The sequence below is a fragment of the Balearica regulorum genome, chromosome 5 (assembly GCF_011004875.1).
Source record: "Balearica regulorum gibbericeps isolate bBalReg1 chromosome 5, bBalReg1.pri, whole genome shotgun sequence".
Taxonomy (NCBI): domain Eukaryota; kingdom Metazoa; phylum Chordata; class Aves; order Gruiformes; family Gruidae; genus Balearica; species Balearica regulorum.
In genome coordinates, this window is record NC_046188.1 from 60,828,716 (window position 1) to 60,972,894 (window position 144,179).

General features: G+C 39.0%; 3 protein-coding genes and 1 long non-coding RNA gene across 14 annotated transcripts; 2 read left to right on the top strand and 2 right to left on the bottom strand.

Annotated features, from left to right (window-relative positions):
* The first annotated feature begins 21,673 nt into the window (after positions 1-21,673).
* BMAL1 (basic helix-loop-helix ARNT like 1) lies at positions 21,674-73,545 on the top strand. 6 transcript variants are annotated; one of them, XM_075755218.1, is made up of 19 exons: positions 21,674-21,740; positions 46,206-46,329; positions 47,059-47,206; positions 50,024-50,044; positions 50,988-51,026; positions 51,363-51,404; positions 52,380-52,537; positions 53,953-54,032; positions 55,050-55,142; positions 56,021-56,138; positions 58,301-58,450; positions 59,810-60,056; positions 65,395-65,501; positions 65,852-66,002; positions 66,581-66,669; positions 68,593-68,701; positions 70,462-70,555; positions 72,162-72,264; positions 72,836-73,545. In XM_075755218.1, the coding sequence occupies exons 3-19, from the start codon at positions 47,067-47,069 to the stop codon at positions 72,994-72,996; spliced, it is 1,902 nt and encodes a 633-aa protein (XP_075611333.1). In that variant the 5' UTR covers positions 21,674-21,740; positions 46,206-46,329; positions 47,059-47,066; the 3' UTR covers positions 72,997-73,545. The 6 variants fall into 6 exon arrangements, with proteins under 6 accessions (XP_075611333.1, XP_075611330.1, XP_075611335.1 ...); XM_075755215.1 differs by lacking the exon at positions 21,674-21,740 and adding an exon at positions 21,747-21,910; XM_075755220.1 differs by lacking the exon at positions 21,674-21,740 and adding an exon at positions 21,747-21,910 and having other exon boundaries at positions 59,813-60,056.
* A 291-nt stretch (positions 73,546-73,836) lies between these two features.
* BTBD10 (BTB domain containing 10) lies at positions 73,837-103,714 on the bottom strand. Of its 5 annotated transcripts, none has more exons than XM_075755221.1 (9): positions 103,580-103,696; positions 96,170-96,328; positions 83,199-83,383; positions 82,239-82,524; positions 79,875-79,977; positions 79,045-79,165; positions 77,893-78,090; positions 76,326-76,436; positions 73,837-74,955 (listed from the first exon to the last, which is right to left on the bottom strand). In XM_075755221.1, the coding sequence occupies exons 2-9, from the start codon at positions 96,268-96,270 to the stop codon at positions 74,645-74,647; spliced, it is 1,416 nt and encodes a 471-aa protein (XP_075611336.1). In that variant the 5' UTR covers positions 96,271-96,328; positions 103,580-103,696; the 3' UTR covers positions 73,837-74,644. The 5 variants fall into 5 exon arrangements, with proteins under 5 accessions (XP_075611336.1, XP_075611337.1, XP_075611338.1 ...); XM_075755222.1 differs by having other exon boundaries at positions 96,170-96,299; positions 103,580-103,684; XM_075755223.1 differs by having other exon boundaries at positions 96,170-96,294; positions 103,580-103,680.
* Positions 103,715-103,794: 80 nt separating this feature from the next.
* On the top strand, positions 103,795-118,650 carry LOC142602112 (uncharacterized). Of its 2 annotated transcripts, none has more exons than XR_012835807.1 (3): positions 103,795-104,081; positions 114,904-115,000; positions 118,557-118,650. It is a non-coding gene; the product is annotated as an uncharacterized LOC142602112 (long non-coding RNA). The 2 variants fall into 2 exon arrangements; XR_012835806.1 differs by lacking the exon at positions 103,795-104,081 and adding an exon at positions 113,070-113,180.
* PTH (parathyroid hormone) lies at positions 109,008-110,167 on the bottom strand. The gene is made up of 2 exons (XM_010305961.2): positions 110,073-110,167; positions 109,008-109,278 (listed from the first exon to the last, which is right to left on the bottom strand). The coding sequence occupies exons 1-2, from the start codon at positions 110,156-110,158 to the stop codon at positions 109,008-109,010; spliced, it is 357 nt and encodes a 118-aa protein (XP_010304263.1). The 5' UTR covers positions 110,159-110,167.
* Positions 118,651-144,179: the final 25,529 nt, after the last annotated feature.

Below are 144,179 nucleotides of genomic sequence, written 5' to 3' on the forward strand. Positions count from 1 at the left end.
CTTGTTTTGCTTTGCTTGCATGCACGGGTTTTGCTTTACTTATTAAACTGCCTTTATCTCAACGCACGAGCTTTCTCACTTTTACTCTTTCGAGTCTCTCCCCTATCCCGCCAGGGGGGAGTGAGTGAGTGGCTGCGTGGGGCTTAGCTGCTGACTGGGGCAAAACCACGACAAGACCCCACAATTTCCAGTCATTCAAGAAGCATTTCCAGGTTAAGTTAATTTGAAGACATGACTGAAAATTGCCTAGGGCATTGATAGTGGCTAGTAATGAAGTTTTTACCCTGGTGGGGAGACCAATGAATTGGACACTTCATAGTAGTACAAATCTTGGGAATTGTGAAAGAAACAAGGTCTCAGCAAGCTAATTTCTCTAAAGTTCATCAGTTTATACGGCAATTTATCTGACAGAGAAGGAGAACATGAGAGGAAATGCTTGAGGCAGTTCATAAGGTTTTAAAATTCCAAGCAGGCAATATAAAATATGCCAGATTACAGGTGAAAGTAAGTTGAATAAATCAACCATAATTACTCATGGCTTCAAACATTCATTCATTAACAATTTATATTAGAAGAACATTTTGAATGAGAAGTCATGAACCAAAAAAAAGATTTACATAGGGATATCTTTACTTACTTATTATGCTACTAAAATTATAGTCAGGCTGGAGGAGGCAGAGTAAAAAGCAAAGAGAAACTCATATCTTGTGATTTTCTCACTAAGGAAAAAAACCCTGCTTCTGCTGAAGCAGGATACGAATCATGACCATCAAGTCTGAAATAAAGAGAACTTGTCACTGTCACCGAATTTTTGAGACTCAGAAATAAGGGAAGAAAGCTAGTTATGGAAAAAGTACTCTCATCATTCCGAGGCTACATGAGGTCCAGTTAAGAGCAGAAATGATCTTGTTTCTCTGAAGAAGCCAAAACTCCGAGGAAGCCACCAATTCCTCCAGGTTTACTGAAGTTTTGCTCAACTTTGCTCACCTTCTTACTATCATTCTGATAATATTGACCACATTTATCATAAGATCAAGTAATAACTATATAGTCACTTAAGAAGTTTGTGGTACCCATATGCAAGGAGTTACAGATTCTGAAAGCAGACAAATCTGAGCAGAAATCATTACTCAATACTTTTTCTATATACAACACCTGCTATGAAACCACCATTTGTAAATCTGTGCACTGTTTCACTGTATAGATGACTTGCAAAATAAGCCATGATTTTAATTGAGGGGGAAGATGCAAGCCTTCATAATTGCCAGTTACAGTATGTTCTACTTTCTTTCATGCAAACACACATCACAAAACCAGAAACCATATTACTCTAGTATTAAGAGCATCCAGTGAATGTGACTGAAATATTAACAATCACTTTTGGAGTTTGATAATATTATTTTTAGCAATTTTTTCAGTTCAAAAAGTTTAACAATGCATTATGTATCTAAACCTGTTAAGATCCTTGTAATGAATACACAAAAATTAGCAAATACTGTCCTAGGTCTGTAGAAGAAAAGGCTTTAAAAAATTTATCATCAGATTCAATTCTCAATGTTTTCAGAGAATTACAGTTTCAGCTTCGTCTGTTCATCTGAATCATCCAGCAAGTTTACACTGATGAGTAAAGCTTGTGTTTATTTGCACTTGAAACAACTAAAAATTAGCTCAAGATGCTATATTTATTTGTATCCCCATATACAGATTTTAGTACAGTGCTATTTTGGCCTTCAGAATACAACTCCCTGTTGAAAATGTTAAACGGGAAGTTAAGACAGGTAAATTTGCCAAAGAACAGAGTTAACATTAGAAGCATTTTTAAACTTTAGCTGTATGCTTTTTCTAAAGTGATTTGAAGTGAAAATGAATGTGGGCATAGGAATAGTCAGGTTTGGGTTGCCAAGTTCAGATGCTGAGAACCAAAGGAGGATGCCCTTTCAAAATGTTTGGCTTGCAAATGCAGGAACACAAATTGCATCAGTTTACACTCAGTTCAGATTTTCAAGATTCGTCCTCTCAAATAACAACACTGTTAAAATGACCATGGATGGACGGTTCTACAGGAAAATGGGCATTCTATGCCTGCAATATATTAACGATCCTAATTGTTTCACACCAGATAAGTGCTGGGTTTGTATCTCACAGATACAGATGTACTGTAATGGGGTTGGTATCAAAATACTACACAACCATATGAGCTTATCATATGAATTTCAAGAACAGAGATCACACAATCCATAAAAAGTCAGTTGCCGTTAGAAGGATGTAAGTCACAATACAAGCAATATTTTTATTGCTCATGAAAAAAAAGTAACTTTAAGGAATTATGGCAGTCATATAATTCCAAATTAGTAGATGCTCTCTAGTAGAACAGCAATGCAGTCAAAATTGTTCATACAGATGACATAATACTGGTCCAATAAGCCCAGATGCAAGGATCTGAACTGACAGCACTGTTGGAACAGAGATTCTGGTAGACCAAACTATCTTCCAGCTTGCTGAAGAGACAGCTCTTAGGTTTAGACAGCCCCCATATGATCTGCAAAGCATGTTTCATATCAAAGATTGCATTCCTGATCCACAATTTTTAACAAAATCCAAATAATTCTCTCTCAGTTTAGACAGAGGTCAATATTGACTATTTATAATTCCTGAAATAGCACTTCTGCAACATAGCATAATATTGGTATTATTTGCCTCCAAAAGACTGTTTTGCTTTTACTGTGAGTGATTTAAATATCTCCAGAATCCTTCTGCCTACTCTACCTCCAGACTAGGAAGACGATGACACCACTTTAGTCATTTCATTTTGTTAATACATTAAGCCAACTACGTAGATCTGTAGATCTCAAGAACTTGCTTAAGCACACTCCTCACATTTTTTTTAAATAAACAGGCACCAAAAGGCTCAAAAGCAACACGTGCAGCTTTCTTGTAAAATAAGGTTTACTACAGCAGAAGCTACTTACCAGAGCACAAATATGAGCATTCTTTGATTATATGTTTACATCTAATTTCCAGGAAGAAAAGCGATAGACCCTATTGCTAGAAAGAACCTACAATAATAAAGAAAAACCTGTATCAAAGCAAACAGTGCATCTCACTGGCTCCCTCGTTGTCCTTCACCCACTCATTCCCCTCCGCCCAAGACCTGCTCTGTGACTGTTGTCTCTTCTCTTTACTCAGACTGTTTGGGAAGAAGCTCAGCCTTTGTTCTGAAAAAACACTGTGTCAACAGCCTGGTTTACCCAAAGTACATTGATTGATTTATACCACTTTGAGGGAATGGCCTTTAAATCAGGTTTTCTACAGAAAATAAAAATAACTGTTGCATTCCATTCCATTAAAGTTTTCAAGAGAAATGCTGATTTTAATCTGTTTTATAGCTAATGATGTGGCTAATATTTTACTATATATTAAAAACAAGCACTTTGGTTTAAAACCTTTTATTCTAAACCTGAAAAGGCAAAAAATAACTACCAAACTAATTCCTTTAGAAACCATAAGAGAAACCAGACTACAGTTAGAAGAAAAAAAAATAGCAAAAATTAACTAGATTCACAGTAACCTTCAATAGAGAAAATGACAACCCCGTTTCAAGTGTACACTGAAAAATCCAGTTAAATGCTTGAGTTCCCCTAGCAATGCTATTAAACCCCAGAAAGCATTTCCTTCAAAAATTGTTCGCTGATAGCATAGCGACAATGAAAGACCTGTGTAGAAAATACATGTAAGTAGTTTCTGAGTATCTGAGTAATTGATTTTAGGTGAACATTAAACTACAATTATCACCAAATCTTTTTCATAGGTCAGTTTTCCCCTTATTTTCATTTAACCTCACAATATAGATGCCTGTCAGTCACATGCAAGGGACTACACTTATGCAGTTCTGCCCCCTCCTGGCCTGTTCAACATATGCAAGCGACATGACAAGTTCAGAGAACAAGTAACTTTTGAACACAGCAGCAACAAAATTATCAGTGACCATAGGCACTGAACTGTCCTACAATCACTTCTCTGGATTCTGATCTATCAGTCATTAAGTGTTTATGGAGATAAAGGGATCTTTCTATATACAAGAGAAACACAATCATATATTTATGCAACAAAAGTAAACTGCAGTTCTGTTTCTGCTATTTGCCGAAAGATCTTCAAGAGAGTTTTTATATTTGCTAAATATTTTTTTCTCTTAATCTGATCTCAGTATCTCTGTGTAATCTCAACAAACACTTAGCTAATGAGAGGGAGCTTTGAGAGACAACCCCATGCCTATTAGATATCTGAGTAGTATCTCCTGCTTAGGTAAGTTAAAAATCTGAAGTTCTACTTCATCTGATTGATAGTTTCTTTTATCCCAGCACAATGATATCGCTTTCCCATGTCTCTCCCTTTAAGATGATTCTTGTATGTAATTCATAACTCTAGGCTTGTTACCCAAAACAAAAATGCAAACATATAAATACAAAAATGTTCCTCATGAGTCAGAAACGTTAACAAAATTCGTCAAAACCCTCCCTCCTGGCTTCCATGATAATCTTTTGACCTTTACCACCAGAACTAGACTGCATGAACAAGAAAATATTGCAGATTGCTTTGTACAATTGGGTCCTTGCAAGCTCAGAAACTGCTCCAGCAAACAAGAAAGCCACAGTGAAACTCTAGGATAAGCACCGCTAAGGTACACGAGCAACATGGAAAGTCAGCTGCTTTAAGTGTTTTTAAGATATTTGTGCAGAGTGAAAAATGATAATGGAAACTTGTAAAAATATTGCAGAATAACAAGAAAAATCTCACTTTTAAAATTTTTCTATAACAAAAAAGATTTCCTTATTTTCTGTTCCTGCTCCTCTGAAAACAACCCTGAAAAAGGATCATCTTTGGGTCTTGGCCTCTCATGGCAATCAGAATGTTGCAGCTGAGTTTAGAACCATAATGAGATTTAATGACGTTGCAGTTTAACACAGCAGGCAGCTAAAACAACCACACAGCCATTTACTTCCTCCCACTCAGTGGGATGGGGAAGAAAATTGGGGGAAAAAAGGTAAAACTTGTGGGTTGAGATAAAGACAGTTTAATAGGTCAGGAAATAGTAACAACAACAACGACAACAACGATGACAACAGCAATGAATATACAAAACAAGTGATGCACAGCACAATTGCTCACCACCCACAGACCACTGATGCTCAGCTAGTTCCCAAGCTGGGGTCCCAGCCCCCAGCCAGCTTCCCCCAAGTTATACACTGAGCATGACGTCATATGGCATGGAATATCCGTTTGGTCAGTTGAGGTCAGTTGTCCTGGCTGTGCCTCCTCCCAACTCCTTGTGCACCCTCAGCCTCCTTGCTAGTGGGGCAGTATGAGAAGCTGAAAAGTCCTTGACTTGGTGTAACCATTGCCTAGCAACAACCAAACCATCAGTGTGTTATCAACATTATTCTCATCCTAAATCCAAAACACAGCACTATACCTGCTTCTAGGAAGAAAATTAACTCTATGCCAGCCAAAACCAGGACACATGATAAAATAAACAACTAACCCTGAAAAGTTTGCTTTCCAAACACTGATAATAGCTGGATGAGTGAGGACAGGTTAGAACAAACAAATGCTCTTGTGGGCACTGCAAAACAAAATTCTTCCAATGTGAAATGTAAATATTCTAGTAAAAGGCTTATAAGCAACTAAACAGCTCTTCATATAGTTTATGCTGAAGAGGGACTTACCCCAGACTGTGAGCAGAGTCAGAAACTCCAAGTCAGAAACTCAGTATCATCTGAAGCGCTCACAAAAGGATCAGCTCTAACTTCCAATCCCCAGGAACAGTATCTGTCTTTGCTTTAAAAGTAAACAGTCTTCATTTTATCTTCGTAAGGACTTCTGCTAGCATAGGCTATGATAGAACTAAGGAGAAGTATTCCCTCTTTCATTTCCTGGAGAATTATGTTTTCAGAAAATGCTTTTTGCCATATGTAGAGGCCAATGTCTTTTTCCAGGCAAATAGCAAAGCTACCGCTCTGAGGGGGAAAATTTATGTTTATACATACAGATTCACAAGCTACTCACAAGTTCTACTGCAGTCAGCTGTAGGGCTGAACGATACTAATAATTTTAGAAGCACTTCACACTGATGTAATGAAATATTAGAAAATATGAGAGTATTTTAATCAAACATTAGCACATTCTGATTTCCTGCATCGTAAGTTTAAAATTAATTCATTTCCAAGTTCCATTTAAATTCCAAAGAGATATAATTTTCCCACTCCGGAGACATAAGAATTGGTTTGACCATACTCTTATTATAATTTGAGTTTATCATCATGCCAATTTACAGGATTCCAGACTGATTCCACGCCAACTAATTACACACCTACCAACTACTTTTCTAGCTGTTTTATCTAGGCAATTACTGACTGGAACATTCTGAGTCTCCTACACTGCTGTTCTTACAGAAGTACTCACACTAAGTTTAAACCAGATTGCTCAGATTTCAATAAAAATACAGTCACAGAAAAGTGAGGGAACATTTTCCTCTCTCTATAAGTGCATTACTAGGAGAAAACTCTATGATGGAGGGAGTAGTAGCCACCAGCTTTAAGAAATGTAAACCTTAGTTAAAAAAACACCCAAACGTTTCTCGGGAGCAAGCTAATGTGTCCGCAGTTGGCAGAATTTTGAACCTGGCAGACAGAAAATCCAGAGATCCAAGAGATGCCATTTCTTGCCATCCAATTCAGCAGAACTAGCTGTTAAAATCACAGGCGGATCTGAAACAGGCTGTTAAAAAGCCACATCAGCAAACTCCGTTATTTGCCGTTCCCTTTTGCTCCCTTTCTAGATCATCTTTCTTTCAGTTGGTGGCACTTGTGGCATCCTGTCACAACCTAGTCAGTCAGGTTCAGATCCACAAATCCCGCTCCCTGGGCTCACACCAGAGCTGTCAGATTGGCAGCGTTGTCTTGACATTTGCTATACGTAATTATTATTGTTCCACACACATAAGAAATCATCATTGCCACCTAAAACATCAAAGACATGCACACATGATCTGACAATCTAACATCTGTAAGTATATAAAAGTTACACTCTTGACCAATGAGGAGTAGCCAGTACAATTATCACACTAGAGTTTTATTGTTCCATTTTTCAGTAATTGTTCATATGTGTACTTGGACTATCTTTCTTCTCAGAAGTGTTTAGATACATTGTATAATAATACATTTATCATCTCTCATATATTATATCTGAATATAACCAGTGTGCTCATGCACTCCGCTGGGATTCTGAACATTCATTAACATTTATAACACACTTTGAGGACAAAGAATGTTGTGTCATTACTATTGCCTGTCTTTTAAATGAATAGATAGCATAGGATACGTCCTTTCTGGTCCATTGCCCCCATTAATATACTTCTTTCTCCTATGGCTGTACTATTTAAATGACTAGTTATTTTACACTGTTCCTAGTTATTTTACCATAGAAGCAGCTTATGCCTGTAGTGATCTAGCGATTCAGCAGTTTTAATAACTCCAGCTAAAAAGAAAACCACCAATAAGAAAGCAAAAGGGGGAGTTTTCTCCTCTTCAGTTAGGAAGATTCTAGTGCTGCTGCTGTATGCGTCGATGCAATAACTCTCTATAGGTGACGACAGAGTCTCATTCTCTTCCCCTGGCAGAGCTTTGCTCCACTATTTAGCAGGGTCACTTTCTGCAATTCCAGTCAATGCTTCTATCACTGTACAAAATGTTTTTAGCACACAAGATTTTATCTTCCTATTAGACACTGTTCTCTGGCTTTCTTTTATCACTCCCTCTCACCTCTCTGCCCTCAGCAACTCACTACCTGTTCTGTCCAGGGAAGATCCGGAAACCCTTCCTTGACTGAGAGCTCTTCATTACAAGAGACTATAACAAACCACAGCTCCCTTAGTCTGTATAAAAATCTTCAAACCTGTTACTGCTTTAATCTTATCCAAAGAAAGCCTCTCAGAAAAACACTGCTCCTTCCAGCTGCCTTCTCCTATTAAGGGTTTGTAACATCTCTTACCCACTCATAGAAGGTGTAACTCTCTGTGCTTAATTTATTGGGAAGAATTGAGGCTTTGACCAGAGATGAGATCTGAAAGTCTGAAAGGGCTTCCTGTCAGTCTTTTGTTAGAAAGAAATACAGCATTTTGAGATCTGAAATTCTTAGGCTGATCTGGATATGTCTAAATCTGTGTTCTTCAGTAAGATAATGTGCTTCTTACCTCCATTTTTGCTATCTTTAAAAACAAACAACAATAGATGTACTAATAATTAATGCTCGTCTGTTATTATTTAATTATAGGATAGGTCTGAACCTGTATTGTTTGCTCTAAATCCACTGCCTTCAAAATTTATGGCAAATTTCAATCAAAATTAAAAGGTAAAGAAAAAAAGATCCTGCAGGTTTTTGAATAGAAACTCTTTACAAAAAATGTGACATAGACATAATGGTGGCAAAAGACTCGAACACTTTTTGAGTGAATGAAAATTAACTTTGAAAGTTTTTATTGTAATGTTAAAAACAATCTTTTCATATATATATATATAGTCTAATTTGTTAATTTTATGCTTCTTATAGCAAAAAAGAGACATAATCACTCTGCCTTTGGGGGTTAACAGAACCCTTATGACTACTTGTAACCATGGCAATATAAAGAGCTAGTCAGAGCCCAACATCAAACTAACAGAGGTGCTGAGAGACAGAAAATAGATATATGATGAATTTGCTACACATGAAAGCTAGCTGAATCTGTACCAACTGCATTAACAACATACAAAGCAAAGTCCACAGAGCCTTTTGAATGCTTAAAAGCATACAGCATTTACTATGGCTTCTCACTGAAAATAAAGGGAAATGCCTTTAAAGGTTTGTTTCTAAAGCACTGAGTGCATCCGAACTAGTTTAACAGCAGAGACAAAATGAGGTAAAAATGGCTACTATGTGAATCAGAACAGTAGCAATATGCATGAAAAGACTACAAAAGGCCTCGTTCAAGACGAATGGTTTTCTTGACTAAGATTGTAGTTATGGAGATTATGCAACCAATGGCCAATGACATCTGAGTTAGCCTGCACCAAGCATCATCAAAAATGTTTTCTCATCATCTGGAGAAAGCCTCAAATTTAACAGACACAGAAATACTCGAGGCAAGCAATCACTTAGCTGATGATTTATTGACCAAACTATCTGCCTGCCTTATAATAATAAGCATGTGCATATTTAACTGCCTTCTCTGTGACAGGCCAAACCCACAAAACGTTGTTTAACCAACCACAATTACAATCCTTAAACACAGTCATCCTCAAACAGAGACACCTTTAGAAAAAAAGAAAACATATACTCCTTGCTATAATATGCAAGCTATGACCAACAGCAGAAGAAAAAATTTTTCATTACTACATCTCAACAAATTACATCTACTTGGAAAATAAAATGACTATATACAGCAAAATTACAACATATGTGCACATTACATTACACAGCTGTGTGATGACTCAAAAGAGCCAAAGAGTGACAGAGTGATCAAACAGATACTCTCTCACTCTTACAGCATTAGCATCATTAGACAAACTGATCAGATCTCCCTCTTTGCCTCTCTTCTTTTCTTTAGCCCAGTGATAACTATAGCATCAGAGCTCTCTGCCAGTTCCCCTCCTGGCTTCAGGAGGGCCAAGCTCACCTCCAAACCAGCAGTATTTCTGAGGCACAGTAATTTATATGCCCAGATGATCCAAATGACAATACCACGCTTCCTCAAATGAGCCCAGCACAGACTTGTATTTGTGCAATGAAGGCACATGGATTCACAAGGCTTAACATCCTTAAGGAAAACCTGGTTTGCCCTTTCTCTTCTGTAGGTCCATAGGATTCTATACAGCATGTAAGATATATCAGCTTTACTTTCTCAGGCACAAGAGAAGAATGACAGATTAATTCTACAGGCTTCTACAATAAACCTAATTTTCCTGTATTCTTTGTCCATTTGTCTATTTGTTTTCTATGGAAGCAAAGCACAGACCCTTAGGTCTAAAATATATTGTAGATTTCTGTCAGCATGACTGCGTTGACCAGGGTTGTAAATAGTTGAGATATCATTTAAATACAATTCTATTGGTAGTTGTACTTGCAAAAAAAAATTAATAAAATGTCTTAGACAAGATGCTGGGAATCCCAGACACTGAGTTCGGACTAATTGTATGCCAAAAAAAAAAAGAGATCTTCTGGGATATGTTAGCTGAGTGAAATACACATTCACTGTTTCTCACATGTATGATCTGCTGTTTCACCATACTACCATCTGTGTTCCACATTTACCACAACTGTTTTTCAAGTCTTCATAAAATTTTAAATTTAGGAACAGGTTAATGCCATGAAAAATGAAGATACTATCTCGACATTTTCTTGGAATTTATTTGTCATCTTATTTGAATCTTCAGTTTCAGAGCTACTTTGCATACCTTTGCAGATATGCTCAGTTAAGGGTACATTAATTAAATTAATTATTTTATATTTCATTATTATGTCTATAGAAATCTCCAAATCCTGTACTTAAACTGTAACATTTTAACCAGGACAAAATTTGAAGAAATCCTATCGTTCCATTCTTGAAATGAATTGCACAGATAAAATACTAGGAATTATGGGCTTTCAATAAAATAGCGGTTTCCAAGTGCCTTTTTTTTTTTTTTTTTTTAAATTGGAACAGGTTCCTATGCTGCTTAAACACTTTCAAAAATATTACCTCTCTATCTATTTTGCAGGTACAGTATCTGGCATACTAGAACTCACTCCTAATGAGAGTGACTACTGCATTATACTAATTACTGCAATACCAGTAATGTATTAGAAATATTACACAAAAATACAGTTTATTACATAATCCAAATAGATTCCATAGGGTTACATGAGATGTAACTTACAGCAGAATGCATTTCTAGTGTTCCCAGAGAATCTTGGCTACACTCCATACTTCCATTTTGTGTGTGATGAATTTATTTTTGAGTTGTAATTCAAATTCAAAAAGTCGCTAATTCAATATTCATGAGAAATAACCAAACGCAATAGGTAGAAACGTTTGAATAGAGGCCAAGTAATAGACGTCTGGTTTATTCATTAATGGCCAAACCTTCATATTGGCTAATTAATATAATTACTGATTATCTTAAATTATTATTTGTGGCATTTTGGCCTTTTATCCTCTGAACCTCAAGCTAGTACCTAATATCACAAACAAAAAGACAACGTGAAAACAGAATTATGTGTACCACAATAGAATGCTGGCAAAAAGAGCATGACTATGACTTGCATTTTTATCTTGTATTTCAGTGGAGAATCTTGAAAAACTTTAAAAATATTAAAAAGGATGCTTTGAAGCAATACCCAAAGTAAAGTAATATTATCTCCATTTAACTACAAATAAACAAAAGGTCAGAGACCCAGATTCAGAAATGTTTAAGTAAATAATTCACTTTTTGAAAAAAAAGGATTTGGTCTGAAGTAACTTCAGAGTCCGTGGATCTCTGCTTCTGTGTCCTAGGCATGAGATTACCTTACAACTTTCAGCATGGGTAGTGAGTATTTGTTTACTAAATAGGTATGTACTACTAAAATACAAAAGGAGCCTAATTGTGCATTGACAAGCTAGGAGTGCTGGCAATCTTTCAGCTCTTTTTGTGGACTGCATTCCATTACTCACTAATAACTTGATCTGCATACTTACAGATACTGTCTTTGGCTTGAACAACAGCTTTGCATCCAGTTCCCAATACAACACAAAAACCTGAAAGGAACACACAAGAACATTTCCTTCTTTCACCAAAGACCTGATCCAAAGATCACTTAGGGGAGTCTTTCAATTGACTTAATGAGATGTAGATCAGATTTCTAAAAAGCAGACATTCAATTCATGATTTCAGCAAAGTGTATGCTGTAATGAATATATTTATCCGCCTTCACTAATCCTTTCATGTGTGGAATTTACACATGCAGTATATCTTCTATTTTTTTTCATAGATTTTGTAGTCATGTAACTAATAGCTGACATTAAACCATAACCAATACATTAGAGAGTAGTCTTTAAAATCTGGACTAAATGGAGCCTGATGAAACTGTACTTTTAGTGGTTATATTAAATATAAGTAAAATTATACTAGGGATCATGTAGGTCTTCTTTATGACAGGCTTAGCATTTTCCAAGACAAAACTAAAAGAATTATGTAGGAAAAACTGTACACTACTTTATGCCATCAACATAATTAAGAATGACACAACATAAAGATTATGGGAGCAAACCCAAGGAAATTCAAAATAATTGGCTACTCCAAGCTGTTACTTCCAACTTGGAGTTTGAATTAATTAAAAGATCAAGTCTAAAATAACAGTAGGAAACCACATACCTAAAAGGATAATTACTCTCCTAAAAAGTCAGAGAAGACTTTTAGCATAGAATTTCTTTTCATAGAAGGAAAAGAGTTCTAGGTATCATACCAACTTTGACACGGAGGCAGGTTCAGCTTGGTTCAGCTCTCTGCCCGAGACAGCCTGCAGGAGGAGCATGCGGAGAACCACTGCACAGGATTTTATTGCGTTGGGTGTGGCAAGTTTGTCTCATTAAAAGTTGTTAAGACTCCCCTGTAATCTCGTGCATTGCTTCTCAAACTCTGGTCCATACGTTGATCCATACGTTGATCCATAGGACCCGAAGATGATACAAACCTTTTAAATATACACAACTTGTCACACATCCAAGCAAGCAAAGAAATGGTGGGGGAAAGGATCATAGTAAATGAATATGCAGAGTATCTTAAATTTCATTAGCTTTATGCGAAAATCATTGAAGTAACTGATCACTGGCATTTTTTTATTAAAAAAATGGCAGGTTTTTGTTTGTTTATTAAAATGTGTTGATTAACGTGTCCTCAAAAAATCTGTAGCACTTAGAGCAAGCCATAACCCTTTGCTCAGACTGTACCACCTGCACTGCCCAGGGCCCGTGAGGCAGCCTCCTGGCCCCTTCTTCATCTGGCAGCAATGAACATTTCAGTCATGCTCCTTCCACTCGCTCTGACTGACTCCATGTTCTACCTGCACTATCACACTTTCAAGAAACTTCAACAGGACTGACTTAAGAACAGTACGAACATTATCCAGACTAGTCCTCCTATTCCCTTCTTTGCTTGTCTCCAAACACATGTTCAGGGATGAGTGGTTAGGTCTATGCCATGCCTAAGATGAATAGTGTAACAGCTGACTTTCATGCTCTTTCTCATCCCACAGTGTTGAAGAGTATCTTGTTGCTCTTCATGCTGTCTACGAACCAGTGCTTTTTTCACAAGTTAAAAGAAAAAGTAATTGCTCGCAAAGAATAGCAAAATAATTTATATTAGTAGAAATCCTTCTATGAAGGCCCTGATTTTCAGGTTTGTGGCCACATATAGAAATATAAACATCAGATGGGTATCAAAGAAGTATAATGTACAATAATAGTTAAAATTTATGCCACTCCCAGTGACATGCACATAATTAATAATCAGATTTCTAAAGTCACTGAAGTGGGTGTGGAGAGGGTGGGTCCTGTATCAGATGCGGTAGCTTTGCTTCAAGTACAAATTTACTGCAACGCAGTAAGGTCAAGACTCATGGCCAACTTAATTTCATGTGACTTGCAGACTCAGAAGCATGTACTACACACAGTAAGCAGCTGGCTGGAACTGAAGAGGGCTCCCTCTTCAAGATCAGTCAGTCCAGATGGTTCTGGGGCTCCAGTTATTTGGACAACGGCAGGAGAAACAAGTGGCCAGTGCAAGTCCAGCATGAAAGTGGAGCTGAATGACTGTGTGGACGCACTATGAGTCATACGATGCAGAACCTCCTGGCTACCACTAATGGTGAAGAAGTGGAGATTAAAGTGCCCTTGTTTTCCTTCATTAAATCCCTCCCTTTAAAATTCAAGAGATTGTAGCAACAGTCCTGGTGAGAATCCATTTAGTATGACATTGGTGCTTAAGATTTCAACAACCAAGGTCTGCTAAACATACAAAACACAATGGATGCCAGTTCACTCATGTGTGAAATAAAATGAAACGTGTAAAGAAGCTTTCTGCCTTCCCTAGCCAAGTTTTGCTGCTGACGAAAGGGTCAAATTACCCTTACAGCACCTGCACTCATTAGTATGACATTCTAGTACCTCCCAGCTTCAGTTCCCACTCTTCACATACTCCAGTATGTAGCTCCTGAGCATGCAAGTCAGGTGACTACATCAGGGCTCAAGGGCTGGTGGGGCCCAGGAATACACTATGAAGATGGGGGAAGACAGGGGAAAGCGCTGCAAGCTGGCTGGACAGGTAGGTCCACTTCATATTGTGTACAAGGGTCCAATGCCTGCCATACCTCAACAGTGCCCATATTTTGTCCTGTCTTGATAAATCTTTTCCCCAAGCATCTTCAGGAGCAGGTGTCTTTAGCTTCTGTCGTGACTTTTTTGTCACCTGTTTCGGGCTGACTGGGATTTAAAATCCACAAAGGTGGAAAAGACTTTGCTCTGCATGAACGGATAGATGAAGTCCTAGGACTTCACGGCAACAGGCAAACTACTTGATAATTGCTAAATTTTGGAATTAGGTTGCAACTTGGCATCCATTTCACACGGAATGTAAATATTTCCAAGTGAATCCAAATCATATATGTAGCTTGTCTTTGTATATAATTAATTAACACATACTGTCTTTTCTGTTATTTGTGCTAGTCGCTGGAATTTATCCCCAACACACGTTACTATGGATTCCTTTTTGTTGCCTTTTTCAGTCACTGAAATGGCACATGCACTTTATGACATATGCTGTATATATATATTTTGATCACATCACAGCAAAACATTACTGTGGACTAACTTTAACACTGTTGATACACTGACCTTTTTTTTAACATGGAATGGACAGAAAATGTACATGGGAAAAGACAACACACTAAGATGGAGTATGAGTGACTAAGCACAACTATGAGAATAGATTTTATAGGATTATGTTAAGTATCCTTTAGATTGTAGAGATGTCAGCTAACGTAAAACTCTAATGTACCAGCTGTTGTCCAAATAGATCACAAAATGAAAGTCCCCATGCTGAGCAGGGCTTAAAATAGAGCAGCTGATGAGTAAGATGGTATCTCTTATATAAACTTCACATTTCATGCACTAAGACTTTTCATGTCAAATATTCCTGGGGTTGCTATTTTCCATGAAAAATCTGCAGCAGAACAAAAGCACCACATTGTTTGACTTTTCAGGCTTTAAAATGCAGCTGTTATTTTCATGCCACTCGCAGAAACTCCCTTCTAGTCTGCTTTGTGATTCATGTGTTTGGCTGAATAACTTTCCTGGAACTCAGAACAAGAGGGAAACCTTCCCTAAGTACTTCCTGTCTTTCTACATGTACTAATAACAAGACGGAGTCCTCCCACCTTTTCCATTTACAACACGCCAGGCACACCTACTGGTTGATATACCCATAAGCCTCAGAAATAGTCTGCTTTTGCTCTGTTTTTAAAATAGCATGCATTTTCTCTGGCAACAAAAATATTAAGAGATTACTTAACCAATTGTCTGTTGACAATGGAGAAATCATAGCTCACTGTGAACATAAAAGATTCATTGCTCTTTCTCTTTAAAAGATGGTTCCTGTCTACAGCTAATCACACCTTTGAAAGCATGTTACCTTAAAACACTGTTGGGAGTACAGAAATACGTAATGGGGAGGGGAAGTACAACCTATGTCATGTGCTTAACCTTGCAGGCCTTACTCCAAACGCCTAATGGAATCAGCATGAAATCGATGCTGAATTTTGACTGTGGAAGAATTAAGTAAAAACTTCAGAATAGGGTCTAGTATATTTACAAGATGAAATGGCAAAAAATAAAATCACTGTCCCACTGTCATATTATAGCCTGTCAATCTGGAAATCCTAAAGGAATGGATTCAAATTACCATCCTCTAATAAAACCATGGATTGTTAAGCTTTTATTAGTTACCAACACTAACTGAAAATAGAATCAAGCCCCTGTTTTTTCAATATTTCATAGCTTCTTTTCAGAATATGTGTCCTAAGCATCATCTTTTCCTTGTATTTGGAAAATAGCTAAAATGTTTTGTATAACTGATATGAAAAAGTGACCAGGGGTGCTGAGTGGCTTACCAAACTCTTTAGAAGGCTGCCAGCAAGGTACTCCAGTTCTAATTGTGGCTCTGCGTCTGACTTAGCATGTGGGTGTAACCCTGGCCAACTCATTTAATCTCCAGGCCTGTTTTTCCAATCTGTAAAAGGGGGGTGGTGGTAGTGGTATTATACTTATTTAATTAATACCGTCTGTGGCTGTTAATTAGTTAAAAAAAAATTACTCTTGAAATATTTAAATGACATTTACAATTCCAGTTATCCCTTTCTGTTGAACTGATTCTGCTTCTTATTTACTCCTTAAAACAAGCAAACTGAGGCTGGCTGAAAAGCTTTCTCTGTTCATTACCAAAAGGAAAGTCTAGCTGCTTTTTTTTCCTGATTCTTACCCGCATTTCAAGTCAAAGTTGCATATATACTGCCTTGCTCCGGCTATTCTGTGAAATTTAGCTTACAGATTTGTTAGATTTTGCTATTCTTAAATGAAGCTTTATTCCAATAATAAATTAAGCTTTAGCCTACCATAGTGGAGTGTTGTTACTCTGCTGAAATGCAGCAACTAATGCCTAACTGGTTTTTTTTCAGTGTTCTAAGAGAAAGATGATCTTTCTCATACCACTGTTTAAGTGAAGCTACCATTACTCTTATAAGGATGCAAGACAGATAAGGGGGGGGGGGGAAGCGCTATAAAAGCTACAGCTTTCCTTGCTAGTAAGAATCAGATCTTAGTCAGAGATGTAGTTGCCAACGGACCATACAAAATTGTTACACCCCCTCCCAAGTAAAGGCAGTAAAAATCCACCCTGGATCTCAATGTCCTCAACAAGTCTTGAAGAAATGCACTGAGCCATTTCAAGAATGTCTTTGGTCTAATTCTCTTTTAACAAAATGGCTTCTAGAATTTTTTATTTTTTTGTGTGGGGAGGCAAGAATCTCATACCAGTTAACTCTAGGTTTATACGTGAACTGTAACAAAAAGAAAGTAATATGGTGTTGAATCAAAATTACTCTAAGGATGGATTCTTTTTTATCAACAAAAATGGTAAAGAAAACTTTAGTAAACATTTTGATAAAACTTTAGAAAAATGCAAAACAAAAGGTAGGAAGATAAGCTCCTAATGGAAAAATGCTGTTATTTGAAAAGGCTGTAGTCTTCAAGATTTTTAATTTAAAATATTTTATTCGCTAAAGTTTGATTAACATACTTAAAATTTACCATCTCTCCTTCAAGTTCAGACTTCCAGTCTCTGAAAAAGTAATTAAATTCCACATATTTTTCATGAAGTAAAAACTCTGAACGTGCTTCAACCTCCATTAAGTTCAAATCCAGATAAAGATAGAAATTCTTCCTCCTGAGCCTTCCATAAAGATTGAAAAAATATTGCAAGAAGTACTTAGAATTTCTTAACTCCCTGGCTGTAGCCTCATTTTCCTCATTAGATTCTTCTTCCTGTTCTTCTTATGCTGCCAGATATTGGATTGCCAACTCTCGTGAGTTCCTATCGAGTTTCAGAATATTAATTGGTGGTCTTAGAGACCACAGGGCTGAAATCAATGGATTGTACAAGAATCTTCTCTTTTTGTTCTGAAACAAGCTCCTAGCCCTTGAAATGATGACAAAGGTTGTGAGGATAAAGTACAGATTTTAAAAAGCTCAGAAGGAAGCAGGCACATGAAAAAGTCAACATTTATTTATTTATACTTATGATTTTTAATGCTCGAATTGGGAAATATTGTGGTAGGAGTAAGTATACACTCTTTAAAGTAACAAGTGTTTCTACAAAGGCAGAAAAACCTAATATTCCCCTGGCTTAGGTGTTGTAATATCTCAAGAATTTGAAGAAACCTGAAAAGAATGAGTGAGCAATAGCTTATCAAGACAAAACTTTTGTTTTGAAGAGGTTTGAGCCAGCCACACGAGCTGCGACATACTATAGTAAATAGACCACCACTGTGGGGTTTTCTGCATCAGTCTGCAAACAGTACCAAGCCATAGCTTCCAGTTTCTTCTGTCCTTGTAACTGGGTTGAAGCATGGCACCAGCTTTGTGTAACAGGGTGAGAAATACGGCTCAGTACATCTCTGGATGTTTTAAAGTATAGACAGAACCAGAAATCCAGGTATTCAAGTTATTAAGTCTTGCTAATTTTCTATGAGCTGTAAGTTCTCCTGCTGCAGGTAAGATCATAGCTTACATGTCAAGAGTCAAATGGAGCAAGAGATTGGATAAAAGCGTAAGACAGGCAAGTTAATACCGCATGTCTGAAAACCTATAAATAAAAAGCTGTTTAAAATGCTGAAAAGCAGCTGGGTCCACAGTTAGGTGCTAAAACAGCACATCTTGGATGTTTTTTGGAAGACAATAAAAAATAAGCCTGTAAAATACGATCTCCAAACTATTTTACAAAAACTCATGCTCCAAAGACTGAGAGATTTGTGTCCCTCTGTATCCCTAATTGGGGTCATGAATCATGTTTCAGAGAAAACACAACTAAAACATGGAAGGACTAATTTGGCAGGTACTTCTGAACATCTGTTGCTATTCCAGAGGTATATCAGGGACTATTTGAAGGCAACCTTCCCAAAAAACCCAACAAAACCCCCTATCAGCGTTCGGGTTATCGTTGAGAAACCAGACTCCTTTTTGTGTAACTAGATATCTAGATTAAAAAATTACTGAAAATTTGCAGATTCTAAAGTGACACGTAGCCTTATTATACCTTAGGTAGGCTGCACTTAATGCAGATCATACCTGTTACTCTTGACACAAAGTCAAAACCCTAAGACTAGGAAAGTGGTTACTGTACATTCAAATGTGAATACAGTAAAGCAAATCAATCAGTCGGGACAGAGGCTACTTGTTCCAATATTCTATTAATAAACACAATTTTCAGTACAATCGCCACATAGAACATTCTCTTCCTGTTTTTAAATCACAATTTTAAGCTAGAAATTAGTCTAAAATCTGGTGTTTAAACATGGTGTAACCATTAACATAGTTAAGGAGGCAGCTAAATTTCTGGTTAAGACCTAATTTACTCCCTTCTTTTAAAAAAAAAACCCCATAAAATCTGAAAATTAATCAGGTCAGAGTTGATTGGATGAGGAAACGCTTTTGCTATTGTATCAGACACGCCTGTGCACAGTGCCCTGAGCAGAGTACACAGCTGAGCCGGTCTTTCTAGCAGGTTCCACAGTTTGTGGTGCGATCTCAGTGTCAAGTGCTCCTTCAAGTACTGCCCTTCAAGGAAAAAGTATTCTGCCTTTGCTCAAGCCTTACCTCTTCTACTTGCTTTTTGTGTTTAGAAATGCGTGGTAGGAGGGTGATGCAAACTCTTTTCCAGCAACAGAAGCTGAACTCTGATCTCATTAAACTTTGAACTGTCATTTCTTAGCTGTTCAGTGATTATCTTTGCACCCTTAAAAATTTAAGATATAAAAGTCACCTATAAGATGCCTGATTGTCCTATTACAGAGAGAAATTCCCTGCACTGAACTTAAAGAGAAAATCTATTTTAAAGAAACTCACAGAATAGGATTGATGTATATCATCATATGCTGAAAATCAGAATTTGATTAACCAGATGCTGCTGTTTTCTTTAATATCTCATGAATAGAAACTACAGTATAAACACAATTAAAAACAATCATTTATTGGGAAATATGACATATGGCCTGCTAAGCTGCTTTCCTATAGCTAAATAATTTTAGCTAAATAGCTAAAGATCATTACTCTTGACATCATTCCCTACAACAGTCGCTGGGCTTATTAAAACAGACAGTATGTGATCGAGTCCATAATGAAGATAATTTCTACAGGTGGGTAGAAACAATGATAAAAACTACAAAGACTTGTGAGAAAGAAGTAGTCAAGGAGACTTCTCCACCTCCATAACTTCTGTGCACTAAAACAAATCAAGGCAGCACCACTAAAACAGTTGCTGACAAAAAAAGATGCATTTGCTCCTTTTTCTTCATGATATACATTTTCATCTTACTAATGTACGGTATTTCATTTAACTTGTTCTGCTGGAGGGTTTTTCTTTGAGTAGGAATATCCTGATGTGAACAGGAAGTTTGTATCCAGCAGGGGCCACTTGTTGCCTGTGTTTAGTCCCAATTCAATTAGGTTGGAAACCAAGCACATTCTGTGATAGTGGATTGGAATAACCACAACCATGCTGTGATGCAATAATGCTGCAACCCAAGCTGCTCCGGTGATGTTATACTACTAAATGTAAACCAACCATTTGTGATCACAGGACAGGAAATGTTAAGACAATTATAATGTGGCAATGATAATCAGATGTAGCAATAACACAATCACATTTAGAAAATGTTTGCATTTGAAAGCAGCTACGCTGTGATCATATTCTTGCAACACATCCTCTTTACATGCCAGCACTGTTGCGTGTTATTATCTAAATTTAGACTATAACATGGTGAAGTAGATGGCTTTACTATGTTCCATCACTGGCCTTTTTCACGTGCTGAATAAAATTACTGCTGCTTACGGCATTGGCATTACACGATCACGTTGGGAGATGATGGAGCATTTACAGTAGTGAAACTGATGGCAGCACCACACGCGTGCTTACGAGACATTCTGAAGGGTGTTTTGAGGGTATCACTTGAGGACTCACCAAATACAGCGCACAACGCAACATCACCTTACTGACACGATATCATGTACAGGCACCATGTACATACAGCACGAGGCACACAAAAGGCTGGGACTTGCGAAGGCAGGTTGCCAACATCACAACTGACTCTGCAGCTGAGGCAACGGCGGGCCAAAAGACACGCACCATCACAAGGCGATGATGGTGACCCCCCGTGAGGGAGGAGCGGGGGCTGGCAGCCCATGCCAACAGGGCAAGGCCGGCACAGCGCAGCCCCCCACCCCCTGAGGTGAGCGGGAGGCCCACAGGGCTGCGGGCCCCAGCCGGCCCGGCCCCCGGCGCCCTGTCTTTGCCACTGAGGCAGGAGAGGCGAGGCCTAAGCGCAGGCGACCGCCTTGCCGCCTTGGGCAGTGCTGTCAAGGCTGCCGCGCTGACATCAACGCCTCACGAAGTGACGTCACTGCCCAGGCCGATGTCACACGAACGACGCAGAAGGACACGGTAGCCCTAGCGGCAGCACTGAGGCAAGGAAGGGATCGAGAAGGAGCCGCTGACGACGCTCCGCCCGCCGCGGGAAGCCACAGGCAAGCCAACACGGAAAACCGCCACGCCGACGTCGCCACATCCGGGTCCCGCGCCGCGACTAACGGCCCGGCCCGGCCCGCCCCCGCCTCGCCACCGCGCACGCGCCCCTCCCTCCGCCCATCAGCTCCGCCCTCGGCCGGGGGGCGGGATCAAAACTCCCAGCCGCCTTTTCGATTGGTTCCCACTCCAGGGGCGCCCGGGGATTAGCTGCCGTTCAGGAGGGCGGGCGTTGCCCGCTTGCTGGCTGGCCATTGGGCAAGGTCGCCGGGGAGCCGCTCGCCCGTTGGCGGGCGGGCGCGTCCAGTCTGGGGCTGGAGGAGGGTGCCATTGGTTGGAAAGTAGGTTAGTGGTGCGCCGTTGGGTGGCAAGCCAGGCGGAAAGTAGGTCAGGGACGGGGGCTGCCTGCGCCGGGCGCCGCTCCGAGCGTGCAGCGCGTTGCCGAGGGACAGCGACCCGCTCCCCCTCCTCCCCCCCCCGGGCGCGGCGCGGCGAGGGGGCGCGCGGAGCTCGCGGTGAGCCGCTAACGGGCAGTGGGCGACCGGGGGGGAGGGGGGGGCGCTAACGGGCGGTGGGCTGCTGGGTGAGGGCGGTCCGCGGCCCCGGCTGAGGGAACGGCGCCCCCCCGGAGGGTGGGGGGAGCCCGGTGGGTGGTGTCCCACCCCACCCCCCCCGGCCGCCACCCCTCCGGAGGTGCCTCCTCCGGCAGGCCGTGGGGAGCTACCTGCCCCGGGAGGGGTTGGGGGCTGCGGCTTCCCCGGCGGGAAGGGGCCGGACCGGGAGAGGGGGGGGGGGAGTGGGACCCCCGGCGCCCGCGGCGGCAGTGCCGGGCTGTGCCCCTTGGAGCTGGGGCCGGGGTGGGGGGCCGCGAACGGAGCGGCCCCGGTATGGACTGTCTCGGCGGTGTGACAGGACCCGGAGGTGACGGGGCGGACGCGAGTCGCGGCCGTTTGCAGCCGGGCCCGCTGCCGGCGCGGCAGCTCGTCCGGATCCCGGGGGCAGCGCTGGGGCCGGGGGTCCCGCTGTCGGTGCGTCCTCGGCTCGGTGGAAGGGGAGGAACGGGGCAAAACCTGGGGTCGAGGAGCCCAGTGGAGGCAATGCCAGGCTTGTTCCTCCTCCCGGGTATGAGTTAGCCTCCTCAGGGGCACGGAGGCTGAGGTGAGTCGCTGAGCAGAGATGTTGGTGCCCCTTCCCCAGCAACAGGAATGGGTCCCTTCGACCTCTGTCCTGCGGCTGATCCCTTGGGTCTTTCTCAGTAAATCAGGTGCCTTGTGGTCAAGTCAGCTTTAGCTGAGGCCCGAGGAGCGTGTGTATTAAACACCAAAATTATGGTAGTAGTTGGAAATTTCTGTGGGTTGTGACTGGTGCACGGAGGAGGCCAGTCCTACCTGTAGACAACTGGAGCCAACTCGCCAGTCCCACAGCTATGGGATTCCTCGCTTCCTAACAGTGCAGGATTCCTCGCTTCCTAACAGTGCAGGATTCCTCGCTTCCTAACAGTGCAGCTCTGTTACCTCCTGCAGGTTTTATGGTGAAGCCGAGGGTCCTGAGGCAGTCCTCCCCGGTGCTGTCACTTCCCGGGCTGTTGCTGATGGGTGTATGTGCGTCTTTGTTGTCAACAGGAGAAAGAACACTTTTCTATGACAGGGAATGTAGAATACTTAGGAATGTTAAGGTGTCTTCCTGAGATCAGGATTTTGTGCTTGGAGAGGCAGGGGAATCGGTTTGCATTTTTAATTGCTGAGGTTTCTGTTACTCTGATGCCTCAATTATAACAGTTTTGGAAAGATTTTAGTACTTGAAAATAATGGTGAAGAAACAAGTGGGTGTGTTTTCTTCCTTTTGAAACAGATATGCCCACAGCAATTTTTAAGTGTTTTCTTAGTATTTGAGGTAGAAAGGGTTGATGCAGATAGCAATCGTATTTTTAAACGGTTTTGAATCCAATCTCTTCATAAAATTTATTTGGTCTTTATGTAGAAATTTCTTCAAAATGTTGGTCCTTGAATGTTCAAAATGAAACTACATTTTCATTTGTTTTTTAATAGGTTAGCATTAAAATACCTGTCCTGCCTGTTTAGTATATCTTTTCTTTTGTCAAAAGGACTTTTTAAATGGCAGCAACTGACTGCAGCAACAGGCTGCAGCTAAGTTTGTAGAGGGAAAAAGAAAGGTTGTTTGTTTTAATTAACTATTAATACTAACTGTCTCTGTACATGGTCTTGCAGAAGGCTGTGGTTAAACTCTGCCATCAAAAGAATGTATGTTTTGTATGTTCTAGGAATATGCAAATGTAAATAGCTATTTGAAGTGTCAGAAACTATAGACCTCATCTGAATATTTTAAACCACAATTGCCTATTAAGGGAAAAGTCTTCTAAGTTTTGTGGGTTTATGTTTCTCATGACAATTCGTGATTTTATGCCTACTTGTAGAAATGGACTATAAAATAACCCAATAAAATATTGTGGTTATAGATTAATATGCTGGTTTATCTCGTCTTCTCTTCCACACTGTGTGTTTCCATTGTCTGTCCACATGACGGTTGTGGTGGATGGTGCCATGTAGCCTCAAGGTCTGTAAAAGAAGTACGTTGGGAGACTGCCTAGCCAGGAAGTGCCTACCGTAGAGAACCTAAGGATAGCTGGTTTGCTTTGTTCTTCCCTACAAGGCCCTTTGGGGAGACGTGAGGGTGTCAGTAAACCAACTTAGCTGTAGCTGGGATTCCACAAAGCCAGAGCAGCAGTTAGGGCCTGCTACCAAGTCACTGTCACCACCTGCCACCAAGAGTCCTGCTGTATTTGGGGACCATTGCTAAGGGTGTATCAGGAAGGTGATGTTTGTAGGGGGGAGTTTAGTGGAGACTTTTTTTTTTTTCTTCAAATACCTGGTCTCAAAGATTCTTTTGGGAAACCAAGATTAGGAACAAGTGAGCATTCATTGGATTTACTTGGCAGAGCTTAAAGTTGCACACAGTTCTTTAACACTACACAAGACTATGATGAAAAAGCTGAGACCTAATGCGATAGCTGCAGCCTGTGAGCTGCAGATGAGTAAGACCATTTTTTGAAGTGAATTGATACCAAGCACACTGGAAATACCAAGAGACCTGTAGGTTAATTGGTTTAGATGAATAGAGAAGTGATGTTTTCATGCTCAAATTCAGTATTTTAAGCTGGTTTTGGCACAAAGCCAGTTGTCTGTGTGGTTAGGCTTTGACAGGAGGTACAGGAAAACCTGAAGGAATACATTGTTGTTAAGTAAAACAAAGTGAATTTCATGTATCCCTTAGTGGCTTTCTTTTTTTTAGTTCTGTAACTTGTATGCTTTTCATTTTTTAACTTTTATCATTGCAGCTACCTATATCTCAAAGTATTATAAAGTTTAAAGTTCTCTAACTTCAGTTGTCTTCAAGAAAAGATGTGTAAAGGCACGACACGCAAATGATTGCGAAGAGAAGCCCAGGATAAATACATATTTTGAAGCTTGCGTAGCTTCCTTGTTCTCAGTAAGTTTACAGAATGCAAAGAATACTTAAGGTTTCTCTTGTAACTTTAATATATTAAACATGGTTTGAAAATGGCGGTTTTGGCTGTCATACTTGGAAAACTTCAGACTAAAAATAAGTGGTTTTGATAAATGTAGTAGCTGAGATGATACTAACTGGAACTCAGCATCAACTTTTGTACTTAGTTGTTGAAAGCTCTGCTTGATCAGCCCATAGAAATTAAGATCTGTATTTTAGAGGTGGTTGAAGATGCAAATAAGGTGTTTTGTGGCATTTTCAAGAGTGATGAAAGATCTTTCAATCTAGGTTTAAGAGTTGCTGTAGGTTTTAGATAATGGGCTCAAAAAGTAAAGCAGCAACTCTGCCTGGTGTGTGTGTATATATATATGTATGCATATATATATATGTTTATGGTAGTCTTGCATTGTGGTAGTAAATATATTCCAAGTTTAGTCAGATCAGATGCAAACTGGTGACTTTTGCATACTCCTGTGGTGTTATGTAGGTGAAACTCAAGACACTGAAACAACACAGAATGACGCACTTACAAAATGAGAATGCTTTTCTTTTTAAGAGGTAGTGTATTGAGTTATCTGGAAAGCCTATTTAAGTTTTGTTTGTGATCTTTTGTTGCTAGTTGTAATTATCAAATTGTTTGTATCTGTATTTAATCACTTTGGATATTGTTAAATAACCTGTGGTATATATTTAATTGAACTTTACATTGAATGAGGTGGATATCAAGGTGAATAGCTTGCTGGCATGAACTGCATATTGCACCTGCCTTTTTTTTTTTTTACCTCAATTTGTTGGAAAAATGCAGTAAGGCTACTTATCCAAGGCCCAGACTTCATCTCCTTGGAAACCTGATCTTTCACCAGATGTTGAGAAATGTAATTTCTTTTTTAATCCATTCTGCAGAAGAATGCAGATCAAAACGACATCTTCAGGCTTTGGTAGTCTGGAATATTCATTAACAACAACAACAAAAAATAGTCTGACATTTCAGTCTTTGTCCCAGAGAGGACTGATATTATTTCAAATTTATTTTAGCTGTTGCTAAAATTCCTGTAGTGGTTGTATAGTTTAATTCAGTTCAAGAACTGGATGATAATGTCATCTTCATGTGTATAGTGCAGGACTATCTGTGTTCCCTGCCCCTTCCTTGCCTGCAAGGATTCATCTTTCTTCTCTGCGTTCAGGTCATCTTTTCTCCCTTGCAGCTGCAAAAAGATATTTCTTAGCCCAGGCACCCAGAATTTGTAACCTTTTCAGTCTCCTGCCATTTGAGAAGCTGTTATTCAACGTCTCTGATGTCAGACACACTTCTAGGTCAGCTGCTGGTGTCAGAACAACTTGTGACCCTGAGCTGAAGCCATGCTGTAGTTTAGTAGGTTGGTCTTCTGTAGGAATGGTGCCAGTAGGCTACTTATAGAGCAAGAAATATTGTTGGCAGGATTTTAGAATGGTGAAATAGCAAGCCATGTTTCTTGTAGTTTAAGATGTTGACCTTCTCTACTAACTTTCAAAAACCCATTCATGTGAATGTAAGCAGTTAAGGAAGATGGTTATAGTTTTCATGTTTGTTTTGACAGTATTTTCCTTGCAAATGTTAGTGGGCTCTATTTTCCACAGGTACAAGGCAATTTAGTGGCACCTTGTGTGAAGGAAGCAGCAACTATATTGCTAAATCATTAACGGTCCTTACTTGGTGTGGCTGTGATGGAAATACATCTTCCAACATGCAGTTGCTGTAATGCTGAGAAGGAGGTGTTTGGCAATTCCTAAGCAGTGCGTATTGGCATCATGTGTCTCAAATCACTTTACTGGGAGGCATTTTATAATAATCATATATGCTTATTCAGTTGTGGCTGTGTGCCTTAATTCCTTTCTGTGTCAGCTAAAAATAAGTTAACGGAATCCATGTGTTTTAAAGTCTTGATACAAGACTACTTGGAAAACTCTAAAGTTAGTCTTACCCTTTTGGGATTGATGTAGGTTTTGGAGGGAGAATGAAATAAGACCATCAGAGAACTCAGAAATGATTATTCTTCTTAATCTGAGGTTCTTTTTCTCTTGGAAACTTCCTTAAAGTGGCTTTGCCTTTTCTAGCTTGCTTAACAAAAAAGGACAAGATTAGAAAGATTTTGGTAGAAATTGCCAAATAATGCTGTACTGCAGAATATTAACGGAGTGAAATGAGAAGGAAAAGTTACTTCCTAGAAAAACCAGGAGAAAATAAACCTAATATATTTTAACTTCTTTTTGAAGAATATTTTTTCTGTCTTTAAAATTTAAACAACCAAACCAGTTCAAGGAAACTTATTTCTTGGATTGTTATGAATTGGTTTTTCTTGGAGCATTAAGAAATTTAGGACTTATAGTTTTACTTCAAATTGAAACATGTAGTAAAAACTGATAAAACTTTTATCCTTTATGTTGTGTGTATGCATTGTAGTTGTGTTGAGAGTGACAGCAAAATGGCTTTAGTTCAAGTTCTACTTTTAATTTCTACCCTTCACTCAAGGATCTCAGATAATTGTATTTTAAAAACCCCTGAGATTTGGGGTTTACGCTGCAGTTTGGCTACTAGCATATTAGTTTTAGTATAACCTTTAAAAATAGTATTAATTTTGCCTGTAGTCTTGAATGGCCTGGTCATTTTTCAGGGATAAATTCTGGGGTTCAGAGTACATTGCAAAAAAATCAGAGATTAGTCTTTGAGGTTTATGTTAGAACGTGTTTTCTGACCTTGTCTTGGCCGTGCTGGGTTTTCCAGTTTGCAGTTCTAGAATTGTTGACTGAGAAACAGGATGCCTTTGTTCCTTTTCCCAATATGTTTTGTTGCCAAGTCATTTCATGTAATCTTTGAATTTGCGTTTACAAATTGGCTTGTTACGAATTCACTGAGTCAAGGAAAAAAAGTCAGTGTTAACACTGTGCTATCAACATACTTAAGAATGTTTTTGTGTTATGCTCACGGTATGGCGCAAATTCATAACTCCAAAAACTTACTTAAGTTTCATCTTAGAAGGCTCTGGTATCTAGATTTTTTTATTTTTTTTCCTTAATGATCTGATAAAGCCTCTGAAGATTAGGTAAACTTGCTGTCCTAGAGTAACATTATGCTATAGTTCTAATCTATACCCAGTTTACTATGGCTTTGAGTTTTGAAAAGTCTTCATCACCTTAATTTTTACAATTCAAGTGAAGTTTTATGATATTAGATGCTGTAAAAAATTTACATTTATAGAACTTTTATTTCAATTAACAGTTTTTGCGTGGTCTTTAATTTGTGTTATTTCTTATGTGAAATTAGGACATTTTAAATGATGTCTGTTACAACCCTTCATTCTCACAGTGCCATTTTTAGTGAAAAAGCATGTGTGAAGAGAAGTTATGCATTAGCTTGGAAGTTTTTTATTACAAATACTGTAGTTTCTCCTTATTGTTTTAGAATTCATCCTATTTCTCTATTTTGAATGTACTATTTTGCTGCAATGACCAAACTAGCCACTGAATATTACAGTTTAATTTAGAAACCTGTCAAGTCAGTTCAGTGATTTCTTAGCGGGACTTGTCACATAAAAACCTTAGAGTTGTTGGAAATGCTCTCCAATCATTAAAGAATAATCTATTCAAAATGTTGCCAAATGCTTGCCATGCAGTTTGGGTCTAAATTCTAGAAGTTTGAGAGGTTATTTGTATTTTAGAAATATAAGGCCAGCAATTGGCTATTCCTATTTTTAATAGGAAGAGAGAAATAAGAGCAATGAGTTTATGCTAGTTTGGGTTTATGCTGGAATTTTTTGGTTTACCTCTGTTAGACATTTTAGGGCTTGTGTGTGTATATACACACACACTTTTTTCCCCCTCATATCTGAGACATAAGCAATTTGGTCAGCCTCTCTGGCCTGGGAATAGTCAGAAGAAAGATGGGTATTTCCCTATTATAGCATTTAAAAATCTAGTTCAGTCTGTTTAAAAGATCCTAGCTGGCAATAAAGAGTACTCAATTACTGTATTTGGCATTATTTGTCGAATGAAGTAATTCCTGTCCTAATTTATCTGACTTGATCATGAGACTCTTCCATAGCAAATGCCTGCTTTTTCTTAGCTGGAGTAGCTCTGTATTCATCTTACTCTAATGCTGTTATCATCAAGAATAAGATGACAAGGGGAAAAAAAAAATAGAGATCATTACAGCAGTCAGCTGTTGTAGAAACTGATGTTTTTACATTCCTGTTCCTGGTAGAGATTATCAATTTACCAGCTCAGAGCAAATTTTAACAAATGTGTTCAGCCGATGCCACCGTCTGAGTTTTCTGACTCTGTCCTTTATATATACGTTCCTCCCAAAAATTTTAGTCTGATGAATTTTTGGAGGCTTTCAAGGACCTGTGTGGGAAATGCCACTGTCCAGGGCAGTATCACCAGGACTGTGCTCAGGTACTTGGGCAGGACAAAACCCAAAAACCTATGGCCAAAAAGAACTATCCGTTCTTGATGCCCAGCAGTTTGTCCTATGACGACACATGAATCCTTTGCAACATCCATGTACAACTGGATGTACTTGGACGGTAGTTCTGATGATCATTTGAACTGGGTTGCAATGGACAAAGTATCTCCCATCAACAGTCCAACTCCTTCCTGGCTAACCATTTCCATCCACGTATCCTGTCCCTCTGCTCTGCGATGGCGTATGTGTTTGGGCAAAGGTAGTGGGCTGGGGAATCTGCTGTGGCTCAGGGATAACTTTTTTTCCCCTGGAGACTGATTTGAGGTTACTCAGTTCACTGATACCATACACCTTATGGCTTCATAAATATTTGTGCTTTTGTAGGTTAGAAAACAGCACAGCTAATGAAGTGAGTAGTCCTGAAGGAGAGGTGGGAGAGGCAATAAGTGTGAAGACTGCTGTTTTAAGTATGTTACAGTGCAACCTTCATGTGGAAGAAAATGATTAATGGCAGAACATTTTTGGATTAAGCTGTGTTGGGTCACTTCTTTCATAAATCTATGTAAAAAATTTGAAAAAACAATAAATCTGGTTTTGATACCCAGAAGCCAGAAAAATAAACAACTTTTTACTTCCATCTGTGGAGCTACACAGTGGAACTGTTCACTATTTTTTGTGCCATTTTTAAAATTCTTTTTCATGACAAGAAAGAGTAACTCAGCTAGACCTCTGATTCTTTTCTCTTTCCTCTTACTGGCTCATGTGCTTTTAGGTTGCCAGATGAACAAATATAGAAGTGTTTCAGATACGCAAATCTCTCAGGAGTTCATTCACCATGATCACTTGACTTTACCGGAGCTCAACACTCCTTGACGTCCAAGTTGTTGTCAAACTGATAATTTATCTAAAAATGGCAGAGACCCAGCAATGTCTCCAGTTAGGCTTGCCAGGAAATCTGGAGGAAATGGAATATAAGAAGGAGACTAAAAGGAAGAAAATTTTCTTTTTCCATCAAGACAATACATGGTTTGGACTTAAGTCCACAAATTGCATGCACCTCTGTGCACACCTCTGCTCCCTTTCAGTGTAACGAAAAAATATATCTTGAATTGCTGTTGAAGAATGATTCTCTAATTTGGCTTAGATCTCGTCTTGCTGTCAGTTTGTCTACATATTCAGTTTTCTGGAAGAAGAACTCTCTGAAACCTACTCCTTTAGAGAAATATTGGCACCTTAGTTTGTTCTTGGTGTTCTTATCAAATAGCCATTCAGGTAAACTGTCCATGTGTTCAGTGACATGAAAATCTGTTTTCTGTATGGCTGTGATGTACACTTTTTGGAATATAAACAGAAAATAAGGAAAGGTTTAAGTCAGCAGATGACAGGAGAATCCATGCCTTCTACTTAAAATGAATTAATGACTGGTTTTTTTCCCCCATAGAGCATATGAACACTACTACTGAGCACCAAATAGTTGCACATCTCGGAAGCGGGACAAAAAAAAAGGGAAATGTGCCTATTGGTATCTCATTTGAGACCTAGTTAGCATTGTAGCATATCGACAATCTTCTGTCTGTAGCTGAACTGATCATTGTCCAGGTCTACAAGACTTTTGAGATTTCTTTAAATGCTTAAGTTAGTCTAGCAGAGTTCTGAGTGTTTTTTAGGCAAAATTAATGTGCCTTTTAGAAGTGGATTTGCTCAGGCGAGTAGTTAAACCTCTATGGATTCATTTGTGGTGTCCTGTAAAACTTGTGTAATCTACTTCCTTTGGCACAGCTTTCAGATGCATACTTCTTATTTTTTAAAACAAATATTTTGTTAGTCATCTGACTTGTCCTGTAGTTTTAGGATGCTTCTGTAGCTTGCTAGTTTCCTGTAGCCCTAAACATACCGGAATGATGGTGTCCCTTGGCAAGCCTGGGAAAGTGCTGGTTTCTGTTATTTGTCAGTGAAACCTATTTTTCCATTTTTCTGTTGAATTTTGTTTGGTGACTTTGGAAAACCTGGTAACTCGTCTCTGACTTTATTTACACACCCCCACACCCCCCCAAAAAAAATCCCCCTTAAAGTTGCCTGTGTGTGGCTTTTTCTTATCCTTTTGTCTCCATTCTGTAAGCACTTTGTTTGCTTTTGTGTGTGTGTTTTCTGGTGATGGTGATGTTTTGGAATGATACTGTGTTGGCAACCAGGTCAGACAATAACATTGGTGTAAGTTCTCAAGTTTATCTGTAGAAGGGGCTGGCAAGTGGATTTTAGAGAATTTCAGGAAGCAGAAAAAGGAACTTTCCAACACCTGGAAGAGCCTTGGTGGACTAGCATGTTTCTACTTAAAGAAGAAACATTAGGGATAAACACAGTTAACTTTCATTTCCCTTTCTAGCAAACCTAATTGCATGTTGTAGGAAGTACCGTAGTTCTCCACCTTCAAATACAACACAACACATCCCTTTTAACTCCTCCCTGTGATGTAATTTGGCTGAGTCTGTTTTGGCAACAGCCTGTAAGTTTCTCTTGTCATTCTTTATGGTGTAGTTCTGTATTTTCCATGCATCCTTCCAAAAGTCTCCTCATCAGAATCATTTCCACATGTGAGCTAATAATTGTCTTCTGCTCTTAAGAGGGGTGGTCAGTTAGTTCCTGCTGGCTTCCTGTATTGTTGTGTTCTGCTTAACTTCACAGTTTTCAGATTCCTACTTCTCAGTCTGTAAACATCAATCATCTCAGTACAATTATATTTTGATGTTTTTGGGTACCATTCCAATGCAGAACAATATTTCTTAAACCTAACTTGCCTGGATGTTGAATAGCATTCATACAGGTTGTTGACTGTGCTCCTGTGTATTGCAGATTGATTTGTTTTTACTCGGCTGTTGATAAAAAAGCCTCCTATAAAAGGAATACATTTATTCAAAGCAACAGCTCACACCCCCCCACACACACACTTTTAAGACTGTTTCTGAATACTTCTATTACACTGGAGGCTTTGACAGCTTATTCTTGCTATAACATCCCTATAGAAGTTAACCTGTGTGTTCTCATGTTCAGGTGTGCGTTGGCTACGTAAGTTACATGTACACTTACTGTTGAGCTCATCATCCGTCCCCCTCCTTTGTACAATGCTGGTACTTGTTTGATTCCCTAAATCACGTTACTGTGATCTACTCAGACTTGTAGCTTTTTTAAAAATTATTTTTGGCAGGATAACTTTTAATCTATTTTGGATCTCTGAAGAGTTCACTGTGAGTTTAGATAAGTGCCAGTGCTATGGAGTTGAAAGCTGAAGCGAGGAGGTTAACAACTCTTGCAGTCACACTTCAGTTACAAAGGGTTAAATGTTTAGATTTGCAACTTCTCATCTAATAAAAAAAAAGTAAGAATTCTGTCGCATGAATCTCCCAAAGAAAGGTCTATGCTGCACTGTAAAAATCCATGTAGCCCCATATTAAATAAATTAGCTAACTGATTCATACAGTTACTGTTTGTGATCTAAGCAAGGATTAGTCAGTAGCATTGTTTCTGGCAATTTCCACTTGGCTTTGTCCTTGATGTTACACTAGTCCGGATCTGTATCAATTTTATGATAACAGAAGAGACTCTTACTGGTGAGCGAGCCAAATGGTGCAGGTTGGTGTGTTTAGTTAGCACTCCAACAGCCTATGTGGCTCGATAAGATCTTGCTTAAGAAATTGTGTGATTTCTAACTAGCTGCCAAACAGTCATATATCTGTATATCACACAAGATGAAGATCTGAAGTGGCTGAGGGTGGCAGATCCCAGTGCAGTGTTACGGAGAGGTGGACAAATTACTTTTTTTTGCTTGGTAAACAAGGATATCAAGCTGGATACAAAAGTAGTTTGATATATGTACGATGTTAATTATCACATAACTCTAATACTTTCTTGAACTTCATTAGGTGTTTATAGAAAACTGAAAAGAATTCAAGGAATGAACTGTGTTTGCAAACACAACTTTACTACAGTGGGAGACCAAACAAATACAGCTAAACTTAGTTAAAGGAGGAAAAAGCAATTCACTGAATTCATCCTTCAGTTAATGACCTGATGAGGTTACCTGGTAGGTGAAAATGAAATGAGGTTTACTACCCGATAGGTGACCTACTCAAATTCAGACTAGAAAAGTTGGAAGTTTTGAACAAGAGGAACTAAGCCTTGGAACAGAAAAGGTGGGAGGAGGGTAATAGGTTCTTGCAACATCAGGTCATCCAGGATATCTTTCTAAAATAAACTGTAGGCAAGACTTCAGGTGAGTGGAGAACTGTGTATATTAACTGAAGTGCTTAGTAAGGTGAAGTGTGGGACGGCCATCCCGAGTGTGTGTTTTGGGTGCTTTGTGCCTAACGACTTTTACAAGGTTCCCTGCTCAGTGCTATTGTTTCTAGGTGCTGCATAGGAATATAGTTGTTTAAACTGGGTTTGAAATTCCACTTATGAAAGCGGATACCCAACATGTAAATGTTGTTTCCTATATTAGACTTTTTTTCTGGTAAGTGAAGCTTTTATGCTTGCCTTGCTAAACTCTGTGTAATGTGTACTGACTGAATTTAAGTCTTCCATCTGGTGTTAAGTGATGTTATGGTGATAACTGCAGGTTAGTTGACTTAAACCAGAGGTAACCTAGAAAGGTTTTTTGAGGATATTGTATACTTTACACTTTCACTATGGGTATTCGTGTATGTCATTCTTGTAAGTTGAAGTTTTTTTCCGAATAGTTAGGAATTGAGATAATGTTCTTTTGCTAATAGTGAAAAGAAGGTAATAGTAACTGTTGCATGCTGTAACGAAGACCCTGTGCCTGTAGAGTCCTGTCTTGAGCAGTGGCTGAGTTGGCTGCCCAGCAAAGAGTAAGATTAGGGCAAGCATGTGTCCTCTCACACTGGCCCACAGTTATTTTCAGCTCTAGGACATCACGAGCCAGATGTGGTGGTAATCCTCAGTAGAATTCCTTGCCATTAATTGGTCCTACCTCTCTCTGGAAACCACATGATCTTCTAGTCTCCCTGTTATGTAGCAGAGTTTCCACAGCTTGCCACCTCAGGTGTGAAGAGCTGTGCTGTTTTCAACCTTTCAACCAATCTTTGTTTGATGTCCCTATGACACTTGATGATTTTGTAGACCTTGGTCCTGTCAATTTTCTAGCTTACTTCATTGTTCCTTATACAGAACTTATTGTCTGTCTTGTTCCACTGAGTGAAACTGGAAAGCTTTCCATTTTCTAATAAATTTAATTGCTGTGGATTTGTTGGATGATATCCAAGTCGTCCTCCGTACTGTTCAGGAGCTGTAAATAATTATGAGCATTTGTAAGTGGTAACTAAGGGACTGTATTATTAATATTTGGCACAAGCCTGCTACTTGCGGAAGTAAGATCATCTAAACCTACTTAAACTTTTTGTGGAGGAATGTGAACTGTCTAGTGATCCTTCCTAGGCCCTTTGGGATCGGACTGCGTAGGTCGTGGAATGTTCTCTTTTGGAATAAAAGAATGGGTTGGGAAAACTTCTGCTTGCAACTGTTAGTCAGATGGCCCTTTGTCCTTTATTGTATCCCTCCTTCATTTGGAACAGGAGGGGGTCGTTGCATGGGTGGATCTTTGATCCAAGCGAAAGCAATCATTAAGAAGAAGAAAAAAAAATGCAGGCTTCAGTTTTACCAAGAATCCTTTTGTGGTATGTGTGGCTGTGTTTTTGTTTTTTGGGTTTTTTTTCTAAGCAAGTTTTCATTCTCTGTGCATGTTTGGTGTTGGCAGGATTTTTTAATCTGTGTTTTTTTCTGTGGATGACAGGGTGTTCTTCCCCACTTGCTTTTTTTTTTTTTTTTTTTTTTAAATAGTCAAGATGCCTGCATATTATAGGGACCCTATTAAGTGAATTGCTGGTGCTTCCTGATCATTACTCTGCCTTTATTAAGGGCTATCTTGGTTTGGTAATGCAAGTCTGCTTTAAATACAACAGCAACTTTAAGACACTTTTTCAGTTTCAGTTGTAATGTAAAAGTATGCATTCAAACTTGACTGTTGATTTAAATTAGAAATCATAGATTTAAAACCTGCCTGGAAAAAATGCAAGTCTGAGGCTTGTATTCAGATATATCTCTGGTAGCTGAATGTCACAGGTTTGGAAATTTGGTGGTTCAACTTCAGCATTAAAGTATAGATGCACAAAAAAAGAAATCTGTTTCATCAGCCATTTCTGTAAAGGGCTTTCCTATTGCTGTTGGCCTTTCTCAAGAAAATAAAACTTGTACTCCCACTGAAGCAATGAATACAGAGTTCATAGGAATGTTCCTCTACTGTGTCTATATAATCATAACTTGTCATTCACAAAAGAACAAAATCCTGAGTAAAGAAATGTCACAGTGCAGGTGTGGATAAGTAGAAAGGTTTCAGCGCACCTTGCCTTGCTCAAACCATGCAGGGATTTGCATGTTGAAAACAAATCCTGCTGGACTGCTGTGAATAAGCTGTAAGTGCAGTTAAGGGATGTTACAGGAATATTTTAACCACTTGCTGCCATTGAGAGGGGCAGTTCTGCCCCTTCCCTTCTTCTGGCATGTCTTGCCCCCTTGCTTTGCGCTGATTCTGGGTATCATCTGACCTTTCAGCAATACGGTTGAGCTTGCTAACCCCCCAGAAGACTGTGCTTTTTGTCGAGTTTTTATTATTCAGCCTGATGAGCAAATTGACTCGACACACTGTACAGACAAGCTGTGGGGACTGTATAAAGTCTGTGCTGGAGTAGCGGAAGGGAGATCTGGAGGAAAGGTGACAAGAGAAGAAAAAAGGGAATGAAGCCACCCCTTTGATGGCACTAAGATATTATATTAGCTGTTCTGTGGAACTTTTTCAACAGTATCTCGTGCTTATCTTGAGCTAGACTTTTTCCAAGCCATATAGCTGTTACTGTGAGGTACTTTACCACTCTGGACATGAATGTAAAAGGAAATATTCTGCATGATTTCTCCCTAAGTCATCACTTGATTTGCTCCACCAAGTCTTTCTTTCAATGCTTTGATTTATGAATCCTCAGAAGCAAAAATTTCCTAGATGCTGGCTTTAGTGAAGTGCACATTGTAGGGTATTGGAGATAACCACATTGCACAGAAATTCTGGTTTATCCAAGTAAGAGAGAAGGAAACATAAAAGTAGCTAGTCCTGTGACAGAAGAAGCCAAGAGTATGTAACTTATGCATATGGTATGATGACACATCTAACTTTACTTTTAATGCCCTGTTAAAGGACTTCTTTTAATTGTCATTTTGGTTTCACAGTCCCTTGAAACTGGTGAAAGTATGACGTGACCGGAAGAAGGTGTCCTGCAGTCATGCTTGCTTTCTCCCGTGGCAGTACTAAGCATGACTGTTGCTTGGGCAGCTGAATGGGTAGTTTTCAGCTATAGCAATTCTGCTCATAATGCACTGTATCAATATTAGTGCTGGCCCTGGGGGGAGTCTTGGGAACTTGCCCTACTTCTCAATGTTCACTATTGCTGCGGTTTCTAACTGCTTTATGTGAGTTTTTCTGAAGAGCAGAGTATTGGATAATGCCACAGTATGAGCTGTCATAACTCTGAATTGCTGCCTTTCTCAGTCTTAGCAGCAGATCGCTTGTTTAAAAACCAGGATTTCAGGAATGGGGGAGGTGGTTATTTCTGAAACATTGAGCAAGACTGAAAATGGCATGTGTGTCTTTTTTTTGATGCTTATGTCTTTGCATGTTTTCCTTAAAACATGCAAGTGCCGAATTGTCGCAGTGTCTCGGTTTTCACTAGCTTGATTTGGATTTAACTGGCAAATAGTGTGACTTCAGGAAACCAAACTGCTGAGCGTATTTATGTTAGTGTATATTGTTGCTCCACATATATCCGAGGGACTCTAGGTGCAGAGACAAGTAGCTGAGGCCACTTGCATGAGTGCGTGTGGAGGGGTTATTTCCTTAAAACTGGAAGTTTGTAAATAATTCTGAGTTGTAAACTTCTCCATTTCCACACAGACTTTGTTAACTTAACACACACAATAGCTATGCCATCGCTGTATGTTCTTCTGCAGGTTTTTTTTTTTAAACAGACTACGTACTCGTATACTTAATGAAAAGCTGTGATGCTTTCCTATCCAAAACCCAGTAGTATAGTGGGAGAACAAAAATGAAGTTGAACCTCCAATATAGTACTGAGATAGTCTGAAGGAAGAAGTATTGTTGTTCATATGGATGTCATGCATACGTGTTTGACAGCTGATTTTGTGTAAAGTTAAGTCAAAAAGAGCTTTTAAGAAACCAGTGGGGAAAAATGAACCTGTCAGGGATATGTGTGCTAGAGGATACAGTAGAGAGGCAGCTGAGTTAGGAATACCCCAGCGTGGTTCCAGGCAGGCTGAGAATATCTTCCTTTTCCCAAGGCTTACTTTAGGATCGAAGAGGAACTGACAGCCTGTCAACTTTTCTTCATCAGGCTGGTAGAGTGCTGAGAGCAGGGACGCTTCTTATAGCCAGAAATGGAATTTAGCAGGACCAGAGGAAGTGTGCAAAAACTGGAACCAAAAGTGTAAGGTATAAATACAACCACCTGTGTCTACACTCCTTTTCATGATGGTTTTGCCCTTTTGTTTCTATGCTTTGTTCCCTGAAGATATAAACTCTTTAGCTGTAGTTTGTTTGGCAATAGGTCTCTGAATGAAAGGTCTCACATGTGCCAAATGCGTTTGGGTTTGTTGCAGTGATAATGTGACTGGAAAACAGAATCAACTGTATGCAGTATGTCTAACAATATTTGGACCAGGTGATTCAACCCAAAGGAAAATGCAGGAAACTAGATTTGTCACCTTAATAAATGCACTTCAGAGACTAAAAGAAGCGTGTAGTGGTTTGATCTATTAAACTGAAAAATACCTAACATCCCTGAATGTATAAACTTTATAAAAGTCTAGTAAAGAAATATTACTTGGGTAGTATTAGTTATGCCAGAGCTTGAATGTATGGTCTAGTTTTGATGCCTACAATACTCTGGTATGAGGAGGGGAGAAGAAAATGAAAACCTGATAGAAGCACAGAAGCATTTGCTACCTGGAAGCTGAAGTAACTGATGGAGTACTAAAATAGCGTGTTGCCAGAGAGAAGAGTGGATTGAGTTAAAGCTTGTTCTCGCTTGAAATCTTCAAATCAAGACATCTTATTGCAAGTTATATTAAAGCACGAGCAGTAGTTAGAAGCTTGAGGAAGAAATCCTAGAATGGGTTCCTTGGTATGCCAAATCACAAATCAGACTGGATAAGTATCAGAAGGGGATTCTGACATACAGCTTCTACCTTTGAAGTAAATGAGAAAGTGTTTTAGACTGGTATTTCATATGGATACCTTTCAGAAGACACATTTCTTACAACTTCTTCTGAAAGGATTTTGCCTTCTTGCCGTTGAAAGACAACTTTGGAGATTATGAACTACAGGAAGAATATTTGCCAAACTGTTGAGGATACAGGAGCTTCACTTAGCTACAGTAAGGAAATTAAACTTGTCCAGAGCATATAGTGGTCATAGTAATACTTACAGTGAACAGTTAGGGTTTGGGACATTTATTTGTAAGCTCTAAATTAGAAGATGTATATTTAACTGCATGAAACTTAGCTGGTTAAGTTTGGGTAATTGGAGGGTAAAGATATCCTTAAAACTTGTATCTAAAGCATCTGTCTGCTATAAACTAGTGCTCATATTCAGGAGTCAGATAAATCTTGGAACAGAAAGCTGCATCTTTTGAACTGCAAGTGCAAAAGCTAGGCATCCCCAGTTGTGAGTTAAAAGATGCACTGATTTGTAAATTCCCACTGTTTGTGTAAACATGAGGAGTGAGTTAAGTAGCTTACCTACTTGTTATCTTGATGCCTCTCCTGCTCTGGAAATGTCAGTCCAGGTTGTGTACAGTTCTCTTAAGAAAAAATTTCTAATTTTCTAAAAATTTTTGCTTTGAAGTTGACTCTACAGTGCAGCACAGGATAAGACATCTTATTTTGTTGACAGTTCAGAAGCAATGTGCACAACTTGGGAGACTTCACAGAACCACTGCCGCCTCAATTGAGAGAGTTTTTGTTGGTTTATGGTTTTGGTGTTGGTTTTTATTAAGCTTTCTGATCAAAGCATGCTGGAAGTACATAAGCTTCTAAAGAAGTCAACAAAAACTTTGATTACATTTTTATTTAAAGCGTATTAATGCTGGATAATTGATTTACCCACTTGGTAGGATGGATTTCCCTCTGTCTTTCGCATACCTTTCCCCCGCCTCAAATCCCTTGGATAGCTTAGGGTTGATGAACAAGGATTGCATTTCCTTCTGATTTTTATTCCATTTCAGTTGTATCCACTTCCAGCGAAATCAAACTGGATGTTTTTGATCGGCAGGACCTGTTGAGATAAGGCATCCAAAGGCAGGAAGGAGTGTGCTAATTGAGAGTCAATCTTGCATTGATAGTTACACCTGGGTATAATTCTTAGTGTAATTTTTCTTACTCTTTGCAGATCAGCTGTTATCATACAGATTTTTGTATGACAGCTATACTTTTTTTGTAAAAGCCTCGTTAAAATATCCGTCGTCTTGACATTTGAGATGAAATCTGAAAATATGTTCCTAGTATACCTGTGGGGATCTCAGTGTATCTGCAAAATGTCACAAGGCACCCAGTAAAATGTTTGCATAGCTCTGAGGCAGAATTCACTGGTTCCTGCCCTAAGTAGAGACATCTGAACTGGCTACTCTTCTGGCCACTGTGGCTGAGCTTAGGAGTTACATTAGCACTGATATAGTTACACTCAGTATCTAGTCATGTTAGGACCAGCACCTGGTGCTTCCAGAAGCCCATAGAGAGGCTATAGTTTACTTTGTGTAGGTAATGGCTGTATTTGGTAGGCGTGCTGCAGAAATCCCTTGAAACCTGGTCTTCCGAGCAAGGCAGGTGCATTTTGTTTTCCCTGTGGTAGCAGTTTCTGGAAACCTAAGGAGTACATGTACTGGAGAATTGATTATTGAAGCAGGCCAAGTTCCTTTGGTAACAGCAGCACGTTAGTATTGATTTCCGAGAGTGTGCATCACCACCTTTTTCCCAAGGACTTGATTAGTTCCCTTTTGATGGCTGCCCAAAGTGAAATATCTGAACAGGCCAACATAAGCTCACTTCAAAGAAGAAGTGCTCAAAAGGTCTAATCTTGGCTGACGAGAAGCTTATACTAGATCAAGCTTTCAGTAATGATTGCAAACTAGGAAGCCATGTTGAAACACTCTTTTAGCTGGGATTCACTGAATAGGTAGAAGCAAATGGTCTTGAGACATGAGAAAAAATGAAATCTCCTGAGGGTCAAACCAATTAGTCAGGGTGCTGTTTCTGATGATGATACACTGTCCAGACCCAGTGGCTCTTCTGTAGAATTGTATGTTAGACTTCTAGCTCTTATCTCTAGAGGTACTTACCAGTCCTCTACTAGGAAGGGAAATACTTCATCCATAGTGCAGACAGACCCTTTTTTGTCTAAGCAGGTTTGATTCCTGGAAGTGGCATGGATTGACTTTGGTATCGTTCCAGTGTTCATTTTCTGCTGTGAAGATGGTCTGTATCTCCATCTGTAAGGCCTTCCCATGGGACTGCACCAGCCTTGAAGCAAGCATTTATCTGCTTCACTGAGAGAAGAACACGAGTTACGATTTTTGGCGGTTGTTAAATCTGTTCAGTTCTCTTTCAAGAACCAGCCTCTTTTCCTCTTTCCATGCTGTCTGAAGCTTCATACTTGGAGATGCAGACAATACAAAACAGGGAGGAGTGACTGATACACCACATGGGTGTGCTACCAATCAGAGGGATCTTGACAGGCCAGGGAAAAGGGTCAACAAGAACCATGTAAAGAACCTTATGAAGTTCAGCAAAGGGAAATGCAAAGCCCTGCACCTGGAGAGGAAAAACCCCATGACCCAGTACAGACTAGGGGCTGCCCAGCTGGAAAACAGCTTGGCAGAAAAGATCTTGGGGGTCCATGAGCCGGCAACGGTGCCCTCGCAGCAAAGGCAGCCAACAGCCTCCTGGATTGCGTTAGGAGTAGCGTTGCCAGCAGGCTGAGGGAAGTGATGCTTCCCCTTTACTGAGCGCTGGCGAGACACTTCTGGGGTCCTGGGTCTAGTTCTGAGCTCCACAGTGCAAGAGAAAGTTATTTTAGTTACCACTTATTCTCAGTTTTAGAGCGACAGAGAAGTCCTTTGTTAAAATAGCTGGAAATTTTAAGTACTTCCCTGTTAAGCAAGGAGAGATGGGATGTGATGTGCCTCTTGAACTGGAAGTCCAAGTGCTCTATGAACAAGATAAAATTCAGTATATTTTCCTGTGGCTCCATTACCACTATGACAGTCTAGAAAACTCCTGCGGGACGTTGCTGTGATATGTCCCATTTTGTCTTTTCTCAGACACGCTAGTGATGAACAGACCTGTTTTTGGTAGAGGAGTGCATGTTGGCAGGATATTGATCTATTGAGAAACTGCCTTTACATTAACTTCTAGAGCTGAAAGATGTTCTTTGTGCCTGTGGTATTTTTCTTCTGTTTATTTGAGACTTTTATTCCCCCCTAAGTCAAAATGATTCATCTTGTAGCTTTGTGGCTGGTTAAAATTCATGGGATGCTTCCCTCCAGCCTGCTACTTTTTCCTTAGGAAAGATGGGGGGAGCAGCTGTTTGACCAGTAAGTCACTGGGGCAGCTGAAGTCTGTGCCTCTGCCTTCTGCAGAGCAGGGGATACTTGTGCAGCTACGTAGCAGCAGCCGCTAACAGGAGAGGCGCAGAAGGCTATTGGGTCACTGCTGCTCTGTGTGTGTGGTTAAGGACGGGGTTGAAAGACCAATGCCGCTGAGAGGTTGGGTTGGGAACAGTTCCAAATACCAGATGTGGATTGTAGGCAGCCGGGCTTGGCGAATGTGCTGATGAGTGAGTGGTAAAAGGATGACCTCAAGAAGCAAACCAGGGTAAAATCACTTCTTCGTTCCAGAGGGTGCGGTGAGGTGCATCTGTGTGTGAGAGGAAGCCACAGGGCTTTTTATCTTCTGGGCGTACAGAGTGTTCTTGCAAATAATATTAGGGGGTTCAAGGAACACAAATGTGCTGTTAAAACAGTGTCGATGTATCGGGCAAATATGAAGTATTCTGACAGCTGCTCCTTGAGTACTGAAGGAAAAGGAAAATACTACTGCTTTAGTTCAAAGATCTTCCTTTGATTCATACAGAGTATTTCATAATAAAGATTCTGATGTAGGAACTGCTTGTTACTTGCAGCAGCTATGCCTGCGTGTGCCAGTATGCATCTTGAAATCATCATAGGGATGCTTGCAGTCCTTGCGCTGCTGAGAGGAGATCTCCCACCATTACTGAGTGCGTGCGCATCTGGAGTATACATACATCTACAACACCACTTGAAGAAATACAGAGAGTGAAGATAAATAATCCTGCTCTTCTGTTTCTTACTAGTTCGTATTGTGACGGTTAACTTCTGAGGTGGAATATTGCTGTGAAGGGAAGTAGATGATTTCCTTTTTGTCGCTGTTTTTGGTTCAGTCATTACAATGAGTATGTCTTCAATTGCTTTTTAAGGAAACCACACCATGGTTTTCTTCTGTCGTTGTGAAATACTGCTTTTAAGATATGAGACACTTCTGATTCATAAAGTTATGAATTGCATTTCTTTTAGAATAAATATGTATGTATGTTGGAGATAGTTGACTCTTGCCTCAGGGTAACTGGAACTGGTGGTGCTTGTGTAAAGAGGTCTTGACTCCTGGATGGGTGCTTGGCAGACGTAGTTGACCTACTTTAACTCTGACCTTGATTTGCTCAGAGGTGTTTATGTACTCGTGATCAGCTTTGCTGCGTGATTAAGCTAGTCACGTGTCATCTAACTTTTTTTTTTTAAGGGATGCACAGTAAGATTTGTTTTTACTGTCTCATTAGCCTTGTTACAGGGGGTTGGAGAAAGATTGAATGCAAGGGAGGGGAATCCTGAAGGGAGTAATCCCAAACAGGCTGTGGAAAGACACTGTCATGCGATACAATGACATTTGGTTCTCGTCTACAGGAGAATTTAATCAGAAAGTGGACTACATGGCATTTTTTCAAGTAGGTCCTTGGAGTACTTTGGCAACAGGCTGAAGATTTGAACAGGAAGATTTGAACTTTGCTTATATATATGGGTAACTTTTGTGTTCCTTCTCGCTGAGGATTTTTTGAGCCATTGAAGAACTAGCAGCTGGAGGCTGAAAAGATAGCAAGATATTAAAATTTTCAGAATTTTAAGAAAGCCTTGCAACAAAACATTTCTCTGAACTGCTCGCTATTTATTATAGTGGGGCATGCTGATTTTTGGTCTGATCATTGGGTTGACATTTTCTTAACCTTAAACCTCATTTCAAGAGACATATGATGTGATAATTTACTCCTGTAATGCTTAAATGATTCTTAACTCCTGTAATGCTAAAATGTAGGACTGTGGTTGTTAGGACTCGGGTGAGCATTTGGGACATGGTAGAGAAAGGGCTGACTTGAAAAGAAATTGAGAATTCTGTTTTTTATGTAACTTTGTTCTGCTTAAATGGTCAAGACACTTAAAATAGCTGCTTTGAAACTATCAAATATAGACACTTGGTTATAATTGAAAATAGCACAGTTGAATGGATACTTGGTTTCAAAAATTTTTCTGTAAAACTGCTTTGAAATTTTTGAGATGAACAACAAAGCATTTTTGTTGTTGTTGTTGCATTAAGGCACACCAGTGACTTGTGCGGTGTTCTGATTATTAAGCTAAAATGCTGACTGTTGCAGGCATTCTTAAAGGGAAAAGGCTGTGTTAAACTTACACACCATTTTTTCTCTTTTTTCTTTCAATTCCAGCTCATCCCAACCTTCTGTTTGAGGTCATTGGAAGTGGTCCATGTGCATTCGAGAAGTGCGCTCACACATAGAGGTGTTCAGGAAGTTTTGAAAGTTAATTGTGGGTGGTTGGGCCAGAAATTTTAGAAACTACTTGTTTTGTATTAGGTTCCAAGACTGAATTATGGATGCACATGGATGTAATTGGAGAGCATAAAAAATGGCATCGTAGGTAATTTGGTGTGATGGTACTTTCATAATTTGGATTCATGGGGCTTAGCCACAGGCCACGGTGAGTTTAGCTGTAACTTCTGCACATCAACTGAGGTTTAAGGTAATGTTTTTGCATCTGAACCAAGCACAGAGAAATGGTCAGTGACTGTGGTTTAGCTGGTGGTTTGTAAATTAATACAGTAGTAATCTCATAAACCACAGTAACATAATTGAGTTTATAGTTGTTGGACTACTTTGAGTAAGAGAGACAAAGCAGACAACTAGGCAAAGGCTGAAACAGGAAGAAAGTAAGGCCTGATCTACAGGTAACTGTATTAGTGTGAATGAAAGCCTTGTAAAATAAACTGTGGTTATGGATTCAATGGCAATTTATAATTTGACTTAAATTTGTACTGACTTGGCTTTTGTCAGTGACCTTCTGGTGACAGCTGGCTTCTTAACTTGCTTGTATCAGTATGCCCACATGTTTGCAACCTTGTGATTCCTTTTTCATTTTTGAGAGAGGACCACAGAGAAGTTTTCAGGTGAGATGGATGATGAGCCCTCAGCAGCAGTTTGGAAGCTCTTCTTCTAGAACAACAATGATCCTCTGCTCACAAGTTGGTAGTATTAAAGCAATGACTTGCCTGACCTTAGATTTAAGAGCTGTGATCCCGACAGTTATTACCATAACAGGACCAGCAATTTAGAGAATTTAAACTTTTGAAATAAATTCTGAATTTGCTATTCTGGCAGAGCTGAGGAAAATTGTACTGACAACTTTGGATTTTGTGAGGTTTCTGTTGGCTTATAACTCTCAACATGTCTATATTGTGGCATTCAGTAGAATTGGTTATAAGGTGGTCATGTTGTCAGAATACCGGTTGTTTGACTTGCGAACTTCTGAGAGTGTCATGGGAGCTTTCTGATCTGTGTAACTGGGAAGTACTGCTGTCATTGCAGGTTGGAAAGGCAGTCACGATGTTCACAGATGCATTAACCAGAAAACAGTGTACCCAAAAGACTTTCAAAGCTTTTGCAAGAGGCAGACTTAGAACAGTTTAAGTCTTGCATAGTAAGTTTTGCAGAAAAACTTCTGTGACAGAAATCTGGATGGGAAGGACATCCACCTGCAGACCAGCCACTAAGTTTACAGTGTAGTTGGGAGACACAGTTGAGGACTTAAGTTATAGTATGGGATGTGGATTTTATTTAAAACTCGAAGCCTGCAGAATAGAACAATGTTTAGCCCCCTTTCGAGAGTGCCAACTGCTATTACAAGGGAGAATAAAATAGTAAGCCAAGCCCAAACTGTCTTACTGCTATGGCCACCTTAAAAGTGAGGCAGCCAGGAGTGAAGGGATAAGTCTGTTTTGCACTGTAGCAGGAGTTTGATTCATTCTGGTGGCATCTGACAACAAATGTGTTCAGATTTGATCATTGTTTGTGAGTGGAGGGGTTTTATACAAAGACCAAAGAATGATAAGCAGGGCCCAAAAGGAAGTGGTGCTGAAGAGATTCCTTCTGTTCCAAAGCTTGGGCCATTGGAGATACACATCCCAACATGTAACCTTTTTGATGATGGACAAAGCTTCTGTGCTTTATAAGGAAATTAAAATTCGATCCTTGAGTATAAAACATCTATTTGCTGTCATAAACTGTGTCTAAAGCAATTGTTCTTAACAAACTTGTTTTGAAAATGTTTTGTAAGCTTGCTGGTTTTCTTCCCATCCAGGTTTTTGAAGGTACTTGACTAACAGAATATGAGGCATGGAAGAGTTTTAAGGTGATCAACTGCTTCAGGCCGAGCATCATCATCTTTTCTCACGTTGATCTAGGCTTCCAAGGCAGGCTTTCAGGTAAAAACTGTTCTGTTTCACAGTTAATGCCGTTTAGTAATAAATAAGCTTTTCACAGAGTTTCTTCCAACAGTATAATTATTTGCCATCTAGAGGATTAAAATGTGTAGGTATGTTTTGGATGAAAAAGCTAATTAGGTTTGTTTGTACCTTTAACTAGTATTCTTAGACCATCACTGGGTTATTAGTTTTTTATTTGTGGGGTCTGCTGTGGTGGAGGTGTTTATTTAACCTGATTTTCTATGGAAGTCTTCTGAATTTCCATGAAATTCAGTGGAATTAGAACTCTCAAAGCTTATGAACTTTGATAATATGATCTTCAAATGGAGACACACTAAAACTAGAGTTCCCAGTCAGCGAAAGACAGACAGAACTTACCCTTTATTTATGTTAGGGAGAAGCAGTTAGCTGGCCAGTTAACATAAGAGTAAACCTGGTTTTGTTAAAGATCGCACTGACAATTCTTTAAAAACAATTGTGGTAAGTAATGTGTTTTGAGAATGGTCGTGGTTTGTATGTAATATTCAATACACCAGTAGTTGGAAAAGGAGAAATTGTCTATTATCTGTTTTATGGCAAAAAGAAATAATAGAATTATGATTTTTGCAGGTTTTAAGAATGCTAAGTTTGAGACTTACTTTTTGGTTAAAAATACGTAAGTTTCTGCTTCTGTTAATGCAGTGGTTTTTTGGTGGTGTTTTTGTTTTTGGCTTTTTTTCCCAATGTTAGACAATCCAATGGCAGACCAAAGGATGGACATATCTTCTACAATTAGTGACTTTATGTCACCAGACCCTGCTGACTTGATCTCCAGTTCCCTTAGCACTTCAGGAATGGATTGTAACAGGAAAAGAAAGGGAAGCTCTACTGATTATCAGTAAGTTGGATTTCTTTTGATTTAACACTTCTAAAAGAGGTTGTAACACAACAGTTCAGTGGGGGAAACAACAGAAATATTTATAGCATTTTTTTAAATAACCTTTTCTTGACAATCTGTCAAAAAGGTTTTAATAAAGAAAAAAGCCACTATGCACTAAGAGGAAAGTTCATTATTTAATAATACAAATAAAACGTTCATCTCAAGGCAGCTACAATTGAGGGCTATCAAATGGGGTAAGGCTGAGGAAATAAACCTTTGTCTGGTGTGTGTGTGTGTGGAAAATTAATATTGATGAAGTGTAATAGTGTGACAGTTGATTATATTGACTGTTTGCATAGGAAATAGAATGACTAGCGGGAGGTTAGATAAATTTTATTAAAAAGCAGAAGCAAAACTGGGAATAGTTCCTTTTCTTCACCTATTTTTTGCCTTTTTAGTCACTTCCTATCAGTGTGCTGCCAACCTTTGCCTGATGAAGCTATTTTGATCTCCCAGTTGAATACGAATCTGAGTAGTCTCTGGTTAGCGGCAGTAGATCTGCCTTTTTAATCAGCTGATTTAATCTTGTGTTGGTCCTTGACTGTAGACTGTTATTTCTGACAAAATAAAAACTTGGTTTCTTCTGAATCAGTGGTAGAATGTGGTTTTGTTTCAAGAAAGCTGCTTCTCTTTAAGGGAAGCTTGCTTAGGAGTACTGTCCAAGCCATCACTTCTCTCTTGGGTAGGTGTTTGAAGGAGAAAGCAATCACACCAACTCTGCTTTAGAATAGTGAAGGTCATGGTAAAGCTTGTCAAATTTCCAAATGTGTAATGTCTTCTGCATTGGTCTTGTACCAAGACCAACCTACTTCAAGTTACTGTGCAAACCTCACATGAATTGTAACTTTACAAAGTCTAGTTGCAGGGTAACTTGTGAATGGGTCACACCCATTATTAACACAGCTGTGTAGTTATTTTGATGTAACTTAGCATAAATTTCATCATTGTGGGCCTTTGGATTGTTGGCAGTTCTTTTTATAGGGAGGGGTAGAATTTTTAATCCACGCTGAGCATGACAAATTGTGAATTGGGTTCCCTGTGCATAGGATTTCTTTTTAGGAGAACTTACGTGCAAAACGTTAAGTACCATTTAAAGGCCGCAAACATACAGCATATGTACCTTTTCTAATATGCATTTAGTCTTCCTGAAAAGTACATGACCCCCTCTAGTTGAATTGACTACTACAAAATTCAGTAAACAGCCTCAATCTTACCAACTTCCTCTTCTCTAGAAAGGATTTCTCCATCTTTATTCTTCTGGGTAGGAAGCATTGCTCAAGTCCTCTTTTCCAAAAGACAGCTTGCTCTTGTAAGTTATAATTCTGCCCTTTAGGTTGTGTGTGCATTTTATTAAATATGTGAAAACACTGTTTCCTTGAATCTCAAGTAAAATAAATTTAAACAGCTGTCATTGTACCACAGTTCATGTTGTGTTGCAAAGGAAATGGTGGCTAGAAAATATTCCTATTTTAAAATAGAACTTAAGGTAGACTTCCTTGATTCCTCCTTCTATATGTATATATTAGTATATGTTGTTCTGAAATGCTACTGTTCAGCTTTTGCTGCCTCTTAACAATGTATTTGTTACATAAATTGTCTGAGTGTCCAGTCTTATGCTTCATTTACCAGTGAAGTCAGGGAATAAGGAAGGAAGAAAGAACGTGACTGTTTTAGTGTGGCTCTTCATTCATCACTCAAGTACCAGCAAGCATATTGATCAGCTGCGCTTTCAGCTCTCCACACCAGCTTCTTTTCAGTTCTTTCTCCTCCAGGAAAACTCCTGTCCAACCTATTGCTGTCACTTCAGCAAAGGTTGTCTGCTCTCCGCTATGGTCTCTTTTAGTCAAATGCTGGAATCCAAGACTTCATCCACACGTCTATAAACAGTTAATTTCTTTTCTTGGGAGTAGTGTTTTCAGTTGAAATAATATATGATAAGAAAAAAAACTATCCTGAAGCATTTGTAACTTACCTTGTACCTCTTTTAGATTTTGCTTTCTGGGTTTTTCTAAGGCTAGAATGAATTTTATTACAACAAGCATTCTGTAGCTAAAGGTGGCATTGCACGTGGAAAAATGTTGAACGGGAATAACTAGTATGTTAATGGCAAATATGAGAAGATTTTTCATAAGGGTCTTATAAAACATAGCCTCTTAACATGTTAAAGCTCAGTGGTATTGCAGATCACTTTACAGTCTTGAAGTGATGCCAGCAGTTAGCTTGTATGTGGAAATTCTGTCTAATTTCCTTATGATATGATAAAGTCTGTATAAAGTTCAGAATTAGGACTTTAGTACTGACTAAAAGAAAATGTTCATCTGTCCCGCTGGGCACAATGAAAAAACTGAGAAACGTGGGATACTTCTTTTTTTATTATTGTATTTTTAAAATTTTATTTCTGACCTTAGAGTCCTCTGAAATCCCATTTATCTAACCACAAGGGCAACACACATAAAGTGCAGATCTTTCATTTCTGAAGATGAAACAATATCTTAATGATTTGCATAACATATTTTAGGTTAGTTGTTTTACTAGTTTTTCACATGAAGTATAATGAACTATGCTTTTTCTCTAAAATGCAGAATTATTCTTTCAGAAAGTAGATTAATTTGAACAAGCTTGTCTCCTTAGAATACGTTCACTGCTATTGTCTTGTTTTCATTGTGCTTTTCATTTCAAATAGAATATAAATTAGCTTGAGAATTTAAACAAAAAAATCTAAGACATTATTCTTATTTTCTGTATATGGTGTACTTTATTTTTCTTTCTTTTCAGGCTTGATGGCTTTCCTTTTGAGTAAGTATAAATATTTTAATAATCAGTTTCACTTGAAAAAGATGCTTAGTGTTTTTGCTTGCCTTTCCCTCCCCTCTACCTAAAATTTGCAGGTAAAAATTAAACCAGAATAAGCCAGGCTTAAGGGTGTGCGCTTAAGCACGATTGTACAGATTTATATATATCTCAAAGCATTCTCTTCCTAATTCTTTTGCCTAACAGTGCTGTAGTCTTAGACATTCAACTTTCTTCACCAGATATGGCTATGAAAATTTATGCTTTCTTGTCCTCCTTGTTTCTGTACATATGGTTACAATATTAAAATGTAATAAGGGGGATCCTTTTTATTCTTCATGCCTCCTTCCTTTTTTTTTCATGTCGAGACAAAAGCAAGCCATGTCTCTCCACTGAAAGTTGTACTAAATTAAAGCGTGCCTGGTTAGTTTCATACAGTCTCTCATTCTATCGGTGCATTTGGCCGTTTCCAATGGTTGTTTGGTGTAGATCATCTAAGAAGTAATGATACCATCTCCTACTCCAAAATCAGCTTTTAACTATAGTAAATTGAACTTTTAACTATAGTAAAAGCAAGTTAGTAGCCCTATGTCTGATGAAGGCATGAAAAAAATCTGCTTTGATATGTCCTTTTTTTTCCCCTCTAGTTAACTGAAAAACATTTGTATAACAGATATCTTTGAACTGCAGCGTGTTTTACTGTCAAACACATCAAGCTGTGCCATTTTGTTAGCTCCGAAGGAGACAGAACTAATTTAAGAAAATATTTTAATATTACAGGAACCACACAACTTCTTTAGTCCTTCAAATTCTCGCTTTCATATTCTATTCTATTTTGTATTTAGGATTTAAAGATGACAAGAGTACTTTATTCTAATTTTATGATAGTTTGATAAGTTTCCCTAATAGTGCTTGATTTGTGATATATTGCTTTATTCTGCTTCTGCAGGGAAGGTATGGATACAGATAAAGATGACCAGCATGGAAGGTACTATTGATACAGTCACTAAAATGTTAGTTCCACAGTACTGACATAGGATCCTGTGTGTAGATACCTGTTTTCAGTGTCACTATGGTCAGGTGTCCCAAATTATTTCTTTGCTGGTACAACAGCTTAAGATTGAACAAATTAAAACAAGCAAACAAAAAACCCAACACTTTGAGCCACAGTATTATAAATAATGTTATTTTCTGAAGAAAGGTTAAATAAATATTCAAATTAAAAAGAAAAAGTATTTTAATGAGGATCAGTAGGTAAGATGCCTTAAAAGAATTGTTTTCAGTGTTTTCAACACTGTAACTTTGTGATACCGTTTCCCAACAGATTGGAGTATACAGACCAACAAGGCAGAATAAAAAATGCAAGGTAATACTCTAAACAAATATATTGACAACAATTGATCTTTTACCTTTTGCCATATATGAAATATTTGCATGTGTTTCTTATCATAAAGATCTTTTTTCCTGGCTTTGACATTCTGTTATTTTTCCATATCTTTGCACTGTTAACATTTTTCATGTATAAACTGCATATAGTTTTGTGAAAATGCTAACTTGGTAGGTAACTTGGTTTTAGTCACTTCTGATAATATTATTGTTGAAGCTGAAGTCTGTATATGTGTCTGATAATGTTACATTCTTAATCTTGTTTTTTTTTCAAATTCGATAGTGGGTTGTAAAAGTGTTGACAGTCACTGTTTAATATGGGCAAATATAAACCAAAAATAAAATAACTTAGTGTTTACCATCATTTTTACTGGTTAGAAAGAGTTTAGTTCAGAGGTATCTCAAATACTTCAAATGGAAAGCTGTAGGGTGAGTAGAAGACTTATATTGGCACAGCAGAAGGTAGTTTTAAATACTTAGTATATTCATATACTATACCAATTACAAATTCTTAATTGAATGCTTTATTCAATATTTATATACACTGGAATTTGCTTATCTGTGACCTTTATGATTCCAGTTATATTTCGGTGTATGTGCTCAGAACAAAGTGTTGTACAGCAGTAGAAATCTCAGGTAATTTTGTACTGCTTAGTGGGTTGTTTCAGAATAAGAATGCAGTGTACTGTATGGCCAACATTACATGTGCTTTCTGGTAAATGAGAGCTATGCGCTGCAGCCTTGCCTATTGCTTGTAACTTGTTACTCACCCACATAATGAACATGAAACATCTGAAGAATTCTGTATGTGGATGTCCTTTTCACAAGAATAAGAGGGTAACTTAATTATCAGGAGGAGGTTATTCTTGTGGTTTTGTTATACTGGATTTGGGGATTTTTTTTGTATGATTTTTCTCATGCTTTTCTGTTTTTCCTCACCACCTTACTTGTTTAGGGAGGCTCATAGTCAAATTGAAAAAAGGCGTAGAGATAAAATGAACAGTTTTATAGATGAACTGGCATCTTTGGTACCAACGTGCAACGCTATGTCTCGAAAGCTAGATAAACTCACTGTACTGAGAATGGCTGTCCAGCATATGAAAACACTACGTGGTAAGTTGACTGGGAGTGGAGTTTCCCCAAAGCCATGCTTTTTCTCTCCCTTTCTTGCCCTTTTGCCAAAAAGGAGTAAGTTAAGACACTTTGGGAGGACTTCTCTTTTCTTAGCATTTGATGCTGCGCGTTCATTTCTACCTTACTGGTTCATGGTCCAATATCCTGATCCAGCTGGGAAATTTGTGGGTGAGAAAAGAATAATTTTCTATCGTCTGACCTGACTGATCACCACCACTAGTTTCAACAAAAGCAAAGCAGCTGAGGCAGGTTTGGGGAGAGAACAAAGGGCTTAAGTGGCAGTGCGCAGTTCAGTCCTGTGTAGCACTGTGCAGTGCTCTTAAGCAGGCAGCATGCAAAACTGGTTGGATAGAGAGGCTAGATTTTAGGTGTAAGTATTTCTACAGGACTTCTGAGGTTTTGTGTTTGTACCCTTAGCTCTGTGTGAAAGAATGGAGAGTACTTTGAAAATTCAATTTTAGTCTCTTTAACTAGTTTCTGTTACAAGCACCTGAAGGGAAACATGTGAGTTTGGAAGAGTTGAGGTTGTTGCAGTTTCTGTATTTCTGTCTTTAAAGCTTCATATGAGAGTGAATCAGTGCTTGGGTACTATCAGTGATGACGGTGAAAGCTTAAGCCTTCAAGAAATATGCCTCTGATAAAAGGTAGTGATGCAGCTAATGGAAAGACAGGCTCACTGTTCTAGTTTTTAGGAGACCTGGTGTCTTCCAATCATATTTATCCTAGCACTTTTGAAAGGTTTAACTTTTTCTGCCACTGTCACTTGATTAGGTTAGTACTTCATAGCACTTCAGTGGTTACTAATTTGACACTCTTTTGCCTTTATGAAGGGAATAGAATGACAAGAATTACTCTTTAATAAATAGCTGCCTCATTTGTTGCTAGTTTTGGGCGTTTGGCGCTGTGAGATGGCATTGTAATGTTGTTTTTTCTCTTTGGCATGGAATGAGAACTGATTTGTAAGTTCCTGATTTTGTAAGTGACAATCTGTTTACATGACCTTATCACGTTTTACTAAATTATAAAGAGAAAAAATAGTTTGAAGGTTTTTATTCTTCAATATCGTACTTTTCATTTCTAATTCTGAGGATAGACCATAAATTAAGCACTGGATTTGGGTTAAAAAATGTGTGGAGGAACGCTTATATTTCAGAAGGCATTTAATTTGCATTGCTATGTAATACAGTATTTGTGTTTTAGCAAAAAAGCTTCATTTTTTTTTAGAATTAATACTAACAGAGCTCATGTCAACAATAAAACAAAATCAAAAAGCAACTTTCATTTTAAAGAATACATGCAATGAATAACAGTATAAGAAAGAGCCAAAGAAAAAATTGCTCATTTAAGTGTGTATTGTTGCATTTGTGATATGGGGAATGTTTTGTTTTCTTTAGGTGCTACAAACCCGTATACAGAAGCAAACTATAAGCCTGCTTTTCTATCAGATGATGAATTAAAACATCTTATTCTCAGGGTATGTTTCAGCTTTTAATTAAGAGATGTTAATGGCTGTGAATATAACTCTCCCAAAGCAAAACACCAGTATTTTTCTGCCTTGTATCTCAGATTAAGGATGTTCTGATTACGAAGGATAATGAAGAAATCTGCAAGACTAGTCTATAAAGTCAATGGGTTTTAACGATGACTAGTGTCTCTTAATTTAAGCAGAAAGATTTAGGAGGGAGATCTGAGGAAACTGGTATTTTGATGGCAACCATCAGAATCTTCAGTTATTTAATGGAATGAACCAAGTTTTCTTGCAGACTTTCTGCTATGGGCTACCTTGACATGATTTTCAGCATACAATGATGTAACAAACACCTTTTTTTGAGGTTGCTGATGCACCATGACTAAGTATGTTTGGCTGCTTGCTGTACACCGCTTTTATAGCATGGAGAGTATATATCATTTGTCAGTAGTTAAGCTCTTCTAGTAGCTTGTGTGATTTGTGAAGCACCGCAGTATTCAAATGCAGCATATACAGCCTATGCAGAATTTAATTTCTGCAGCATTGTGACTCTAAAGCTATAAAATTAGGGCCTAATCCTGCACGCTTGTATGTGACTGAAAAAGAGTACTATTGAAATGGGAATTACTTGCCTGCAGGCACATAAATAAATACCCAGGCTATGTTCGGTTTCTAAAAGAGAAACTATGGAATAAATACAGTTAAAATAATATTTTAATTTGAAGGTATTATTAAACATAGTCATAATATTATTGGACAAGACATGGATTCTTTCTTCCCATAAAAGTGATTTTTACATTCTGGGCATGATGCCCAGAATGATGCCAAAAAAGTTTGCAGATGCAAAAAACCCCGAACCTTTATTGTAATTTCATATCTTGCCTGTTGACTCAGTTATCTCTAAATGTTAAGGCAGCTCTCCCAGCATAGAAATTCTACTGTATACAATGTGTTTTTAAAAGTTATAATGATGCAATGAGGATGTATAACTTAGTAATTTACTTTTTTTTTCCCCTTAATTAGGCAGCAGATGGATTTCTTTTTGTTGTGGGCTGTGACAGAGGGAAGATACTGTTTGTTTCAGAATCTGTCTTCAAGATCCTCAACTACAGTCAGGTATTCTTTTCCATTTTAAGTAATGTTAGGCCTTAAGAGATTTGAAAGCTTTTTTTATGATTATGCGTTTATACGGAGGGCTATTTATGTGAATAGTCTGTCTTGAAAGCTGAGATTTGTTGCAAAGAAAGCGCTTTTCTTTGCCATGTCATTAGAGAAGATTGTTTCTGGTTTCCATTCAAATTAAGGAGGCAAAAAGGAACTTCACTTACTTCATGCATTCTGATCAGGGATTTGCTCTCAGACTTGCAAAAGCATTATCTAATTGGGAGTGTAAGCAAATCAGTCTGAGGTTCTTCCGATAGATTCGCGTGAATTTTTTCCATACTTACTGATGGAAACAGGGAAGCAATTATACCTAAGATGGTTTTTTAATATCTCCTTAATGTGGCTTAACTTGCACCATATATTGTGTAAATAATATTCTTCATTCTTACTGTCATCTGCCCTCCTTACCAAATTTAAAAACTGTACTACCTTCAAAAGTTTTCCTCAGCCAACCTTTAGTTGGGTATATACTAAATACCTACTCGTCATATAAATATTGAAAGACAACATTTGCAACCGTGATTTTTATTTTTTTTCCTTCAAATGTGTACCATATGAAGTGAGACTGAAGAGAAACCAGAATATTTGGTGGCGGTGGGTGGATTAAGCATGCTATTTCTGTAAAACTCTTACTAAAATAATGAAATAAATTACTATGTAATGTAGTCATAACTTAAATATACAGAGAAAACATACCTTCCATTAAATCCTAGATCTCAGATGTTTGATGTTCCTTGGTGAGACCAATACGTAACAGGATTGTTTATAATAGATGCTAAAATATACTGAACAATTATTTTAATTTTTGATTGAATATTCAATCTCTACAGAATGATTTGATTGGTCAAAGTTTATTTGATTATCTTCATCCTAAAGACATTGCCAAAGTGAAGGAGCAGCTCTCTTCTTCTGACACTGCACCACGAGAAAGGCTTATAGATGCAAAAAGTAAGTATTACCACCTTTTGAAAAACAGTCATGTAGCCAGATTCAGTGCTTCTGAGTAGTTGCCTGAAGTCAAAAGTGTGTGTGTGTGGTGCTGTTCCGATTGTGTGTCATGTCAAGGAAGTTTCAGCTTAAAGACGGGGGGGAGAAAGGTATGAAACAGATACCTGACTGTAGAAGCGAGTAGATTGGGCATGCACTGCAATATAGATGCATTAGTTTCACTGGCTTCACCTCTGAGGTATCCTCTCTTTTCCAGGCATCAAAAGTTTAATTTTTTCCCAGTGAAACATATGAAGCTTTTGTTCTAATCCACCATTCTCGATGGTCAGAATACACTCAGTATTATTTTGGTGATCCTTAGCTGTCAGTCAAGATAGAGGATTCTTTTTATTACTTGCTTATTGCCACTTCCATCAATGACCTAACCTTTCTCTTATAAGGTTTTTAACCTGGTCCTTGGAATCATTTCCTATTATGTCTCTTAGCTCTATTCCACTCTGGTACTTCAAAGTAGTTCTGTATCTCTGCTGCGTTTGAGTGGGTGTTTAATTCACTCTCATAACAGGAATCTGCATTGCTTAAGTAGAAGATGGTATCTTACAACTGCAGATTTCCAGGTCATTGAGTCTCATGCTTGTCAGGAGCAGAAATCTCTAGGATCTCATCTCAAAGAATCCACCAGCTCAACTTCAGAAACTGAAACTGAGAGATGTCATTCCAGGGCAGTGAGCCTAGAGGCTCCAGCTGGATCAGCTGAAGTTTTCCTGGCTCCTGGTTTTGTCTGGTTGTCAAGCATGTATATCCAGTGCTAGCTCCTTTTTTGTATGCCTCTGACAAAGTTAGGGCAAAAATAAATACTACGAATTACAGTCTTCCCATCTGCCATGATAGACTGATTGGTAGAATTTCAAGAACTCATATTCTTAAGATTACTAGTATGTATGCATTTATTTTTATGTTGGCATCAGGGACTCAGGCACAGCTTGTACCCTCACCGCTGAACAGCAGTTTAGAGTGCATGTGGTGCAGGACAGTGACCTCCTTGAGATGACCTCACTCAATTCTAATTTTAAGGGAGGCACACTTTGCAACATTGGCATCATTGTTTTCCTCCTTACGTTAAAAGCCTACAGGGCCCTAGAAGTTTTTGTATGTGTTTATAGCTGTTCATGTATACGTATCCCCACACAGAAATAGTTGAAGTGGATAGCAAGCTGTGGAAAAGTTGCTCTGTGGTTTAAATCTTCCATCACCTCTTGGAGCACTGTCCCCTGGAACTCCAGCCGCATCACTGGCGTTGCTGATACCCATGCTCCTGATGTATGCCAGGAGCTCTGCTTGTTCCGGCACTCTGCTCTTGGCTCCCAGAGTTGGTGTGTGTTTTGGTACTGTCTTTCTCCAGTTACTTTCCACAGAAAAGAATCTAAGAATTTCCTATTAACCTATGAAAAAGGTCAGGACTTACTGTTACAGCATGTTCATAGGCACTTATTTCTGTGAAGCAAGAGAGACTTCTTACACATAACTGGAGGTTTTGGGGATTTGCAGTCCCTGTGTAGTTCGCTGCTACCTTTTTTTTCCTCCTTCCATCAGAACAATGAAAAAAATCTGATGTCTAGAAACACACTAATTGAGATGGACCTGGAATGGCACTGGGCCTCTTCTGCTCTATATGCGCGTATGTGCTCTCTGGGTGGGTGTTGTGATAGAAATCTCTTCTGGTCTGAAGGGGTATGGGCCTATTGAGTGACTACGTATGAAGTACTGCTCTGGTTATGGGTACATAATATCTATTTTTAATCAGTTGATTAGTGGTCAAAGAAATCACAGCTTTTATTGCAAAACTTGTGTGGATTTGTACAGTGTTTTGCTGATCTTTGCATTTAGAACTCTCTGTTCTCAAGCTGGTGTCAATGTTTTCACGCTAGAATGTGTAATCAGAAGTTCTAATGTTGTTACGGTCATTTGAGTCCTGTGCATATTCACTTACATGAAAATCTCCAAAATAGGACTTCTGCTTCTGAAGAAGGATATAAAAGGACTTCTGTGTGAGTCCCAGCAAAACTGAAACGTTGTACCGTTGGGTCATATGATGTAATCATTTGTATGGTTAACTTTTTACCTGACAAAGAAGGCTTCCTCACTTCCTCTGTTTGCTACAGCTGGACTCCCAGTTAAAACTGATATAACACCTGGGCCATCACGACTGTGTTCTGGAGCAAGACGGTCCTTCTTTTGTAGGATGAAGTGCAATAGACCTTCAGTGAAAGTAGAAGACAAGGATTTTCCTTCAACCTGTTCAAAGAAGAAAGGTAACAATTATGCATTTTATTATCAAATGTAATGGCTGTCAGGCTTTTTTTATGCAATTGCTCATTTGCAGTGGTGAAATTTTTTACATTTATGGAACAATGTCAATGTTTCTTATTAAGATATTGAACTATGTCTAGATATTGAACTAGGTCTATTACTTCACACCTTCCCCCCCAATAGTAGCTCTTACACACTGTATTAGCATACAAAGCCAAATTCACCTTTCTGCTTTCTTGTAATTTTTGCAGGCAGTTTGTGCTGACAGTTCTGGTGTGGTTATTGCATCTTCTTCAGGCATCGATCATATCGCATTCAGTCTTGACCTTCTAGCCAATGTCCCCAACAAAGGGGAGCTGTTACTCATTCTATTTCTCTGCTCCATATTTGACAAGTGATATCTGTGTGGATATCCAACTTAAAAAATGAGTTTATTCTGAGTACTGGAAACATGGCATTCCTACACCAGAAGTATTTGGTCATAACAGTATCAAAGTTGGTCATATTTTTTTCTTCTGCAGGGTATTATTCTAGACATGTTGGAATATGTATTGAGTCCAAATTTGAAAGCTGCTTCTTTGAGTACTTTGGATAATACATTTGGTATTAGTAGAAAGTGTGACCTAGAGAACAGAAGGCAACTTCAATGTTTTGTCTCTAGATGTGACAGCTGCCCCAAGTACTTCTGCTAGGCTCAGGCACAGCTTCGACCTTGGATCGAGCTTTAGTGCTCAGCCCTGAGGAAACTAGTCTGTGCTGTTAGGCATACACCTCTTACTCTGCCTCTCTATGAAAATCTTTTTCCTTGCAGTTTTAAGGCCTGCTCAGTGCTGAGAAATATGAGTTCTCCTTGCAGATACTGACTATATTACTTGTCATTGTGAATCTTCATCCTCACCTCCTATGTACAGCTATCCCCTGTATACCCCAGTGTCTGTTCTGCCAAACAAATTGTTCCGCTGTTTCATACGAGCCTCATATTAAGTTGAAAAAGGCATCTTATTTATTAATATACTAATTTCTCCAAACAAGCCTTTAGATTATTTGCATCTTTTGCTGAAATAATTAAAATGTGATGCAATTTCTACTTCAAGATTATCAAAAGCAGCCTTCGTCTGAACTATGTGGTGTTTCAGTGTAAACAATGATTTTGCAGGGATAAATTGTTTATTATCTCAGATTAGCTGCATTGAAGCAGGAGTGTTGAAAAAATCCCTTAGTGAACAGTATCTCAAACTTCCTGGATTCTTATCCAGGAGGAGATGCATTATTAGCAGAACTGAGATGAAGTTCTCCAAAGCAATATCCATGACCTAACTGCTTTTTTGGGTTTTGTTGTGTTTTTTTTTTTCTTTTTACAGCAGACCGCAAAAGCTTTTGCACTATTCATAGTACAGGATATTTAAAAAGCTGGCCGCCAACAAAAATGGGACTAGATGAAGATAATGAACCAGATAACGAAGGTTGTAATTTAAGCTGTCTTGTTGCAATTGGACGGCTGCATCCTCACGTAGTACCACAGCCAGTCAACGGTGAGATCAGGGTGAAACCTACAGAATATGTTTCTCGACATGCAATAGATGGAAAATTTGTTTTTGTAGATCAGAGGTAAGAATACTTGTAATAACTTCCACAATAAGTCACTGTCCAACGCTGCTTTACTGACAGTTTTACTTAAAGCAAAGAAATACGATTGAAAAAAAAAAAAAGAGTGCTCTTTTCAGCTTTTTACTAAGTCCTGACTGCAAGTTAACTTTGGTTTTTGAGACCCAGCTCAAAGCTACTACTATGTATTTATTCAGTATTACTGATTAAGTTTAAAAACCAAACCAAAAAAACCTCCAAAAATATGGTTTACTAGATGGAATAATCCAGGGATTGTTTCTGCCTGTTTGTTAAGGGAACGTATATATATGTAATCCTCAGAAGAATATGCTGTCCTATTTTTAAACTGGACTTCGTAATTGCTACCTCTTTGTTGTTTGAAAACTTGTGCAAACACTACATAGTTAAGTTATTGAACAGGCTGTGCTAGGCTCTGATAGCATATATATTTATTTAACTATATACGTGGACATATTCTGCTGAATTAATACTTCTGTATGTGATCTTTTGTATTTATAAGAAAGCAAGCTTTTCATAAGCTTTGCTTCTTGGAAAAGGTTTGAGAACTTGTACTGGTGTGGTATCTTCTTTCAAATATCAATTTTATTTATTATCTAAAAGGCTAATTCTTGCCTCTTTTGAAAAAAAAATTGCTTGAATTTGCTTAAGTAGCAGAGACACATGACCTGAGTCGTCTTCCAAAATAACTGGCATTGTCAAAGAGGAAAAAAGGTAGTTGAAGGATGTTAATGGAGGGGTTCCGTTGAGTTGATTGAGAGGGCTTCTTTTGGTTCTCTTCCTTGTCAAGATGGATTGAGACTGCCCAGATGAAGCCATTTCAGGTTGCCTGTGGCTCAGGCTCGATTGCTTACAATGTACAAAAGCCCAGGCTCCAAACTCTGCCAGAGTCTGCCTGCTGGAATTTGTTTCAGGGGTGCGTCTGGCATCAGCTGATTTTTAGTGGACTTTGAGAGGAAATAGAGCTGATAGTCTGGAGCGGAAGTGCAGTAAGGAGAATCTGTTCTTTTTTGTGTGTGTGAGCTATCTGGTTGGGATGGCTGGGTTTTTTAGTTTTAATTTGATTAAAAAGCTTTTTGAAATCTCAACTCTTCAGCAGCAGAGCTTACAGCTGGTGATCACTCTGGGAGCTATGAGAGCATTTGTAGCCTTTCTGTTGCTGGAAGAAGTGTGCCATTCTGTCGTGCTAAAGTATGGTAGTTTTTGAACAAGTTTTATTTTCAAAAGATCAGACATATTCCCTTGATGGATAATTTTGAAGTATTTCTAAAATAGTAAGATTCAGAAAATGTTGGCCTCTCATTTAATTGTTTTTCAGCTGTTGTTTACAGACCTTAGAATGCGTATACTACTTCAAAGGACTCTTTGAAAGGGAATTTTTTTAGAAGAAAGCCTCTCAGTAGGCTTAAATTTGGCATCCTATGATCCCTGCTTCCACTGGAGAATATTTAAGCACCTGTAAAAGTTGAAAACTATTAATTTATTTCTATGTTGGACTTTTTGTTCATATAGACTTGCACTGTTCCTTTGTCACTTGCCCAAGGGAATTCAGGAAGGAAACACTTCTTAAACTCTCTATGACCCTAACTTCTTGTCCTTACGGATTGCATGGTCCCTGGAGAAGAACTGCTATAGCCTAGGTACTAATTAGCTGAGCTACCAGAGTGAGAGAACTGCTTAACAGTTCACTGTCAAAATGGCAAGCTACACAGAACAGAGTTTTAAAGAGAACCCTCCCACTTCTTACTACTTCAGTACTTTTAATGTCTCTTGATGGTGAGTTTGAGAGTAAAATTAAGTTTATTATATATGCAGATCACATCACATACAGCTTCAGAATTCAAAGCTGCCTTGTTAAGACAGAGAAGGAGCTAAGGAAAAAAGTAAATAAAGGATGAAGTTCAAGAAGGATAAGAACAATTTCCTTCCTTGCTTAATAGAATATGGTCAGATGTTGAATTCATGAAGTCTTTTGACATCTGCTGTAATTTGATGGATCTTTTCCTTTCCAGAAAGTCTGTTTATCCTACTGTGAAAGTAAATGTAAAAGGTTTGATAAGTTGCTTACTGATGCCCATATTGGTTGTTACCCATCTGTGTCGGGCTTTACACCACTGCAGTGCTGGTAAAAGGTTTGCTTACTAAAGTTCTTGGAAAAATACTGGAATAAGGTTGACTTGGTTCCTAGCTCTTCCTTTTTAAAGATAGACTCTATGTTTTGCTGCTTCATGGTTCTCCACAGGCTCTCAGAGATAATTCATCAAAGCAGTCTTGGAGCTGTCAGCAGTTTGTGTCCTGTGATAAGGTTCACCAGACAAAAGCCAGTTTGAAAATTTCTCTCATGTGAATACTTGTAATGTTTCCTTAGAGTCATAGAATCATTTTGGTTGGAAAAGACCTTTAAGATCATCAAGTCCAAACCCTTAACCTAACACTGCCAAGTCCAATTATGTCCCTAAGTGCCACATCTACACGTCTTTTAAATACCTCCAGGGATGGTGACTCAACCACTTCCCTGGGCAGCCTGTTCCAGTGCTTGACAACCCTTTCAGTGAAGACATTTTTCCCAATATCCAATCTAAACCTCCCCTGGCACAACCTGAGCCCATTTCCTCTTGTCTTATTACTTCTTACTTGGGAGAAGAGACCAACCCCCACCTGGCTACAGCCTCCTTTCAGGTAGTTGCAGGGAGTGATAAGGTCTCCCCTCAACCTCCTTTTCTCCAGGCTAAACAACCCCAGTTCCCTCAGCCACTCCTCATCAGACTTGTGCTGTAGACCCTTCACCAGCTTCGTTGCCCTTCTTTGGACACGCTCCAGCACCTGAATGTCCTTCTTGTAGTGAGAGGCCCAAAACTGAACACAGGACTTGAGATGCAGCCTCACCAGTGCTGAGTAGAGAGGGACGATCACTTCCCTAGTCCTGCTGGCCGCACTGTTTCTGATACAAGCCAGGATGCTGTTGGCCTTCATGGCCACTTGGGCACACTGCTGGCTCATATTCAGTCACTGTCAACCAACATCCCCAGGTCCTCTTCCGCTGGGCAGCTTTCCAGCCACTCTTCCCCAAGCCTGTAGCGTTGCCAAGTGCAGAACCCTGCACTGAGCCTTCTTGAACCTCATACAGTTGGCCTCGGCCCATCAATCCAGCCTGTCCAGATCCATCTGTAGAGCCTTCCTGCCCTCAAGCAGATCAACACCTCCACCCAACTTGGTGTCGTCTGCAAACTTACCGAGGGTGCACTCGATCCCCTCGTCCAGATCCTTGATAAAGACATTAAATGGAACTAGCCCCAGTACTGAGCCCTGGGGAACACCACTTGTGACTGGCCACCAACTGGATTTAACTCCATTCACCACAACTCTCTGGGCCTGGCCATCCAGCCAGTTTTTTACAGAGTGAAGAGTATGCCCATCCAAGCCATAAGCAGGCAGTTTCTCCAGGAGAATGCTTCTGCAAAGCTGAGGCCTGTCAATGAGGACTTCAGGTATAAGCCACCTGGTTGGTGCTGAATGGTTTTAGCGTGTCTGGGGAAAATACAAAAATGCCCTACATTTAAATACTGTAGGCTTTATGCTTCAGTGCTTTTCCTGCTGTTCTTATTCACAGTTATTAATATGTTCTAATTTCTACACTTTTCTAATACCTCATTTAGGCTTTTTTGAGATTGCAGAAGCGGTGATGATCTACCTGGGTTTGTTCCTTATTACCCTTTCTATTTAATTTGCATTGGAATAGTTTGGAACTATGACTTTTATACTGCTTTCTTCAAGGAACTATCACTTTTCCTTCAGCAAATTTTCTTCTAAGAAATGTACAAAATCAATGTTCACTGTAGTTCACTAGTTTTTGTTTGCTCTCCATTCTTCTAGTGAGGATCTCAAACTCTTACCTTGGCATCATTCAGCCATGTTACTTTCTGTTCTGATGTTCTCGAGCAGTTTCCGTACAGCTCCTGCGGATTTGATTCTGACTGTGTTCTCTGTCTTCTAAACTAAATGGTGTGCATTTCAGGGTCTTCCTGGATAGTTTGTCCTGCTTTGTTCCTCTCTGAACTGTTCATTCCTTCAACAAGAAGCCCTAGAATGACTTCCTGGGTGGTTGCTGTGTTCTGCACACCATGGTAGCAGTCATGTACTCTCCCTCCCCAGATACCCTCAAAAGTCTGCCTTCTAGGGGCAAGCCTACACATCCCTAATGCACAAGGTAACAGCAATTCTCCCTTGTCCCCCCACCCATCTGTTACTTTTCATGTTGGTATTCGGGGTTAGATGAGTTATCCTAATGAAGTTGTTAAAGCTTCTAAATCATTAACAATGCAAGAAATAATTCTTGTCTTCTTGTTCTAACGTACAGATCTGTAGCATACTGGCCCACTATAGCTGCTTCCTTGTCAAGAATGACCCTTTCATCTTGTGTTAGGCTGATGTATAGTTATTGTCACTCGCCTTAACTGCAGTGTTGCTTTACCTTTTCCTCTTGCACTTAGTTTAAGGCTTCGGTTACCAAGTTGATGCATAAAGTTGCCTTTTTCTAGTTTCTTGAGATCAGCTCCATCTTTGGCAACAGCTCCTTGAACACTACCTGAGAGTCAGATCAAGAATCCATGTCTTTCCTGTGTTGCAGATCACAGGTGTATCTCATTCTGAAGTTTTCTGATGAGGAAGAAAATGAGTTGGGTTTGTGGCTGATTCTGATGAAACAAAAAAAAGTTGGTTTATTTGCTTCATGCTTCTGTCTGATTTAAACCAGATACACACAGTAGATGTCTTAGTGATTATTCAGGAAACTTCTATTTGTTAACCTTTCTTTTTTGTGGGTGCAGGTGCAGGCTTTGCGGGGGTTTTTTTGTCCCACTCTTAAGGCTGAAATACTTCTTACGCTACAATTTGGCGTCTGTGCAACAGCCGCGCTGTGGCTACACAAAGGAACACGGCAGTTCTCCAAACCTTTGATATTTTTCAGTGTCATCTTATGCAGAAAGCTGTGCATTATCTTGTGGCTGCTGCAAGTCAGCTTTATTCAGGTTTAAATACTCAAAACTAGAATATGCCTCCAAAGCTATTTAGAAAGTCTTACATCCCTGCCGGTGGTGATAGGTCAAATATAATACCTGAGGGCTGTTGGTGTCATTTACTTTTTTAATTACCTGAGAATTAAAAAGAGTATTAATAATTTTTTTTTAACCTTCTAAGCTGAAAATACCTTTCTGCATTACTTGAGCCTTACCCAACTTCAGTGTGATTTTAATAATCTGTCACTACTACTTCAATGTTAAACAAATTTTTTTCTCTGATTCCCCCCCCCCCTCCCTTCCCCAAGGGCAACAGCCATTCTGGCATACTTACCCCAGGAACTTCTAGGTACTTCATGTTATGAATATTTTCATCAAGATGATATAGGACATCTCGCAGAATGTCATAGACAAGGTATGATTATTAATAATTCAGTAAACAAACTTTCTAAAAATACTGGGACCAATTGTGTATTGAGAAAACTAAATGAGCTTGAAAAGATTTGGATCTCTGTTTGCGAATGCTTTAGTTAAAGAACATTGTGCTACATGTGCCAAGCAATATGATTATCTTAGACTTCCATGGATTTTTAGTGAATATTTGAGGTTCAGGTTGGGTGAGGGGGGATGACTGCAGAAATAGCTTGCCTTCCCCCCCCCCCCCCCCCCCCCCGCCCAGGGGTGAAGGGAAAAATTAACGTGATTTTTCCCTGATAAGGGCTCTACTTACGGTTTAACACATAGTTACTTGCTTTCTGTCTTTAGTTTTGCAGACAAGAGAAAAAATTACAACTAACTGCTACAAGTTTAAAATAAAAGATGGCTCTTTTATTACATTGCGGAGTCGTTGGTTCAGTTTCATGAACCCTTGGACCAAAGAAGTAGAATATATTGTCTCAACAAATACAGTTGTTTCGTAAGTATTTTTCCCTTAGCTGATGCATGTAAATGCTGATTGCTTTGCCCTGTTTTCCACTGAGATTTGACCTAAATATGTGCACATCTCCTATATGACAATAGGTGTCTTCTCCAGATAACACCCACAACTGCATACCTGGGGAGAAGGGAATTAGCTTAATAATTGCAGTAGCTTAGTAAGTGTTTATTAAAGCGTGCAGAAATACAAATATTTTCTTTCTTTGGGAAAACCTGGGGTTCCAGCCTATAGGAGATGTGTTTCTTTGCTTTTGTAGGAACTTCCCCATCCCTTTTCTTTTTCCTTGAAGGTTCTGTACAGATGCAGTGACTTCACAGCAGAATAATTGCTGAGAGGAATTCTGTTATGAGAGAAGCTGTTTGGGTTCTGCATTGCACGCTGAGTTGTAACACGGTGTTTTATTTCTGTTGTTTACCTAGCCTTGGTATCAGGGTGCTTCTTTCACAGAGGTGATAGGGACCACTTAAATCCTGAAGCATTGCACTCTGATCTGCTGGCAGAGTGACTGTTTCGTAGGGTTTTCTATCACTCATTCTTCTAATTCTTGAAATCCACAGCACCAACGTACTTGATAGTGGAGACACAGCCTTCCCACAGCTCGCGGCTTCTCCACACAGCATGGACAGTGTGCTTCAGGCTGGAGAAGGTAACTACTGGACTGTGAGGAGATTATTGGCAGTTGTGCCTTGTTAACAGCTCATCCTGCATGCACAAATTTTCTGCACTCTTGCAGTGAGAACTTGTTAAGATCCTAAAGAAAAATAAGTTTTCAGGCAAAAAAAAAAAAAGTGCTAATGCAGTTCTTGCCCTGTTGAACTTAAATATATCAACTTTGGATATAAGCTGGAGAAGAGAAGTGCATAAGCCAGCTGAAAGAAACAAGTATAAACAGGGTTGGAGGAGTGACAGAGGAGAAATGTTTGCCTTCGTGCATGATGGTATTGTGCATCATCCCAAAGTGAATTCATGTTCTGTGGTTAGTGCAGATGACTACTCAGGGGGTGAAGGGATCATAAATATAGTTTGGCCATTCGGCTTATTGCCCCTCACCTGCCCTTCATTTGACTGACTTTGTCAAGACAGGAGGACTGGCTACTGGTAATTGTCATGGGCTTGTTATGAATGCTGCAGGTCACCGAAACATCTTTCATAATGAGTGGCACGCAGCATAAAGCGGAGCAGAACCTGATCTAATAACGAAGTGTTACTGGAGCAGGGTGGAAAAGAGGTAGAATAGAAGGATGCAGTGACAGCCCATGGATGAAGGACGAGGGAGGAGAGGTGGTGATAGCACTGAGATTCTTTCCAAGATGATGAGAACCGCTGCTTTTAGAGACCCTATTTACTAGATACTACTCTTACCAGCTATGCTTTTATAGTTGTAGAGTGAGGATATTGCACATCTGGAATTAGTTGGTAAGTTGTACACAATACACTTAACAGAACAGTGCAAGACTTCAGCAAAGCTGGACTCTTCAGTTATCCCTGTTCTGAAAAATGAAGTTCAGTAAGTGAAACTATGGAGAAGGAAGGGCGGCAAAGCATGAGACAGCTGACCACGGTAGGAAGAGATGGTGCCACGTAGGCATGATGGTTAGTGATTGAAGGTGGAGTAATGGCAGCAACATGGTGTCTGGGCCTTCTGAGAATGGGGGAAAATACAGAACAAAGTGTTCTGTAATAGGGTAAGCTTATTCTTGCCACAGCGCAGCCTTTGAAAAGAAACCACACGTATAATAACGTCATACTGACAGTTCTTGTCCCTAGAAAAGAAAGTTAATTGAGTGAAGTTTAATTTCAAGTTGTTCTGGCTCTGCTAAGGATTTGATGACCTTTTTAGGTGAACCTTCACACCTCCAATGGGTCTGAGCCACAGATACCAAGGGTTGCTATTGTTAAATATGAATTTCTAAAAGGAGGCCATTAGCCATTATGTATAAGCAATGCTAAGGGCTTTCTTGCTCTTTCAGTGTGTGATCTTTTCTTCACAATGCCTTGGAGTATATCGGGCTCCTTCCTGACTACCTCTCAAGTGTTGTGCAAGTGTCAAATCACATTAAAATAACAGTGAGCTGCTAACTGTTCAGACCTCACTTTTTCTTCCATTTTTAGATACCTGCAGTGATCTACAGGGGGGTTAGTTATGTTCATGAGGTAGCTTGAACTTATCCCATATTCAGTGGAATATGTGCTGGCAAGTTCTTCTCACAAAGCAAAGAACAAGCATGTTTGGAGACGAGCCTATTCAGGCACAGAATAAAGCAGGTCTGACAAGCTATTCTTTACCAAGTCTGGACAAGAGGTACTATGAGATGCTTGAAATGGCCAGATTCTGATAAGAGCCAGGATATGTTGTGTACCTGCTGGCACAGAGGGACGACTAAGAGATATAGCATATCTCAGTGGAAGTCAGAGCTTTCCGTACATTTGAAGGTACTCACTGGTTGGTGGAATTGTAAATAAATACAGTTCAGAAGGTCCTGCAGCTTGTCAAAATGCCTACATACAAAGGCTTGTTGGAAAAGGTTTGCAAGCTTTTTTCTGACCTTAAGATATCTACTCATTTCAGGTGGCCCAAAAAGGACCCATCCTACTGTGCCTGGAATTCCAGGTGGAACAAGAGCTGGGGCAGGTAAAATAGGGAGGATGATTGCTGAAGAAATCATGGAGATTCACAGGTGAGAGAAAATGGTAGGAAGTTAGAGGAAAATCAGTATTGTGTTTTTTTTAAGAGGAAATTAAGGAAGTCTTTCTCTTTCTTCAAGCTGATTACAGAATGATACAATTGCATTTTATATGTAGACAGCTACAAATACTTATTCAGCATACCTGAGGCAGTCAAAGCCCATAGTGAAAGAATGAAAAAGTTACAGCCTTCCAGCTTTCTACTGTAAAAGACTAATATTGGAACTTACTGTAACGGTGATAATTACTTGTTTACCAGAAACAGTAGTTAAAAAGAACAGCTAACTAGAAACAAATTCTTTTCCAGACTATTCTTTTTCCAATGACTTAAGGGTGTAAGTGGAACAACCTCCAAATGCCAAAGCTATTGACTACATGCCAAAAAAACAATATTTGTTTTCATGTGATCCACTTTGCTCAGATGCTTTTAGAGTTGTTAGATATGTAAGTTCAGCTTGTGCAGTTCTCCCACAGCTCTCCGAGCAAGGACACAATGATTAAGCTGGCTCTGCCTTCCCAGGGGCAGTCTGTCTAAAAGTCAGGTTGTAGGTCTCTGTAGTAATATGTAGCTGTTTCTCAGAACAGCCATCTCATATCTCTCACCTGTGTGAGCAGCTACTTTCAGTGGGTATCACTTAATTTCTACTGGCTAACAATCCCTGTTCTTCATGAATTTCCTCTTGGGAATTGTTCCCTTTCCTATAGAAGTGGTTTCATCCAGCTGATATTTAGCAGCAGTAATTTAACCGTACTGAGCTGCAATTCAGGAAAACAGTCCATCTGTTTCCCATAGTTTTGTTTCTGCTGCAGGCCACAGACTGCTTACATCATTGTTTAAGGGAACAGCAGACCTATCACATATGGCTTCTTTCCTGTCTATAAGGATAGGAAGGAGGAGGGGGCAGGGGGAGGGGAAGACAAAAAGCGACACCAAGGCTGAACCAATACATTGAAACTTAACCATCCCTTTTAGTAGCTGTAAAACACTTAATTAGTCTCAGTGAGTGTAGTAGTGTAGCTTACCACCCATGCTTTCGTTTCATTTCCAGACCCTGGGTTAGTTCCAGTCCTTTTTCAGCAGCTGTTACTATTTTCCAAAGCTGCCTTCTGTTCAGCTTTCCCAGCGGAACTCTGCCAAGGATAAGATTCCCAATTCCATTGCTTTTCTCTGTAACCACCCTTCCTCCCTTTAGTCTACAGATTTGTTGGTTCTACAGTTAATACATTATTCATTAGTTAAAAAAAAAAAAAGATATTTGATCGAGCTATTGAAAATTGAAAAGTGCTGCTTCAGACTACTTAAAAATATTATTGACTCCATCAAATATCTAGTGTACTTCTGCAGCAGTAGCTCACTTAAGGAGCCTAGGTTACTGTGACTAAGGCAGCTCAAATGCTTAGCTGGTCTAAATTGAAGTAAAATACAAAAAATGAGGCTTTCCTCCGTACCCGGGACTTTTTCCTTCTGACTCTGTAAAGCCTGAACAGGAACAAGTAATGATGGGGAGGAGGTTAAAGCCAGCAGACCGAGCAAGCTGGACAATTTACACACAACTGTTTATCTAGCTGCAAAGAAAAATGTTGCTATTGCTGATTTAACACTGAAAAAGTGAGGAAGTTACAAAAATGAAGTTCATGCTTTTAACATCTAATGCTGCCACCTTGTACTAAAGTTGGTATTTGAAACTCCAAGTCTCTGGCACCCAAGTCTCAAAGTTGCTGGTAAATTTATTCCGTTTTCTCCATGTTTTAGGATAAGAGGATCATCACCTTCTAGCTGTGGTTCAAGTCCACTGAACATTACCAGCACACCACCACCCGACACATCCTCCCCAGGAGGCAAGAAGGTAAAAACAAGCTTTACAAACAGTCTCGCAGCAGTAGTGGCAAGCAACTGAGATCATACTTAGAAAATTACACCTGGTGTTGAACTCCTCCTGGCTGCTTGGCTGAAAAAGTCTGACAGCAAATCAAAGTATTCTGGTGGCCAAAATCCCTTTACAGTAGTCCCTGAAGTGCAGAGACCAGCAGTTCTTAAACACTGGCAGCTTTTGAAATCCACTTGCTCTTTAGATTTTCACTTTTATCAGAGCTGCAAGAAACAGCCCTCCAAAAACTCTTTACTACCACATACTGGTGAAGATTGGAAGTGCTAGTGTTTGAGCACTGGCTGTGCTCAAATGATTTACACCACTTTTGCCATACTGCTGTAGCACAGAATAGGACCATTAGATGCTTTACTGTGTGCTGACAGTTTATTTTTAAATCAATACCATGTACCATACCTTGTTCTAAGATTGCTTGAGTTGCACTCACATACCATTACCAGCACTTAACCACCTGAACACTTGCACTGGCTGCATTGAAGTCATCTAGTAAATTGCTGCTTATGGTAGGTATATTCAAGGCAAGAGCAGCACTTATCTAAATCCTTATTTCTGTGCACTCCAACGTTGTCTCAGACTTACTTAACTTTTTTCCCCCAGAAATTATGATGACTATACATAAGAATTGCTTGTACTGGAGCATATGGCTGACAGGAACTATTTTTGTCTATTCTTGGCTTGCTTTGTTCTTGAAATAAAACTTGACATTGGAACAAACTGAGTTATAATTCTAGGAATAGTTATTCTGGCTCCTTCTGCCTTACAATAATTCAACACCTACATAGAGTAAGGGCTACTGTAACAGAATAAAGGAAAACACACATGGACAGCTTGGTGCTTCTCATCAGGCACCCCCTCAGTATTTCTCCTTGGTTAGAAGACTACATTTGCTAGAAACAACGCAAGTTCCAGCTGATGCTGCCCTCGGAAGGGAGCTCACAAGTACTTACCTCCCAGTGTACACACACCTGAGCAGGTCAAATCTATGGCTGAAGTTCAGCTATTCCCTTGCAATTTAAGAATCCCAGAGAAGGCTCTTCAGTTTCTGATGAGCTCTGGTGTATGTGGTACCGCTGTGCTGCTCTGTGCCAAAAAGTGGTTAGGCTTGTGATCCAGGAGCAGCGCTCTGCCCATGCAGTCTGTCGCTATGTGGGGGGATTATACTCCTAAAATGAAGGATCTGAGTTGACCGCACTTTGCGCATACTGTATTTGTAAATTCAGAAGCATTCTGTAGTTAGCTGTAATTACTATCACTTGCAGATGGAATACTTACAAAGATGACCCACGGAAATCCCAAGGTCTTTTTCTATTGTTTTTTCAGAAGTTTAGCGTGTACTACTGACTTGATCTCTGCCTTTCTGGTGGTGATATACTGTCCGCTGCTTGATGGGCATAATACAGAAGTAGTAGTTCCTAGTTTACAACTAGTCTGACTACCTAGCCTTTAGGTGGTGGGGTTTTTCAGGAAGTCCATCTTCCCTGTATTAAAAATCCCATTATAGGACAATTTAAGACTTAATGCAATATTTCACGCTGGCTTATGACTTCTATTTTTTTCTTTCAAGATCCTGAATGGTGGTACTCCAGACATTTCTTCAGCTGGGTTACTGTCTGGGCAAATCCAAGATAACTCTGGTTACCCGTATTCTGACAACTCCTCTATTCTTGGTGAGTGAAGTCACACACTGATGTGCCTTAATACCACCTAAATGCATACAGACAACTCGAACAAGATGACTAGTTTTAGCAATAACTTGCTTTCACCATCCACAGTACAGAGGTGAGGCATAAAGCCTGTAACCTACCACTGTTTGCCTAAAGCGGGGGCTACAAGAGTAGCCTGGTGGTCTGTTTTGCTAACTTTATATTGTATACTCTTGCTGAATCAGTGTGAGTTAGCTGACCTCCTCCCCTGCTTTTTGTGAATGCTTTTTAAACAACTGAAGATGAGAACAAAGACTAAGCTGATCCTAGATGTTGATCTAGACTTATTTTTGAAGTACAGCATACAATGCCATCCTTATTAGGCATACTGGTCATTTCTTGTGCTCTGACACCCTGGTATCAGAGGTATCCCTGAAACTGTGGCAGCCTGGACACATCAAAACAGATCAACACTCCCAAACTAGTTGAGCCTGTTCAGATACTCTATGTCCAGTCATGGGGCAAGTGCCTGTAGCAAGTAAAGTGAACAAAGTAAAACTGAACTTCTGACACCTTCCTGTGTTCATGCTTACAGGGGATAACTCTCATATTGGCATTGATATGATTGACAACGACCAAGGATCAAGCAGCCCCAGCAATGATGAAGCAGCCATGGCAGTAATAATGAGCCTTCTTGAAGCAGATGCAGGTCTTGGTGGCCCTGTAGACTTCAGTGATTTGCCATGGCCCTTGTAAATGATGCACCTGGCTCAAACATCCAAATATCAAAGTGCATTTACTGGTGGAGTTCTACAGTCTGTGAAACTTGTTGGACTGAGAAGCTTTTATGTACAAATTTCATAAAAGCTGTATCAGATTGCAACTCATCCTACCATGTGTAACTTCAGACAAAGTGGAATAACCTGCTACAGTGTTCTGTGTCGATTTGGTTAGCTGTGTATAGCTTGCAATACTTGTATATTTTGGATTCTGTTGTTTGAAATTTTTTTTAAATCACTGTGCAACTCACTGGCATCAGTGGTAGCTTTTATATGCAAATGACCATTTCAGATGTATGGTGTGTTTTTACACTGCAAAACAGTCCCCATGTGGATATTTCTTATACTAATTGTACCATAAAGCTGTTTATTCTTTCTTGTAAGAATCCTTTACTATAAATATTGTTAAAGTGTAATGTATTAGACAGTTAAATATTTTTAAAATAAATGTTTCCCTTGTTCTAAGATGGAGCATTTACTTTGGTAAATAAATTTGATAAAACCCTGCTGAAGGTGCATGCTAGAAGCAGTTGCCTATTTATCCTTTCTTTAGCCCTGGGGGAAAAGGGAAGAAAAACACCATTTTGTCACTACAGTAAATTTCTAGAGAAGCTATTATTGCTTATTCCCAGATTCAAGTTTATACTAAGATAAATAAACAACTGTAAGGTAGGTTAAGATAGGCTGACATTACTACATTTCTCTTTCAGAAATACTTGTTTTTCACTTACTAACCATCCTTCCCTGAGGGAAGAAAAGCAACTACTTTCCACATTCATCTGTATACTTAATCTCATTCATAGATAACTCAAACTCATTAAAATAATGGTAACTTTATTTGCATGAAAAACTTGTTTACAATCATTAATGAAGAATGAACCATTTGCATTTTCCCATTTCATGACACTTACGAAAAATGTATTAAATAAATATTTGTGAACAGATTAAGGTAAGGCAGAATTTAAGATAAAGCCCCTATCCCTTGTTCACAACTTTTGAACATGGCTCACGCTGCAAACAAGTGAAAAAATTCACTAAAGAACTTTGAGTTTAACAAGATGTTACATGGGTAATTGAATCATGTCCTCAATCCAAAAACCCAAGAGTAAGTAGTTTTGTGCTCAACCATATACAATAACTTTAAAATGGTCAGCCTATTCAGAGCAAAACTATTTACAGTTAATACTTTTGATAGAAGCACTTTGTTAGTATTGTGCAATACATTTATAAAAAATGGCTTCAAATTCCATTTATCAACCATTTATAAAGTGCTACTATCAATTCCAATTCTGTGTTCTAACCCCTGTGTAACAATACTGACATACACTAGCCACCAGCCTCCCATTGGTTTTGATGGGCTTAAGAGTGAGGACAGTCCAGCATACAAATCACCAATGTCACAAGCCTACTGGTAAACACACAGACATACGTAACCGTGACCCCAGGGTGTTTGATCTGTACTCTTTCCAAAACAAGCAGGTGCTTCCCCCTGGTCTTTGCAAAGGTCTGTACTGCAATATCCTAAACACTGTTACACAATGGAGAAAACTGGACTTGCAGTGTAGCATGAGTTGAGTACAGAGTCACTGTAAAGTAGCATGCTTTTGTTTTAGTAAGAGTCAAGATCAGAGCGGTGGGTTCTGTCCCTCAGTATCCATCTCACTGTTATTAGGTGGAGGATGAATGGGCAGGATATCCAGCTCATCTACTTGGGGGGTAGGATGCATTACCACAAGCTGGTCCTGGGGTATATCTGCTGCCGCAGCCGCTAGATTTGTAATGGATTTGCTTTTCACACACTGAAAGTCAACATGCCGACTCTTTCCTTCCTCCTTCTCCCATGACATCCGAATGAAGGGTCTTTGGACGTAGTTGTAAATCACCTCTGGCCTCCCGCCCGGTCGCTTTTTCACTTTCTCTTTGTACGTAGGGTAACCTAAGAAACAGAGTACAGCAGGCATTAACGCTCCTCATGCTGGTTAGGTCAGGGATTCCTTTTACAAAAAGCACTTGTCACCATCAACATCCTGGATGGAAACAGGAGCCATCATGGTGTCCTACTGATGCCAGGAGGGCACACAGTCAGCAGTGTAACTACCAACCCCACTGTAAGGAAAGAGGCTACAGTGCTATGGATAAGGAAGATAGTGCCACTGGACAACTCTGCCAGACTTCGCAGGCAAAGCCAGTCATTCCTTCCCTGAGCCAAAAGCAGCTGGCTGCTCTAAAACACTATAACCTGGAAAGCAGGAAATGAGATCTCTAACGTAGAGATCAGCATCATTCTGAGCTGTGGTTTAAGTAAGTTCTCAAGTGGAATCCACACATGTTCCTCCCAGCCACCCCAAGTGATGAAAATACATCAGTTTAGACCAGTTATCAAGTCTGGTTATGCCATGTTCAAGTCTTCCCTCTGCCTAAGCAGTAATTTTCATTACCAGAGAGTTACAGATTATTACAGGGCACTAGCATTAAAGTTTAGTCAAACAGTTGTTCTTTTATCTAAAACAAGAAACACCAGCAGAAGTGATCTGGTATTAGCCAGCGTTAACACACAAAACCAGGTCTTATTTAGTTGAATAGCATGTCAGGCTGAAGGCTCATACTTTGTTCAGACAAAAACATTTGTCAACTCTAAAAATCAGTAAGCAGTTAAAAATGTTTGGTTTTGGTTGACAAATTACAAACGTAACTATGATGGCTTGGTGAGCAAATGATAGAAAACCTCCAAGTTATAAAGGCTGGATTTTAAAATATTTGGCTCAACAGTCAGAAAGAAACTGAAATGCACAGAAACCCAGTTGTTACATTCATTATAAAAATCTGCGACTACTTAATGTAGTTGTCTTTTGCAAAGTCAGAGCTGAGATTTTACAGATCAGCCTCCTAACTTACAAGATGTTTATTTCAGATTAATATTTCTTTGCACTTCAATGATCCATTTCATAGTTTTGCATTTCCTGAAAGAAAATATTTACCTGCCACTTAACACGAAATTAACACCAGACCAAGAACAGAATAGACAAAGCTGTAAAAATGCATCATCACTGCAAATAAAGTACAGAAAAGAATTTGCATGAAAACTGAAGAGCAAATGGCAGGAGATGCAAGTCCTAAGTCAGTAGAAACCACCTGAGTTACTCTGGACCAGCTGTTTATTGAGTACTGCTTCCCCTCTGGATGTTCTACCATCTAACTTCAACAGGAAAGACAACACCGACCCTTATTTCTTCAGTTGCAGAGACAATCAGGAAGCAGAGCAGTCAGCAGACCTTTTCCCCTCAGAGTCAGCTGTGCTTCTCTTACCTTCAATGCCCAGTCGGATCTTCTTGAGCCCCCTTTCCTTCAGAACTGATTTGGCCACATCTCGATTTTCAATGTATTTGAAGAATCTATACAACTTTGTGCTGTAAATAACTAAAAAGACATTTTAATGATGAAAAATTGTATGGAAAGATAAATCTTTGTGCTTTAAGACTAGAGGTTTAATCCTTTTCACTATTTTGCTTTATTCTAGTATTTCTATTTCCGAATAGTGGGAGACACTCAAGAACTCCTCAAAATATCCAAAACAGAAGTCAGAGAAAAAAAGCTGAAGGGACTGTGAAACGAATCAGTTGCAGATCTCTTTTTCCCTATCAATTTAGTCTGTTTTATACACTTAGGAGTTTTTTGTTGGATTTAGGAATTTAATAGGACAATTCACAGAACAAACCACAGTATATACTCCCAATCCCACCTCCACAAAGACAACAATGCAATTTTTGTCTCCTTTTTGATAGAATTCCTGTAAACATAAAAAAAAATCTTTCCATTCTTCTTGCCATTATGCAAGAGATACCTGCAAACCCATTTCAGAAAACCCAGACTTGTTCTGCTTCACAGGAAGGACATCTTTGAAATTTTTATTATAGCACCTTAAAAGAAGGGACTGGGGGGCCATCAACCCCATACAGCTGCAGAGATCCAGATCAACTGTTTATGAAAAGTATAAATATAAAAAAGGCAAATGTGTGTTTAACTAATTACTTAGGGTAGGAGGTATTAATTGACATCTTTGAGACATAAAAGTCCTGGAAACCCAAGCCAATTGCATCACTACATTAGAACGGCCCCATTTGATCTATACTCACATCGACCCTCTCCTCTTTAGGAAGAGCTACAGGTTTGCATCCTCCAAAAATGTAAGGCTCTTTTTTTGGTGGTGATTTGGGATTTATTTAAAAAAAAAACAAACAACAAACACAAAACAAAACACCAAACCAAAATTCAAAGCAAAACTGTAATACTTTGAAGAGACTTCTAAAGGATTTTATACTACTGGTGTACAAAGAGTGTCTCAAGCTCCTACATCTCCCCCCAAAAGCCCGAATTTCAAGTTTTCACACTAAAGCAACGTTTTCTGCTACAAGGACAGCACTGATGCAGGGAAAGGCACTCCATTCACAGGTGCTGTAGCTCATCTGTACACCAAACTCTTACACTTCCAAAATACTAACACTTCCCCACCCGCCCCCCAAAAAACCCCAACCCCAAACCCTCTAGTTATTCTCCCACAGTAAACGTGACTCCTATACATTTTTCTCAAGTTCTTTCTGAAAAAGTATTTCCTTCCCCCTCATTGACTGACAATACCTTAATAATAAAAATTAGCTTCTCTTTTTAATTAGATTTGAACATAACATGCAACCTATGCTTCTGTGAAACAAAGTATTAAGCAGAACTACCAAAACCACGTTGTTTTTTTCTGAGGCACTAGGGATGTTGTAAAGACTTTGCTAACAGCGCTTACGTACAAAAAAGTTAAATCAGCACATTTACTGCTACCTCTACCACAGCGTGACTTGGTGGAAACAATGAAAATAAAACTTACTTTGTGAATACTCCTCTCCCATTTGTGGGGGGTACTCTTCATCCCAGTCAACAACATCATCATCTGTCAGTACAACAATGTGGCACTCCCTCTCACCACTCTGGGCACTGGCTACCATTAATGGCAGAATCATTTCTTCTAGATAAAACTCAAATTGTTTGCGAGCACCATCATTTGACAATTCATGCATGAGAGCACCTGGAACAAAATTTTAAGCATAAGCACATTTGAAGGCTTGGTAAAAAAACAATGAAGGCAGGAATAAAACACAGCAGTTCTGTTTATTTTGTAGTATTTACTGCAGACAGCTGTAAAGACACTTAGTTTATCAGTTTGTATAAGATCAGAATTTTTTTACAAATGTTTTCTAGAAGCCACACCAGAAGTTCAAACTAACAGGACTGTCCTGCGCATCTTAGCACAATGTTGGGCAGACAGAGGAGTGGCTTTGAGGAGACCACCTTCATTTTTCACTACTGAAAAACATTTGGTAATTGTGCATAAGACTCCTCTCGGGCTTCCTAAAAGAAATATTATTTAAGCCAGTTGCTGAAAGAGTAGAGCATGTTACCAAGTTTTCGTAAGCAGTAGCTTAAAAACAAAGCCTCTCAAAACCCGCGCAGCATGAGCTGCTAAATCCTTCTACTAAGGACAACACGCACTGAGCGTGTGACTCAGCAGGCGACACGCTGTGAGGTCACAGCGCTGCCGGTGAAGGCAGAGGTGCCCCACACGGATCTCACAGCTGGAATGCCACAGCTTGGTACTGCACAAACATCATGAGATCATAGGAACCAAAAGACACAGGTCAGGTCATTTAAACGTTGGCCAGAACTTCAGCTGTGCTCAGTGTCTCTTCCGCTCGTTCTTCCCTTACACATTGGGAACCATGGTGCACCCTACGCCACCAGCAAAGTCGTGCTACTTTTGCTAGCAACACAGCTTCACTCTCTTGAGTAAGGTGTCGAATAAACTATCGTTCCTATCCTCTGAAAAATAGATATCGCTTAATGTTACTGTATCTGTACTGCAAATGCATCAATAGTTTAAGTACTTCACAGAGCTCACCACAGCAGAAAAATACCTGAATATCAGATATTTGCTTAAGTTAGTCTGTATGATTGAAATTATTTTAATAAATTCTGTACTTACTGAGATCTCTGCATTTAATAGTACTATACTCAAAAGAGATACAAAGATAGTCACATGCTTCTCTCAATTCAGGAATAGATATCCCATCAGGACAGCGTATCACTCCAGTCTTGTAGTAATCCTACAGTAATGCAGCAAAAAAAACCCCACAATGTACTTCAACATTTACTGACAGAAACATTTCATCATTTCATTTACAATGTTTTCTCCACAAGCAAACCCCCCTAAGATGTAAAACATGTTAAACTTCATGAATTTTATTGTCTTAAAATTTATCAATTTCCTGAGCTGCTTTCAGAGCAGTGAGCTCTAGTTAAACTTGTTATTTAAGTGACAACTATTAATACTGATCATTTTTGTACATGTATATGGTCTTTTATCTATACTTCACTCAGCTTTGTCAGCAGAATTGGAATAGCAAAAGCAGTATGGCAGCTCTACTTCTTTGTGTAGATATGAAGTACACGAGGGGGCATTTTCTTCTCAGACTGAAGTTTGCTTTTCTCCTGTTACCTGCAGTAAGTTAACTTCCAGTGCTCTGTTTCATCTAATTTCAGTACAAGAAGGGCTAAATATATCTGAACTAAGTGAACCAGATGCATAGAGGAAGGTCAACCAATTTTTGGCAGGCAGTAGTTTTTTGGTGCTTTCTCTCTTCTAGGCTGTCTAGAAAACCTAGAGGTGTTTTCGTATCAAGCATTTCTTTCCTCTCTAGAGAACAATACAGAAGAACAGTATTTATTCCATCCACAAAGTCTGGATATGCAAGTAAGGCTAAATCCACAAGTTATGCCTCTTAATACTCATAGTGCTTGTCGCTGAAAACTCACCAGAATAGCACGAAACACAGTGGAACCAATTCCTTCAGCAACTTCATACTCTCCTTTTTCATTAGGACGTGTAAAGTTATGTTCTCTGCCTGATCCAAACATCCTGGTCAAGAATAAAAGTAATTTGGTTATAATTCCTTACTATGATTTTTTTTTTTTAAAATCTGAAAAGTAAAATGTCAAAAATTATACTGACATGGCAGGGAAAAAACAGTCTATTTTATCTCGTATGTATGTACAATGTTCACTGGGTTTATGTTTAGCAAGACCACTAGAAAATAGAAAGCAAGGTAGTCTAACTCAGGAAAGTCTAGTTTTATTCTTCAACCTTAACTTGCCAATATCCTCTGATCAAAAGAAAAGTTAGACCAGGCCACTTCCTACCAGTGCCAAAGGTAGGGGAACCCAAAACAAGTTGTCTTTGGCATTTGTGAGGTAATGTAGCAGAACGAGTTTTGCTATGGAATTCTCATTATTTAAAGACATTTGTGGTAGTTTAAGAAACAGAACTTAGCGTTCAAGTATATACAACTCACCTCAATTTCATTTAAAAGATTTAGTTAATTCAAAAGTTAAAATAGCATTCTCATAGAAGATACCCGCACTTAAGGATAGCATGTACAGCATAGTTCTCCCCACTAGGATACAAGGGAAGTTAGACTTAAGGAGAAAACTACAAGTCCCAAACAGTATGTGACTTTTTAAAACACACCTCTGATACAGAATTACAGCCTATGCTTGCAAAAAGTATTGCAATCTACTCTGTGTTATTTACAAATACATCCCAATGACAAAGCTTTGACTTCATACACACAACCCAAAGAAACAAGAGTTGGTGTACTCTGTGAATTTATAATGGTGAACAAAGTAACTTTTTTCACTTAATGATTTGACATATGTTTTCTGACCACTCTTCAAGACAAGAAATACTATTTAGGAAAAAGGCAGTCTAACAGGACATAAACTTAAGGCAAATATGTTCTTATTGTAGTTACTTTTCCCTCCCAGAACATACTAGCTAAGCTGTTCCTGTTTAGTGTCCTGTGAACTGACATTGGGGGAAAATGGGTTTATAAATAACTTGCCTTTTAGAGCAGTATTTCCATATCTTTATTAACCTACTTTTGAATTAGCAGAAGATAAAATAAGCTTGTTCCTTGAACCAATCCCAAAGGGAAAATAACTCAGAAACACACACATAGATCTAGTGCATTAGCCAGCACCACTTACTCTGAGGCTGGGCATGGAAAAGGTAGCTATTTCACCACACAACTTCACACTGATACACTCCCAGTTTGTTATTCTGGATATTCACATATATGCATGTATTATATACATACAATTAAATCACTGATGTAAAGCATTTGTATTAATTATTACTTCTATTTATTTCTCTTTACACAGAGAAACATTTTTTGCTTTCTCTGTAACTCTTCCCTGACTTTTCATAAAAATTATTCACACAATAGAGAACCAAGGTACTATTTATCCCACACAGTGGTAATTTAAATGAAGCAGAAATTGTTTAATCATACTTATTACCTGTATCTCAGCAAATAGCTTTATATATATGTATTTTAAATATTATTATATCCTTATAGGCTGAGAAACAGCCACATTTCAATGAAAAACCCAAAGTGGCGCAGACATAAACCTTCACTTCTTTCTTGCCACAAGTTTGTAAGCGGAGCCCTATGCATTTGGACAATGCAAAGCCAGCCACTATTTGAGCAAGTAAAGTATAGAATCTTTGCCCACACAAGTAAGCCTGTTAAATATGTTATTTATTATAGTTTCTACTGAAAATACTACAGATATATTGTGGACTTTCATTCAATTATTGATCATTTTGAGTGTTAGGTCTCTTTGCTGAGAGGCTCTGATCTGTTACACTGGCTATCTGACATTCCCCTGTCCAAAAAGCATTTCAGAAGATAAATATGCTGAGCTTGAGTGTTGTCAGGGTAGGTCCATTAAGCTAAATAAATTCCTTTGAGGTTTTTGTCCTTGGTATTTTCAAAGGGACTACCTACACTCACTACTTTGTTTTGTGAAGCAACTAGCTTTAAAAAGCAAGAGATGGAATGAGGCAGACTGAATACAGAAGCAATGCCCAGCAAGATAGAAGGAAATAAGTACATCATGAAATGTTAATTTACTTACGAACTCTTTCGTCTCTACGTAATAGACATCTATTGGCATCCCTACCAAATACAGAGGAGAACTTACATCTGATTTTTACTTAAAGACCTTTGCAAACTGATAACATGAGTTCAACACCTATTTAAACAGTTTTAGTATCTACAGAGCATTTATGTCTCTCCTACAGTTAGAGATTAAGGAAAAAACAAAAAAGATACAAACCTGCCCAACATTGTATTAGGTTGTGCAGTAAAAATAGAAGGATCTACAACAAATCTGGTGTTATCCACTATGAGTGTTACTCGTTCAGAAGTTCTTACATTCCGAGCTCCCTCTTTGCCATTTTCATATACAAATACCATTTCCCCACCAGCCTTGCAGCTCCCATCTGAACTTGACTGGCTACTGTTTCTGCTGCTGTTCCCCACGCTAACAATGGAACCGTTAGGGGAAGTCTTCTGAGGACGAGGGCTGCTTGGTCGAGATGAACTGTGATCCTTTTCTCGATCTTATGTGGGGACAAGGTGGAAGGAGAAAAAACAGGAAATTAGATTACAGATTTACATGAGCTCTATGCAGTTTATGTCTTTCCAGACACAAAACACGGCAACTTGATAAGTTAAGTACAAATTATTTCAATTAAATCTATTGTAGTTAAAGAAACCTTCAAAAATAACTGTCCATATATGAGATCCTGAAGTTTCTACCACTTAGACAGAGCCACCTCACCTCCTCAAAGCTTTTACAAGAAGAACTTAGTATCCTAGTATGGAAAAAGCATCTCAACATAATATAGAAGCTATGCATCACAGTCGGTGTTTAGTGTTGTAGTTCAAAGAAACAAACCAAGTTATGTCACTTAAAGAGAGAAGTGTTTCCTACAGTTCTAAATATCTAAACCCTAACAAGTAAAGTGGAAGCATTTAGTCAATTATCATCTTAGAAAAATTAGATTGTTCTTGTGATATGAACTAAATAAGATCATCATGTAGGAATACACACTGCAGACTGAAGTAATGACCTATCAAAAAAGGGTGCTCACAGCCTTTTACAGCCCAGAGGACATGTAAGAAATCTGTATGTTGTGGCATCAACAAATAATACTTTTTATTGTATTCTTTTAACAAAATAGTAATTAAGTTTAAGAATTTTAATCCTGAAATGCTATAGATCTGAACACACCAGAATGATACTGTCTTGTTGGTGAAGTAACATTCCTGATGCATGGAGTGAGCTGAGATTCTGCCCTTTCATGGGATGAGTCACGAGATCTGTCACTTGATCTGCGTCTGTCCCTTGATCTCTCATGTCCACCACTTGCACCATGGAGGCTCATTTTTGTGTAGTTAGCAATACGTGATGAGGTGCTGAAAACAGAAATAAGAGAAATGTTCAGCATTTCAAAATTCCAGAAACATCATACATTTACATTTTAAAGGCATTCATGCTCCATTACATGTTTTGAAGATGAATATTATCCACCTCCATTTTTTTTTTGTACTCATGTTTATATTTACAGACATGAACAATTATTTGGAACATTACGTAGACAGCAGGAATTACCTGTTTATTGCTGTGTGATCTACAGAGACACTGTCTGATCACTTGAACCTGCCTGTGAACCTGTATTCACAGAAATCCCTTGCAGAACAGGTAAATCGAATACAACTGAGCATTTTATTTTAATTCTTACTGTTTAATTAAATGTTGTAATCAAACCATGATATTAAAAAGTTAGGGGCCATTTTTTCCAATGAAACCTGGTTTAGAAAACCATTCTCAGAGCACAGGCTCTTAGTACTGACTGCTTTTCTTGTGACTTGACCTTTACAAAGGTGGTCATCCTTAAACTAGTTGATAAATCAAGACACACCAGCCAAGGGTTTACTTCTGCGCATTCTTTTTTAAGCTTTCAGTTACTCTTAGAAGGAATAACGGCAAGCCACCTCAACCCAGACAGCAAACATATGAACTAGATTATTAAAGCCAAGACCTACAGCACTGTCAGTAACAAGTAGGACATTTGTTCTAAACAAGTAAATTTTAATGTAACAGTGTAAGATTTTTTTAGACTGTAATTAAGTTATGTTACATTCCTTAAATTAAGATACTGATTACATTTTGCAATTAATTATTAAACCTACCAGCAAAATCAGTCAGTTTCGAGATCCAGTATTCTCAGAAGTTATCTAAAAATAAAATATCAACTTGCAACAGCTATTGTTAAATTTTACCAAAAATACTTACGCCTTTTATTTTGTATTCTTTAAACCAGAAATTTTTATATCAGGACACCACAGACATATCTTGTGTCCTTGCACCCCACTGGAATTCCTAAACCAGTTCCTTTGCTATTTGGCTTTCAAGTGTGGCCATGACAACACTCCTTATTTATTGGTTTAACTGAAGAACTTTCCAAAAGCCTCAGGTACTGAATAACTGAGACAGACATCTGCACAGCTACAAGGTCTGACAAAGAAGGGTCATAATTTCCCACAGGAGCCTCAATGCCCCACTTGCTCACGGCCTGCAAATCCCACAACTTTTACCAAGAGACCTTAAATATGACTGCTAGGAATGCTGTAGGATTCAAGAACACAAAGAGGTGAGAATAATGACCTAGCTAAGAAAAGCACAACAAGTTTTAAAAAGCATGAACTGTACAAGCAAGTTGAGCAGAATGTCCTCATTTTAGGTTGCTTAGAAGTAATGACAAAAAACCCCCAAAACAATCAAGACTGTTCACTTTTTTGAATATCTAGCATGACATGGTTCAGCTTCAGGTTTCAGTGACCAATAAGAAGAGAAGCTTAACTAAGAACAAAAAGGCTATGATAGATGTTCTGCAGTTTACCTTGGCACAAAATGAGTATTAGCACAATGCAAAGAATAAGAAATATACCTCTCAGCTAAGGAACACAAGCTTCTCCCCACCCCATCTGAATGAGGGAAGGATCTCGTATCCAATAAAGCAGGAGTTTGGTGCAGAGAGAACCTACTGCAATACTGTTTTCCTGCCAAGCTTAAAATATGCTGCAATAAGACATGCATCTTTAGGATGTGAAGTCAGCCAAAGGTCTATTGAATAAGGTAAAAGAACTGCAAGCCTTGCTTATGGCTGGAAATGCTTAGATTTACAGTCCAAGAATAAAGATAATCCAACCACCTTCATTAAAAGGAAGTGAGATCCGCCAATCTCCTTTTCAAGAAAATTATCAATTTAAGAAAACCTTTGCACCTTTTCTTCTACACATATACACATATAAGACATAACTATTTTTATAGGTACAAAATATGCCCACAAATTATCAGAAATGTGGATTGCAGCCTATAATTAAAATCTAACTCGAAACAAAAGTCTGACCTCTATCTATACATGATAACATTCATTACTACTACAGCAAAACTTCCTAAGAGATGGTCAAGCTTTTTTTTAAAAAAAAAATAATCTCTGTATCTCATCTGCACATTTATATTTGCACATCATGGTATAACCAACTATCCCAAAAGGGGATGTGTGTGGGGGTGTGTGTGGGTGTAGTACTCACACACATGCATAGCAGTCCCGTGACAAAATATCTCAGCAAATCCTAATAAAGCCGCATGTGATCAGGCCTGTGTTAAAGCAGCACTTTGATCCTTGCCATGATAATATTTCTAACCATGCTGTGAGAAACTGGAGTTCTGCAGGTGCCACATTTTATAGTATCAAAATCTATGACTCACTATTTCTCAATAGCTAAAGCGCTCTACTTGCTTTAAATAAGGGAAATGCACTAGAAAATGAACCCTGTAAGGATATGCAGGCTTATCACGCATTTTGGCAGAGCAGATATGAAATACCCTTTAACAGAGAAGTCAATTAAAATGCGATTCTTAATCCAGAAAACCATCTGAAGCCACATTACTCTCTAAGCAGTGATTGAGAGTTCACACTGAAGGAGGGTGAACCCTAGTTAATAATCTCTTTACAGGCATTGAGAAAAACAGGTGCTACAGGAAGCAACACTGACTCAGCTGGCATCGTGCTTCCTCCTTAGTCACGTCTGAATAAAGGACTAAACATGCTGGGCACGACTGTTTCAACTATACTTTCCAGTATCAGAACTGGGGCTACTTCTGCCTCGGTACATACAGCGAACAGGCCTGGGAAAGAGGGGCAGCACAGGCAAATTAACCTCCCTCCTGCTGCCAGCCACGTCCATCCCTTCGGAGCATGGACATGCGAGCCATCAATTCAGCACGCCGCACTACAAAAGAGGCAAGGGCTGCCAGCTGGAGGAGGGCAGGATCCTTAAATATTAAATCAATTGTTTCTGAAACAGATAGACTAGTAAATAATTTCAAAAAGCTCTTCAAATTGCAGCTGGCCACACCATTCATTTGCTCTGCTTCTATGTTGTAGTTTCCTTCCTTTAACGTACAGATTAATGCTAACTGTGAGACTGGCACAGTATCTATTAGCCAGAAGATGCAAGATGCAAGCCAAAATTACAAGATCTTTGAGAATTAAAGCAGCGTGGCTTCAGACAGCACCATCTGAATCATGAATCTTCACTCATCTTAATAACAGCCATCTAAAATGTCAATCTTAAATCTCATCACTGTTGAGTCACAGTACACACAAAAATAAATTTCTTTAATCTGCTGGATATATACCTGACCAAATCTGAAGTTCCATCTGTTCAACAGCATGTGTACAACACAGGTAAATGTTCAACAGCAGGTAAATACTACTACTGAAATACAACTTCGTTCTACAAGACAACTAAAATGAGTTTAAATTTGAACAAAGAGAAAATAAAGAGGTGGAATCTAGCATGTCGGAGACTGGCTTTACCCTGCAATATTTGACTAGGAAAACTGTGTCACTGAACTACTCTATCAATCTGAAACAGGAGCTACATCTGTGGCCAGTACATATGAAAGAAGATCTCTGACTTAGTTTCATATAAAGAGTCTTTAGAAGAAGTTGCAAGTGTTCAAAAAAAATGAAGACATAGAACTATCAAGTAATTTTGATTTTTTTGATAGAAAGACTTGTTAAAAATATCATTTTTACCTCCTAACAAAGCCATTGGGTACAGAAAGTTGTTTCTGCAGGGAAACGCAAAACCTCTTCGCTCTATACCAGCAATGCAAAATTATTAGCAGTTACTTTATTTCATGCATTACTAAGACCAAAACATTCACTCTCTCTCTCCATAGGTTTAAAATACTGATTTCTTAAGTTGCTAACTAAGACTTGGCAGTACCTTTTGTTCAAGAAGTCCTAACATTTGTAGCAAATGGAACTTTAACTAGAAACCTGTCCCCAGCAACGCAGACAAGCCAAACTGGCATTCACTAGGGAGTTCCACAGTTGTGGACACGCAGCTACCTACCTACCTACCCCGATAGAAGAGTGACCAACAAAAGCAGAGCTGCCCCATTTGCAAGAACAGGCAACCTGTTAGGAAGTATTGTGGTTCACAGAAGCATTATTCAGATCAGATAAAACACCAGTACTTCTCAAACAGCAGTGAACCACTGATAATTAAAAGTGCCAGGAAGCTGTTGGTCTCAGGTGGCACCTGGCTGCCATACTATATTAATCTGTAATTTCAGCCTACTACAGCCAATGGTGCTCTGCACGGTGCATTATTTCAAGCCTCCAAGAAAGTCATCATAGTTTCAGATCTCTCTCTCACTCTGAAAGGAAGTATTTGCAATATCAACTTTCTATTAATTTCCCAGTCAATGACCACCAGCTGCACACTGTGCTGTGGAAAACATGGGCACTGACTGGGGCACACCACCAGCCTGCAAGCAAAGTTTTCTCCTGTATGCTTAACAACATACTGCATTTAATTTAAAACTGCAAAAGAGAAAAAAAACCTCAACATTTTAAACCCACAGCCTCATTTCCTCATTCACTAAAGCTGGAAAAAGCTCCATATATGTAGACCATCTAGTACCCAAAAGTTTATAAAGGAAAGGTAAGTCTTGCTTTATCAATTACTTTCTTACAGGGGGAAAAAAAAAAACGCAAACAAAACCCACAAAAACCCCCACACCAAACAAACACCCAATAGTGTGTTTCGACAATCTTCACAAATTCAACATACAGTTTTTCCTGGCTCCAAAGGAGCACTGGGACACTAGCATTGCACCCATTCAAGAACTTGAGGTCAGCAATAGGATTTATTTTCCCCCTCAGTCAGGGATCAGGGAAGCTCTGCCTTTGTAAAGGCAAGAGGCATTTTCTTTAAAAGCAGCTGCCTCACAAAAAAACCCCATATAAGCTCAAGGCTTTATTTAAGCAAATCTATTCAATATGATGTAGAGGAGGAAAAATGGCACACTTGTCATACTGATATTCTTCTTATTTTTTTTCACTAAAGGAAGAGCTGTTTTTAAAAAATGTAAATGCTCTTCAATTTAATGATGCTTTGGAGTCAGCTGTGGAAGGAGAGCTTCAGTTTGTCTTTATACAAAACAACATATTGCTCTGAATATATTACTAATGATTAAAAGAAGTCATTAAACTGAATTAATTCTACTGCCAAAACAATTAGCATGTATTCCAATACAAAAACTTCATGTGCATCCTACTGAATACTGCCAATAAACACACTTGTTTTATAAAACAGGCTCATGTCTACACAAAATTATGGTGCTAAACCAATACACTTATTACCCCCAAAATCACCCTAAAATCTTATCTAAATGAAAAGGACGCAAGAGTGGAATATTAACCAAGATTTTTACCCCTTTTTTTTCTCCCTTTATCTTCTATTAATTAACTCTTCTTAAAACATAAACTTAGATCCAATACTTTCCTAGGATGATTTACATAATCAACACTTGTAGAATAGGGCTATAGAGCTTTATCTATACACCAACTTACAGAAATAATGCTATAAGGCTTTAGAAGAAATCAAATCTGTTCTGCTCATATTGCTAGGACTTACACAATGACAACGCTTATGCCCCTCTTCCTCCCCCTGAAGTCTGTTCTTTGTCAGCAGACATTTCAATTGACCAGTGCACACAAAGGACAGTACTTTTCCTCATTCTTCTCCTGAATAATGCCCACAGATTATTCCTGTTAACGGATACGCACCTTCCTCTTGTATCTATCAGGGAGGAAACACAAAAGCATGGAAATAATTTTGGAATCAGAGCACAAAGGAATTCTGTTCCTTCCAAGAAGGCAGCTTTGAAAGCCAGATCAGCATCCTTTGGCATTACTTGTTAAGTTCAGCATATTTGATATTTCCATCATTTCTTCAGAAGTTCACTGCACCATCAGCGAGCCTTACTTTTTCCTCCATCATCTTCCCCTGAAGGATAAGAGATTGTAGCTATACAGTCCATTAAGTGTTCAAAGACGCAAGCCCCTCCAGATACTAATTCAATTCAGTTTCTCACAGTCACTGACTCAGCCATGCGTAGTGCAATACTGACGTCTGACCTCACAGCCTCCTGTGAGCTGAATTCATACTTGCCTGTTTCCCCATCCCTAAGCAGCCATTGGGTATCGCAATTGACAGGCAGGGTGGGGAGCGTGCGAGAGGAGAGCTGCTCAGTATCGTGCCAAGTACCATCTGCGAAGCTATTTCTAGTCCTGCCAGCTTGTCAGGTTTCAGCACACACACACACCCCACAGCTGAAAAGGTTATTGCTAACTTTCTCTTGTAACATCTCTCATTTGCGTTCGTGATCATTCAAGATAGACAAATCCATGCAAATTCTGAGGATGGTTAATTTGTTCCTGTAAAGTCTGCCTGGATTAATATTTAAAATTAATTCACCTTTCGTTGAGTTCATAAGCAGGTACAGCAATAGCCTTTTGAGAACAAGGCAGTGCAGCCTCCATTTTTTAACCACAGACATCCCTTTTCCAGCAAGGCTAAGCGAGGAAAAAACGTCCTACGCTTTGTGACAATCTAAATATTAGTATATAATTATACCAATCAGTATGTTCACTGATCAAAAGTCAGTTCACCAAGTCCTGATGTAGTGCATCTTCACATCAATAGGCCATCAAGCGCTTCACAACAAGTCAAGCCCACCGAGCACAAAAGCAAAGCAAATTAATACACGTGTCAGAATAAAATTTCCTAAAGGTTTTTTCTTTGGGGGAGGATAAGTAAGTATTATGCTACAGCTTTTTTTAAATGATTCTTTTTAGAATGTCTGTAGGCTGTTGTAAGGAGGCACAATACACTGGAGGAATAGTTTAAAAGCAAGTCTTACAATAAATAAAAATCAAGATGTCAGAAGCAGTAAAGTGGAAATTAAAATATGATGAAAGTTGAAGGAATAAGAGGGATTGTTCGGCAAAAGAGGAAGAGAGTAAGAAAAACGAGACTGAAGAGACAGGAAAGCATGGGCATTCTAGACTGAAGAGTCAGCTCTTTAGACATGGAAGGAAAATTTTTGCTCACACAATTTCAACTACCCGAGCCAGTGAATTTTCTCCTGGTTTTAGGTCTTGTGAGGGTTCGCACAACCACCCTCCCCATGCCCCAGGGGTAGAATAACCATCACAGTCTTGTAAGCCTTTTCTTCCTTTCAAAATAAGCCATGGAAGATATGGCTATAATAAGCTGTATAGAAAGCACGCTGGAAAAACCTTTTTCTATGGCATTTTTTGGCCTCCAATAGAACAGTCCTCCAGCAGCAAGAAAAAGTGCAAGCGCACCCAGGTTCCTTCAGCACTGGTTCCCTATACGAGGTCTTTTCTCCATAGCAGAATTAGCATGCTTTCTTCTCCTTTAACACTATTTCAGGTAGAAAGAACATGCCATAGATGGATTAGCTCCTGATGCCCACAAAACTACCGCTCAGGCCAGGACGTGTATCCATCAAAATCTTGTAGAAACATAGGTCCAGTCATCATGCTTAACTTGGGGCTCAACATCCAGTAAGGAAGCCCTCGGAAAGAATTCACTCTGCTTAAATTGGGGAGTGCTTACAGGATTTTCCCTCAGCTCAACACAACAACTCTGCAAATACTTTCCTGCTCAAAAATTCTTAAATATTCCCATAATTTTGGTCTTCAGTGGGCCCTCTCAACAATGAGTAATATATTTCTTAGTAATTCGGTTCTATTTCAGAGAGGAAATGACAAAGAAATCCCATGAGTGTTCAGTTCCCAAAGGGATTTTTCAAGCAGCAAGGAATTAACTGTTAGGTAGGTATACATTCGCACCTTATGATGTCTGTCAAGCTACCAAATACATGACCTCCATAAAAGAACAATGGTTGCATTTGTATACCAATTCCTACTCCATGTTAGGTAAAAATCAAAGTTTAAGAAACTCAAAAGCTTATTCTCCTCTTTGGAACCGGAAAGTACCTCCATCTATTAAAAGCCAGCTTCAGAAGTTCAAACTGAAAAGAACTGGGTCCAAACACTTCCTGAACCTGCATCTAGCCATTATAGTTTCTACTCTCAGAGCAGAAAGGAGCAGACAGCAATGCAGAAGAGTTGTTCATAAAAAAAATCTAGGCCATAATAGTTCTGAGCATAATAGCTTTACCTCTAAAGTGCTTTGTGTCTTAATTAGAAGTCAGGGTCTGATCAAGTTTTGCATGATGCCAAAGTCCACCACAAATATCTGATGATATTTGGAAAAGGACATTTGTGTGCTGGCCAAGTTGAAGATGATTTAGTGTGTGCGCTTTTGCATAGGAAGTCACTAGGTTTTCCTTCTCAGCAGTCTTTACAAGCTGCTGTTTCAGAAATGAAGGATTTCTAAAAGGATGAAAAAACACCCCAAAAACTGTTTAAGACCACTCACTGTATCTTAGATACCTCACAAAAGATTGTTAGACTGATGTCTTTGAAAGTCATCACTGAGTGCAGCCCATTTTTCTAGATGCCAAGAACATCTCCTCCCAGCCCCTCTCGGTTTCTTCTGAGGGATTTACATCCTGGTGCCAATAAAACCTAGGTGATCTTCATTCACCAATACAATGTTGCAATTAAGAGCAGGCACATTTTGCAGTTAACTTAAAGCAGATGATGCATGGTAATTCATAGACTATGACCTGAGCCCATGGTTAAAGTAGGCCTAATTCTTTTCATGTAGGCCTGCCCCAAGTTCAACTGCAGAAATTCAATTTAGAAGAAGAGAAATAAAATCCATCCTGCAGTGGAAAACAGATTATACATTCTGATATCATTCCAGAGATAAGAAAAGGACCCTACTGGGGATGCTTCACGTACTTACAAAATGCTGAGGCAAGTAGCATTTCCATTCACAACCCATGAATACATCCTCCCAGCATGCAAAAATAATATAAGGAAAAGAAATTCTCAGCGTTCAGCATCTGCACAATATGTATAAAAGCTGAAGATTTTCAAAGATTCAAGAGGTTCAAGAGTCATGACAACAGAATCACAGCACAGCCACATCTTGTTCATTAATGCAGTGGAGCAGGCAGGACTTTGAATCTCATACTATAGAAACAGAATGAACAAACAAGGAACTATCAAATAGGACTAAACCAGAAACAGATTTAGGAAATTAAATCCAAGAGAAATCTTAAGGAAGAGGCAAACTTAAATAACAGATTTTTCACCACAATTCCAGAGAAAGCACTTAGTGCAACAGAATTACAATCAAAGTCTTCCAACAACAACAAAAATACAGCATTATAGAGAAATTACATGTGGGAAGCTAATAACCAGTGAAAAATTAAATAGAAAATGCAGAACAGCAATACCTAATAATGAAAATACAAGTTCAGAGACCATTTACTTGACCCTTAGCCACCATTTAGTCAATATAGGGTTCCTGAAAATTTTCTCCCATCTTATTTGGGTACTTAAATAAAAAGCATCTCAAAGATTTTTGTAATAGCTTGGACAAACAAGACTGTATTATTAGTTACAGTCAGTTTTAACAACATATAATTTCATCCTGTCAGAATCTTTAGATTTATAGCAGGGATCATTTGCATTATATTTTTGGTCTTTATTTTCTGAATCTCTCCCATCTGAGTTTTCCATTACATTGCCCATCTCAGAAGAAAAAGGAGGAGATAAAACAACAGTACAACTTGCTGGAGGTTTCAAAAAACCAGACACGCACCAAACTAGAAAGAAAAAGATGTAATCCTAACTTGTGTAACTGTTTAATACATGCACCCCCTTAGACAGTTTTGTCACACGTCCTTTGCCTCAAATAGACGGCACAGTGAAGGGAACCGAGTTCCATGGCTATCCTGGCTGCCACATAAGGATTACACACAGAAGGATGGCTCACAGTCCTAGCTTTTGTTTTCTATGAGTCTAGAAAATTATCTAAGCTATTTTAAGAATGTTAAGGCTGGAGGATTAAACACTTCAAAGCACCAAGAAATGACAAGCTAAGCATCTGACTTAAATGCTTAATATAGACTTAATATTAAGTCTTTATTAAGACTTAATATATCTCAACTACCTTGTTGAGATATATTATAAAGTTCTTATTTCACCATTACACTTTTCAAATCTTAAATATTTTTTTTCCTTATGGTAAGAAGGCATATTTTGAAAGTGCAAGACAAATAAGACTGCAGTTCTCAAACCTTTTAACAAAGCACTTCTGTTCAAGTCATACCATTAAAACTTATGTCTCCAAAAGCATTTTTCCCCTCACACTGCATTTTTCACAGACTTTCACTTGTCTGGAGAAACACTGTCAATTAAGTGAGAAATGATAGTAATATGTCTGTATTCAGCCACCCAAAATCCAATTATTTTGTTTAGGCTTTTGAATAAAGTACACTATTTTCCAATAATTGGATTCTCTGAAGTAATCAAGTATCTCAAAGGAACAAGGTAACAAAATATTTCTCCTTAATTTATTCCTTGTTCTGTTATGACCTCAGACTATTAGTTGGATTCTCATTTGCAAAGCTTTCCAAAATGGGTCTACACTATTTGGAAAAAAAAAAATAAATCAGAAGTTAGCTTGAATTCTGTATCTCTACTATACACATTAAAAGCTTCCATAAAACACTGGCTGTTCAGCATTTTATTGGAAACACAAATTGTGTTTAGCCAGCAATATGCCCAACTTAGCTGCAATATTTTAGAGGGATAGATTTCATACCTTCTGAGGAAGGAACCTTAAATTCAGACCTTACGAAGTGATCATCAGCAGTCTTTCTGAAAGGCACAGGCCACAGACTTCCTCGAGTTAACTACTATCTGCTTCAAGTAATCTTTTCAAAGTTGCCCAGCTTTTTATTTAAACATTTCCCCAAAACAGATAATCCACAACAGACCACATATGGTGAGACACATGCACTGTTTATCTGGACTGGATTTACCTAGCTTCGGCTTCCAGCTACTATATTACAAGTTTGCCCAGTGACTGAAGCTTATCATCATAATGCTGTTTCTGCAAGGATCTTCAGAGACTTATCAAGATATCATTATTTAACTTCTGAGTTTTCCCTGTTTCAAAAGATATTTAGTGACATCTACGTCTTCAGCATCTCCTCTAATCAAAACCTTCCCTGAACTGCTGATACCAGATTTCTAACGACCTCACTACACATCCAACAGCTGCATTAGCCCTTTTGAAGATAAGGTGTTAATGGAGGCTTATGTTCAATTGACTACCCATTGAGCCAGTGTTCTTTACAATACCAATACTACCAACTATCAAGTTGATACAGTCTACAAAAATGGCATACATTCTATGTTCCTAAATCTTTAGCTCTGTATTTAGTCATATGAAGAAGGCATGGGCATTCGCACCCAGTTTATCAAACTGCTCAGGTCACATGCTATTAACAAGTCCTTTCATTATTTAACACTCCCTATCATGGGTCATCTGCATCAATATCAGTTTTAGGTTTTATTCCAGATCACCAGTCATGGGAGACAGCACGGGATCAGAGATGAACTACATGAACTGGACTCAGCAATGAATCACCCATTTATAATCACACTCCGAGACCCAACAGCAAACAGTCCTCAACTCACATACAATGCCCTATTATATCCATATTGTTCATTTGCTGATACTGCGTCACATTTTGATCCTAAATAAGAAGCAGAGATCAACAACTTACCAGACACCATCTTAATAAAACCATCAACTGTACAAAGCTCTATTCCATAAGCCTATACTGACCAGCAGCAGCCACCCTCTTCGGTTCTGTGTTAACCATTCCATTATTCACATCACAGACAGGCCTATAATTATGTGGGTCTCCCTGTTAGCCTTTTAATTATTGGTGCATTCTTTCTTCCTGCCCTCTTGGATGTCTCACAATTATCCAAGATTTAATAACAGGAAAATAACCCACATTATTAATTGTCCATAGAATACTTTGGGCAACACTTGAGTCCAGTTTATCTGGATCTATGTAGTAAAAACGTGAATTAAGTTGCTGCTATTGAATGTGCTCCTTGGCTCTTTTTCATCATCTTGCAAGAGGGTAAGCTTAAATCACTAACAATTTTAGCGAGCAACAGAGATGCTTCAGTTATATTTAGTACTTCTAAAAGGGCAAAGTACTTGGAAGATACACACTTATTTGGATGCTTATATGTATTTCCAGCAACATGTTTCTTCAGATACATTTGCTAGGTGACTAACTGCTTTGCTTAATTCATTTTTGAACACTATATGCTGGAAAACACTAATTAACTTCATAATATCTTCAAATCAAGAAGCATTTAAAAATATTCTTATGGTGAGGGATGCAGGCAAAAGCAAGATCTGACACACAGCTTTACAAAGAGTGCTATAAAGTGTGATGCATGCATGCAACTATTAGTTATCACTATGAACAAGTTGCACATATTTTAAGTATGCTATATAACAGAGTACCAACAACTAAAAAGTGATGAAAAGGAAGTAACTCCTAGTAAGCACCCCCAAAAAATTCATATATTTAGTCACTCAAGTGGTGTCTTGATATGCACACAAGGCATTTAGTTTTTAAAGATTAAAATCCCATCCACAGCAAAACAAATCTAAGCACAAATTAGGGAAGCTGACAAATCAGGTTAGAAAATAACTTTTAAATTAAGAAGCATTCCTTCTCAGAAGAACTACAAAATTTATGACAGGACTTGCCACAACCAGATACAGTAGCCTTTAGAATGGGCTTTTATTGTAGTTTTTGAGATGCAATAGATGGTACGTAGCACCTACCTTGAATGTTTACAAAGTTTACGAGGTCTATTATGCAATTTCCGATCCCAATTCTCTGGATCACTGGAGTTACTGTCATAAGGATGAGGCCGTCCTGCCATTCCACTGCCAGCTTCCTCACACTACTGCTCTGAAAAGCACACATGCAGCACTCACAACCTACATTAAAAGAGCAGTGTTTACCTTCAAATAACACCACACAGGAAAAAAAAAAAAGACATGCAGAATTCAGTGTTGTTAGGTTTTGTTTTTTTAAATAAAGATTACAGAAAATAGGATATACTGAAGCACAGCTTCTAAATTGCATGACAATAATATTCTATACACTTTGCTGATACCTGCACTAAAAATATTATTTTATTATAATAAATATAGTTCTATAAATGTTGGCAGACAACTTCAATTTTGCCACAATTAATTTCACTGTGCCCAAACAGAAAAGTCATCGGTTATAAAACAGAAGGCAAACACATCATAGCTTTCTTTCAAATGTATAAAGTTAATTCAAAGAAAGGTCCCAACTGTAGAAGAAAGACCAACAGCTTTACAATTTGAATGTCTGCCCAAGAGGAAAACAGAATTATGATTCAGAAACAGTTATATCTGAGTCCTTACTCCAAAATGGAATCAACAGCAATCCTTACAAACACTCAGTGTAGTCCAGTTTCACTGACTTTTGCAGAAAGTCACAAAAATTTAATAGAATAATAGACATTATAAGCCTACCCTTCCTTGACTGGGATCCAATATTCTGTTCAACTACCACTAAAATTCACTAGATAAAACAACCTTGTCACTGTCAATAAAGACATCCAGTCTTAAATGACTGGTGTTCAAGTCAAATCTATAAGTGACACTTGTGTTAAGAGTTGTACATTTCAAAGTGTACTGGTTACAAAAACAAAAAAGTAGCCACAAGTGAACAGCTGATGATTGTACAGCATCTGGAAAAAAAAATTTGAATTATAGATAGATAAGCCTACTAAGTAATGGAAAGATAAGCCTACTATGTTCCCCTAAAATTTTAAGCTAAATATTTTCGAACTATCATATCTCCACCCCACTCCCTTTTATTATACTTCCATTACATTCAATGAAACTTATCTTTTTTGGAAGTGAGCCCCAAAGGAATTGAGACTTCTTTGAAACAAGGTAGCTTCTCTAATAAAATGTCCCTCTAGTCATGGAAAACAGAAAAGCTCTTCTGACAAATTTAGATTCTCTTGGCTAAATTTAGACCCAAAAATTTTTGTTACAGAGAAATGGTAGAAAACAAGCTTCTGTTTGTGTCCATATAGAGTCAGGAAAAGAAAAAACATTTTATTTAAAATTATAGGAAATACTCAACTTTCTCATGCTAAAAAAAAAGCCCCAATAAGTATTTCATTGTGTATTACCTGGAAATTCAGGTTATCAAACCACAGTCAATGTGTGACAAACACAGAAGGTTATAGGATTTATACACATTTATCAGGTATGTTTAGATGTTTAACAAAGAGAAACCTACAACCTATTTCAGAACAGAAAAAGTATTAGTAAGGAGGCAAGGGAAAGGAAGAAAAGGAGGGCTGGTTTATAAATCCAGTCATGATTTACTTCAGCAGCAGTCATTCAGAACTTAGGCGCAGTATGACATACCATTTTCATGCACAAGCAATAAAAAAATAAAGACACATTTAATTCTGAATGGAAACAAATTGAGTTCATTAGATTGAGTCACTGGAGCAGGATACACAGCAAGTCTTACTACTTAGGGCAACAATGCAATGTAGAACAAAAGGCGAAGGCCGGCAATCTCCCAGCGACCACCACAGCTCCCATTCTGCAATCACCCCCAGCTACTGACTATCGCAGGGTCCTGCTTCAACCTCCCTATTTGCTGAAGCACCACAGCGATGGGCTCATTTAGCCCCATGAGTTTCTTTTCGAGCTTTTGTTTGTTTCCACAAATTCTCTCTTCCCTTTAAAACCATTTAAAAGGCTTATAAACACCTCACCCTCTCAGGTATGGACCAAAGCAGGTGCCTTATCAGAAACAGGTTGTCATCCAGCAACTAGATATTTATTTCGTTGAAGTAAGATGTGAGTATTTGAATATGGCTTTCACACTGGAAAGGCATGGAAAAGCAGCTGTTTTTTCAGAACTGCAACTGAAAGGACAACTTAAAGTCACTTTCTTAAATTGTCTGACACTTTCTGCCTTCTCCCCATCTTTCGTTTAATGGAAGTGACAGATTCACCAGGAGGATAGGTTCACATACACTTCAAAGCAAAAAGATTGTTTTAAGTAGGATCTGTTCCTCAATCTGCTGGGATCAGTTCCTCAATCTGCTTTGCTATGCAGCTACATGCTTAAGCCATTACAAACAGTAGATGACACAGAAGGACAAAAACAAACACATGGGACTGCTCCTCATGAACAACAGTATTCCCGTCTCCCAGCTTAAAGCATCTGAGGAACCCCAGCAGCGTCACTGATGAAGTACCGGACTGGCACACAACTCGGAGATAGAGCACAGTTACGGAAAGAAGAGAAACAATCTGAAAGTGTCCAAAGCCACATTTTGTGAAACTTCTAATGCAGTTCCAAGCATGTCACACTAGGAACTTGTGATCAAAAACAGTCTTCCCTTCATTCTCCACTCAGAAGGATCTTAACTAGTAACACTTCTCTAAGAAACAATTTGCAGCCAGTTTTTTTTCTTCTTGACCATTGTTGATAGTGATTTTGTGTGGATTATAAACAAGTGTATTTATCAATTTTATTTCAGGTTTTAACAAACCTGTAAGACTATAAATATGGAATTTTTTACACTATTCTCTATTGAAAATAAAGATTTTTCAATTAACAAATGCCATATAAATTCTATAAAGTAACTCACTAGTCGTCCTGATTAATTTTTCAATGCTCCTACAAAATCCATTCTTTTCTACAACAGAAAAGAACGTTTCAACTGTGGTTCAAATGATTATTTTTTTTTTTGCATGGATTCACACTGTGGGCAATAAAGAAAGCATTTTTTGCAGAAGATTCTGGCCTTGGCCGTAAAACAAAAAAACTGCAAGAATACATGGCCCCAAATACTACTCAATGCCTTCCATGAAAACAGGGAGCTGCATCTGAAATGTTAGTAAAGGCAAAAAGGAACTGGGATAGAATGCAATAAAGAAAAAAAAGTCAATTCCACATATCCTTTGTAGATCACAAAACACTGTCATATTGGCCAAACTGCCATTCTTAATTAGCTAATAAGCAATTCTTCAGGTACAAAGAATGATTTCTTACCCCTCTGCAGAAAGCTAGTACTCCAGAGAATTATCATGGGGAATATTGTGTAAAACAGGAAATCAGTCTTCAATTTTCTAAGCTTTCAACACAGACAGCTAGAACACTTCAGAGTTGCTACCATCACCTTGAAGCCAGAATCATCACTAATTTATGAAAGTTGCAGACTACTGAAATACAAGGGAATTGTAAAGACAGACACCCAGTGGGTTTGGGAAGCTAATAGTCAATGTGGTAGAGCCACCCCAGGCATTGCAAAATACAGTAATTAATGTTTACACCACTACCTGAAGAACTCATGAAAGGATGTATCATACACTAACCTGTGATAGCTGTACAGCAGATTGTATTAAGTAATAGTTAAGCATATTCAGTTCTGTGCCATGACAAAATACAATGCACAAAAGATGCACAGCCAGATTAAGCAAGATTTAGACAACATTAGATGCTGAACAAAGTGGACATACTTTTCTGAGATGCAGGACTTGCACTCCTCAAGGTACTGCAGGTGGGGGAACAAAAAAGTGTTCTTTAGAAATCTTTCAGGGAAGAACTAAAGCTAATCTCAACCAACATCAATACCTTTCAAGCCAGACAGCCACAGTATATTTAATAAGAATACTTGTAAGTCTACAAAGCTCTAGAGTCTCACTAAAAAAAAGATTATTTAAATAGCCTGAAGTTTTGAGGCAGAGACCCAAGACGTCATCTTCTGGACACCAGCTCATCAGATGAAACAAAAACCTGATTGCTCCAGCTGCCAGTACAGAAGACAGCATTCAGATAACTACCACGTAATACTTCCGGCAGCTGCTCAGCTTTAAGCATTTCCTAAAGTAGGACAGGTTTCAGAAGCTCATCTGCTCTAACCTGCTCCATCAGTGAAATACACTGTAAAGGTGAACCAGGATAATGGGAAAGATCCAATAGACAAGTAACCAGCTAGGACACAACATGGCATTAGTTGTGACAGAGAAAATCCAGGATTCAGATTATTTAGACTATCTGTAAGGGGTGAAAGTCTGCTGTTTGCTGCCTCCAGTCAAAGCACAAAAACAGCAACAACAAAAACTAACTGACAAGTAAGATTTACTGGGAATGCAAGCACAGTCACATCACATCCTAATTAAGAAATACAGTTCAAAGTACACATGCTCATAATGCAAACACTATATATCATGGAAATCCATACCTGCCAAGTGAGTTTCTTGCAAACTAGTGCAGACATCAGCCATAATTCAGCCACATAAAGTAGCTTTATAAATTATCATCATTGAAATGTTATCAAACTGATGCTGATTAAAGCACAGCTAAGAAACATTCCTTTGCAATACAGTCTCAACATTAACATAGTAGGTCAGGATTGAAGCTTCTCTTAATGAGTAAGAAGTAAAAAAAAAAAAATAATTTAAAAATCAAGCAGTCATGGGAAGCTGATGATATTTATATTTCTATAGCACCATGAGCAACAGATAATCCAGTGACCATCTTGCAAGCTTTAACTTTATAATTCCTAAAACGAACATGATGATAAAGCATCTATCTGAAATTGGAAGCCTAAAAAGCAAGAGGCAGATGATTCCCAACTCCCTCTCTGTATTATCTGTATCGTGTAAAAACAGCCTAGGTCTACCTGTAAAAAGCTCAGTGGATTGAACAACTTCACCCCCACAAAAGCAGAACCGCTGTCATGACTGCAGGAAAAAGGAACAGAAGCAAGCTTCTTGCCACTACCAATAGCCCCATCCCCTGTGGCCCACCAATATAAACCAGAAAGCAGACAGACACAGAGCCTCATAACACTCAGTGTCAGTGACAAGATGAAGAGCATGAAACAGTATCAGGTAGATTTCTTGAAGAAACAAGCAAGGTCTATATCCATGGTTGTACTCAGCAGTAACAATACATCTCAGTGAGCAAGAAAATCCCAAATAATTTTTTACATTTTAAATTAATTCTAAATTAGCTTTTTATTTTATACCTATTTTAAAGGGATACATACTTTTATTGATAAGCAACAGCACTGAGCCAAGATTTAAGCAACACTGCTAAAGTAAAGCTGTGCTGAAAGAAATTAGCACATAATGAGATTTTGATTTTTGTGTATGCATACAGGACAAAACAGCCCTAACCTCCACCATACAATGTGCGAAAGCATACAGTTTGTAACTAAGTGACAGAAAAAAACCAATGGTGATGACATTTGTGACTAATTTAATAAGCAGCGTCATCCACACATCGCTGTTTACCATTTTCAAATGCAATGGCACCTAAACAGAAAACTGGGCTTCAAGAAGGAATTGAATGTGTGATACAAGAGCTGCTTTAACATGCTGCCTCTCTTAATCCCCAGTTTCCCTGGCATTAATACACTGGGCAAAAGCACAAATACTAATATGTGCTGAAAAAAACTACTAAGAACCATCTCAAACAGCATCATTGGTAAATGGCAATGATGATCACAGGCAGGATGTAATAGACTATAATGAGTTTTTGAGACAGAAATGGTACAAATCAAGAGGTAACATGCAAAGGCTTTTGGCAAGAGATTTGTGTGTGTTAATAGAAAAAAAAAAATCTATATGATGTTTTGCAAGAAAGAGACCTAGTCAAAGACAAATCCACAGACAGACCTGGAAAACAAATACAGTGGAGCAGTTTTCTTTAACTACAGAGAAGTGGTTAAAAAAAATTAAACCATCCAGTTCCTTTTGACTGTACTTGTGTTCAAGCTACAGGAATTCAAGGTAATCTACACAAGCTGATGCAGAGACAGACTTCTAGTTCAGATAAAACAAGCGTGAACGAACTATCAGGTTATGAACTGTGAGTAGTGTGAAGTTGATAATTTGAATTGTATTTCTGGATCATCTAATTCAATAGCAAACTGAAGAGAGAGAGGGTCTTCCAGGGAAAGGATACCAAAGCTGAAGCAACAACAGAGATAAGTACTCTTTAAATGAATCACTGAAGATGATTCACGAAGAAAGAAGGTGAACAAAAATAAGGAGAACAGAGATGACAGTCAAAAGGCTACCGAGAAGCCAGGTTTTAAGCATGTACTCAAAATTGTAAGAGGCAGCCAACAGGAAAGAACAAAAAGATACAATGCTCAACCACTACTTTGGACAAAGAAGCCAGACAAGTGACAGAAACAAACCTGGAAAAGGTCTATGATGGAGCTGGATCCAAATTCTGAAAGAAAAGAGTTCTAAAGTGACATGTTTGGTGGGATGTGAGGTAAAAGGGAAAAAGATGCTGAAGCAATAGCTAGAAACAAAAGTGAATTTAAAGAAGAAAAAGTAAGGATAGGCCACTGCAACACATAATTGTACTATGACAGATTTATCATACAAGCAATTGATATTTTCTGCAAATAAAATACGGTTAATATGGTTATGCAGAAAAAAGTTTTATAAAGATACTGAACTCATTATGAAATCATTTGATTAGGTAAGTCAGTGCTCAAGGATTATGTAAAATAAGTATGCTCAGGAATTATATGATCGCTGTCAGGCAGTCCTAAGCAATAATACAGTTTCTGTACAGCCCTCAAAGCAATTGCAGGCTTATGCCAATAAACATTATAAACGATTAAAACTAGTAATTTAAGTAATGTCCAACCTACTCATGACACTGCACGTAGCAGTTACCAAGACACAGCGACCAGACGAAGGTACTCTTTCTACAATGCTTTTAAAGTGTAAAAGCTCCAGCACACGATCTTTCTGAGGCGGCAGGGAAACCCGGCGCAAGGCCCACGGACAGATGTCACGCCTGAGGCCGGCTGAGGTACTCTGAAAAGCCCGTGGGCGACTACAGCACCGCTCCGGTCCCTCGCAGGGGCCGCCGCCGCTCGCCCGGGCCGGCAGAGCCACGGACAGGCCGGCCTCCCGCAAGCCTTGAGAGGGGACAGCCCAGGAGCCGCGGCCGAGAGCCGGGTCGGAGGGGGCACGTCGCCGCCCGCACCCTCCGCCGGTTCGGCCGCAGCGGCAACGACCCCGGCCGCGAGGGAGCGGCCCGGCAGCCCCGGCACACAGCCTCCGCGGAGCGCGCAGCCCAACCGGACCGGGCCCTCAGCCGCCCCTCTGCGTCGCGTCGCGCCACCTCCGCCCGCCACTCACCCGCGCGGCGCCGCGGCAGAGCCACCGTCTCCCGCCGCCACCGGCCGCTGAACCCAGGCCCGACAACCGCCGCCGCCGCCACCTCTCGCGAGAGCCGCCCAGCACGCAGAAGAGGAGGAGGATGTGGTGCCGAGATCTCACGAGACTTGCGGAGCAGGGGGCGGGGCGAGGCGGGGCGGGGCGCGAGGCGACGCCGTTGCTAGGGGCGGGCCGGAGCGGTGAGGCGGCCGTTGCTACGGTGTCGCCGGCCGGCGGCGGGCCGAGCCCGGGGCTGCCTGAGGGCCGCCGCCGCTCCGGGGGGGGGGGACGCGCCGCGGGCAGCGGACGGAGGTCAGATCGCGATCCCGCCGGGCGCCGCCGCAGGGTGTGCGGCCAAACAGGCGGAGCGTCCGCCGAAGGTGGAGGCTGCCGGTCTGAGGGCCTGAGAGGCGGTGCTGGAGAGCGAGCGCCGCCCGCCGGCGGAAAGAGCGGCTCCTCGCCTGCAGCGTGCCGCCGCGCACAGGTAATCGGGAAAGATAAGGCACATGAGCCAAAGTTTCCCCTATAGAGCTACACTGAGGGGATGGTAACTGGGCTGCTGCCCTTCCGCTGGAGCTCTGCCAGTGTTTACACACAGGTAGGCTGAGGAACAACCGTTACCGGTTTTACTTGGCAGCACGTACCCAGCCTCCAGGCCTCCAGACCAGTCCCATGGCACTCTGGCACTGTCATTCATCTGTCCCTGCCTGGCACAGAAGAAAAAGCCAAAGAAGTATATAATACAGTTTAGCTAGACGAGCTGACATCTGTGCTATCTCAGCCTTCATCCTAAAACTGATTCCTGATTTAAGTTACTTCTATAAATTTTACGTTTGTACAGCCCTATAGGTAGAGTCTGTATAATCTGCAGTCTATTTAGGAATAAAATTAGAGGATGTGGCTTTCATTCCATAATACCCCAGCAGAACTATCATGTCCCACATTGTAGACAGCTTCAGTACACTGAAGTGTCACAGGTGTTGAGATGACACTAAGCCCTTCGCACTCCTCATGAGAGGAGAATAAACTGATACCAAGCCCCAAGTGTATTCAGATCTAAAGACAACATTTATCTCTTTTCTAAGATATTCTCTATAGCATCATTATTAAATACAGGCAGAGCTTGACTTCCATATCAGGTGAAAGGACTGTAGAACTCTATACAATACGTATATTGAAGGAAATTTGAATTAGTGGAGAGTTTGGGAGGAAGAAGAGAAGCAACAAATCTCTGTCCAAACTTTTGAATGTTTATTTGTTCTCCTTTGTGCACTGTGGGAAGCCTGTCTGGTTGCACAGTGGATATTTTGGGGCAGCCCCACTGTGAAGATCAACCACCGTGTATGGGGTCTTCTCAGAGTCTCATAAAATGCTATTCTAAGCCACTGTGGGACCAGACCTCCCAGCGAAAACACACAGGTAAGAGAGAACGTGAATCTATATGCTACTGATGAGTATATTCATCTTGAGCAGGGGTTCTGATTTAACCTCTGGTGGAGGAAGTAGACAAATTTGCTGTCAGATTCCAGAGACTGGAACTGTATAGCCAATGCCTCTTGTCTGCTTCTTATATATCTTACCGAGCATCCTCCTCTTTCAGGAATACCTAAGTATTAATCTAAAGATTCAGTGAGTGTGCACCTCTGGACTTGCCTGATACATTAGCAGATCTGATGGCTTTAAGCAGGGAATATTAGATAGACAAGTTGTACACCTTATGCACATTGGGGAGAGGAGGGAAAGGGGGGGCAAGAGAGCAAGGATTAGTGTCTTTGCTATACCAAAATACTCCCAAAAGACAGCAGCTTTGCTGCAATATACAGCAAAACATGAATCTGTTAAATGAATTTTCTTCCATCCTTTAACAATAGCCACAGAGATAAACCACACAGTTCTAGAAATCCACCAGCGGAACAATGACGGCCAAGCAGCCCACACAAAAGCTGTTAGAATGCGCTAACGAGGCGAGGAGTCAGATGTTACGTGCTGTTTAACAGTGAGCTGAACAATATTAGACAGCAGTATTTACAACAGACAAAGTTAGAAGCAGCTAAGAAAGCCAAAACACTAGCAGTTAAATCACCAGCAGTAGGTTTTACCTACAGATCTTACAATTTATCTAGTTTTTATTAGAGTTTTTGTGATTTTGGCTTTGTTAATTTTTCATGTGTTTGTTTTTTTTCACATACTACTGCTTTACTTCCCCTGAGGATGGATATTGATATTAGTGCTTCTTGTTTCAATGAGTCATGAGTGAGAGACATGAATATATTTCTTATCACTGAGAATTTTATAAAAAACAGCTGTGTACAATAGATATCATCTGCACAGGATAGATCTTCAAGGACACAGGTCTTAGCAAAAAGCCCTTGTCAGATCATAAAACAAGGTTTTCTGCCTTGAAGGGAAGTATGTGCACATTCTTCAGGGAGGAAAGAGGCCTTCTAGAGACACCCGATCTTTGGAAGGCTGATTCTGTGGATATGAAGGGATGTGGACCTAATAATTTCCTAACTTTATCTCACTATAACAGGGGACATCATAGTCTCCTCTGGCAGTCACATGCATATTTGAGTCTGTTGTGAAGTGCAGGCTCACTTAGTGTTTACATTGTTTACATGCAAGTACACAACCTGGCATAGACTTAAGGCACATTCCAGTGCATTCATGGGAAAAGAACTCAAGCATACCCAAGAGTCATACCACTGTCTCCTCCAGTGGCGTTGGCTAGAGATGAGACTTTGGCTCATACTAGCTAAAAACTCCATATTCAGCCATGTGCAAGCTCAGTTCTGCGCCTCTCTTTCCTCGTTCTCTTAGAAAGATAAGTAGGCAATACCATTTATCTCTCTGTACTGTTCATTCATCATATGTTCATCACACCTCTTTTTATTTATTTCTTTTCTGACTGCTGTTGTTACCATTTATGATCATATATAAGTGCTTCAGTGGCCCTATAATTTCTTACCGTTGTCTTTCTAGTCCCCTTAATCTATGAAAAAGAGATGACCAAAATTGCATGTGTTAGTCCAGGTGAAGGTGAATCTATGCAATATGTCATGGAATTGAAATATTTTTTATAACATCCTCTGCTGCACTCTGAACATTTCGGTGTTTTGACTGCTGCTACACTGATCAGAGATTTAAGCTGAAAAGCCGTAACAAATCTGTTTTCTAGATAATTACCATTAGTAAGTAAGTTCATTCAAATTACATCTTTTTTCTAATGGGCATTGCTTAGCACTAATTCATCTGCCACTGTGCTGTCTTAGTCCTTCTGAAGAGTCATACTGTATGTGGGCAAAGCAAACATGATTTTAGCCATAAATGAGGCAGTGCTGAGCATGGTTTGTCTGTGGCCATATTTCTAGCTAAATGATGTTCAGTGGTGCATCATCTGTCTCTGACCCTGAAGCCCTTTGTAAGCAACAAGTATTTTTTGAAGTGTACAGAAGGTTTAAATATTTATGTAAGCACCTTTCATCTACTGGGTAGCTGAAGATTAGGAAGAACAAGTTGTTTAGATCAAAATGATATGTTTTTTGAGTTTGGCACTTGAAGATATAGTTTCTACACCTGTGTCATTATGGTAAGGGGACATAAATAGGTTTATGCTAGGTAAACACCTTTTGTTTAACTATGAAAAAATGATTTTATATGCAGGAAAGACAAAAGGAAAAATAGAAATTGCTTTCATCATTATTTTTGTATTTATATTGCTGTAATAATCTTGTTCCAAATGCTAAATTATATCAGAACAGTTAAAGGTCAGTCAGTTATTATGCTTTAAAATAATGTCCAAGAGCTTTTGGTCCACTTTATTTGGTAATACATAAGTGAGACATAGGTACAAAAATGCAATTTTATTTCTTTAAGTTAGCACAGATGTCTGATAAAAGAATAAATAGAAAGTGCACTTTAAGGCCTCAATTCTACAAACAGACAAGTAGTATGGAAACCTTGCCTCTGTGTGGGGCGCACGATGTGCACAGGCATACCATCTGCTTGCAGCATCAGGGCCTTTACATTACTGAAAGTATAGCCAAGATTATGAACTACGGTTCACTAGTTACAAGTACCTTTCTAGCCTCCAGCAGATTGCATTTATGTTTGTAATCACTTATGAGTGTTTTACTAGGTTCCCCAAGGTGTGCTAGACATCAAACAAACAAATAAGTGATATGGGAACATACACACAGACACTTTGGCTTAGAGCAGCAATTCATATAGGTTTGAGCTCCAGCAATGACAAATTTGGAGGCAACCACCATTAGTCCTACTGAGAAAACATTCTTACTAGTCATAAATGATTGAGGGTCCTAAGCACATATGTGCATATACCATTCAAAATGATTTTGTATTATTTGCTGCTTTTTAAAATTATTATAACTGATTTTTCCCATCCATATTTATGTCCAATTCTTTTTGTGTCCTGCTTAAAGTTTGAATGTATTACAGCTAATGGTTCCTCTCCCAGGTTGATTTCTGCATGTTAATGGTTCTCATTTTGGGGATTTGGCAAACTGAGATCCCAATTCTACAAAAATTGCATATAAAGATGAGTAATTTTATTTATGAGAGCCACTGGTCTCACAAACAAAAAATACTTACACATGAGGCAACAACATACAGAAATTTAGAGATAGTTTACAGAGAAAATGAGGGACAGAAATATATATATTGCAAGATTTTTGTTTCAATTGTAATTGGTATGGAATAATTTTCCAGTTCTATAGTTAGAGCCATGCTTAGATACGTGCTACCATCTCGGCTCCCACTGTTAACTGCAGTTAATTATAGGTTTTCCTCTTCTGGAGGAGGGGAAGGTTATCAAACTTTAATTTTTTATGTTTGCAGTCTTTAATCCTAAATTATTATCATGCAGCTTTTGCTATGTAATTAATGTTCATCTGAATTTAGGCCTTGTTCTGAAAATACATGTGGATTTAAGTTTACATATTTTCATTAGTACAAAGTTAAACAAAATTTAACCCTAGGCAAAATTATGCCCTATTCTGGAGACAGGTTCTACTGCATTTGTTCATTGTTGGTTAAGAATACAAGTAGGCCTAGTGATTACATACAAATGTTGTCCATGTAAGAGTAGTAGAACTGGTCTTAAATGATTTTTCAACTTTCTTACTGTGTTGGGTTTCTTTTTATGCTGGAATTTTATAAGATACATTAGCCATTTAAAAGATATCTAGAAATTAGCAGCAATGGTCATGGGTGGACTGTAAATACATTTTATTATTTGGTTGTGAAATGTCTAACTCAATGGGGCTACAACCTTGAATGGAACCTTTAATCCTTATTGCAGTTTGAATAAATAATCATAAAATGCCCTACTTGATCAATGATAGACAGACACGTGCTTACTTGGACAGACATAACGCTCTGGCATTTTTCATTACGGCTTTTTAAAGAGTACATCCATGTAAGCTTTGTCCAGATCAATGGATTTCTTCTGCATTGCTGCCCGCAAATGCTCAGGGAGCAGCCTCCGACTTCTCATCTCACCCAGGACAAAATCATCCTTGTTTCGAGGCCTCTGGGTCCTAGCATCCTCAAGGGCACTGTGCACATCCTGCAGTTTCATCTGAAGCCAGTCCTGTCTCTCCACGGTGTGTCGATGCTCTCCAAGATTGTGCATTAATTGCATCTCACTCACTGATCTTTTCCTGCATGAAAGAAGAACAAAGAGACTCATAGTGGCCCTTCTTGAGTTCTATATCTTCACTCAAAAACCTAGGTTTGAGAACTTTTGTGAGGTATCGCAATGCAGAGCCGTAGAATCTACGTTTCTAATTTGTAAGGGATAAAATGGCATCTGGAGAAGAGAAGGAGTGTGGATGATGATTTCTTATTGGTAATGGATATATTAGTGAGAAGGCATCAAATATGGGAAGTAGTCCAGTTTTGTGACAATATTGTTTGACTATATAGTTATCGTTTATTTTGGCTGTTGTAGATGAGCTTAAGGCTTATATGATAATAGGTAACTGATTACTAAAACTATGGCATTTATTCAGTGGTAGCTTTCTGTGAATACTAGAGCTAAGGAAGCATGATTTCCTGTGGATTTGTGTCTCAATGCTGATTAATGTTAGCGTCTAAATGTGAGTTCCGGCTAGATGCTCGCACAGTAAAAAAGATGTTTTCCTATGTAGAGTCCCCCCGCAAGCATCTAATAAGAGATGCAGCTTATCCAATGATATTCCTAAGAGAACACTTATATGATTTTTCTCTCTCTACTCAGCTGCCTATTTTCAAAAAATGTGTAAGAACTCAAAGCATCTGAGATCTCTACAGCTGTATCTAGAGGACAGAATTTGGCCAGCTTGGCCAAAGGGTTCAAAAGCAGGGACGGAAAGACTTGGATACACATAAACTTACATACAGACAAACCAACCATGTTCTCAAGAACAGCTAAAGTCATCCTCCAAACTTTGGAAGTGTATAATAATGTACTTACATCATTGGTCTTCCATCAGAGTTTGTAAAAAAGCATATGACATATAAAATGATTGCAGTCCTGGCCAGATTTTTTATAGAAGTCATTTTGTCTACAAAGATAGAAATGAATATGTGTATAAATCAGTATTTCAAGTAATTTCTGTTAATTCCAAAGAAAATTAGTTTAGAAAAAAAGTTGGAGACATCAGACAAGTGATTTTGAAAAATATTTTTTTTGCGAAATGGATTAGAGTAAGGAATGCAAATGAAGAATTTAGTTGTAATACTAATTTTGTGAGCCACATACTGTTACTTCGTAGAAAAGTCTAAGAATTTGGTCAGCCTTAGTTGCCCTGCATCATCATCATACATGTACCCATCTCTTGGATAATTGGGTGAAAAGAATCATGTTCTTCCACTACTGCTACTACTACTACTACTACTACCACCACCACTACTACTATTACTACTACTAGTACTACTACTATTATTATTATTATTATTATTATTATGTCATTTATACTTTATATGCTCCAAGTATATTGAAATACTGGTATATATGTAAGTGAAAAGTTTTGTTCTTTTATCTATTTCTTTTGCATATTCTTTAGGATGAAGAGGCTGACACTTTTCTTGACAATAGAGGCATAACTGTACTGAGTTATGTCATTCCCTATTTAACTACATAAGAGAAATTAGAATTGAGGCTTCATTTTTTTCAGTGATAATCCTGCATTGCCAGTATGAAGTCCACTCTGCTTTGTACATCATCAGCAAAACTGCAACTTGGGATATAGTTGAAAAATATTTATTACCGATGATGCTACAACAGTCAGAAATGATATAGTCCAAATATCAGTTTCCAGTTTGGATTTTCAGTATTGGCAGCCAGAAAAGGCATCTTTTTGTTATAGCTTAAGAAATTTGCAGAGTAACTGAAACTTAAGAAATAAAAAACTCCACAATGCCATTTTTTGCAATATTTTCTGCAGCTTTACTCTAAGTCAGAAAAACATTTATTACATGGCATCTTGCATGATAGTATGAATGTGGTCCTAGCAGTCCATCTAACCCAATATTATAAATTCAGGAGTTGGATTCACTTCAAGATATTTCTAACTCACTGTCTCAAATTTTTTAATTTCACAAATTTGTTTCAGATAATAAGTTTGATCTTACTAATATTCACTTTATTTTTAAGATAGTTTGAAAAGAAGATAATGTAAAAATGAATAAGGAATCAATTATAAAATTTTCTAAATAAGTCTTCTAGAGAACTTGGAAATAAAATAGAGTGTACTTACCAGATAGTATCTTAAACAGATTTCTGGTTTGGGTATGTCGGCAGATGACTGTCTCTTGATGTCAAGTATATTTAAAGACTACTGAATTGGTTTTGTGGACCCCTTAAATGTAACTTTAAAATAGAGCTTCTAAGTAACTTAGAAGCCCTTTTATTGTCTCAGTTGATGTCACTCTCAACACACACCCTCCTGACCCTCATGTACCCACCCTCAGATGCTTTTGTTAATTTGGCATTTACAGGGAAAAGAAAGGTCTCAGCAAAAAGAAAGTATCCTGGTATCTGTGAAGAAGTTTGACTTTTAAAATTCAGATTCCCTATCACTCATAGATTTGTACCCAAGATAACATGATTTCTGAAGCTGTTGGAAGGATTTGCAAAGAAAACTGTGTTGTTAAATGCAGGCAGGTGAAACTTAAATTAGGCAGTGAGGTTAGTGATCTACAAATGCAAGACTAAAACAAAATATTGAAAAGCTAACATCTATAATACTTGGGGGAAATAAGAACAGTCACTTCAGGTCAGATAGTAGGTTTCTTTGTGAAAGAATATACTGGTAAGGAGGAGAAGCCCCAAGATGATAGAGGATCATGTTTTTAATAACAAGCTGGTGGTACTGAAAAGTTGTTAAAATACAGTGTTAGACCCTCACTGTTCTGTTATACCTATGAATATCCCCGAATGTCTCAATTGTGCTAGATAAAATGAAGGCATTTGAAGAGGCTGCAATATAAACTAGTACTTTATAAATTTTGGAAAAGAAATATAGAACTCTTTGCCTACATTCTGAGAAATGAAATGTGTAAATCAATACTTTCCCATATGTATGAAGAAAAATTTTTTTTGTCTGCAAGATATTTTTCCTAGGTAAGATGCTTCTTCTGAGTTCCTACATATTTCTCAAAAAAAAAAAAAAGTTTACATCTGCACATTTTAACACACCATTTGGAAGCTATTATTGCTTTTACCATGAATGCTTTTTCAGTTACGCTATATACCTGTTGTATTTCACAAAGAGGTAAAAAAGCTATTTTATGATATTGATTTACACAGATGGTATTCTCATGGGGAAAGGAAGAGAAGAACCAGAAACTCCAGAAAGTTCTAAAGAGATCTCATGGTTCCCTCAGTAAATAGTAAACTGAGAAGTAAAGAAATAATCCACTTAAGTTCAAGAAAACAGGGTAGAGGCGGCTTCCAACATTATACTGTCAGTTGTCAATATCCTTCCACCTACACAAAAAGGAAGCATACGTAGGTATGGGGACAATATGCTTTGGTAGATTTGTATCTGATGTGCTCACTAATGATACTAACTTGAAGGCTTTGACTAAAAACGTACATTGGACGTGGCATGCCAGGAAAGGATTTGAAAAATCTCTAAACAGTTGATAATGAAAAGCTCCATTTTTTTAGATTTTACCGTAACAAACATATGCAAAACCTTTAATGCAAAGCCTCAAGGCACTATTTTTACAGAGGCCTGACATTCCTATGGAACCTCTAGCATAGAACAGGAAAGCCTTCACTACAGGACAAGCATTAGAAAAACTAGTGTCTGTATACCAAAAAATCATGCTTTTATATAAACTGGCAGCAACTGATAGCAAAAATTGGCAATAAGCCATTAGTAACAATTGCAAAAGGGGTGTTAGCAGACTTGAGTTGCCGATGTTGTTCTTTTTGTTGCAGTTGCATCCCTTAAAACACACATGTAAATCTGGAAGACACCTCAGGCTGGAGCTTTGAATAAAACGAGACAGAGAAAACACTAGTGTATGATGTTGCAATTGAAAATACTTAATTCACTTCAGACAACTTATGGTATGTTAGTGCAGATGCCCTTAAACAAGGTGTAATTTAGCTGATGTACCTAGCATGCCTAGTCTTTGAAACAACTCTGAAATAGGATTTCTTATTCATTGTCATTTTTATTCAAAGGTGCTAAATAGGTTGTACCTAAGATCTCAAAGATGGCTAAACGCGATACTTTTAAAAATATTCACATGTGAAAAAACACACAAGACAAAGTAGAATTGCACGGTTTGCCTCAGATGAGTGGAGATACAAAAATAATAAAAACAATAAAAATATTAAATATATACACCACTGTTTGTAAACAAATAGAGCCTGTGATGTTAATTAAAGAAACTTTAAATTACAGCTCAAAATTGGCATGGCTTTATCTGTATATGCAGAAAAACAACCCTTATTTGATTTGGCTTATTATCCCTGATATCCAGAAATAACATTTTTTGAAAATACAGCAGCTAATCTTGGCATATCAAATGTGGGAATGACAGATAATGGGCCAAATGAATGTAGTTCTTTTACAAAATACTGTAATTGTGTACATTTTTGTTTGGACATAGTGTATCCACTGTGTAATGATGAGCTGAAAATGGTAGTGAGCTCTTTTAATGTTTCAGAAAGTTGAAGATTCATGTTCAGATTCAAATTTTTCTCTTTCTTAAGCATCCCTTTAAAAAAATTCAGATCTCTTTTGGGCACTACTTAATGGAAGAGCCAAACCCAGGAAACCAGGGCTAACACCTGCTGAAATGCTGTTCAGTAGGAGACTTAAGGCTACCCAAATTTATAGACACTACAGTGAAAAAGAGATGCATGAAGTTTTATGACAGAAAAATAAAATAAAATAGTATCTCCTCAATGAAAAGGGATTTCATGATCCTTTGTAGGTATAAGACTGTGTATATAAATACAATGGCAAAATATGGGTGAAACCCCTCCCCGAGTTTCTTAGCAAATTGTCTTGTACTAGTGAGGGTACGTTTCTAGTGCCTACAAATAAGGACTGACCTACAGGAGACAATTTTTGCTTCTCTTCAAATAAGAGGAGGGAAAGCACAGTGGATTCTGAGTTTCCTTATTCTGAAAACAGCAGGCTATGAATGAGCCAATCCACGAAACAGTGGGTACAACTGAACAGAGCAGTCAAGAAACTATAAACCATTAAATGTTTCAGGTATCTACCAGACAAAGGCAACCCATTCAGAAACTGATTACAAACTATATGTATATGTTGCATTATCAATATTGAAATTTCTTTTCCTTTGGAAGAGGAACTTTTTGTGACACTTAGGCTGAAATACAATGATGCCTAAAAGATTGTAGTTGAAATTTGTGATTATTTCTTCATGTACACCAGCAAACAGTCTCAGGCTAGATTTAAGCTTAAATTGAATGTTCTCTTTTACCATCATTGAAAACCATAGAATGTTATACTGGACATGAGACAATATAGCAATATACTCCAGAGTTTATTACAGTAATGGCTTCTCTATGCCATGAGGCATTAGGGACACCAAACAAGGGCATGGCACTTCTGAAGATGAGGGAGAGGGCTGAAGAACTGAAGATGCAGGAATCAAAATGTGGGAGAGAAGAGCTGACCACAACCTTTTCCTCTGACAAGACTTTTTCTTGACCCGTCAGAGAACTACCCTTCCTTGACCTTCCCTTATAGATTGTACAGATACATGAATCAACTGTGCATGAAAAAATATCTTTGTTGCTTTGTTTGCAGATGGCGTGCCACTTAATGTTGAATTTGTGCCATTGAATGTAATCAGACTCTGGGGCTGAAAATGAGTGGATAGCCATTATACAGATTTTACAGCCAGGTAGGTGAACAATGGCCATATCCTAAAAATTCTGAATTCTTTATAATCTAATTCATATATTCTATTCATTTTGTCAGGGAAAAATATTACACTGCATCTTGAAATTAAACACATCCTGAGGTACATTACTGGAATATGGTTAGAGAACACAAAGCTTTCTGAAATTATATTCCTAAATGACGAAAGCATATTTTCACAAATCAATTATGTAATCTGGTGTATTAATATTCCTACAGAATTCTTCATCCTCTAGATTGAAGGCGTAAGTACTGCAGTCAGATTACTTCTGTGCTATGTACAAAAGCAGGCTTTTTCTACTTTGCTTGTGCCAGTGCGTGGTTCCAGAGAAAATGCTTTCTAACTGCATCTATGGCTAAGAGAGTATTAGTAGATCATTGAGCAAGGGAACAAAGTAATTGGTGACACACTGGATGATTGGTGAGGCAACCTTTCTAAATGTGTCCAAGGAATGTTTCTGCCTTGACACAATGAAGAGCCAAAGTGACAGTCAGTAAACTCTTTAGAACTTCATTTGATTGACAAGATTTGTGGCTTTTCAAATACCACAGCAGCATGTTTGGTAATTTATGTAAGCAATGTTGGGTATCTTCAGGTGTTTTTTGGGTTCTTCCAGCTAGATGAAACTTCAAGCACATGCGAGTTTCCAATTAGGTAAAAAACAGCACAGAGACTTCTGTGAAAATCAAAAGATGGCCTATCACAGTTCTGCTTCATACAATGTGTTTTTAGCAGCTACTGGCAAATGTGAATTTGGAAATAATTGCTTGCCAGTATATTTTTCTCCAGTTACATAAAATCTTTCATCTGAGAATCACAATGTTCCTGAATCTCCCTGATTTCTTTCTGAGGGAAGTATATACCGATGATATTTGATTTTAGGTTATGGATATTTAGGCAAAGACAGGTTAGATGCAAACAAAGCTGAGAAAAAGATCAGAGAGAAAACAGAGCTGATAGATTCTAGTCCCAGTCACCTGACTTACTTGTAAGTACACTTGCTTACCTAGGGAGATAAACTGGACACTATAATGATAATTGTGATCCAGATTATTTCTAGAGTTTTCACTGATTAAGTGAAGCATATACAATGTCTGAATGGACACCTTGTTTTGCTCTCAATGTAACTTAGCCATGTTATCTAACAGAGCTATCCAGTTTATCATGGAATTTCTCGATCGACCTATCATGGACATGCCAGACTTCAATGATATGATCATGAATGTATGAGTGTTTGCTCTCTGCATGCCACCCTATACCATGGCTGCATGGAATTTCACATAACATTACATGGCTGTTTTGAAGCCTAAATGGAGAGCCCTGCTTACCTCATCTCTCTCTCATGAGAAGAATCTGAAGCTTGATGAAACAGCCCAGAACAGCCTGGAGGAATGCTAAAATGATTGTTAAGGAAAGTCATGAACATGAGGTACCTCTTAGTCTCTACAGAGACACATTTCAGTGGTCAGTAACAAAAATGCTATTGTGCATCATGAACAATAAGAAAACCCATGGTTAGTTTCAACACATACATATTGGCACATTTTTAAAGTACTGTTAGTGAATTGTAAACTAAATATATAAGTATTTATATAATTGTGTGCGAAAGTATAGGTTTTACTTCAGATTTAAAAGTTCTGATAAATTATTTTACAGTCAATAATTACTTAGTGGGATATTAGCCCTCATAACACTGAAACGCCACGCTGTCAATGCTTTGCTGAATTCATTGCTATAATGAACAATACAGTACTTTATGACCTTTTTCAGAAGATAGGAAATGAGTGCAGTACTCACAACTGCTGTCTTATCATCGGATTTTTGGGATCAAATAGAATTATGCATATGCATATGCACACACATATATAGTCATATATAGGCTAGAGTGCTTATTGGCCTATTACTGGCTCTAAATACTTTGTGCAGGTTTGAGTTCCCTTTTAATAACATGCAATGTGGTTGGAGCTCTAATGAGGGCTCATCTTCTTTCTTCTCATCCTTGAAACCAACATGGCATCTCTGACAAGCCACATAAGGAGAGCAGTTTTGAGAGCACAAGTAATCCCAGAGGGAAACACACCTAACGTTGAAACAGGAATGAGTCTAAACCACTCTCCCCTCCCCATTTCCAGTGTGAAGCACCTCAGTCAAGACCTCAGGATTCAGGAACCCTCTCTTCAGCATACATTGGCACACACAGGCACATACACGCACATTCTATAAAATCATCATTTTAAAAGCAATTAAGACGTACTAAAAAAGCTTTGAGTAATTAAATATCAGTGTCCACTTGATCCTGAAAGTGAGAGCGATCCTGAGTGGGAGGTAGGGAGCAGCAGATATCTACAAGTATCAGGTTTGACCTAACAAAAACATTGTAAGAATGAATGTGCTAGCTCTGCATAAAATAACCATGAAGACTCAGAATGATACAGGATGGAATAACGAAGGTCTGCATGTTTTATGCAGGTAGCCACATATTTTTTCTATGCTTTCTACTGAAAAGACATTTCAAGTTCATATTCCCATATTTTTTGCAGTCACTGCAGATGAGCAGATAGCATCCAAGTAAGCAATCTGGAGCTTGATGAAATCTCATGGGAATGATGAGTACAATTTACAAATGAATGATGACATTTCAGACCTTTCCATCAATCCAGTGAATGTCCTGAAAAAAATCTTTGTCCATAGTCAGCTGCAAAACTTGAAAACAAAGAGAACTGGCAAAAGTCATTGTTTTGTTTGGGTTTTGAAAGAAGATATTGTGCCAGGTGCAATGCAAACATGCAAGAAGATGCAGACCCTCTAATAATGGTGTTACTAACGACAAAGAATGCATTGTATTTTATATGAACCTTTGCATTATTTGAGATATTAATTACAGCAAATAAAATGTTTTAAGTTATATATTAAAGACCTTGTCCCAGAAATAAAGACCTTGAAATGAAAACTTCTAGATACAAGACTTATAGAAGATCAACTCAGTAGTTAAATATTTTGACCTGAAGTTTCTTCAAGATATTCTCTTAATATATTTGTACATATATTTACACTATTTTCTAAAGGGATAATACTTTTTCTGTATTTTCCCTGCTTTATTTAATCCAACCTTTTCATTAAATTATTAGCCAGATTATTAATAGTTGTCAAAATCAAATTCTTGAATTAATAATTTTCTTTTACAGAACTCAAAAGACATATTAAATACATGTGTTTTATTTGCATTATATGTATATTTTAAATCCTTCTATGTTGACCAATAGTTTTTTCAAAACTCATTTTTCTTCTTAGACCTTCCTGAAATATCAGTACTAACATGATATTCTTAAGAGTAATTCTCATAATCTAGTTCATCAAGAAGTCTAGCACCTGATATGCATTTTGAGCATCAGTCATTTCCTGTTCTTCTTTTTACTGCCTTCTTTTCTCTGTTTGGATTTGACAATGTAGTCTATGAGAAAATGCACTTTATGGTAAGATGTATGGGTCTCAGTGCTTGACAGTTGTTTGCTTGTCTTTCTTTCTTTCTCTGTTTCAGTCTCTATGTTGAGACCGTGAGATTCAAAAGAAGAAAAATTGGAGTTTGGTGCTACAAGTCATCACGCTCACCTTTTCTATGATCTTCAATAGAGGAGAGCATTATTCTAAACTGTAGTGGTAGTTTCAGTGAATTAGATTATACTAATCAGTATGTATCTTTTAGATCTTCCTTGCTGACATGTGTATTCTGCTCTCTCACAAAGCTATACAGACTATCTCAATTTAAAATTTTTCTTGTTAAGCTGTTTAGTTCTCTGCTTAGCCTCTGCTGAAATTTATTCCCAGCCTGTGTCTCTTCTTCCATATGAAATTCAGAGTCTTCATCGATTTTCTAGGCTTTTTGTAAAAGGCCTAAATCTCCACTTTTGTGCACTGCACATCGTCGTTTTAATCTATGCAGTTTGGACTAGGATACAAACAAATCAAAATTTGCTTAGCTTACACTGTGCACAAATGACAATGTAGAATGCTGAGTAGGGAAGAACCTAACTCTATATTTCTGCCCTCATTTTCTGCTACCCTTTGTTTTACATTGTGATCTCCCTGTCTCATAGGATAGACTAATGAAGGTAAGGATTAACCAACTCTGCCTAAGCAAGTCACTTCATTTTCCATGCTTCATAGTCCTTATTAAAATGGTCATCCCTATAGAATCCTGTCCCTAATTTGATTTTTTTCTGCTGTAACCCCTATGTTAGGAACAGGCTTTTCTCCATTAGCCAGATAACTTTCCTCCTCTTGTCTCCTTTGCCCTCTTCTTACTGCCCACTACCAAAACAATTGGCTGTTTTTCAATATTTAAGAAAAGTTAACAATGACTATATACAGACAAAAAATCATATATAAAAAAGCAGAATCTATAAGAAGCAGCCCAAACCTACACTATCCTACTACAAACTGTTCCTTCCCTTCCTGTAAGTTGTATAATTCTGCATGACCTCAAGATTGTGAACTCTTTGAGTATGGTTTGTATTTTTTCATTAATTCTTATGCACATCCTGTAGCAGTAACAATGGGCTTTGTAGTTTTACAGTGATCCTACAAATGCTTCTTAGAAAACAGAGAGTCATGTAAAGGAAGGATTCTGAGCCATCATCCCTAGCAGCCTTGTGAAATTAAAGATCAGAATCATTTCGGCAATTACTGCATTAGTTTTCCCAAGATTAGTGCCCCTTCTCCTCCCCCATACTCTGGGAAACTCCTTTAAAAGGAGTGTCTGCATCTCTCTCTAATACAAATGACCTGAAAAACAAAGGCATGGTCAGAAGCTCAGAAGCTAACAGGAAATAGGGCATACTCATGTGCAAACAGATGCTGAGGCAATAGTAGCATCCTAGATCCCCAAATCTCTTCGTATCTCAGAGATCTATAAACATTTGTGAGAGTATAAATTTATCAAGGTGCACAGAGGAGATGGCTTGGGCCAAGTTTGTTTTTCTTCCATGCTAGCATCTGTGCTGTAACTATAGGAACAGACTCTATAAATAGCCCAACCCAGTTAGCTTTTTCAGAACTTCAGGGATGGCTAATCCCCAAAATAGATGAATTACATAACTCTGTTCTCTAAACATACTCATTCACTCTGCAAATCCTGTTCTTTGCACAGCACTGTAAAATTAGTGCATCCCTCTAGCTTACATTCAATATTCAATACTCACTGGAGCAGTTGTTCAGTTGACATAGTTGTACTAACTCAAAGCAGCAATGCTAATTTTCAGCATCTGAGGATTTGGGCTTTGGCTGCAGATACTTGTTACAGTGCAGTTAAAAAGAAGAGCAGATCGGAAATATCAGACTATAACACTGATTCTAAAGTTAAATTAGGTAGGGTCAAACCCACATATTTTTGATGCACTAGGGTGGATGCACATGGCTGAGTTGTATGAGGGGGAGCAAATACTCAAACTGAATCATGCACATTTGCAAGACTGTCCTTGAACTTAAGGTTACAACAGAAGCCAGAGAAGTGATCCTTCCTCTGGAAAACAATAGTATTTAAGAAGCACCATATACTAAAGGCAAGATGTCATCCAGCAGTTCTGAAATCTGCGCTTAAAGGAGCAACTGTACACAAATCTGAACCCAGTGTATTATAAGTGGAAATGCCATTCTTGGATCAAATGCTAACTCTCCAAAACTCTAAGGGCCTTTTATAGTGAAGTTGTGTATTGGAAGTATTTGCACACAGAATACCACAGGAGTCCTTAATGCATGCAATTTTATGTCCAGTTACTGCCTTCTCAAGCTGAACAATCATCACATACGTCACTGCTACCATGGCTTGGCAGCCTACTAATGTAAAGAGAGGACATTGCATTGGAATGGGCACATCTGAAGACACACATGCTCAAATATGACCTCATCACATTAAGGATATACTTAGAGGAATAGTATCCTTCCAGGAAAGAGTGCTCTACAGCTGTGTTATCACTAATGCCTATCAGGTCTCTAGCTCATGGTAATTCTCATACCATCTTCGAGGTAAGAATTACTTTAGGCATTTTACAGATAAGCAAACAGAAATAGGAAAAACTATGTCCACAAATTTCAAAGCTGAAAGCTACCTAGAATGATAGGAAGTATCACCAAGAGGCCCCTGCATCACTGCGTGTAAGTGGAGATACTTTCCACTGGAGATAAAAGTGGTCCACACTGTGTAACATTATGGTGGCAGAGACCAAAAGCTGAACTTGTTTGGTATGTGAAGTCCTGCATTCCAGGTGGCAGTGCAGACCACAAGGCTGCGAGTCTATTACTGCTCTATTATGTAATGTTTACAAGCACTTTGCCACAAGTGATCTAACACCTGCAAGAGGCACATATTTCCCACTCTACTAGGGTTGCAATCTCATCTTTTCTTCCCTGTATTGATCTTCATGGAGGTATTATTACACAAAATCTGCAGACTGTTTTTTTAAGCTTCTTGAGTGTTACTAGATTTTCACTCTATGTGTGTCTCATGTTTTTTTACTCTCCAGACATTTGTATTTTCTTTCCATCAGCCTTCACTATTTTATCTATCTCTGTTGTGGTTCTCTGCTGGGTTTTTATTCCTAATTTATAGTCAGTCATATGGCATGCTACCTACCATATTTCTGAAGAAATACAAATACATATCATTCTGCTTAATTTATAGGTCTGTTCTTTTGGAGCATGAAGTAAAAGCTCTTTGCAAAAATATGAACACTGAATGGAATGACTGTCATTTTTTGGATTTCTGGGGAGCCTCATGCTGACAGCTGTTATTGTTGGTGCCAATCCCACCTCCATGTAATAAAACACTTCTCTCTATTATCTCACTGCACAAGTATGATAAATACTTTGCTACAGGCATTTACTTACATCCTAGTCCTTCTGTGATGGTGAAACACAGGTGTTAACAAGTCACTCAGCTTCTGTGGCTGAATTGTAAATAACATTAGACTAACCAGGTGATGATATCACATCAATATTTTGCATTTCCAAAGAAATATCTTGCATTTTTATTTTTTGAGTACAGACCATAGAATCATAGAATGGTTAGGGTTGGAAGGGACCTCAAAGATCATCTAGTTCCAACTCCCCTGCTGCGGGCAGGGACACCCTCCACTAGACCACGTTGCCCAAAGCCTCATCCAACCTGGCCTTGAACACTTCCAGACTGGATGGGGCCTCCACAACCTCTCTGGGCAACCTGTTCCAGTGCCTCACCACTCTTAACAGTAAAGAATTTCTTTCTAATATCTAATCTAAATCGACCCTCCTTCAGCTGAAACCCATTACCCCTTGTCCTGTCACTACACTCCCTCATAAACAGTCCCTCACCATCTTTCCTGTAGGCCCCCTTCAGAAACTAGTAAGCCACAATTAGATCTCCCCGGAGCTGCCTTTTCTGCAGGCTGAACAATCCCAACTCTCTCAGCCTGTCCTCATAGGAGAGGTGCTCCAGCCCTCCAATGAGCTTCGTGGCCCTCCTCTGGACTCGCTCCAACAGCTCAGACCATGAAACAATACAAAGGGCTTACCAAAGTTCTCAATGTTCAGAAGAGACTATGGTCCAGGTAATATTTTTAAAAGAAGAGGCTTTCAACTATCTCCTGTTTCACAAAATCATTTAGACTCTTAGAGGTTCTGTAGTCAACCTGTCTGCTCAAAGCAGGGTCAACTGCAAATACAGACCAGGTTGCTCAGGGCTTTATCCAGTTGAGTCTTGAAAATCTGCAAAGACAAAGATCCCAGAAGCTCTCTGGGCAACCTATTGCAGTGTTTAATTACTTCTAAGGGGAAACTTTTTTCCCTTGGTCAGAATCTCACATATTTCAATTTGTGGCCATTGTTTCTCATTCTCTCACAATGCACCTTGGTAAAAAGCCTGGCTCTGTCTTCTTGGTAACCTCCTCTTAGGTACAGAAAGGCTGCTATTAGGCCCTCCCAAGCCTTTTCCAGGCTGAATAAGCTTTTCTCAACTTCTCTTCATAGGGCAACTGCTTCAAGCCCCTGGCCATCATGCTGGTCCTCTGCTGAATTTGCTCAACTTGATCTTTTCTGTATTGAGGGCCTCAAAACTAGACACAGTATTCCAGGTGCAGTCTAGTGTGTGCTGAGTAACAGGGGATCATCACTTCTCTCAGTCTGCTGGCTGTGCTGCTGTTGATAGAGCCCAGTGTGCCGCTAGTCTGCATTGCTGCCAGGGCATACTGCTGAATCATGTTTAGCTCACTGTCTACCAGGACCCTGAGGTCCTTTTCAACAGTGTTCTCTCCAGCCAGTCAGTCCCCACCCTTCACTATTGCAAGGTATTAATCTATCCCAGGTGCAGGACTTGGCATTTGGCTGCTGAATTTCATGAGGTTTCTGAAAACCCATTCCTCTAACCTAACGCTAGGTCCTTCTGAATGGCAAGCCTGCCTTTGCGCTATCAGCTGCACTTCCCAGGTTGGTGTCACTGACACGTTTGCAGAAGACATGTTCTGTCTAATCCTCTGGGTCATTGATAAAGTTATGAAAAAATATAGGTCCCAGAGTAGACCCCTGAGGAACTCTGCTTCTAATTGGGCCCCCAGGTGAAGTACAAACCATTAACCACTGTTCTTTGACCTTGATGATCCAGGCAGTTTTTCACCCATCTAGTAGTCCATCTGTCTAGACTGAGTCCCATCTTGGTACAAGAGTACTGTGGAAGATTGTGTCAAAAGTCAAAGTAGACAACATCCACTGTTCTCTCCTCATCCCACAGTCATTTCATTATAGAAGGCAATCAGGTTGGTCAACGCCACGATGGGTATTCCCTGTCACTTTTTTCTTTATGTGCCCAGAAATGGCTTCTGAGACTCATGCTATGATTGTACAGGAACAATAGTGAGGCTGATTGACCTGTAGTTCCCAGGATCATCCTTCTTGATGCAAAGGAAAAAACATGCAAGACATGGAGACAAGTTAGATCACAGTTTCCACCACGTCTCTGCAGTAATTTAAAAAAAAAAAAAAAAAAAAAAAAAGGATTCTAGGCTGACATAGTTACATAGCAGTTTCATATGCAAAATAAAAAGCAAGGAAAGAAAGACAATATATTCTATTTAAAGAGAAGTTGATTGAAAATAATGAAGTTGTAGCTGTACAAAGGAAGCTGAACTAGGCATTTCAACTGTCAGTAATTTACAAGGAAAGTGATACAGTAACTAGAGAAAGAAACAAGTTATGAAAGATAGTTAAAGGATCTTCAGTATTTAGTTTTGTTTACAGTAATCAAAACATTTAATAGAAATAGCCTCTGTTCTGGAGGCCAGTGAACCAGTCATATCAGTCTTTGAAAAAGGCTCTTGGAGTGATCTGGTGTATTATAGAATAATAAGCTTTATTTTGGTACATTGGTTGCCTTAATAATTAAAATGGAACAAGAAAAAAATGCAAGATTAACCAAAATAAACAAAGAAGATCCTGCCTCACTTATTTCTCAGAATTACTTGAATATGCTAATAAAGTAGTAGATAATGAAGACAAAATGGACCTTGAGTATGACCTGATTTAATAATTTCTGTCTGTATCACATATCAAGAGATGTCATCCATTGGATCATGAGTTTCCCACAAGGATTTTGTCTCCTCACTTTCTGTTTTCATCAGAAAAAGAATCCAGATACTGAAAAAGTATTTACATGAAAGGAAAGAATACTTATGCATTTAAGTTCTTTTTTAAATTAATGTGTTTTACCTCATTTAGGATATTTGTCGTGCAATATATTGGCTACAAGTTGGCTTTGGCAAGTTTTGTAGAAAATTATTGCCTCTCAAGGGGTTTCAGCAAGCACTGGCAAAACATTCAAACACAAAAGCTTCTGAAAATCTGATACATTTGCAGCATCTCAATAATAAGTGTCCCATTATAATTAAAACTATACCATTAGTCATGAATCTTTGTAATCAAGGGTGGATCTGCTGAGATGGATGTATCACAAAGGTGACACTTTGCCTAGCATGCATTTTCCTTGGCTCATGTTATCATTGCATCTGTACATTTTGATTTCTTCAGATATCTTTCTTAGAACTAGAAAAACAAATCAAAGTTACAAAATATTATGTGGGAGGAGGTGTCATTTGAACTTAGCATACTGTCTAAATCACACATGCAAGAAGGAGAAGCAGCACTTTACAATGCTTTTCTGTTCATTCAGTGTGTGCACACAGAGTATAATATATTCGATATTTTTGTTTTCTGACCCAAAAGAGCTCTGACAACACTTTCAAGAGTTCAGTGGCAGTGGCTTCCTTCAGTGTAAAACAGATGGACCAGATTTTCTTATGTGGCCCTTTAAACCAGACCGCCAGGATGTTTCTTTTTTTATCGGTACAGTTTCGCAAGCACAGAACCTCATGTAAGTTTGCTCAGAAAACACTCCTCTTACAAGCCTAACGTTCTCACTGGGGAAGCTCCCTTCACTTGTGCCAGTGATCCTAAAAGGAGAATTTGGCCTACAGATCAAATTCGCTAGCTCCCAGCTTTCCATTCTGAGAGGCAACCAGGTATTCATTAGCAAAGACAGTTCTTTTACCATTATAAAGGTAGGGATGTACAGTGGGAAGCTTAGTCTCAGTGAAGTCAATTTTGTATTAAATTCTTGATATGTCAGTTTATTGACATCATCAATGGACTTACGTTTTATTCAAAAGCATGCAAGTTTAAATTTAAAAAAAAGGTCTGTAAATTGTGCCTCTGCCAAGCTAGTGAAATTTTCGGGATGCTATGGGTTTCTAAAAGACTCAGTCCAACTCCTAGCATAGGGATAATTTCTGGAGCTTAGGGTTTAATTGATGTTTGACCTGGGTACCTTCTTTTCTTCCTTTGATGACATCCACAACAAGTGCCCCATGTACTACCAGCAAGGATAGGGGTTTACTTGCTGGGGAAATGAGAAAAAATGGTAAGAGGCTTGGGGGGAAGTTGCTTATAATTTTTACATGGATATTCTTAATTCTTGCACATATTCGAAATCTGAGCAAGGTCACTTTGTATATCAGGGCCTGATTAGTATGCTATCAAACACGGTTTTTCCAGATTGTAGTGCTAGAAGGGGACATGACAGGTTGTAAAATACCTATAAAGAGAAAACATTTTCCTCTGTATTTTATTTCAAAGACGTTTCTCTACTACACACACAAAAGTTGCTGAACAAATAGTGACAGCTGAAAAAGCACTGGACTGCAGGCACAGTGCTGCAGCTGAGGATGCTGTTAGCTATGCTGCCCTCTTGTGCAGAGAAGAGAAGGGGTTTCTTTAACTGAAGTGTGTGGCCATCCAATTATCAGCAAGAACAGTGAATGGGTTTGCTTTTCCTACTGAAACCAAAAATATGGGATGCCTTATTCATATTATTGAGAAGCACATCTCTCACGTGTGTGAGAAGAAAACAGCCAAAAGGCCTAGTCTTAAGAAAAAATATCTGAATGATTTGCTACGCAAATAATACAGAATATGACAGAACCTTTCCATGGTCACTCCTGTGCTAACAAAGAGAAACTGGCCCAAGTTAACCCTGCAGTAATTCTGATGAAGTCAATGAACTGTGGTTGCGCAAAGGTTGAATCGGGACTGTGATGTAGCTAATTTCTGTGTTCAATTTAAGTGTTGACAGATGAACACTTACAGATTTAGAAAGAAAGCTTTAGGATGTTACCACCTTACCTGTTCACTCTTCCAGCTAGATGTCACTGCCACAAATATTGAGCTGCATGATTTAGGCATATGAGCATTTCTAATCAGCTGCAGAGCACAGACTCTCAGATTTCTAGCCAGGATAAACCAACAGAAACTAAGCCTATATGAACAAAATTTGTAGATATTTGAGATAAATCAGGTATAAGTAACAAGTAGATGTAGTAATAGTGATTCACGCAATATCTTATTCACACAATAGACTTACATCAGTATTCTGATGCAGTAATGCAATCTTAACCTCCAAAATCATGTATCTCCAAAGATCTGTTCATTATGAAAACAGACTGTGTTAAACTGTTCCTTATTCATAACTGTCACATGCTTTTCATGGAAATAGAACTTTAAATACTTTAAAAACATGTAATTAAGAAGCTTCTGAAAATGTTTATCTTTCACTTTTTTAGGACTTAGGCTCTATCGTGTGATCCAACATATAAGAATGGAGATTGATCAATGTTAAAGTAATTTTCCCACTCTCTACTTAGTTCCTCCAGTACAAAAAAAACCCCTCCAAAACCAAAACATACAGAAACCGAATACCCTGACCATTTCTTATTTTCCAATGAGACTAAAATTTTATTTGTATAGCTTTTACGTTGATTTCCCTGGGGAGATTCACATACATCCTCAAGGCTATCATTTGATCCTTAGAATATCCTTGGATTCAGTTCTCTTCTGATATCATTAGATCTGGAATTATCCTTCAGGTAGATTTCAGCTGCAATCCCAGAAAATTCCTAACTCTCCTCCAACATGCAAAGCTAGCTCTGTCCTCTGCTAGACTTACAAGGAGTGAACAGAACTGCGTTTTGTGACATTTTGTTACGTGACATTTGTTCCCAGCACAGGAAGCTAAATCCAATCAAGCTGCAGAGAACATATGCTACGTATTTGACCCACTGCAGATGCTGTGTGCAGGCCACATGATTTCCAGACATAAACCTAAAACAAAAAGTAATCCCTGACCTCTTAGATTTTATTTTCCTTAGCAAACACTAAGGAAGCACTAAAAGTACAAAGTGTAAAAAGTATTTTAATAACGAAATTAAGACCTTATCTACCCTAGGAAACTTCATGGTGACAGAAAAGGAGATAGTGACATCCCAGAGAAAGAAAGAGGCTGAATAATGGAAAAAATTTTCTCATTAAAAGGTTTTTGTTTTTGTTTTTAGCTCCTGTTATTCACTGCAACCAGTGCATCAACTGGAGAAGGAAACAGTTGTTTGACATTTGTCATCTCACTGCCCATGTATACAGTGCATGATCAAGAAAAGGGGACACACCTGTCTCCAGAAGAGATTGAGCGAGACCTGACAAGGCTGGTAAAACTGAGGGGAGAGGGAGTAACATAGGAGGAGAAAGGAAGTCTTTCACTTGAAATAAAAAAGATCTTTTGTTTTTCCTTTAGCGAATGTAAAGAAACAAAAAAGAATAATTACAGTTTTTAGGAAGTCCTTTGCCGGCCACCTTTAAATGTCCCTTGCAGTAATTTACCCCTAATTAAGTAAGGAGAGAGGTAGAAGGGAATGGAGTGCAGAAAAAGAAAGAACAAGAAGTGGAAAGCAAAAGGGCTGCAGAACCAGGGGCCTGTGTCACCCTGGTTTAGAGGAATCCTCATAACCACTTAGTATTGCTGTGGTATCAGGGGGACTACACTGAATTTATGAAGTAGACTGTGATGCCATAAAATGTCTATCATCTAGTGCATATCTGCACAGCTAGGTGAAGTTGCAAAAGCAATGTGGATAGGCACATTAAAGCTCTTTATAATCCAGGTACTTAATATAGCAAGCATAATGAAGACCTGTTGGCATGAGCTTCAACATGGCATGGCCCAAAAACAAGCTCTCTGAAGATATTCTTATTGATGCTAGTGTGGCTTGAGCTAACTATAATATAGCTGGTGTGGATGTACCTGTGAGGTTAAAATGACACTTTCTCTGGGCTGGATAGGCTGGATAGGCATAGGTAATTGGTTAATTGCAAATCTCATACAACGATGTGATTGTTTGAGAGTGATTGTTAATTATTAAAAGCATATTGAACATGACTCTGAAAGCACCTAGAATAGAATTTGGAAAAAAACCCAATTACCTAAGGAATTCATATATAGTTATATCTAAGCAAAATATGTATTATTATGAACTATTTTATGAGTATTTTTTCAGGTTTTTAATAATATCTGAGCTTTATGCATTTCCTCCATACCTAAACAAAGGTACCTTGGTGAAAATATCCTAGACCTAGGTCTAGGAGGCAGAATGGAATTCAAATGTGATTTTTCCATGACAGACATGTAGTTATACTTTGTGATACTACACAGCCCATAGTAACTAGGGATCTGGTCATCCTTCTAATACATTCAGAAACCATACAGTTAGTATTATTGCCCCGGTATTTCCATGACAGCTATGCATACTTTTGGATTACTTCAGAATCTTATGGATGCCTCTGGCAGTTGTTAAGACAGCAGGCTCATTGTCTATCACATAAACCAAAAGTATATAGACACAATTTTTCACTCACTTATGTGTCTTGAAGCATCTTGTGTTTCTTTTCACAAGGTGCAGATTACCCAAGATGTCTCACAGTGAAAAATCAAAATCCTCTAAGGAGTCATAAACATGTCCAGTCTTCCTAAATATGAAGCTCTGGACACAGGGGGTTTGCTTTATTTCTAATTCATTGCAGTCTAAACCAAGGTACTCTACAATGTCAGTGGCATTACAACTGCTTTGCCTATGCAAAAGATCTGTCAAGCCATATAATACCTAGCAACTCCAATAATCCTCTATCAGATATTAACTATATAAAGCACAACCTCACAAAGATCAAAATGGAAACAAATGGGTTTTACTGCACGTGAAAAGATGTCTAAATGCACTCAGGTGGATGCTAATGGTGGAGTACTCTAGTATGGACTGTTGCTTGAAGAAATCCTTGCGTTAACACCTGTCTCAGACTGGGGCACACAAATACCATATGTTTCAGCATGCAGAGCAACTTTAATCCTGCTTCCAGAGAACCAGAAGAAAGACTGCATCATTCTTCAACCATGGGTGTCATGAAATTGTTATACTTTTTTGACCATTGATTTCTCACATCCTTCTCTCTGCAAGAGACACTGGAGATTTCACAGCAGTTTATTACATTTCACAATAATAAACAGTGTAGGAGAAAAAAATATCCCTCAATACAGAGAAGTTTGACATTATTTTCTCAAAGCATTCTCAAATTAAATTCAAAAGCAATTTGTCAGTGTATTGTGATCTTGGGTGCACTTAGCCTAGTACGGGGCATGTTATTTGCCTCTAGATGGTGCTCTCACGTTGAGATTAAAGAGTTCCACCAGCTTTTTCATTATAACTTTCCTAACTCTCTCAAAATCCACATAAACCCTCTCAAAGGAGCAAGGAAAAAAAACTTGCTAGAATGCATATGAGTGTTCCATATGTTGCTTCAGATAGCTGACATCCCTTAGATTGTATAAGGAAGTGACTTTAATTCTAGGAAAATCAGCATTGAAACCACGTAATACTCTAAAGGTGCAAATTCTAGAAAACTTTAAACCATGTAATGAACATTAGTTAAATAATACCTTCATGGTTAAATAATGCAGTTCCAAACAGGTAATAGTCCAGCATTACAAACTGGAAAACAAAGGCAAAGGGATTACTTGTTTTTCTCAAAATCTTGAAAACTGTGCTCAGAATGTGTGTGTAGGTGATTTAACACTTGCTTTTTTAAATACAGACCACAGCTATCAATTTCCATGTTGCTGAAGTGTCCTTCCTTGATATGTTTCTAGGGAGGAAGTATGACTAGGCTCTGCTTCATCACAGAGAATAAGCATAGTGTAAGAGCACAACCAAGGGCCTTCCAGTTGAGAAGCCATATTTTTCCTGGGAAGTAGAAGAGCTGCAGATTGTCACAACAATACCAGTTTGTACAGCTGTGCAACACATCCACATTTCACTCTGTGCCTACAACTGCTCTGGTGCTGGAATTGCTCCCTCACAATTACCACCACTACTGGCTGCACAAGTGCAATCTTTGAGTGTCTCAAACTAGTCCAGGACTCAGGTCATAACTTTGGCATTTTAGCAATGAAGCTCAATACCTTCTTCTAAGAATGAGTTCTGCTGTTGGCTGTATGGTTTGTGTGGATCTGTACTTGTGTATTTCTACTTAGCATTCTCCTTCACATTGGTGTAACTATTTACGTCAGAAGATAGAGGTGATTGATGTGTCTCAGAGATTTCTGACAATGTCCATTATCTTTGAGCATAAGGCAAGTTTTTACATCATTTATAAATGGTGTGCATTTTTTGGGGTTCTTGTTTATTTTCAACAAGCCACTCATCTTACTCTTTCATGTTCCTTCCCAGAGAGAGCTCTAACTGAGGTGGCGTTCATCAGCAAGAGGCTGTCTTGGTCCCACCATTCACTTCCTATTTCTTCTGCCACATGCAGCTGTGACACATAGGAACATTCTGGTTAAAAATGAAACAAAGGAAGATTTTGGAGGCCAGCACTGTCTTGCTGATAAGTCTGAAATTTAGGTTTACTCTTAGGGTATGAGTAGCTTTGCCTACTTTTAGTAGTAACTTAATATCCATCCTAAACTTTTCTCCTGTCCTCTCTCCCCCATAGTGACAACTATGCAGAATCCATCTTGTTCCTTTCATTCTAGGCTCACATTAGAGTAAGCTGTATTGTGACATATTATTTTTTATCCCTTCCTTTCCCTGAGGTTAAGTCTCTGTTCGTGCAAACTGTTCCAGTTCTAGGTAAAGTGGAGCACTGAATTATTTGTGATGAAGATCAGGATGTCAAATTCTTTTTTGGCAGTGTTCCCACATGTAAAGAGTCTGTTTATTTTCAGATAGCACAAGATCAGAGCTGTAAATTATCCAAAGCTGGCATTTAGTGTGCCCTTTACCTTTAACATTCAAATGCATTGAACAAAAGCCACTGAGACTTTCGTTTGTGCTAACCCCATTTAGTATAGAAAAGAAAGTTGAAACTTGGAGATTGCAATGTGACAGATTCTAGAAAATACTGTATGAAACATTGTTTCATAGCAGGAGTGACTAAACAGCTGCTTTTCTAACCTTAACGTGAGTGACACTGTTAGTGAATAAAGCTATACAGAGAGAATGTTCAAGAAAACTTGTTCACTGTGGTTCTAGTATTGGAATTTTTTTCCTGTAAGACCTGACATTAGGAGTAACTTAGCTTCTGTTCTCTAGGATCTGCTCCATTAGCCACTTTTAAAACAAATCACTTTTGCTTTAAGTTTTTCTGCCTGCAATAATTTAAAATACTAAATAATTTAAACATAGTAAAATTGTAAAAGCCTTCTCAGCAAAGTCCTAAACAAAGCTACTGGTGTGTTAAAAAGTGTTTGCTTCTTATGAGCATGATAGACATCTCCTTAACTCAACATATACAAATCTTTTTCATCTTTCAGGATTCAAACATGTCAGGAAATCAGTGCACATAGAATTGTGAAAGTCCATGCTTCAATATTAATCTGTCTTCCAGTACTGACTTTGATGTCAGAGGGGCTATTACCCTGGATTCTTTGTTTGAAAAGAAAAATCAAATGGAAGGTACAGATCTATTGAAGTATTTCCACCTCTCATAGTTTTATCTGTAGAATTACAGATTTAATTAACCAAGACGTATTTTTTAGAAAACTTCGTTAAGAGTAAGGGGTACAGATTAGATTATTTTTAACAGTAATTTCTTTAGCATGACATCAATTTATTGTGGTATCCTCCATAATAGTAGTTTAATTCATCATCTTTCAGAAATATTTTCATAGTTTTGTCTGCATGAAAAACTAAGATGGCAGATACCACTTATATGACTGAAATGCTGATGCTACTTCCTCACTGTGCTGCTTCCCAGATTTGCCTCTAAACTGCTCCTCAGAATATTATCCCAGGGTATCCACTGGCATAGCTGTTCTTGTGTTCCAGGCTGGAGTTTATCCAACATTATGGCTTCTCTAACACTAGTTTCTGTTTTATTAATCCCACTGTTTTCTCTGTCTTCACGTCCTCTCTGGCCTCCTAGCTGCAGCAGAGAATCACACAGACATCACGGGGTGAAAGGGTTAAATGTCAGTCACATATTTCTAATGTAGCAAGTAGCCTGTGTGCAGAGGGAGCAAGTAGGAAGAAACGGAGTAGACGTGAGAAGTGAAATGACAGTAGAAGGCTGACTGTGTACAGCTGTACTTGCACTCACCATCAAAATGGGTAGGTCAGAGCCCATCATACACCAGCTGTAATCCTTTTCCCTAGCTGGGAAAGAGAGCACAGGTCTGAAGCAAGTATAAAGCACATACATATAAGCCAGGTGGACAGAGGCGAATTAGTAACTTAAAGGTTTAAGTTACAGTAAACACAGACTCCTTGTGTCTGTCTGCCCACATATGAACATAACACATTAATGCATAAACTTCACGCTAGAGTTGCTCCCCTAGCTTCTTGCCTTAAGGTGTCACATTATGCTAAATATATACATTTATCTAGGTAAAGGCAGTGTGGTTCATGTTGTCAGTGGCAGTTTCTTGCAGTTAACTGCTGTTAGGCTAACAAGTTGATTTAAAGTCAGTGGGAAAGAAGGAGCTGAGGCCTATAAGCCATGTTAAGAGTTGTGTGAACATGCTTTATGATATGCATAACCATTTTCTGAGTCATCTTTGTGAATGGAAAGATGTTTCTTTTCCCCCTTCTAAGAATGATGTTCATAATTTCCTTGAGAAAGATAACATTAGTAGTCAGTATTTCACATGACTCATACAGATATTCAGGTAGCCATTTCATTGGGTTCTATTTTGCTATAATCAGGACATAGTACAGAGCATCATTTATTGTCATTAGTATTGAGTTTTGTCATCAGTAACAATTCACAACATACACTTTGTTCTACTTGTGACAAGCACGTTCATAAATATGACTTACGGTAGTCCTTTATGTGGATGGCTCTATCAGGTATACAACTTATCAATAATAAATTGGACAGAACAAAACAAATTAAAGAAAACAGACATTCCAGCTCCTTTTCTGCTCTCTGGACAAAAACCTGCCCAGCACTCTCACTCTTCGCTGGGAGAAAACAAATGTTTTCAAAAAGAATCACCTTTCAGATTGAGGCAAACAAGATTAAGATTAATATGAAGCACAGTAACTTAACTGAATATCTTTGTCACACTAAACTAATGTGTGCTAAGTGCACATTCAAGCATTTTAATAGTATGACTTTAAATCTAAGGACTCTTCTGCAGAGATGGTGCAGCATCTGAGTTGGTTCTGCTCTGTGTGTCCAAAACTGACCCTGTGTGTCCTCTCACATGAGGACATCAAATACAGTATAGCAAGGATAAATGTTTGCAAGAAGCTATGTCCTGGCCATTGGAATGAAGTGCACTCTCCTCAACATACGATCTTGTCTCAGGCTTGTGCAGCGCAGCCCATTCGCACGGCAACTGGATCAGCTCTGCTTTTCTGCCTACGATGCAGAATCATTGGAGAGAGAACCATAGAAACACTACAGGAGCCTGTGATTTTACAAGTCCAAATAATTATCACATATCTAGAGTATAGAGTCTCACTGAAACAAGAGTCATTGCATGCTATTTACTTTCATGCAGAATGGACGAATTAATAGAATACAATTTATAGCCCTGTTTATGTGTCATTCTTTTTGTGACACCAACTTCCCCAAGTTCTTTTTTTTCTAAATGCCTAGAAGAAATATTTCATCCTTGTATAAATATCCACAATGAAATTGGTTTGTTTAGAAATCCACAATGAAACCAATGTTTGCAACCTGTGCAAGCCAACACACTTCTGAAAAAAGAATCTCATGCTTTTCTCATATGTACTATTTAATGAGTAGAGATGGTATGTGTGGTTATACACAGACACAAATACACACATATATCTGTGACTGTGGCCTTGTTTGTATTAGTGAGTGCCATGGCACAGCAGGGATGGATCTGTAAACTAAACCAGTTGATTCTGTGGGCCTGATTTCCATCTCTATGTGTCTTGGGTGGGGGTTCCTCCAGACTAACTCTAGTGCTGCCAACTGAATTAGTAGTTGGGGCATGTTAGGAGGGCTCCCAGAGTAAATTTCTAGTTTCAGGTTACTCCACTGCATGAATCAAAGCATAACTGGAGAGGGTCAGGAGATTTACTTTGGAAGTGCATGCTTAATCTGAAATAAAATGCTAATGTAGGTGCACCCTAAATCACCCCAACTCTTACTGCTTCTAAATGAACATCTGAAGGCTGAGTTGAACAAGCCTTGTTTTGATCTACACTCAATGTCACATGCAATCATCCTTCGAGTTATGAAATTATGCCCTCAGCTCTTAATATGAAAATAGGTTTCCAGATGTCACAAAGGTAAGTGCTGAGTTCTAGCATACAATAAGCAAATCTTACTCAGTGGAGTTCCAAATATGCAGTTGGCTTTCCCTGTTATCTTCAGTTTGGACTCTGGAACATGGCTTTGGATATGGCATATAGGATCCTTTCTGAATCAGTTTTGATTTGGGTTTTTTCCTCCTCACAAAAGTAGTCAGCTTACTCTTGTTTTTTTACGTTTCAAGCCTGCCAGGAAAACCAAGAATTTGACTCCTCTCTAACTTTGTCATTTCCATCACAGAAGGATTTAAACAACTTTAGCTAAAGAGGAAACATTCTGTGAACCAAAAACCTCCTCATGCTCACGCAACCACTTGAATATCTAAGAAAATAGCAAGTTCCAGGAACTTTCTAGGCTCTTTTATTGTTTAAAGCTTCCTGTATCAATTGTCCTCCCCAGTGTACTCTGTGCCAAAGTTACATGTGTATACCTTCCTTTTGTACCTGGCAACACTGAGAATTTCTCTGCAAAGGGGAAAGTTTTCTTCCTTTCACCTAGAATCAGCCTTAACCTCTTTATACTTCCCTCAGTGTGGACTATGTGAATTTCATCACACAGCTATGAGCAAGAAAATATATACTGACCCATGACTTTCCTTAATGGAAAGCTCCATAGATTTTATAAGAAAATTAGATCAAGTGTTTTATTGAGCCATTATTTGGTGAGAATTACTAGAAAATTAACTCCATTCAGCAGTAATTAATATTTTTCTGTATTTTATGAGATATTTCTATAAACAATTACTAGTTTCACCCAAGATTATGTCTTTAATATTTATCAAAAGTGTGGCAACTAACAGCTTTCTGAGAGATCTGTCACTCAAAGAACAATATCCTCTATTTCAAGGGAGGAGTGCTTTATTTAATATGAACAGCCATCTGAAGTATTTCAACAATATTCATATATTTTCAAAGCAAATTATCATTATCATAATCATTTACAAAACACAGCATTTTCTGTTGTCATGTTCATTTCACACAGGTGGCCCATCACTGTGGAAGTTTTAAAAGAAGCCATCAGATTAAATACGATCCGAATGAGTTTTCTAAGCACAAGCTTTAACAAACAGGAAAATCAGTATAAATGCGTCTTTAATGTATTTTAAAATGTCAGTGGGATCAAATGAATATTTTATTGCTTGAAAGATGAACTCTTCAGCATTCAGCTGGGATTATATAACTTCAAATTGCATCTGAGCACGTGTCTTGCACCACAGTCTAGGCAGTAGAAATAGCTTAACTTGGGAATAAAAAAAGAGACCCTGAATCCCAGAAGCACCATATTGCCTGCCACAAGGAAACCACAATGAAAAAGGGTTCAGGAGCTGCAATAAAGTATTCTGGAGAAAGCTCCAAGGTATGGTAAATGTATCTGAAGAACTAGAGGAGTACGTCTAGAATAATCAGCCTACAGCACTTATTAAAAGAAAGCATGTAAGAAACTACTAAATTCAGACAGAAAGACACAACTCCAAATCATATACCATCCCAGAGAAATTGAAGATAGTAGTTCAGGAAAGGACAGAGGATGCTAATGTGTATGGCAAGATTCCGCCAGAAACTGGAGTAAATGAAGGTGTAAGGGTTGGAAGTTTGGGTAATTGGTAAATTTTGCAAAATTGAGGCAGACCGCCTACTAAAGCATAAGGCTGAACAAATCAAATATGGTAGCCTTGACTACACTGAGAACTGCAGTATAAAAAGCTAGCCACTAGTATAAAAAGCCATCTGCCAGGGACTAACAAAAAGGGTTATTGCAGCTAGGACAAGCAAAGCATTCCATTGATGTGGAATCAGGATAGAGGTAGAGCTCACATCTGTATTTGTGAGCCCAAAGGCATTCCCGGATTGTCAATCTACACATAGAAAGACTAAGAATCAGCCAAACCTTCTGTATGTCCAGAAGGCAGCAAGTTTGATCAGTGGGGAAAGCCTAGCGCCGTTTCTTAGTTCCAGTATGATTAAACAGCTAGCTGTGTCATCTATTTTTTTCTAGATTTTGTCATATTGAAGAGAATATGTGACTTTGTCCGGAGCATAGGCTTTTGGAAGTACAACTCTTGATTATTTCTGCTGCAGCATTTACAATTAAAAGATGGCCAAAATTTTGAAGTTTTTTTTTTCAGACTTTCTGACAAAAGGTACTCCTTTGACTGAGTAAAAAATTGTGAAGAGATATAATTAGGCCAGTGTCCCTTATAAGGTAACTCTATGTGTGTCTGTTCCAGACTACTGAGATATCAGATAGCCCAGCTGGCTGCGCTAACCCCAGAACTGGAATCAATAACACTGCATCCTCATGGCACTGCACTCAAACTAATTAGCTGGGCGATGAGAGATAGGGCTTCTTCAGCTTGCCAGGTAGTTTATATTATAGCTTAAGCTAAATGTCTTCACTCTGCTTGCTTCTGGAACATGTGTCTCTCTTAGCCTGCTGGGAGTTTGCTTAGGGGACTTTGCACACTGTCTCCTGTGGGGTGCTGTCAGGCCCTGAGCAGACAACCCTAGATGATTGGGTAGGGCCTTGGAATGGAAAAAGGCCTCTAAGAGGGAGTGCAAGAAGAGCAAAAGGTTGCCTGTGCCTTCAACTGGAGGCAAAGCTCCATTTAATGACATTTCTAAGGGGAAGAAGTAGATACTGATCTGCCTATAGCTCTCAGCATAGCTGGCTACTGGTCTCCTAACTCACTGACAAGCATCAGATCCTGGTAAAAAAGCCACTAGGTCAGTGCTGTTGCTATGCTTTGAGAGCTGTCTGCATCCTTATCTTCCCTCTGACAGTGATGTAACAGGCAAGCGGAGACATTTCATGCTACTACATGAAATTTAACCAGAGATCACAAACCCTAAAACATCCTTACCCGCCACTCCCATCATTTCTGCCTGGTATCACCACTGACTGCCAGAGCTGCGTTGCTCTATCCTGACATAGTTTGATTTTCTTTTTAAGGTAGCCTTTGTTCTGAACTTCCTTGTTTTGTAATACTTGGATTGATGATTAATTTCAAGATCTCTGTCGTGTATTTTGTCGTAAATTACTGCTGGGGCACTTACCTGCATTGTAATTTAGGGTTTGGAAATTATAGAGCCCTACAGTGGTGTGGTTGTACATAATCCCTTGTTCACAGAGGCACGGCAAAACTCACCACCTACACACTATGGCAAAGAACAAAAGTGTATTTAGGTTAATTCCAAAACAACTACAGCTCCTCTATCATGCATAAGCATTTATAGAAACAATAGAGATTAGTGTAAATTCGAGTAACAGAAGGAGAGGGGTTTGCAGCCAGAGCAACCAGATTTATCTTTGAAGTTGGTCAAGCGTTGGAGTTGGATCTGCTTTGAATGGGAGGTCAGCCCAGATAAGGTCCATTCCAACTAACATTTTCCTGTGATTCTATGATTCCAAGAGATTCCAAAAGATTGTAGCACCCAGTCTAGTAAGGTGAGGAGAGATAAGGGAGTGAGGAAATAAGAATGGGAAATGGAGGAAATGAAAGAAAATGTTAGTCTCTTTAAGACAATACAGAGGCTTGATTTATTTCAAATTCTATCTACCAAACAAATTGCTGTATTTCAGGCATAATTAATAGAACCAAGTGCTACAGTTTTCATTCCCATGAAATACCAAGGAATATGAAGGTGTTTAGCTAATGGAAATAGTTAAGCTAAATGCAGTTGGTATAATACCTGGGAAACCAGCATTTGATAGAACAAACTCAGAATACAAAATAATATTTATGCTGTAATAGTTTTGGCAAAAACCTGTCCTGCATTAAACAGGAGAAAAAAAAGAAAAAAAATATCTAAATTGCAACTGTGCCCCCAATGTCAGATCCAGAGTATGGCCAGATCCTGACCCACTGTCAAATAAAAGCAGCTGTTAAAATGTTTCAAAGAAGAAAAATACTCAGTTTGATTTCTTCTACTCTTGAGCCTCAAAGTTCAGTGAACTGATCTGAATAAGGTTTGCAAAGGTGTTTGACTTTTAGACATCTGACTGCTTCAGCTCCTGATTGGAAACCCTGGCTTTCTAAGCAATGCATTCAAGTCTAATCCCGCTAGCTGGTCCTGCCAAGAACAGAGATAAAACCCCAAATGACAGAAAGCTGATTCTCTCCATAGGAAACTGGGATCAGTTTTCCCCCTTAGGAGGATCGTAGTTAGGAGGAAGGATGTATTTGCTAGTCCACATTCTGTTTCTCATACATATCCCTGTTCTGAAGAATTTATTAGATAAAGCAAAACAGTGCAAGTAAGAGATTACAAAAGACTGACACCCAGGGTGTATAGCAGCCTGCTGTCAAGGTCACTCTTAGGGACCATGGGAGAAAGAATTAACATTAATATTCCCTACCATATAATATCATGCTCCATATATAACTGGGGAAGCGAGCTGGGAGGTGGAATCACTGCTCAGAAACAGACTGGGCATCGGGGTTGCTTTCGTGTGTGGTGAGCAATTGCATTTTTGCATCACTTGGCGTTTTTTTGGTGGTTTTTTTAATATATATATATAAAAAAAAATATATATACATATATAGTATATATTATTATTATTGTTATTATTATTATCTTCCTTTGTTATCCTATTCAGCTGTCTTTATCTCAACCCATGAGAGGTTGAGGAGGGAGGTGTGAGCAAGCGGCTGCATGGCACTCAGTTTCCGGCTGCAGTTAAACCATGACAGTCCTTTTTGGTGACCAATGTGGCGCACGAATGGTTGAGATAATGACAGATCTGATCAGAGCATGTTAAAACAAATTTGTTAAAAGTATTTATTATATTAGTTTAATCATCACTGATCTGCTGATCACAAGGTTAGTTTTATTTGTTCTCAGAGCTGTGTTATGTAAGACCTTACTTGCCATAGGTGCTGGCTATCAGTGCTTATGTGTGGTTTGTCACCTCTGGGTGTTCGATTAAGGTTATTGCTCTGCTGTTCGGTGTGCTACTGTCTTATGCTATGATAAAATCACTGATAATCAGACCAGTTTGGTATTTGTATTCAGCGGCTGCTGAATCTGTACTCAGCGGTGGCAAAACGACAGCAACATTTTAATCTCTGTACTTCAGGAGCCATCTGTCAGAAGCTATTAATAATTACATTTTTTACCTTTTCTCCTTGTAGACCTAATATGTGTGGGAGACACCTTCCTTCACCTTCCCCTTCTTCTCCAGGCTAATAACAATAGCTCTTGAGAATGTTGAATATCCTTGGGATGTTCAGACCAGCATGCTTCTATTGCTAGGTTTCCTGAATGTGGTTCAGGTCTTGTTTAGGGTTAAACAACTATTTAAGAATACCACCCAGAGATCAACCCCCACAACAGGCACCATGGCTGCTCCAACCACCATGATAGGCACTGTGGCTACTCAAACCCTGGCGATATGCACTGCAGCTGAACCAGAGAACCAGCCCATACCAGTATCAGTTGCCCCTATACACAAGAAGAAATGGACATGAAAGTCAACTTGTTCAGTAAAGGATGACAAAACAGGGCTATCACAAGAACAGGAGGAAGAGACAGAACCAGAGATAACCACCCGATCCCTATCCCTGAGTGAACTATGAGATACGCAAAAAGATTTCATTGATTAGGTGAGCAACTTGTCACCTGGCTGCACCGATGCAGGGATAATGGGGCTTGTAGCCTGCAATTATAAGGTAGGGAAGCCAAGCAGCTGGAACCCCTGTCCATGGAAGGGGTCATTGACAAGGCGATTGGAAAAGGGACACAAGCCCTCAGCCTCTGGAGGCGACTCTTGTCAGGCATGAGGGAAAGGTATTCCTTCAAAGAAGATGTTATATGTCATCCAGGCACGTGGACCACCATGGAGAGAGGTATCCAGTACCTGAGGGAATTGGCCATGTGGGAGATGGTTTTTTATTACCTGGACAACATGCAGTTACCCACAGATCCAGATGAAGCCCAATGTACCTGACCAACGTGGTGGCGGCTTGTACAGAGCACACCACCAGCATATGCCAAATCATTGGCAGGACTGGCCTGGAAAATCGAAGAGGGACTAACGGTGAATCAAGTGGTTGGCCCACTCCAGCAATATGAAGAAAATTTCTCTTCCTCCCTATAGGCCTGTGTCTCAGCTGTGGAAGGACTGTCCAAAAAATCCAAAAACCTGTTCAAGAAACTGTCCCAGGAGGTCCAGCAACTCAAAGAGTTTATGTCCCATTTCCTGTTTGTACAGACCAGTATCTCAGCTATTAGGAGTAAGCATTCCCCTGCTCAAGAGAGAGGATATAGAGGGTACACACCACGAGGCACACTGTGGTTTTACTTGTGTGACCATGGAGAGGACATGAGGAAGTGGGATGGAAAACCTACCTTGACCCTAAAGGCACAGGTACATGAATTGCAAGGAAAAACAATCTCAAATGGGGATTCTTCCAGGAAAATTGCTGCTCCAGTCTCCAGTGGGCAGTTCCCCAGACAGAGTAGGAGGGCTGATTTTCTTCTCATCTTATGGAAGGAGTTTCTGATTCATATTTACAAGAAGTGAGGAACAAGGATGAGATTCAAACCCACATGTGCCACACAAACCCATCTGTTTGTTAGTAACAAATACTATGACCAGGACTAGAGGGGCCCTGCCTCCAGCCAGATAGAGGAAAGGGACAACCAGGTTTACTGGACTGCGTGGATTTGATGGCCTGGCATATCAGACCCCCAGCAGTATAAGGCTCTAGAGGACACCACTGCCATCAAGCTGTAAATGGGCAGAATCCATCTGCATTTCTGGAGTGACAGAGGGACCCCAACAGCTAACTGTAATGGAAGCTGAAGTAAGCCTAGCTGGGAGTGAGTGGCAAAAGCACCCCATTGTGACTGGCCCAAAGGGTCCGTGCATCCTTGGCATAGACTACCTCTGGAGAGGGTATTTCAAAGACCCAAAAGAGTACAGGTGGGATTTTGGTATAGCTGCCTTGGAGTCTGTCATGGTTTTACCCCAGCTGGCAGCTAAGTACCACGCAGCCGCTCGTTCACTCCCCCCCATCGGGATGGGAAAGAGAATTGGAAGAGTTAAAGTGAGAAAACTCGTGGGTTGAGATAAAGACAGTTTAACAGGTAAAGCAAAAGCCGCACGCACAAGCAAAGCAAAGCAAGGAATTCATTCACCACTTCCCATGGGCAGGCAGGTGTTCAGCCATCTCCAGGAAAGCAGGGCTCTATCACGCGTAACGGTTACTTGGGAAGACAAACGCCATTGCTCCGAACGCTGCCGCCCCCCCCCCCCCGCCCCCTTCCTCAAAGCTCCTTATAAACTGAGCATGACGTCATATAGTATGGAATACCCCTTTGGTCAGTTTGGGTCACCTGTCCTGTCTGTGTCTCCTCCCAACTTCTTGTGCACCCCCAGCCATCCCGCTGGCAGGGCAGTGCGAGAAGCAGAAAGGGCCTTGGCTCTGTGTAAGCACTGCCCAACAATAAGTCCATAGAACAAAAACACCTCTATATTATCAATGCTGTCTCCACCACAAATCCAAAACATATCCCCACACTAGCTACTATGAAGAAAAATCAATCCTCTCAGCTGAAACCAGGACATTATCCACCCCTTATTCCATACTATTTACGTCATGCCCAGGTCCCACACAATTCAATACGTCCTCATTAAGCACCACCACCCTTCTCATCCCTTGATATAATATGCTGATATCATTCCCTTAGTCTGTGGACCACCCTTTTAAAATGTCCATAAATGTCCACAAAATGTCCATTGGGTTCACTTGGTCTACAACCTTGGGCTCCATCCACCATGGTGGTCACTCAGGACAGGAGAGGTGGTTGATGTGGAGTTACTGGGCACCAAAACCAGCTCAGGTCAGGTCCACTGCTGCACTTGCGCTGCTTCCTGTAAGGCTTGTTCTCCATTGGTTCAGGTGATTTCTGCTACAGTAATTCCTGTAACATGCAACTCAAATCATGGGTTACAACAATTTAAAGGTATTTCCATTACAATCTCCACCCTTGGTCCCTTCGAGTCAGACCATAAAGTTTACCATTGCAATGAACACCTCCCCTTGCCCCTGCTCCGGCTTGAACTTATCCTCAGACTGCAGTCCCTTAGGGGTCTACCTGCTCCAAGTGGAGCCTTATCCATGAGCCGCAGTTTCTCCAGGGGTACACCTGCTGTGGCATAGACTTATCCACAGCCACAGTCACTTCGAGGTGCACCTGTTCCAGCATGGCCTTCTCCATGGGCCACAATGCCTTCATAGATACACTTGCTCCAGCGTGGCGTTGCCCACAGTCACTGTCGCTTCAGTCCTCTCAGAAATAAACCTGCCCTATCATGGGCTCATCCATGGCCACACACTTTGAAATGTTCCAGCATGACCCATGCACAGCCACTGATGCTTCAAGGTGTACCTGCTGTAGCATGGACTTATCCTTGCCACAGATGCTCCGAGGTGTACCTTCTCCAGCACGGACTTATCCTTGGCTCACAGTCCTTCCAGAGGTATACCTGCTGTGGCACAGACGCAACCACGGCCCCAGACACTTCGAGATATACCTGCTGCGGCACAAACGCAACCACGGCCCCAGACACTTCGAGATATACCTGCTGCGGCACAAACGCAACCACGGCCCCAGACACTTCGAGATACACCTGCTGTGGTACAGATGCAACCACGGCCCCAGACACTTCGAGATATACCTGCTGTGGTACAGATGCAACCACAGCCACAGATGCTTTGGGGTGTCCTGCTCCGACGTGGAATCATCCACAGGTCACAGTCCCTTCGACTCGAGTGCACACAGGAGTTCCAGCCTGTCCAGGACAGCAGCACAAAAACAGCAGCGATGCCCTGGCCACCTGCCAGCCCAGGCGCATCGCCATTGCTGTTATCAAAATGTTCCCAGGCACAGCACAGTAAGATGATAAGAAGTACAGCAGTACAGCGAGCAGCGAAAGCAGAAAGCAGCCACTAATAAGCACTAGACTCTAATAGATAGTA

Excerpts from the sequence above, each read along its gene's own strand:
- BMAL1 (XM_075755218.1), top strand. The coding sequence starts at position 47,067 with ATGGCAGACCAAAGGATGGACATATCTTCTACAATTAGTGACTTTATG. Across the intron at positions 54,033-55,049 it reads TAAAACATCTTATTCTCAGG|GCAGCAGATGGATTTCTTTT; the intron begins GTATGTTTCAGC and ends CCCCTTAATTAG. Across the intron at positions 66,670-68,592 it reads TGTGCTTCAGGCTGGAGAAG|GTGGCCCAAAAAGGACCCAT; the intron begins GTAACTACTGGA and ends TACTCATTTCAG.
- BTBD10 (XM_010304053.2), bottom strand. The coding sequence starts at position 89,246 with ATGCCAAAGGATGCTGATCTGGCTTTCAAAGCTGCCTTCTTGGAAGGA. Across the intron at positions 83,384-89,121 it reads CTGATAGATACAAGAGGAAG|CACCTCATCACGTATTGCTA; the intron begins GTGCGTATCCGT and ends TTCTGTTTTCAG. Across the intron at positions 79,166-79,874 it reads CTGTGTTTCGTGCTATTCTG|GATTACTACAAGACTGGAGT; the intron begins GTGAGTTTTCAG and ends GCATTACTGTAG.
- PTH (XM_010305961.2), bottom strand. The coding sequence starts at position 110,158 with ATGACTTCTATAAAAAATCTGGCCAGGACTGCAATCATTTTATATGTC. Across the intron at positions 109,279-110,072 it reads TCTGATGGAAGACCAATGAT|GAAAAGATCAGTGAGTGAGA; the intron begins GTAAGTACATTA and ends TCTTTCATGCAG.